The sequence below is a fragment of the Notolepis coatsorum genome (assembly GCF_963971535.1).
Source record: "Notolepis coatsorum genome assembly, chromosome: 5".
Taxonomy (NCBI): Eukaryota; Metazoa; Chordata; class Actinopteri; order Aulopiformes; family Paralepididae; genus Notolepis; species Notolepis coatsorum.
The window spans coordinates 14,486,105-14,630,283 of NC_140169.1; the positions used below are offsets into that span (position 1 = coordinate 14,486,105).

Sequence of the window (144,179 nt, forward strand, 5' to 3'; positions counted from 1 at the left end):
AAGACTCTGGCAGGAGCACTCATTCAGGGGTACTACGACTATGCTTGCACCTCATGGTACCAAAGCACCTCAAAGGCGCTAAAAACAAAATTACAAACATCTCAAAACAAACTGGTCAGACTACACTACTGCTTGACCTTACTCCTAGAACCCACCTCACCCCTGCCCACTTTGACAACCTAGGATGGCTTAGAGTAGATGACAGAGTACAGCAACTTGCAATGGGCCTGGTCTACAAGATACACTACACGACCAAGGTACCCATGTACATGTCAAAATACTTCCCAAAGGTCAGTGAATACCACGATCACAACACCAGAGGGAGCTCCACAAATCATGTTAAACCCAGATTCGGCTCAAATAAGGGACTAAACACGTTTCGCAATTATGCCACATCAATGTGGAACGCCCTACCCAAAGCTGTAAAGGAATGTGGATCACTACCCACTTTCAAAACCTCTCTCAAGGGACACCTACGGGAGACTGCAATTCAACACTGGCCCCTGTAAATATCCTAACCCAACCCCCTCCAATGTACAGTCATTTACCTAGTATGGTTTTGTCAATAGTCCAATGTACAATTTTGTTTGTTTGTACAGTGTCTCCCCCCCCCCTCAATGTACAGTTTTGCCAATGTACAGTAATTTACCTAGTATGGTTTTGTCAATAGTCCAATGTACAATTTTGTTTGTTTGTACAGTGTCTCCCCCCCCCCCCCTCAATGTACAGTTTTGCTTGTTTATACAGTGTGCCCCCCCCCCCCCCAACCACCTCCAATGTAGATTACCCAGTATGGTTGTCAATATCCCAGTGTACCCAACCCCCCCCACCCAACCTCCTCCAATGTACAGTTTCTACGTCAAATGTATATACTCCCTTTTCCTGACTCCTTCTGTATCACAAACAGTACTGTATTTGCAAATCTGGTATGTCATAAATGTATAGATGTAGCAGTACTGACTATCTGTATGTCATGTATGTCATATATGTCCTGATGAATTGAAAATGGGGGACCCTGATGTAAACAAGACGAAAGTCTTTCTCTGGTCTGCATCCCCTTAACAATTGTGTGTATTGAGCTGTACTGTATTGTACCCATTCTGCAATCTGTTAATAAAGTTTTCAATCAATCAATCAAAAGCCATACATGCCCACACCATAACACTACCACCACCATGCTTCACTGATGAGGTGGTATGCTTTGGATAATGAGCAGTTCCTTTCCTTCTCCATACTCTTCTCTTCCCATCATTCTGGTACAGGTTGATCTTTGTCTCATCTGTCCATAGGTTCCAGAACTGTACAGGCTTTTTTAGATGTTTTTTTGGCAAACTCTAAATTGGTCTTCCTGTTTTTGAGGCTCATCGATGGTTTACATTTTGTGGCGAACCCTCTGTAATTCACTCTGGTGAAGTCTTCTCTTGATTGTTGACTTTGACACATATACGCCTACCTCCTGGAGAGTGTTCTTTGTCTGGCCATTAACTGTTTTTTGGTGTTCACCAGTGTGTTCTTTCTTTTTAAGAATGTACAAACAGTTTGGCCAAGCCGTGGCCAACGTTTCTGCTATGATGTTTCTTTTCCCGATTTCTCAGCCTAATGATTGCTTGCTTCACTGATAGTGACCTCATATTGAGAGTTGACAGAAACAGATTCCAAACGCATATACCACACTTGAAATTAACTCTAGATCTTTTATCTGCTCCTTGTAAATTAAATAATAACACACACCTCGCTATGGAACAGCTGAGCAGTCAATTGGCCAATTACTTACTCCCTTAAAAAGTGGGAAGCACATATTCCTACACCATTCACCTGATTTTGATGTAAATACCCTCCAACTAAATCTGTAAGCCTGCACTTAAAGCACATCTTGATTGTTTAATTTCCATTGTGGTAGTGTACAGAGCCAAAATGATGGAAATTGTGTTGATGTCCAAATATTTATGGACCGACTGTAGTAGGCTACACGGATGGAATTTTCAATAGCTACTAGGGCTGTACCGAATGTAATTTTTTACATCTATTTGATTTTTTTGCTCAGAATATAGAATAGAATATCTTTATTGTCCAGTAAATTTTTACATGACATTTGTCTTCTGCATTGAATCCACACTAACTCTGTGGGAGCAGTGTGAGCCTCATGTTCTAGCCAAGCAAACGCAGGACTGATGTTCAGAATAGCCTGAAATTGCTAGTTGGGGCTGGGCAAAAGTTTTATTTTCAATTACGATTTTGGCTTCCAACGATTATGAAAACAAGATAAACGACTTTGAGCCAGGTCATGTTTTTGTTTTTCCAGTTGAATTATATTTAAAGTTCAAGGAAATCCACTGTTAAGAAAGACAAGTTGTTCAATGAATGCATGATGTTTCTAAAGTCGATGAGTAATCATATTAAAATAATCATGATCTAATTATTGACCAAAATAATCGTGATTATGATTTTTGCCATATTCGAGCAGCCCTACTACTATTCTCGTTTCTCGGTCCTTGCTCCACAATGGTGGAACCAACTTCCCACCACAGTTAAGACAGCCGAAACACAACCAATCTTTCGCCATCGACTAAAAACTCACTTCTTCAATCAATATCTGAAATGAAAGAAGAAGAAAAACTACTAACCTTCTTACTGTCTTCTACTATCATGCACTCTTCCACTAATTAATCTTCCTGGCCTATATTACTACCTACTATACTAATATGTCTCTACTACTATGCACTCAACACTGCAGCACTCAAGTTTCAACACTGTTTGATGACCATTGTTACTCAGCTGAAAGAGTTGTTCCCTTCCTGCTGACTTGTACATAACTTGTACGTCACTTTGGACAAAAGCGTTCAACTAAATGTAAATATATCTTTCAGCCAATTGATGTGCCTTTCTTGTTTCCTATGCAGAGGGGAAACCCCATTCTGAAGTTTGTGAGGGGTGTCCCATGGGAGTTTGGAGAGGTGGTACCTGACTATGTTCTGGGGCAGACGACATGTGCTCTCTTTCTAAGGTCTGTATTCTTTGGCCAAAAATCTAATTAATGTTAATGTGGCCATATGAACAAACAATGGACCTCATGATTGAAAGTGTATGTAACTATATTCGTAACTATCTTTTGTAAGTAGTTCGTAAGAACAAATTCCGCATTCGTAAATCCTGTCGTGGTTAGGGCTGGGTATCGAAATGTAAGCAGTTCGATCGATTTAATTTAATTGCTTCAATACTATTGAGTATAAAAAATGTGGTAAATGATGGTTAAATGTAGTTTTACATATTTTCTTATTCGTTTTTTTTTTTTTTTTTTTTTGGTTTTTCTGATGTTGGTTTTTCTGATGTTGGTTTTGATCCTGGCATATTACAGTCTCAGGTACCACAACCTGAACCCCAACTACATCCATGACCGCCTCAAGCAGCTTGGAAACACATACACCCTCAGAGTGCTGCTGACACAAGTGGATGTGGTGAGGAAAATATTATTATTATTATTATTTATTATTATTATTATTATTATTATCATTTATTTATTGTCCTTCTGAGGTTTCTTCTTTTTTTAGTGGGATGATTTTCCTCATCTTCATGTATGGTTAAATCTGCAATAATTATTTTCCGACCACTAGAGGGCAGCAATGAGCCACTATAAACAAAGTCTTCTCCTAAAATGAGTCGTCTCGTCAAAGTGATAATTCTAAATACATCTATATGAACATGATACTGTCTTGCTGTCACAATTTTGTTGTAACTAAGAAATTTGCTGGATTACTAGATTTCAACTTTCTCTTGGGCATTTCCTGGTTGTTATATAAGATGGAAATGGCCAATTGAGAACATTAAATACTTCACCTACAAACATAATACTGTTCTGATGGCACAATATGGATGTAATAAAAAACGCTTTTTTAACTTGTTTATAAAACTGGTTAGAAAATAGGTGGCGCTAAAGCTCGGTCTGGGTTTTGTCAACAAAGAAAATGGTGGAATATAACTGACTGGCCGCTGGTAGCGCAGCGTTGTTTGGACACCATGACTCAGTGAGACCTTCTGATGGCAGGTGATCAGACGTTTTGAAAATGTGAACAATACTGTTAGAAAATGATTGCAGGCAGCTTTAAGGTCAGGGGGTGTTGTTCCATTGGCTCAATGGGCTTGTGAGACACGTGATCATGATATTGGGCTAAACAAATACATTTGACTTTGATTCATTCAAACCTTTATTTATCCTCAAAAAGACAATTGAGGTCACCCTCATTTTCAATGTCGTCGAGACTTTACAGACATTTAAATGCACACATTTCTACAATATAACAATAATAAATATTAATAACTATCTATATAGTACTTTTTTTTCACACATGGACCGCAGTCCAGAGTGCCCCATAGCAATTAGTATAAAATGAACATGGGCATAAAATCAGCACACAATTGACAGAATAAAAACAATGCATAAATTGCAGACATAAGAATAGGTATAAAAGTCAATAAAAGTAGTGCAATGTAAACGTGCAGACTTTAGAATAGGCATAAAATAAGTACAATGTCGCTGGAAGGCGTGTGAACCCCCCGGAACAGTCCCCAAACACCCCACACATCAATCCCTACCGATTTGACTTGATCCCTATTTAATCCGTAAAACACCTACACATATCTGATTAATAACACAGGACTTACCGACTACAGTAGGGACACTGCCCAATTCACAACAACTGAACTGAATTTTAGGTGACACTTGGAGGAGCAGTGCTACTGGTATGTTCAGCTATGGTATTTGGGATGCACCAAACACAATTGGTATCTATTGGTCCCAAATGTATTTCAACAGCCAATATTAGAATTAACATTTTCATGACATTTCATTTTACTGGGTGTGTGTGCCATGTCAACAACAGACTGTTTTAATTTGTCCTTTTAATTAAAACTGTTGTTTCCTCACCTTGTTTATGGGGAGTGTTGTTGTTACTCTCTCTACACTCATCATGACGAGAGCCTGTCTGTCTGAGAACATTAACGTGTTTTGTACCTGCATTTGGACTCCTAATCTTCCAACAATTGGTAACTGCATTGGTAATGGCCAAATTGGTGGTGTTGGGAAAAAAACGTATATCTGTATTGGCATCAAAAATGAATTATTCCACAAGTTCCATTTTTGTCTAATGTGCCAGGAATTGTTGTCATCTTTGTCTCAATCATTTATACAAACACTGAAATGTGTTTCAGAAAGACCCTCATCATTGCCTCAAGGAACTGGCCCGCATCTGCATCCTGGCCGACTGCACTCTCATCCTGGCCTGGAGGTTAGTCCTGTTAGTCCTGGCAGACTGTTTTTCTTATTGTAAAGTCCATGGGGGTAATTCCGTGTGATCTCGGGCTATACAAATACATTTGATTTGATTTGAGTGATCTGCAGACTGTATTCTCATCCTGGCCTGGAGGTTAGTCCTGTTAGTGACGCCTTCACTGAGGACTGATACATTTACTTACTACTATACTGTAATGTGTACTATATACTGTATATCACTTTATATACATGCCATATAACACTAATGTGTGAATCATATTTATCCCATAAATACTGTATCATATTATAAATAATAAGCTGTGTATACCAACTATTGGGTGCTCTTTGCCATGTATGTGTGTATGGATATGTATATATATATATATGTGTATATATGCAGAGCAATGCTATAGACATCATGTATGAATATGGGTAGGTGTGTAATGTGTATGTATGACAGTATATAGTAATGCATGTATGTAAATGTGAAAAAAGAAATAATAATAAACGTAAATCTTCAGGGGTAGGGCCCGACAAGCCTAGTGCTAGCCCTTTTTGGACAATACTGCAATAGCAGCTGGTAAAACCTTGACAATTTATGGAATGACCATTGTTATGTGTCCAATATCCAAATGAACTGAACTTATATGAGACAGAGCTGGGCGAGAATGTGTTTGAGTTGAAATAATTGTTTACAAGGTCATGTCAAGTGTCGCATAATAGCTAGTAGCTACTATTTTGCGCAGGTCAGGTCAAAGGCTGAATTGCACACCTGCAGCTGTTACTTTGAGACCATGCTAACTCCTGCCTCTCGTTGAATCAACAGTCCAGAGGAGGCGGGTCGCTACCTAGAGACGTACAAGTCGTACGAGAACAAGCCGGCTGACCTCCTGAAGGAGCAAGTTGAGAAGAACTACTTGTCCCAGGTGACCCGTGATTTGCCTTTTTTTTTTTTTAAATGTATACCATATATGGTGGGTCATCAAAGACTGTCTATTCTCAGTCCTTGCCCCACAATGGTGGAACAAACTTCCCACCACAGTTAGGAGGACAGCCGAAACACAAGCAATCTTTCGCCGTCGACTAAAGACACACTTCTTCAATCAATATCTTAAATGAATTTTTTTTTTATAAACACTGTAGCACTCAACACTTTGATGAACATTGTTAATCACCTGCTAGAGTTGTATCCTTCCTGATGACTTGTCGTACAGAACTTGTAAGTCGCTTTGGATAAAAGCATCAGCTAAATGTAAATGTATACCATATATTTTTAATAACACATTTACGTGAGTATGAGGACCCAAATAAGTATTATGTATTTGTTCTCCTAAGGTGACAGACTGTCTTACCACTGTGAAGTCTGTCAACAAGACGGATGCTATTACCCTGCTGTCAACATTCTCTGTGAGTGTTCTTGCACTTCACCACATCATCCCCAAATAATAATAAAAAAAAGTACTTAAATATACTTGAGTATATTTTCAGAAAGTATACTTTGTATATTTTCATATTCTTTTTATGTATTCAGATGTTGTGATACAACTGTGTTCGATTTAGAATTGTTTGTTACTTTTGCTTCCCAAAATAGTGCACTTTTAATAACTTTACTAAAGTAAAACTTAAGATTGGTAAACATCTGTTATCTTTTTATTTTATTTATTCAAAAAACAAAGTATATATATTTTATACTTATATTACACTTACAGCATATTAATCACTATTGTTACGAAGGGTCAGATTAAACCGAATATATATATTTATTACTTGAGATATATTGTATAGTATTTGTATATCGTCTGATATCCCTTGTATATTCTTTGTACATATACACGGAATATCCCTTTACCTAGTACAGGCCAGACCATAATATTCGTTCTCCTATTGGACAGCGATCCCCTAGGCGCCACGGCCATACCCCCAATGTCTAGTTCAAAGTCACCGCTGAGACATGCCTGGACATGCCCGGTTCTGCGCAAGAATACGAGACAGAAATAAGGCTGGTACTAGATTGTTCACCTTACGTATAAATACGTCGCAGGTGGATACAGCAGTATGTTACCCAATAAGTTGAAGCCTCACACCACGATACAACGTGCTGTGAAGTGGGCCCGTTTTGCCCCGAAATAGAGCCTTGAGACCGCGTGCGAATTGATAGCTGAAGTGTCAGAGTTTGACGCTGTATAGTCGAGTTCGACCTATTCTATTATTAAGTAATAGTCTATTATGTATAGTGTATCGTGCGGCTACCGTTCTACAGTGACCAGCATTACCAACGTTTCATCGTACCGAGCTAGTGTGCTTATCCAGGCTGGGCGGCTTAACCTGGTGCCGTCTTCCGAGGAGCCCTAGACGAGAACCGTGTGGATATGTACACTGGATAACCTACCCGACGACTACAGAGCCCTTTTCGGCTGGATTATATTTGCTTTGGTCCTGTAGCTGTTGGAGCGGAGAATCGTCTACACCCACTGTTGTGTGGGATTTACCCTGTGAGGAGCACCACGTCGAGCCCGCCTCTAGTACTCTGAGGCTGGCTAGCTTTCCTCCATGCGGCACTGCATACCGGAGAATAGCTGTTGTTCGTCTACGGATCAAGGGATTATTGCACTGTCTCCTGTACCTGGAGTCTCCTTATTCCTCGTTGACCCAGACTTTCTGCTACCGACAAATCCTCTCCCCTGCTGGCTTACAACCGGAGGGACCCCTTTAGTATCTCCAGCTGATCTACTAGTGTACCATATATAATTCTTATGATACAGGTGGTATTAATTATCTCCTGCGTAATATGCTCATGGACTTACGCTCTTGACCTATTCATGCACATTATTCGCCTTACAAGCGCAACTCTCAATCTTGATAAGTAATGTAAGATAATCTTCGTGCTGCTAATAAATATTCTTCTAAACAGTATTTCTTGTGAAGCCGTGTTATTGTGGGTGTGTTCATCTCATATACCTGTGTACTGTATGGCCAGTAGTAATGTACATAACGCAGTAGTGGTTTAATGATACCATACTTATTCAATACAGTCAGGGAATTGTACCCCTCAGTTACAATTGGTCCTTTGAGCCGGATGGTAATTAGCGTAATATTAATATAATATTAATATTAACATGGCCAATGATGAACACTCCACAAACGGTTCTCCTAAGCTAGATCGCCCGGAGTGCAGACGACAGCCACCTCGTTACCTAGAGGACTACGCTGCCAGTCTACTACCTAGCTTTATACAGACGTTAAACGCGGAAAAAGCGGATAGTAAAAGTGTCAAACCCTACCGAACAGGCGACCCTGCCAGTAGAGACCCTAGTGGGTTCTAACGTAACTGACCAAGCTCACGGGGGGGACCAGGAGGGACATGACATGACTTTACCCCCCGCCAACGTCAACGAGATAGTCCCCGGAGAGCTCCAGGATAAAGAAAGCCCTCCAGGGACGGAACCCGACCCACCAACAGAAGAGACGCACACCCAGGAGATGGACCTCCTCGGAGCGCGACAGGAGAACGGATCTCCAACGAGCACTGCCAGAAGCCGATCACCTCCGCCTGTGTCTTCCCCCAGCGAAGCGGACAAGATGCTGGCGCAGGCACTCATCGCCACCCTGGCAGCCTCCACCGAACGCGATCGACTTCAAGCGCAACAGACGAGCGAGCGCGAACAAGCTGCAGACCAACGAGAGCGCCTTCACGCGCAACTCCAAGCGCAAGCCCTCAGTGAACGCGAACATTCTGCAACCGAGTGAGAGCGCTTCCAGGCGCAACAAAGGAGTGAAGACGACCGCATAAGACTGGAGACCAGACGCCTTCAGACGGAAGAGAACATTGAAAGAAGCCGCGCCGATGCACAGCACGCCGCTGCCAATGCACAGCGCGACGCCGCAAATGCACAGCTCCACGCCGCCCATGCCAGCGCCAATGCACAGCGCGACGCCGCCAATGCACAGCGCGACGCCGCCCATGCCAGCGCCAATGCACAGCGCGATGCCGCCAATGCCCACCGCGAAGCAGAGCGCGACGCCGCCCATGCCCAGCGCGAAGCAGAGCGCGACCGGCAGCAGGCGAAGATGGTAGAACAATTGATCGCCATGGCGACACCCCCTCTCTCCGCACGGAGCTCCCGGAGATCATCACGACGAGGGTCTAGGGCACATTCCCCTACCCGACCAAGCGACCCGGGACCCCGCCAACAGGAGGATCCTGTCCACGTCTCCGAACCCCCTCCCCGGCCGGTCCATACGAGACCCAGCAACCGGGAAGAACCGGACCACGCCGAGAGACTGAACAGAAGACTCCAGGACCTAGCAGAGGAAGAGGAAGAGGAGGAATGTCAAGCCGACCAGCAGCAACGTACTCTGGACCAGGAGGCCCAGTACAGCCCCGACCAGCAGCAACGTACTCTGGACCAGGAGGCCCAGTACAGCCCAGACGTCAGCCCTGAGTCACTGCGCTACAAACCCCCGACTCAACTCACGGGTGAGTTTGACGCACCGCCAGCCCCGAGGAACAGCACCTGGGTACCCGGGCTTCGGTACCCACCAAGTACCAGCCCACCTCGACACGTAAGAGGAGACTCGCCTAGGAGGCCTCTCCCCCAACGCTCACCGATGTGCCAGCCATCCATGGCATCGTACCTTGGCACACCGACGTTCCCGGATTTTACACGCGAGGACAGAGCACAGTACACGGAGCTACGGATGTGCTTAGAGACTATGCTGTCCGACGTCCCAGACGAGACATACAAATATGCTATCCTCCTCAAGCACCTGAAGGTGCCCAGAGCGCATAATATAGCGCTGGCATATTCCAACTCAAGTACCCCATACACCGCGGCTCTAGTAGCCCTCGACCAACGTTATGGACGCATATGGGACTACGTGATACAAGAGATAAGAGACATCGACCGTCTCCCCCCAGCCCGAGACAACAGAGCATTGGATGACCTCTCTATCAAGGTACAGTCCTTGGTAGGGATGCTGGGGTCCCAAAAGGAAAAAGGGATATACGAACTGTACGCTAACTCTAATGTAGAAAGGATATTAGAGAAGCTCCCTCCCGCCCGACAAGAGCGCTTCAGGCGGCAAAGAGACCACCACGACCCCAACGGCCCAGAGGCCCTCCTAGACCTATCTGAGTTCCTCGCCAGGGAGGTCAGCAGCCTACGACTGGACACGTTCGTGTGGAGTGGACCAAGCCCAAGAGATGGACCTCGGGGATCAAATGATAACCGCCGGTCGGTGACTGTTATGCACCAAGCCGAATCAGTACCGCAGCACAAGAACCACAACACCCCCTCGACGAAAGAGGAGTGGAAGATTGAATGCCAGTACTGTGAAGGGGAACATCGGCTGTATCAATGCGACCCTTTCAAGAAGCTGACCACGGACGAGGTGAGTCAGTGGATCAAAGACCACCGCCGCTGCTTCCGCTGCGCGCGCAGCCATATGGCAGCTGAGTGCCGTTTGAAGAAGAAGTGCGGCAGGTGCGGCGGCGCCCACTTAGAGGTCCTGCATGACATCAACAGGCGTCCGCCAGGACAACAAAGTGGGCCCGTCGCGGTAATGTACCAGGCCGAGGCGGTGGCACCAGTACCGAAGACCCACCAGACCGCCCCCTGGTGTCCCGACTGCTACAGCAGACACTGGGAGTCACGGTGCTACTCGGACGACCGCGAGTCGGCACCACTCCAGAAGATCCAAGGCAACCGACAGGAGTGCTCCACATTGACCAGCATAGCGGGACCCCCCGAGTGCTCATCAAAGTGGTCAGAGTGCTCCTGAGCTACGAGGACAAGGTCCTGGACACTTACGCCGTCCTGGACGATGGGTCTGAAAAGTCTCTCCTCCTCGCTTCCGCCGCAGCCCAGTTGGGCCTGCGGGGTGCCAAAGGTACCATGACAATACGCACCATCAGAAGAGACCAGAAGACCATAAAGGGTGAAAAGGTCTCCTTCAAGATAGCAGCGGTGGACCAGCCCGAGAAGCAGTATAGTATTACCAACGTCTTCACCAGCCACGACATAGGCCTGTCCCAGTACACCTACCCCATCCCACAGCTGATGGCGAAGTATGTGCACCTACGTCAACTACCTATACCGCTTATCGACGGCGCCACACCGACCCTGCTCATCGGCTCCGACCACGCGGACCTCATTCTCCCAATTGAGGCGGCCCACATCGGACCCAAAGGATGCCCAGTCGCGGTTCAGACCCGACTGGGGTGGACGCTCCAGGGCCCCCTCTACGGACTTGACAGTCAACCCACGTCTACACGCTGCCTACACACAAAGGCGAGCGACACCGGCCACTCCCTCGTACAGCCCGTTGAGAGGCTATTGACATTAAGCGAGAGGCCTGTGAGAGAACCGTGGGCACAAGAGGGAGTTCGGAACTCCACCCCCCTCAGCTGCGCTCCAGACGTAGCTGACCTCGAACCCAGCACCCCAAGCGACTCCTTGATGGCGCGGCCGGAACCGGCCCCTCCTCAGACGGGGTACAGAGCAAACAAGAGAAACAGACGGAGGAGGTGGAGGCGCAGCCAAGCACAGATCAAAGCAGTCTCAGGCCCGCTTCCTCCTAACCCCCCTACCATCCCTTCCAGCCTGTCAGAAGCGGGTCAAGGACGGGGACAACTTAAAAGTGGACACAGTCGTCGTGATCATAGACCAGTCACTACCCCGAGCTGCGTGGCCGGCCAGCCGCGTAAGCAAAGTGATCACTGGTGCCGACGGAAAGGTCAGAGCGGCAGAAGTGCTCGTCCAGGGGCGGACATACACCCGACCCTTGGCGAGGCTGATAGAGTTGCCAAGGCTCCCCGACTCTCCTAATGACGACCATGACCCACTGACTTTGTGAACTGCCCTACCCTCACAACGGACATTGAGTAGTGGACAGTGCGATTAATCTGTCTCTGCTTATCTAATTAGGTGCGGACTAATTAGGAGGCGGCTGTTACGAAGGGTCAGATTAAACCGAATATATATATTTATTACTTGAGATATATTGTATAGTATTTGTATATCGTCTGATATCCCTTGTATATTCTTTGTACATATACACGGAATATCCCTTTACCTAGTACAGGCCAGACCATAATATTTGTTCTCATATTGGACAGCGATCCCCTAGGCGCCACGGCCATACCCCCAATGTCTAGTTCAAAGTCACCGCTGAGACATGCCTGGACATGCCCGGTTCTGCGCAAGAATACGAGACAGAAATAAGGCTGGTACTAGATTGTTCACCTTACGTATAAATACGTCGCAGGTGGATACAGCAGTATGTTACCCAATAAGTTGAAGCCTCACACCACGATACAACGTGCTGTGAAGTGGGCCCGTTTTGCCCCGAAATAGAGCCTTGAGACCGCGTGCGAATTGATAGCTGAAGTGTCAGAGTTTGACGCTGTATAGTCGAGTTCGACCTATTCTATTATTAAGTAATAGTCTATTATGTATAGTGTATCGTGCGGCTACCGTTCTACAGTGACCAGCATTACCAACGTTTCATCGTACCGAGCTAGTGTGCTTATCCAGGCTGGGCGGCTTAACCTGGTGCCGTCTTCCGAGGAGCCCTAGACGAGAACCGTGTGGATATGTACACTGGATAACCTACCCGACGACTACAGAGCCCTTTTCGGCTGGATTATATTTGCTTTGGTCCTGTAGCTGTTGGAGCGGAGAATCGTCTACACCCACTGTTGTGTGGGATTTACCCTGTGAGGAGCACCACGTCGAGCCTGCCTCTAGTACTCTGAGGCTGGCTAGCTTTCCTCCATGCGGCACTGCATACCGGAGAATAGCTGTTGTTCGTCTACGGATCAAGGGATTATTGCACTGTCTCCTGTACCTGGAGTCTCCTTATTCCTCGTTGACCCAGACTTTCTGCTACCGACAAATCCTCTCCCCTGCTGGCTTACAACCGGAGGGACCCCTTTAGTATCTCCAGCTGATCTACTAGTGTACCATATATAATTCTTATGATACAGGTGGTATTAATTATCTCCTGCGTAATATGCTCATGGACTTACGCTCTTGACCTATTCATGCACATTATTCGCCTTACAAGCGCAACTCTCAATCTTGATAAGTAATGTAAGATAATCTTCGTGCTGCTAATAAATATTCTTCTAAACAGTATTTCTTGTGAAGCCGTGTTATTGTGGGTGTGTTCATCTCATATACCTGTGTACTGTATGGCCAGTAGTAATGTACATAACGCAGTAGTGGTTTAATGATACCATACTTATTCAATACAGTCAGGGAATTGTACCCCTCAGTTACAACTATCATATTAAACATGTGCTTTGAATTAGACATGAAAGCACATAAGAAGTACCAAGAATACATAGCAAGTATACTCTCAGAAAAGTACATATGGGTAGAAATATACTATACCTAATACCTATAACAGACCTAATATACCGGTATAACAATATACTTTCAGTATGGGAAGAATAGTCTTTTTAAAAAAAAGGCTTTGCTCTCACAGCAGACATTGATTCATCCTCACTTTGTTATAAAATATAATAACAGTTTGTATCTACTATTATCAACTTAGATTTTACGTGATTCATTAGACGTGTGTAACAATACACGTCAAGGATAAAACACAATAAAGTCAGACTTGTTTCCATTGTGGTCCTTGGTCTGTGGCACAAACATGTCGTACAGTATCACAAAGAACAGACATGGGTACAACGTGGAAATCATCTCAAGAACTACACAATTTGCAAAGACCCTTCGGCCATGATTACAACAGGCACAATCATCTCCAAAATCTTTCCGGTATCACGCTCTGCCAGACAGGGTTGCCCTCTTAGTCCCGGTCTATTCAATTTATCATTAGAGCCTTTAGCACAATATATAAGACAATCCCAATCCATAGAACCAATCGTAATCAAGGGCACACAACAAAAAATGTGTTTATATGCGGACGACGTAATATTGTTCATGCAAAACCCCAACACCACATTGCCTCATCTGCTCAAGTTGATTGAGAACTTTGGTGATTTATCGGGATTTAAGATAAATTGGCCGAAGTCGGCTTTCCTTCCACTTAACACCCCTGCAAAAAAAGATATAACCCTCCCAGGAGAGATACCGATGGTAAAACATTTTAGATGCTTGGGAGTGGAAATATTCCCCACCATAAGACAAACGGTGAAGCACAATTACACAAAAATCCAAAACAAAACAAAGACGACCTTGATAGATGGGCAAAACTTAAAAACACAGTACAAGCACGGATATCAATAGTTAAGATGGATGTACTACCTAGAATCAACTTCTTCAGTTCAATGCTACCGTTACCCCCTCCAGAGGGTTACTGGAAAAGATTACACTCCTCCACATACACATTTATTTGGAATAACAAACCACCACGTATAAAAAGATCCACCGCACAGAGAAATAAAGCAGATGGTGGCATGGCATTTCCAGATTTTTTCCAATATTTTAAGGCGTACACATTAAGACCATTGACAACATGGTTTGACCCCCAAGCATTAGTATCCTGGAGAAAATTAGAAGAAAACATAGTAGCCCCACATAGACTGAAGGACATAGCACACACTAAACTACCAATCAAGCACTGTGAACGGAAATTTGGCCCCACAATTACTCATGCGATCCGGATATGGCGTGAATCACAAAAAAAAAATCCTAACCCACACAAATGGCACAATCATACTCCCTTATTCAATAACAATGCACTCTTAATTAAAAAACGACCTATAAGATTCCCTATATGGGAAGAGCAAGGCATACACTCATTAGGGGATGTTTTTAACAAACAGGGTTTTTGTAGTGATAAAGAAATACGCAAAAAATGTAATCTCACCAAGTCCACATGGCTTTTTTACATACAGTTACAGCTATGTTTGAAGTCTCACGGTGTTCCATTAGACATACCAATTGAACACCACAGATACCACAAATTCTTCTACGAAAGAGAGACATCGAGAGGTTTTGTTTCAGATTTTTATCATCAATTACTAACGTCCTCGTATGAAACCCTCCAACTAGACTCTGTCTGGAGGAGGGATATACCAGACCTGGAAAATGACTTTGATTGGCAAGGAGCCTGGGCAAATGTCCGACTTACATCAAGGAACCCGGATCATCAACAAATCAATCTTAACTATATTCACAGGACATATTTGACTCCTATAAGACTGTGCAGAATGGGGCTTAAACAAGACTCCAAATGCTCCCAATGTACAAATGGGGACGAAGGGACATTTATGCACATGTATTGGGACTGCCCACCAGTTAAGGCATTCTGGAAAGATGTGACCCAACAATTATCAAAACTCGTATCTTGGAATATACCTGTACACCCCTCGGTATTACTATTGAATGATGTTTTTGAGTTTGCAGTGAATCCACAGCTAAAGAGATTGGTTTTATCGGGTATCACAGTAGCTAAAAAGCTGATCGCATCACGCTGGTTTCAACCGGAAAAAATGTGCCGGAAAGTTTGGTTTCTTACATATCTCGATGTGATTTATCAAGAAATATCTACAGCAAGAATTCTGGGTCTCAATGAATCCAAAATGTCAATGTGGTTAGAAGTGGTGGAGAGAATAAAAGCTAGCTTATAATGGTAGTGTCTGGTTAGGTGCGAGGGATAGTGGAGGTACTTCCCAAGGTGGGGTCCGGGAGGGGGGGGTTCGAGCTGGAGCATATGTGTGTAGGTTTTTAGATAACAGGTATTAGGGGTATATCTTATATAAGACAATTAACTAAAATGTGATCTCATTGGATGTGCTCTGACAATTAATGCTTGTATATCTTATTGTGTGTTGTCATGTTTGTTTATGTGTTTGTTTAAAAAATAATAAAAAAATAAAATACAAAAAAAAAGTTGTATTAAGAACTACACAATTTGCATTGCATGAATAAAATAAATATAGCTACCCGAGATAAAATACAACATGCTACACTGCAACATTTTCTAAAAGCCAGATTTGTACCTTTTTCTTAAAAGGATTGTGACTGCTGATGCTCTAGAGACAACTATTATAAGTATGGTAATTTGGTTTGTGTTTTTTTTTTTTTTTTTTTTTTTTTCCCTCCTTTTTCCCGATTTTTCTCCCATCCCACCCTTCCTGGTTGTTGCGTACTTTCCCCTACTGTTGGTCCGGGAGACCGGAGACTGTCGCATGCTTTCCTCCGACGCATGTGCAGCCTGGGGCAGGCCAACCTGGCCGCGCAGGTTCTCACCGGGGAGAGTGTAGCGTGTGGGAGGCCACACTATCTCTCCGCAGGTTCTCACCGGGGAGAGTGTAGCGTGTGAGAGGCCACACTATCTCTCCTCAGTTACAACCCTCGCTGAGCAGGCGCCCCGACCGAACTGTAGGGGTCGCTGTCCACAACGCCCAGGACCCACCCTTCAGCTTTCCCACCCCCTGATACAGCCAATTGTATCAGTGTGAGAGGCCAGCCAAGCTGATAGCAACGCCGGGAGCTGGATTCGAACAGGCGAATCCTAGTGTCTCCCGGTGTTGGTGACAAACGTAATCTCTGTGCGCCACCTGCCCCCCCTGGTTTGTGTATTTTGTGTGATCTGCCTCTTTGATGGACGGATCGTGGTGATCAGAGTGAACGGTCTGGGCTGATGAAACATTCTGGGTGAATGGATGAACTTTGTACTGTTTCCTTATTTTGCAGTCTGTTGAAGGGATCATCAACGCTTCCAAAGAAGAGCTGGTCCTCTGCCCAGGCCTGGGACCACAGAAGGTAAGAGGAAACGAAGGTGCATGTTCCATCAGTTGCAGAGAAAAGTATTAACGGCTGATTCTTTCAAGCTAATTTGACGCCATTTTGTGTCTGCAGGCGAGACGCCTCCATGATGTGCTTCACCAGCCTTTCCTCAAGTCCAAGAAGAAAGACGGCTGATACTGTTCACCCAGAACCTGGGCATCACTTAACCCTTTCACTACCACACTACAGAAGGTTAACCCTTTCACTACCACACTACAGAAGGTTAACCCTTTCACTACCACACTACAGACGGTTAACCGTCTGTAGTGAAAGGGTTAACATTATGTAGTGTGGCAGTGAAAGGGTTATCCTTCTGTATTGTCGCAGTGAAAGGGTTAACCCGTTGGTAGTGTGGCAGTGAAAGGGTTAACCCTTTGTCGTGTGGCAGTGAAAGGGTTATCCTTCTGTAGTGTCGCAGTGAAAGGGTTAACCCGTTGGTAGTGTGGCAGTGAAAGGGTTAAAGCTGCACTATGCAGTTTCGAAGGAGGGGATTTGTTTACAGAGGCTGCAAAGGACATTTACTGTAATTCAACTGTAATTCACTGTAACATAATTCCAGGGCCCCTGCCTTTGTGAACAAAACGATATAGTAAATTTTATGGTAGCTTTCTAGCTTCAGTGTTCTCAGTTTCCTCTGAGGACAGTTTGTTTATTCAGTTGTGAAAATATACCTTAGAAATTATTCACTTCTCTGAAAACTCACAAAACTACATAGTGCACCTTTAAAGGACTACACTAGTCTTTTTGACCTGTGCGTTCCACATTATTCTTGCCTTGATACAAAAATCAAGGTGCCCTTCTTTTTTCATAATCTTTACTGTTACTGAAAAATTTGGTCATTTTCTAGCGATTCACCTATTCTAGTCATTGGCGTCCAGTGTATCTGAAAATTTATCTTAAATCAAATTAAATGTATTTGTAAGGCCCGACAACACACATTAATGTCCCCATGGGCCAGACATGTTTTCAGGGGGGAAAACTAAAATGTTTCAGGATAATAAATCCACCTCAGATGTTAGCACTGCACTTTAGTATGGTTACTTTCATGGGTTTATGTGGTGGAAAATAACTTCTGATAACTAACGGATTATGGAAATAGAAGGGATTGATTTTTGTATCAAGGCAAGAATGACTTGGAACCCACATGTCAAAAAGACTGGTATGGTCCTTTAATATGTACAGTAGCATAAAGGCCTAAATGTTCTGAGAATTGAACTCTTGCACTCCACTGCTTGAAACAGATGCCATGCTACAGTATATGCATAGGCGGCGCGTGAACCGGACATTAGGGCAGTGGCGTCGCGTGGGTAAAATAACGGGAAGCCAAAAAAAAATTATTAAAAAATGTTTTATTAACTATTTTTATTAATATTTTTTTTATTTTTTTTTTTAAGTCAAGCAGTCACCATGTACACTACAGTATGGCTCTGCGGCCAGTCAAACTTTCTTTTTATTTATTTAACAGATTGCAGAATGGGTACAATACAGTACGGCTCAATACACAATTGTATAAGGGGATGCAGACCAGAGAAAGACGTTTGTCTCGTTTACATCAGGGTCATTAATACTGCTGGAGCATTGGTTAATTTTTGGTCCGATTTTTCCTTGCACGATTTTGCGCGCCGCGTGGGAGCAAATTCGAGACACATAATCGGTTGCAAAAAGGTGTCCCACGATCTCCTCTATGGCCGTGAATATTTTCACGCGGATCGGAATCACGGCGCGCCCGTGGGACACTTTTCCGTTTCGGCGAGTTTATTCCACGCTTTCTGTTTTCCTTTTCTAAGCATTTTAGGGGCTATATGTGAATGAGTAAAAGTTGCGGGACGCCCAGATGTTTCCACGATAGAAAGCTCGCGTGGATCCCATAATAGGCTCACTTAATACAGCGTTTTTAAAATCACGCAACATTTTCAGGGTCGCGAGCCGACCTTTTCCCCTCGTTTTCGATGATGGAAGTGATTTAGGAAAAGCTTCGGCACGCCGAGAGGTCCCTGTGGATTTAATCTCGCGAGGATCGGGGCAATATTCGGCCCGTGGGAACAGTTACGGGTTAATACAATGTTCAGAGTGCAGAGGGGAAAATATGCTGAGTGTTTTCCTCTCAGCCCCGTTTTAAACTTTTAGGGTGTGGCAGTCAGCTCGAATCTGATTGGCTAGGATCGGATTTGGACTCTATAATGTTGGAAGCCTGGAGAAAGAGACCTACCATCTGCCTCCTCTCCTGCTGCAGTGAGCATAGTGAGGCTGACAGTGTGTTAGAGGGAGTGAGAAGGAGAAGAGGGAGACATTAAAAAAAAAAAATAAAAAAAATTATAACAGATGAAAAAGAATGTAAACTATATTAATTTTTTTTTTTTTTTTTTTTTCATATTTCATATTTGATATTAATTCATATTTTAATATTAGGGAGGTGTAACAATAGGATTGTTCTATTTAAGTGCTGTTGCACGTAGGACGCTTTTAGAGGTGACACCGAGGGTTCGCTTAGGGTGGAACCAAGCTTATGTTGTAACCATAACAACTGTGAATAAAGTACAAGTAAGCAAGTCTGCTTTAACCCTTCATTGTGTACAGTCGGGACACGGACAGAACACATTGAAACATGGTGACAGCTGGGTACAGATCGGGAAAGTAATTCGCGCGGTAGCGGGAGAAGTAAAGAGTTGAGCTAGCGAGCTGTCAGTGGCGAGCTGTCAGTGGCTAACACGGACTTCGGGGAGAAAACTCTTACTAGCTATCGGCGATGGAAGGGCTAAATGCGCTGAGACCTCCTGGTCTACTACTTTTGGACTCCAGCAACTTGGCGAAGGCATGGAAAAGTTGGAAGGAGGAGTTCACATTGTATACAGACCTTACCATGCCCGACGCCGAAGAGACCACAAAAGTCAAGCTATTTAAATATCTCGTCGGAGAAAAGGGCAGAGAACTATGGACAACTCTGCCGAGTCCGTCGGCGAAGACAACAGTGACGACTATTATCAAGCAATTTGACGAGTACTGCAATCCAAAGGTAAATGAAACAGTGGAAAGATACAGATTCTTTATCAGGAACCAAGGATTGGATGAAAACGTGGACAGCTATGTAACAGACTTAAGAATGCTTGCTAGTAGTTGCAACTTTGAGGACATTAGAGATTCCCTGATCAGAGATCGAATTGTATGTGGTACAAATAGCTCAGAACTGAGAGAGAGACTGCTCAGGGAGGATAGGCTGACTCTGGAAACATGCCTAAAAATATGTAGAGCGTATGAGCTGTCAAGGTCTAATAGCAGGACACTGCAACAAGGGCAGGCAGTGGAAGAGGTACATGCGCTAAAACAGTCAGAAGAGTGGAAAAAAGACAGCGAGGTTGACTGCATGTTTTGTGGGAAAACACATGAGAGGAACAAGAAGAAATGCCCAGCTTTTGGAAAAAAGTGTAAAAAGTGTGGGAGAGAAAATCACTTTGCGGCTAAATGCAAGTCAAAACAGGAGAGCAGCAAGAAAACTAGGAAAGTGCATGCAGTAGCAGAACAGCACAGTGATAGTGATTCTTATGAGGAAGACCTCTGCTGCATAACAGAAGTAAATAGAGAGGATGAAAATGTTAATCAGGTAAAAGACGGCCACAGGCAGGGCCAACAGCTTTTTGCAGGGATGATGTTGGGGGAAACGCTAGTTAACTTCCAAATAGACTGTGGGGCCACCTGTAATGTCATCCCTATACATTTGTTAAACCCTGACACACAGCTAGAACACACTGAGAAAGTGCTGGTGATGTACAATAAGACTAGGGTGATTCCTCTGGGTACATGTAAGGTTAGGATCAGAAACCCCAGAAACAACAAGCGTTACAGGCTAGAGTTTCAGGTGGTAGACCAGAGTAGCAGAATCCCTTTACTGGGCAGGAAAGACAGTGAGGCTATGAAGTTGATAAAGGTACAGTACGAAAATATCCTAGCTATAGACAGCATAGTGAGGAAAGAGCAGAGTCCAGTGACAGGGGGAGAAAGTGACAGTCACATGACAAGGGACAGAATAAATGCTGAGTTTGGGGATGTGTTCACCGGAGATGGATGCATGGAGGGGGAGTATAAAATAGAGATAGATGACAGAGTGCCGCCAGTGAAACTGCCAAAGCGCAGAGTGCCTGTAGCGATGATCATACCGATACAGGAGGAACTCAAGGATCTGGAGAGAAGAGGGATTATCACACCAGTGGAACGCAGCACTGACTGGATCAGCAGCATGATCTCATTAAGGAAGCCGAATGGGAAACTAAGGCTGTGCATAGACCCAAAACCTCTGAATCGGGCACTAAAGAGAAGTCACTATCCACTCCCGACTGTAGATGACATCCTGCCGGAGATGTCAAAGGCAAAAGTATTCACAGTCTGCGACGTGAAGCACGGTTTCTGGCACGTCAAGCTAGAAGAGGAGTCAAGCTACCTGACCACATTCGCCACTCCATTTGGTCGCTACCGTTGGCTCCGGATGCCGATGGGAATAAGCCCAGCACCGGAGGTGTTCCAAAGAAAGCTCATGCAGGCCCTAGAGGGCCTACCAGGAGTCTACGTCATAGCAGATGATATGTTAATCACAGGGGAAGGAGCAACGCAGGAGGAGGCAGAAAAGGACCACGACAAGAAACTCCGAGGCTTTCTAACCAGATGCAGGGAGTGCAACATCAAGCTGAACGCGGATAAGTTCAAGCTTCGACAAAAAGAGGTGCCCTACATAGGTCATCTGCTCACGGCTAAGGGGCTGAGAATTGACCCGGAGAAAGTACGGGCGGTCAGAGAGATGCCGAAGCCAACAGATGTAAAAGGAGTACAAAGACTGGTTGGGATGGTCAACTACCTGGCGAAGTTCTTTGACCACCTGTCAGATGACTGCGAGATTCTTAGACAACTCACACGGAAGGAAAACATGTGGGAATGGGCAGATGTCCAAGAGGAAGCGTTTCAAAGGCTGAAAGACAAGATAGCCAAAGCACCAGTCCTACAGTATTACAACAGAGAAGAGGAGTTGACGCTACAATGTGATGCGTCCGACACAGGACTGGGGGCCGCCCTGACACAGAAAGGTAAGCCTGTAGCATTTAGTAGTAGGGCGCTCACGCCAACTGAAAAGGGCTATGCCCAAATAGAGAAGGAGTGTTTAGCCATAGTGTTTGGTATGGAAAAGTTCCATCAATATACATATGGTAGACCGGTGACCGTGCAAAGCGACCACAAGCCTCTAGAAAATATCCACTGCAAGCCACTGCTTAGTGCACCGAAGAGATTACAAAGGATGCTACTCAGACTGCAGCACTATGATATTAGTGTGACATATGTGCCAGGAAGGGATATGTTGCTTGCAGACACGTTGAGTAGAGCATACTTACCAGAGAGCACTAAGGGAGACAGTGAGACAGAGGTAGAGACGGTAAACATGGTTAGCTATTTACCCATCTCAGCAGAGAGGCTGAGCGCTATCAGAGCTGCAACAAAGGATGACCTAAAGTTACAGAGTGTGGCAAATAGAATACTGTCAGGGTGGCCCAAGAGGAAAAGAGACTTGCCAAGTGACATCAGGCACTACTATTCGTTCCAGGAGGAAATGAGTTTCCAGGACGGCATCGTTTTCCGAGGAGAAAGAGCCGTGATACCAGATGCACTCAGGGGTGACATCACATACAGGATCCACTCCTCGCATCTGGGAGTAGAAGGATGTCTGAGGCGAGCGAGGGAGTGTGTATACTGGCAGGGGATGAACGAGGAGCTAAAGACCTTCATCGCTAAATGTGGTATATGCAGGTCAGTGGACCCAAGGCAACAGAGGGAGACACTACACCCACATGACATGGCCAGCAGACCCTGGGCCAAGGTAGGGACAGACCTTTTCTCGTTCCACAACAAAGACTACCTGATCACTGTAGACTACTTCTCTAACTTTTGGGAGGTTGACTATCTGTCTGACACTAAGAGCAACACAGTAATCAGAAAACTCAAGGCCCACTTTGCCAGGCAAGGGATACCTGATGTCGTTATGTCTGATAACGGGCCACAGTATGCATCACAAGAGTTTCAACACTTCAGTCAGAAGTGGGGGTTTGAACACAGGACATCTTCGCCGGGATACCCACAGAGTAACGGGAAGGCGGAGTCGGCGGTAAAGACAGCCAAGGGCCTGATGCTGAAGGCTGCAGCGGCGAGAGAGGATCCGTACCTGGCTATGTTGGACCATCGAAATACCCCGAGCCAGGGCCTCAACACAAGTCCAGCACAGAGACTCCTAAGCAGGAGGACCAGAACCCTGCTTCCTACAAAAGACACTCTGCTGGAGCCAGAGGTAACGGACAATGACCAGGGACTGAAACGCAACAGACAGAGACAGGAAAAATACTACAATCGCACAGCAAAGGACATGAACACTCTGAAAAGAGGAGACAGTGTGAGAGTACAGCCTGGTGACACACACAGGACTTGGAGAGTGGCAAAGGTGATCCAACCAGTGAGCCACAGATCATATGAGGTGGAGTTAGAGTCGGGAGGTGTTCTGAGAAGAAATCGTCGCCACCTCAGACACGATCACACCACTATAGACACACCAGGTACAATCACACCTGCGTCACCAGTGACTGAGAAGGCCGGCCCACCAGTCAACCCGGTAGGGAGCCAAGGTACGGTCACTACCAGGTCTGGTCGACAGGTTGTCAGGCCTCAATACCTGAAGGACTATACTTCGTGATTAGGGAATGGACTGGAGAGAGAGAAAAAAAAAAGAAAAAAAAATAGTGAAATGGGTTATGTGTGCACAGTCATGTTTTGAGCGGTTGAGTGGGGAGGGGTACTAATGAGCCATTTACACAGTGTTGTTGTTTGAATCTGGTGTAAGTAAGTAAGTAGAACACAGGTTAAGTAGCTGTAAGTTAAATATCGAGATTGTGTATATATCTGTACTTGGAAAAAGAAAAAGAAAGATGTAACAATAGGATTGTTCTATTTAAGTGCTGTTGCACGTAGGACGCTTTTAGAGGTGACACCGAGGGTTCGCTTAGGGTGGAACCAAGCTTATGTTGTAACCATAACAACTGTGAATAAAGTACAAGTAAGCAAGTCTGCTTTAACCCTTCATTGTGTACAGTCGGGACACGGACAGAACACATTGAAACAGGAGGCATGGCTTCCGTTGGCTTCCATAAGGATTCGCCACTGCATTAGGGTAGGCTATATCGCGTGGAGCGTGCACAATTTTTCCTTTTTTGTCAATACACAGTGCAAATTAAGTGTTCAAATGAAGGCATCCAATAATAGATTAACCTTTGTCTTACCTTAATGCAGCAAAATACGATGTTTCGTCTTTCTTGGCATCAATGATCTTTTCTGCTTTAACTTTGTCTGTGAGATCACTTTCAATGTGAAGCAGACTGGCGCATTGTTGTTCTTTTGGATGTGATGTGCCTCATTGCTGAGAAAGACCGTTCACAACTTGAATCACAAGTTGCAGTGCTGACAGCAATGAAGGGAACGTCTTTCGTAATTTAGATCTCATCATGCTTTGAAAACAATGTACATACAGTAGCTCTAAAAAGTGTCCACGATTTGATGAACTCTGACTCTCATCATGTCCTCTTACTAGAGCAAGCCCTTGTTTGCCAAGATAAAGCAACATACAGCCTCCGGTGATCCGTAGTTATGCCCAGGGCCAACCCGGTGCAGCTTCTAAATTACTTTGTTTATATGCCTTGGGGAAAATACCGTATATCCATTTTGCTTTTTGAAATTTTACTCAAAATAGTGCGCTGGTGTTCGCTACAAAGCGATTGGCAGGCGGAGATTCGGAACGCAGATGTTTGCTTTACTGCGGGATCAGGATGATCATATGCATGATGTGATTGGCTACATTATTTAACCTGAGCCTATGCGTAATTGGTTACTGCCTGTACCTGGAGTAACACAACAGTTGCAATGTTGTGTTACTGCTGTTCTCGGCATAAGCCCCAATAAGACTGTCACCAGAGCTCAGCGATGCCGCTCGCGTGAGCATATTCTCCCCGCTGGTGATCGCAGCACGGAGGGTCGCGGACCAGCCTGGCAGCATTCATTTGTAGCTATAAAGACATATTCATAATCCAACATATGTGTAAAGAAACAACATATTCCGATTGGAAGGACTCCCAGCTCCTTCCTGCTCGCGTCTCACAGGGCTGAGCTGTGCACGGCTTTAGTCTCACTCGAGTGAGGAGGAGCGGAACTTCGGAAGACCGCTGGTTCTCCAACATACAGCGGTGTGCTCTTCAGAATGTACCGGGAGAAACGTTTACTGTACCCCGCAGACATAATAAGCATATAAGCAGTGCTTACTAACGTTATTAGTTACGTTATTTCTGACCGAATTAGTCATTAATTTGTCTAGCACAGTCTCTAACAGTGTAACAGTAAGAAGCATTTTGGATAAAAGTATTCTGTACTTCTGTATGACAACAATGTATGCCTTTCAAATGTTAAATGATTAAATGATACACAGCGAGTCACGTGCCTGTCGGGGCCAATCAGGCCTACCCCGGAAATAGGAACGGTTGCGGAACTGATACAGGCCGCCGGGCTGCAGCACAAGACACACAATAGCCAGCAGCCTGCGCATATTATATATACATTTCAAAATTCCCAGCATAATATTCTGGGTAGGCATAGCCCCCCCTGGCCTTATAGACCCGCCGCCTATGAGTATGAGTCCACTGCCATTGAACATTTTCATCTTTATTTCACATAATGACAGCTGTGATTTGTTTAATGGTTCACATTAATAATTGTTATTCATTGAAATACATATTTAATTGTTTTATTTTCAATTGGTTTTATTTAGTTTCCAATGTGTGGGATCTGAACATCCCCAGCAAAAACTAATTTAGGAACAATTTAGTTCACCATCAATAATCATCTGAGGATTTTATTCATCAAGAGAGAGAGAGAAGCCTGCTGGCGGAAACATCATTATATATGTTTTATATATTTGATATCTACTTGGATTTAGACAAATTGTATTATTTTGCTTATTTTTCCTTTTCATCACATACATTTATCTCTTGCCCACTTAATCTACTTTATTTCCATTTTATTATTTGACACTTAAAAGTATTTTAGCAATATGTTAATGAGGTCTGTATCATGGGATGGTCGACGGTTGACATTATTTTTTAAATGTGTGATTCCTTCCTTTGTAATTACATCTGAAGTGTAAATATATATTTTTTGCTCAGTCTATTTTTGATGGATTTTTAATTGTCACTTTGCCCGGGGGGGCGGAGCGGTACGTCACATGACCGCGACGGAAGAAAACTTCGTTGGCTCGTTCTGATGACGCCATTCACAGCCCACAAGTTGACAGCTCAACAACAACAAACGTTTCTAAAATGAAATCGACAACAAAATAACAATAGTTTTTTTAGTTAATGCTGATTTGTAATTTCAGCATGAACTGAAATTAGCGCAGTCAAGCAGAGAGCTTTCGATAGATTACTGGTCGCGGTTTAACGTTATAAACAGCACAATAATGTCGTTTCTTGTGGACTCTGTGATCATGTTCACCTCACAGGTAACGTTGACGTGACTTTTAGTTAATATCTTAACTTGTAAATAATGATTAGCGTTACGTTTAGCTTCCCCCGAACCAATATAATCTGCAAGCAGCAGTTTCTCTTGTGCTCTTCCTAGTTAGCAGTTAACGTTAATTTAGTTGGTTGCTCATTTTGTTATCTTGAAAAATATTCACTTGTAAAAATGTCTTCATCATTCTACTCTCCACTTCCATTCGGACATCTCTTGTCAACCCAACGTAGGTGCTGTTTTTTGGATTTGGCTGGTTGTTCTTCATGCGCCAGCTTTTCAAAGACTACGAGGTAAAATCGACATTATGACATTTTACCTGAAAGCACAATTAGTCCATGGTCTCTGGGCAATACGCCCTGTCAGAATAATGTCTACGATACATACTGTAGCAGCATACATAACCTGATCCCACAATGTGCTTGTTGTGACCCATCGGCTGTAGACAGACAGTCCTAGACTGACCATTAATATGAATGCTAACCAAGTGGTTGAGTGACATGACAACAAGCCATGGTGATGTTTGTTGACAGGTGCGCCAGTATGTTGTCCAGGTAGTGTTCTCCATCACCTTCGCCTTCTCTTGCACCATGTTTGAGCTGATCATCTTTGAGATTCTGGGTGCCTTAAGCAGTAGGTAAGTGTTGTGCATTAAAGTGTGTGACAGAAATGCTATTTTCTTTTATGGCTACTAGGTAGGGCTGAACAATTTTGGTAACATTTCTAATTGTGATTATTTTGGATTGATATTGCAATTGCGATATCATATCATTCATGATATTAGAGGGAATAATCATGTTTGCGTTATTATCATTTTCATTGAAAAATATTTCAATTATATCGTATAATTTTCGCTGTGATCTGGATCAAACAAAGATGTTTTCTTAAGTCTGTAGAATTACATTTGTAGGCAGGGTCATCTCTGCAGCGTCACATACAGGGGCGTAACTGACGCCGGGGACATCGGAAAGTGTCCCCCCCACGTTTTACCGTCCAAAGAGCTGAGTCTGACTACCTGTTCTATTATTATGCAAAGAGCAGTAGATGGGGGTCGCATTCTTGCCCTGCACGGGCCAAGTACCCACTCGCTAAAGTACTTGTCTTTGCATAATAATAGCTCGGGTCGTCAGCCTAGGTGTGTGTTAAAATACGTCAAACATATTGTTTACACTGTCTTTCTTCTATTATAACCCTCCCAAATCATATTCAGAAAGTATCACAGAGACTTCTATTGACCAAGGAATTAGTTATTATTTCGCGGTTTATTCACATAACGTTATATTGTTTACACTGTCTTTCTTCTATTATAACCCTCCCAAATCATATTCAGAAAGTATCACAGAGACTTCTATTGACCAAGGAATTCGTTATTATTTCGCGGTTTATTCACATAACGTTATATTGTTTACACTGTCTTTCTTCTATTATAACCCTCCCAAATCATATTCAGAAAGGCACACACAACATATTCCAGTTAACGGTATAATTTTTTTAATGATTCGTTATGGCGTAATCTACTTCCATGCGTATAAATTGCGTTCGCGACCTCCGTGTTTTGGGGGTAGTCATCAGAAAACTCGGATCCGGGATTCGCTCCCATCCGTCGGGCAAGAACTGTGGGTTTTCAGCCTCTCTCTCTGGAGCTTAACGGAGTTTCTGGAGGAGCTTGTTGCGGCTCATGCGCATGCGCACGCTCAACCAATCAGAGAGGGGCTTCGCTCAACCAATCAGAGAGGGGTCTGCAGAAATAGAGTTCAACCAATCAGAGAGGGGTCTGCAGAAATGCGGCTACGAAATGTAGAGACGCATGTAGAGACCCATCGACGTCACTCGCCACGCCCCCAAATCTGTCCCTGGCACACATTGAGAGAGAGTTACGCCACTGGTCACATACGTACCTTAGAATGGTATTATGACACACCTTTTGCCTTTTAACAAATACTTGCACCTCCTGCCATTTGGATATTGCACCAGACCATGTTGCGATCTCAATAGAACTTTGATGAATGGTTCAGCCCTGCAACAAGGATATTTGGCTGTAGTCCTCACTTCTCTATCACACTTCAGTTCCAGGTATTTCCATTGGAAGCTGAACCTCTACGTGATTCTCCTGGTTCTTATCTTTGTGGTGCCTTTCTACATCGGTTACTTTGTCGTCAGCAACATACGCCTGTGTGAGTATAGCATGAGGACAGTTCCATATGGCCGCTCTGCAACTGGTGATAAACTGTTACAACCTACACACCTCGTCACACATGGGGGACTGTTTTCTTTTTCTTTTTTCTTCATACAGTGCAGAGACAGAAGCTGCTTTTTGCATGTGTGGTCTGGTTCACCTTCATGTATTTCTTCTGGAAGCTGGGGGACCCTTTCCCCATCCTCAGTCCTAAACATGGTGAGTCACTGTGCATCTATCGCACCCCACGTCCATCACACCCCACACCAATCACACCCCATGTCCATCGCACCCCACGTCCATCACACCCCACGTCCATCACACCCCACGTCCATCACACCCCTCACCAATCACACCCCACGTCCATCACACCCCACACCAATCTCACCCCACGTCCATCACACCCCACGTCCATCACACCCCACACCAATTGTGCTGAAGGGTCTGCAATTAGGTAAAATTAGACTTAAAATAATCCCCCTTTAAGTTCACCAACCTGTTTAATATGTGGGCGTTAAGTTATTATTTACCACATAATGTTACACTGTCTGCCTATTGATGGCATCTCAGGTTATATGACGGTGCTGCCATCTAGTGGGCCAGAGGTGGTAGTGTTCCCTCGTAAGTGCGTCACTTCCTCTAGGATACGTGTTGTTGACGTAGAACTTGACCGGACATGTTAGAGAACAGACGTGCCTCCAGCGTTGCTCTCGTTAACGTTATAGTTTGACGGTGACCAATGCAAGGATGTAAAGTTGCTTACCAAGCGGACATTATACCACCAAGAGAGAGTGAGTTTTAGTACCCAGCTAATTCGATGTTTAGTAAACGTCTGGGATTAGCACATTACAGCGGACTATAGTATTCCCCATTTATCGTGAACAGTTAGCCGAAGCTAGCTAGCTCGGTGCTAATACCTAAAGTAGCTCCAGCCCATGCGTTGATAGCTGCACTATACTGGGACATATCAGACGATAATAACACAGACCAGAGAACATTTAGATAGGGTCTGTGTCGAAGGGACGCTGTAAGAGGACACAACTAGTCCTATGTCGTAGCCACTAGCAGTAGCCTGTGGTACAGAGGGACCAGCGTGTCTTCAGTAGCTGTCGGCGTGCGCCGTGCAGCACCACGGAGCGGAGCGAGACACTCGGATCCACCACAGCGGAGCATCTGGTCTGCAGGAGCAGACTGGTGGCGCCAATCGGACCGGGCAGCGTCTTCCCGCCCTCATCACCACACAGCGGTCTACTACTCCTCGTTACAGAACCCATCCGGGTTCTTCCTCCCCACCAGGATTACTGATTCTCTCCATCTCTCTCATACTGCAGAGGGAATTGTTCCTCTGACACAGTGGTAACCGCGGCAACGTTTGGCCAGAAGACTTTAATAGAACTATTTGGGCGCCCATCTAAATTTAGTGATAGTATTTAATTAGACATTGTGTAACGTGATAACAATATTTGTATGTATCTTTTTTCCCCTTTTTTGCTTATATAATGGCATTATGATTCAAACAGTTTCCTCGCTCTTTCTAGTTTAGGTGACTCCATTTTAAGTTATTCACTCAGTTGTGTATTTGGTACAATTAGTTTAAGGCCATGGTTAGACTAGTGTATTTGTGGCGTTTTTTTATACGTTTTTGAATACGTTTCATGTCCCTATTACACAGAAATGCGTTTTTTGGCGTTTTTTTGTGGATACGGCTGAAACGCAAAATTGTGTTTGCGTTTTGGAGAAACGCTAAAAAACACGCCGACAACAGCGTGTAGTCTGCATGAGCCGTTGTTGCGAAAACGCCCATGCGCAGTAGATACCATCTGCGTGCCCTTCCGGTGACAGAGAGCTGTCCCAAACCAAATAGCTGCAGCTACTATGTGTTGTCAAGTTATTGTTATAAGGACCCCAGTCCAAGCTACAACAGTCTGCATTCCCTTAACAATTGTTTGTATTGAGCCGTATTGTATTGTACCCATATGCAATATGTTAAAGAAAGTTTACATCCATTCATTCTGCTAGCATTACCAATTGGCACTGCCACTGGATAACATGAGCTAGTGTTAGCTATCAACCCTGTTAGCTCAAAGCTCCTCTTTCAACTTAACAAGCATTAAACAAAATGGCCCAGTCATCTATTCACCTTTGTTTAATACACACAGCGTTGTCTCTAATGTTATCTAACCACTGATAGCTCCCGATATCATCAGTTTGGTGCTGGTTAAGTAGCGTGAGCTAACGTTAGCTTCTAGCCACAATGCTATACTGTTATAATGGCAAATTCCATTGACGTTAGCATGCAGCTAACAATGCTACCGATCGTTTTTTAGACTAAACTATCCGCTCTTGGTGGTCACTTGTGTTGATGTTAGTTTTGTTTCATCAACAAATGACAGGCAGAACACACAGTGAATGTATCCGTTTTGTTTATTGCACTTTTATTAGGCTTTGCTGAAAAAGAATAGCTGCATTGAGTAAATAGGCAAGATGGTGGCACGGCATAGGCGCCTGCCTTATTGACATTTTCTTTGCTGGAGCTTCCAGGAAGTGTATTGGCACATTCAAGTTCTGATTGGTTGAAATTGCCTTCATGTTTGCCACCTACTGCTTTGGCAGTGTACTACATCAGTGTGCTCGGGTGACAAAAACAAAAAAAAAACGAAAGTGTGACTCGAGGCGCACGACGTCGCGGCGAAACGCATATGACAATGATACGAAAATGAAACGAAAGGTGTAACCGCACCCTAAGAGTTAAGGCATCCTACCACACCCCCTAAGGTGACAATTATATACAGTCCTCTAAGCTCCCGCACAATTTGGTCACTTCGAGCCGGAGTTAAACCAGATAGGATGTCACGAAAGAGCGAGGTAGGTTCAAAGGGTTCCTTCCCCCCCCCCCCCTTCCCTGAAGGGAAGACACGTGCTCCTAGGGAGCGTAGATTACCCTCCCGACTAGATGACTGTGTCCTGGGTACACCCAGTAGCCCTAGTTCGGAGAGCAATCAGCATGTGCTAAACACATCAGCTGACCGGACAGTAGGGGACTTTACAACCCAGACGGCAGGCACACCCCAGCTAGTAGAGGGTGCTGCTGCCACACCACAGTTAGATCAGACGGCAGGCACACCCCAGCTAGTAGAGGGTGCTGCTGCCACACCGCAGTTAGATCAGACTCTGAGAACAGAGTCAGACCCGACTGACACCCCCCAGCGGCCTGAAGAGAGGAAGAGACACCAGGTGGCAGTCCCGTGTAGTAAAGACATAACTACCTTCTCGCCACTGAATACCGCCAACCAAGATGAGTATGAGCAAGATGAGCCTGAAGAAGAAGAGGAGTGTGACTCCGCTGAAAACGACTCGCAACCTGGAGAGGATATCAATCCCCCAGACAGAGTGGAGCCACGCAGCAGGCAGGACTTCAATCACTTCCAACCGGGAGAGTTCTTCCTAGACACTCGCAGAACTGGTAGGCCCCCCAGCAGAGCACAAAGCAGAGGGAGCGTTACAAGCCAAACAGAACTCATATTCCAATGCATGCAACAACAACGCGAAGATGCGCTCGCAAGAGAGGCTCAACGACGCCAAGATGCGCTCGACAGAGAGAGAAGAGCCACGGAAGCACTGGAGCGGGAGCGCGATAGAGCGGCAGCCCAGGCCTTGGAGTACGCCCGGCTCGCTACCGCCCAACTGCAATCGGCCTCTGCCTCCAGGCAATCATCAAGAGTCTCCACTAGGAATAACTCACCCCAGCGCCGCCAGCCTGAAAGGGAGGAGCACCCGGCTACGTATCCCCGACCCCGAAGAGGGGACAAGGCCGACTCCGAAGACCTGGAAAGGCGACTGGCTCGTCTGCAGGAGGAATATACGGCACCAGGAGAGGTGCCACCCCCCTCTCAATGTGAGCGGCTACCCGCCACACACAGAGCAACCTCCAGATCCCATCAACATTGGCCCGCAACTACACCGGCCCCTAGGTACGACCCGCTCCCACAGCGCCCACCAGGGAGCGCCATCCCATTCTTCAAAGACAATTCTAGAAGCCAGTACCATGACATGAGGATGTGTCTGGAGTTCCTCCTGGGCGCCGCCAACCACAGCGAGCAACAGAAGTTCCTCGAGCTGTCTATGCACTGTAGGCTGCCTGCGGCCAAGCTCATATGCACTGCCAACGCATACTCCCCCACCCCCTATACTTCTTCTATCCAGGCCCTGGACGAGCGCTGGGGACGCCCGTGGGACCACATATTGGATGAGATCCACGAGCTGGGAGAAATGGCAGACATAAAGGACGACCATGCCCTGGACGCATACTCCTTGAAGGTACAGGCTCTGGTGAGCCTCCTGACGTTTCAAGGAGCCGCCGGCCGCACTGAGCTCTATGCAGGCTCCAACGTAGAACGCTTCGTCAGGAAGCTTCCAAAGGAAAGGGAAGAGAGGTTCTGACGGGAACACGAGCGTCTCCACCCTCAACAGCCACTGTCTACCCTGATGGAGCTCTCAGAGTTCCTGAAGTTGGAGATGAGGCACATCCGCCTCCCCAAGCGGGAAGAGCCGAGAGGCAATGGACGCAGTGGACGAGACAAGTCCGACCGAACGGGGCGGCCCGTTAGGGTGCTGACCACCGTACATGAAACCACATCAAAGGAGCACCAAGGGCCCCCGAAAGGCCAATGAGGCTTCTCCTCCCAGAAGAAAGGAGAGAAGAAGACTCCGCCGCCATGCCAGTGCTGCACAGAGGTCCACTGGCTAGACAACTGTACCGTGTTCAAGGAGAAGACTACAGAGGAAAAGAAACAGTGGATAATAGAGAATAAGCGGTGCTGGAAGTGCGCCCGTGAGCACAGAGCAAAGGACTGCACCCTCAAGGGACCCTGCAGACAGAGCGGGTGCGGGAAGATCCACCTCACGGCCCTCCACGACCTCAACAATAGAGACGACAAGGCTAAGCCTTACGGGGCGGAAGTCCGTGATGAGCCCTCTAGAGAGCTATGCAACTACTACGTGGGCCCCGTGAGGGGCAGCACTCCCCGCGTGCTGTTGAAGATTGTGCCGGTGGTCCTGCGGAACCGCGACAAGACTCTGGAGACCTACGCGGTTAATGACGATGGCTCGGAGCGCACGCTGCTGATGCGTGAGGCTGCCATCGCCCTTGGACTCGTGGGCGACGCAGAGGAGCTGGATCTCCTCACTATCCAACCAGGGCGCACCACTATTCAAGGAGAAAGTGTGGCCCTCACCCTCACACCGGCCGGACGGCCGAAGGAAGTCTTCAAGGTGAGCCGCGTATTCACAGCTGCCGGGTTGTGTCTCTCCAGTTACGGCTACCCGATGGAGTCCCTCATGAAGAGGTACCCACATCTCCGTAATCTGGGGATCAACGCTGCAATGGAGGTGAAGCCCACCCTCCTGCTCGGCTCCGATAATGTGAACCTCACTTTACCCAAGCACATCATCCCGGGTCCACCCGGATGTCCCGTCGCCCTGGAGACTCCGCTAGGCTGGACCCTGCAGGGCCCCATCAGTCTAAGAAATCTGAACGCTTCATTGGAGCGGGGCACGAAGACGAGGCACTGCTGGAGAATGTTCAGAGGTTATGGCAGCTGGACATTGCTCCATACAAAAACGAGAAGATACACACTCGCTCCAAAGAAGATAAGGCGATGGATCTTCTCCAAGCCAAGACCAAGCGTGTCTGCGTGCACGGTGTCCTCAGATATGCCACACCGCTCTTGAGAAGAGAGCCCATGCCGACCTTCAAGGTTCCCCCAGGAGTAGCGAAGCCGTGTCTGCTTAGCACTGAAAGAAGACTCAGCAGAGACCCCGAGACGGCTGCCGCCTACGCCACAGAAATGAGCAAGCTCATAGAGTCTGGACTCATCAGGAGGCTGAAGCCTGAGGAGGCGGAAAGGAGTACCGAGTCATGGTACCTTCCACACCATAACGTTAAGCACAACGGAAAGAACAGAGTGGTCTTTAATTGCAGCTTTCAAGTGCGCCAGCAGAACCTCAACCGCTATCTCCTGCCCGGTCCGACTCTGACCCCTCCTCTCCTCGGAGTCATGGTGCGCTTCCGACGACAGAAGACCGCCATCAGTGGCGACATCAAACGCATGTTCCATCAGGTGTGTTTGCTCGACGAAGATAAGCCACTCATGAGGTTCTTGTGGAGAGAAAACCCAGACGACCCGGAACCGTCCATCTATCAGTGGGAGGTGCTGCCCTTCGGGACGACCTGCAGCCCGTGTTGCGCCACCTACGCCCTGCAGCTTCATGTCGACGACGGCGCCGCACCCCCCGGAGTCTCCGATGCTGTCCACCACAGTTTCTATGTGGACAACTGCCTCCACAGCGTGGAGACCGCGGAAGAGGCCTACAAGCTGACATACGCACCTTCCTGGCCACCGCTGGCTTTGAGGTCCGCCAGTGGGCCACCAACGACCCTGAGGTCGTCCGAGACCTCCCAGACGAAGCGAAGGCTGACAGCAGCGAGACCTGGCTCTCCCAGTCAAGTGAGGACGCCCAGGAAATGACTCTGAGTCTCCTCTGGCATTTCAAGTCTGACACCCTGTGTTACCGGCAAAAGAAAATCGAAACTCGCCATTACGTAACAAGGAGGTCGATCTACAGTACTCTGGCGAGTCAATATGACCCGTTGGGTTACATCAACCCCTACACGACTCGTGCCAAGGCTCTGGTCAGCGAGCTGTGGACTGAGGCGAAGGGATGGGATGACCCCCTACCAGAGACACTCGGGCGAAGTGGAAGAAGTGGGAAGAAGAGCTCCCCACCCTCCAACAGATCGAGTTTCCCAGGAGCTACTTTCCCTCGAGCGTCAGTCTGACCGGCAGCCAGCTCTCCCTTCATGTATTCTGTGACGCGTCTGAGAAGGCATATGGTGCAGTAGCGTACCTGCGCGCGGTGGAGCCCGACGACACAGTCCACGTCTCCTTCATTCTTGCACGCTCAAGAGTTGCACCCAAGAAGCAGCAATCCATTCCCCGGCTGGAGCTCTGCGCATCTCTAAGTGGAGCCCAGTTGGGAAAGATGCTGAAGGAAGAGCTGCACCTCCCCCTTCACGCGGTGTCGATGTGGTCTGACTCCACAACAGTCATCCAGTGGATCCAGTCGACTTCGTGCAGATATAAAGTATTCGTGGGAACAAGGGTGACAGAGATCCAAGAGCTTGTGGGGATCAGCTGCTGGCGATACGTTTCGACAGAGGTCAACCCGGCGGACGTGATCACCAGAGGTGCGACCCTCGAGGAATTGGCACGTCCCAACCTCTACCACCGTGGACCCGACTACCTACGCAAGCCAGAAGAAGACTGGCCTTCTCCTCCGAACTTGGAGAACGCAGAGGTGGAGGTGGAACTTAAGAAGTCCATCTTCTGCGGCCTCACCGGACTCCTAGACCCATCAAACACCGGCGGTCCCAAGGTTGAGGATTGCCAGACCCTAGAAGAGCTCCAAGTACGTACCTTCCACCACCGGAACCCCGGTCCCGGAGACCCGACCCCCCTCAGCGCCGACGACTACGCCGCAGCTGAGATCATGTTGCTGCAGAGGGTGCAGCGGGAGGTCTTCCAGATCGAGATGGCGTGTTTGGGACGGGAGATGGAGCTACCAAAAGACAGCAAGCTGAGGCTACTGGCCCCCGAACTGGACGAGAAATACCTCATACGTGTCGGAGGCCGCCTACGACGGGCTCAGGGCCTCACCGAGGACAGCAAACACCCCATCCTACTCCCCTCGAAGCATCCGGTGACTAACTTGGTGATTCGTCACTATGACACCAAATTGTATCACCCTGGAGCGGAGCGGCTCTTCGCGGAGCTCAGGAGAAGGTTCTGGATACTTCGCGGCCGGGAGGCTGTGCGGCGTTACCAACGGTCATGCACAGACTGCCAGAAGCTCAGAGCCCAACCCATCATGCCACGAATGGCTGACCTCCCGTCCTGCCGCCTCCGTCTCCAAGAAGCGCCCTTCCACAACACGGGCATGGACTGCTTCGGGCCCTTCACCATCAAGGCGGAGATCGGGAGAGCAACTGCTAAGAGATGGGGAATCATCTTCAAGTGCCTCACCATGAGAGCCGTCCATCTCGAGGTGCTGGCTGAAATGACAACAGACAGCTTCCTCCAGTCATTCCATCGATTTACTGGAAGGAGAGGGCGACCCCATACCTTATGGTCTGATCACGGGATGAACTTCAAGGGAGGAGAAGCTGAACTCATCAAGAGTTACCACCAGATGAGTGAGGAGTTGAGGGACGAGCTGGCCTCCTAACAGGTCACCTTCTCCTACAACCCTCCAAATGCACCCCACTTCGGTGGAACGTGGGAGAGAGAGGTCAAGTCAGTAAAGGCTGCTCTAGCAATTTAAGCTTCATTCAGTGAAGCTTAAATAGCTTGTTGTGATCTCAGCAAGACCGACGGCTTCTCAGTTACAGTGGGTGACAATATTGTCACAAGGAAAGACGAAATTACCTACCTGGGTTCCATCCTAGAGGCAAATCTTTCCTGTGACAAAATGGCATCCAATGTAATAAAAAAAGTCAACCAATGAACTAGATTCTTGTACCGAATCTCCTCTCTGGTAAACAAGAATACCCTGAAGACTCTGGCAGGAGCACTCATTCAAGGGTACTACGACTATGCGTGCACCTCATGGTACCAAAGCACCTCAAAGGCGCTTAAAACAAGATTACAAACATCACAAAACAAACTGGTCAGACTACTACTTGACCTTACCCCCAGAACCCACCTCACCCCTGCCCACTTTGACAACCTAGGATGGCTTAGAGTAGACGACAGAGTACAGCAACTTGCAATGGGCCTGGTCTACAAGATACACTATACGACTAAGGTACCCATGTACATGTCAAAATACTTCCCAAAGGTCAGTGAATACCACAACCACTACACCAGAGGAAGCTCAACAAATCATGTTAAACCCAGATTCGGCTCAAACAAGGGACTAAACACGTTTCACAATTATGCCACATCAATGTGGAACGCCCTACCCAAAGCTGTAAAGGAATGTGAATCCCTACCCACATTCAAAACCGCTCTTAAAGAGCACCTACGGGAGGCTGCAATTCGAAACTGGCCACCGTAAATGCCCAAAACCCCCACCACCTCCTAATAGACAGTGTCCTCCCCACCGCATGTATATATTCCCTCCCCGCCGTATGTATATTTCTCTCCCACCCACCCACCCCCTCCTAATGTACAGTCCCCTCCCCATCATATGTATATACTCTTGTCAGGATCTAGGGGAAACAGTACTGTATATTTGAATACCGTTTATGTCACAAATGTATCAGTACTAAATACCTATATGTCCCTATGCCATAAATGTCATGTATGTTGTGTATGTCATAAATGTCTATATGAATTGAAAATGGGGGACCCTGATGTAAACAAGACAAACGTCTTTCTCAGGTCTGCATCCCCTTAACAATTGTGTGTATTGAGCCGTACTGTATTGTACCCATTCTGCAATCTGTTAAATAAAGTTTTCATTCATTCATTCATTCATTAACAAATTTAAAGGGGCACTTCACCAAAAAAACAATGCTGATTTATTTTGCACATAATTTCACACACATCCAAGAACTCTAAAACAGTTTTGTACACGTTAATTTTGTTTTTTTGACAGTTATTGAGAGTAATTGAGTTTCAATTATGGCCACCAGTGATGTCATCAGGGACATTGAATCCTTGTGTGGTGTTAATTACAACTCTGTGAAATTATAAGGTAGCAGTCCCTATAAGACAAGGTATTGATGTTTTTTTTTTATATATACAACCTGCGCTGATATTCACGAAAATAGGGTTCTATGTATGTCATGCACTCCAACCCTTTGGGTGTCCACTAGGGTTGGGTACCGTTCACATTTGAACCGATACCGGTACCTGTGAATCGATACCGGTACCCAACGGTACCTTTTTTAGTTTTTTTGGTACTTTAGTCTCAACATTCTTTATCTACCTATCTCAGTTATAAAAAATTAGTCCAAACTTCAAATGATTTATTATCATTATAATTTATTTAGAACAATTTGTTCATTTAAATATAATATATAATATTGCAACGAGCGTTGTCTGCATCTAGCTTTGTAAAGTGTAACCACACTTGCGACCGTTTTCGGCTTGCCATTGCCCCGACTGCTTTGTTGTTGAATCAAATCAATAAAATCCTAGGTCAGCGTGTATTGTACGCGTGAACGTTGACGTGAACATGCGGCACACTTCATAGGTTTTGTTTTGCGGTAAACTAAACGCTGACGTCATCGGTAACGAAATTGTGGCACCGGTGGATCTCACGTGAATCGGTACTCCGTAGTACCGACGTGATTCAGTCGATACCCTTAAAAGTACCGGATTCGGTCCCCATCCCTAGTGTCCACATGAAGTAGAATCTGAAATGGGTTTGATGGGGAAACAATGTAGGAAACATCTTGGGGATAGTCCATGGTTCTTATTAGTATTCCACATAAACCCCTTGAAGTATCAGCATGGAGTGCCTCGAGGTGAGTGGTGTTCTCAGTCTGTCGCCGTCTGTTCCCCAGGCATCCTGTCCATCGAGCAGCTGATCAGTCGCGTCGGGGTCATCGGGGTCACGCTCATGGCTCTGCTGTCGGGCTTTGGTGCCGTCAACTGTCCCTACACGTACATGTCCTACTTCCTCAGGTGAGCTCGGTCAACTGTTACACGTACATGGCCTACTTCCTCAGGTGAGCTCGGTCAACTGTTACACGTACATGTCCTACTTCCTCAGGTGAGCTCGGTCAACTGTCCCTACACGTACATGTCCTACTTCCTCAGGTGAGCTCGGTCAACTGTTACACGTACATGGCCTACTTCCTCAGGTGAGCTCGGTCAACTGTCCCTACACGTACATGTCCTACTTCCTCAGGTGAGCTCGGTCAACTGTTACACGTACATGGCCTACTTCCTCAGGTGAGCTCGGTCAACTGTCCCTACACGTACATGGCCTACTTCCTCAGGTGAGCTCGGTCAACTGTCCCTACACGTACATGGCCTACTTCCTCAGGTGAGCTCGGTCAACTGTCCCTACACGTACATGGCCTACTTCCTCAGGTGAGCTCGGTCAACTGTCCCTACACGTACATGGCCTACTTCCTCAGGTGAGCTCGGTCAACTGTCCCTACACGTACATGGCCTACTTCCTCAGGTGAGCTCGGTCAACTGTCCCTACACGTACATGGCCTACTTCCTCAGGTGAGCTCGGTCAACTGCCCCTACACGTACATGGCCTACTTCCTCAGGTGAGCTCGGTCAACTGTCCCTACACGTACATGGCCTACTTCCTCAGGTGAGCTCGGTCAACTGTTACACGTACATGGCCTACTTCCTCAGGTGAGCTCGGTCAACTGTTACACGTACATGTCCTACTTCCTCAGGTGAGCTCGGTCAACTGTTACACGTACATGTCCTACTTCCTCAGGTGAGCTCGGTCAACTGTTACACGTACATGGCCTACTTCCTCAGGTGAGCTCGGTCAACTGTTACACGTACATGGCCTACTTCCTCAGGTGAGCTCGGTCAACTGTTACACGTACATGTCCTACTTCCTCAGGTGAGCTCGGTCACGGAGCGACCAGTGCATCCTCCACTAAAGACATTCATAGTCTACTAATGTACTCGACCATGGTACTGTTCAAGTTCTTTTATTTGTCAAATACACAACAATACATGGGCATTGCAGGTAATAAAATATTTTTGTTTCGACTTTTGTGTTTCAGACTCAACAGTGCACAATTAAGAAACAACAATGAATGGTAACAAGTAGTAGTAGTAAGATCAAATCAAATATAAAATGAGGTAAAATAAAACTGTCAATTATTTACAGAAAGTGTCTTGCCTAAAAGTATATGTGCATATTAAGGTGGAGTGCAAGGCGGTCGGGTGGCGTAGCGGAGATTGCGCTCGTCACCAATGCAAGAGGCTGCGGTCTCGACTCCCGGAGTCAGCATTGCCCTGCGGCTTGGGCCGGTCGTCATACTAACTCGTTTGGCTGAGTTAGGGGGAGGGAAGTCGTTGGTGGTAATCTGGCGTTGTGGACAGCGACGCCTACAGGTCAGGTCTGGGTGCCTGCTCAGCGAAAGGCAGGAAATGGTGAAGGCAGCGTGACCTCCCACACGTTACGCTTCACCAATGAGAGTCCTTGCTGCCAGGTGAGAAGAGAGCCACTGGCTGTCGCCACATGTGTCGGAGGAAGCATGTGGTGGACTTCAGGGTTCCCTTGTACCGACCAGTAGGAGGAACATGCGCACAACAACCAGGTAGGGGAGGGGGGGAAATTGACATGACGACTAAAATTGGGATGGGGAGAAAAAATTGAAAATCAGGCGGAGAAAAAGAGGATAAAAAAAAAAAAGGTGGAGTGCAGAGTGCGTGTGTGTTCAAGAGTCTTTTAACACTTTGCCCGCCGGGCAGTTTGCCCATCTCATGCCCCTCTCTGCCAGCACTATAACCCTATGGAGTGGCTCACCTTCTTTGCAGGGCTATACCTTTTTAAATTGTATTGCTATATTGACATTACTATGGCCCATTCAACATCGATTATCTATCGTTCAGGATGTGGGAACGTTATAGTTTTTCATTCATACAAAAATACCTTCTAGAATATAAGTATGTTTTTAACGTTTTCTGCAGTAATTCTTAGAGTGTGATTTATAGGCCTAAACGCATATATAGATTATCGATTGGCGTGTCTTCCCTAGACACGCTATATTAAAAAATTCAAATGTATATGATCGGTACAGTTATGCTTCATCATGCGTGAAGGAAAGGGGGAGGGGGGGGGTCATTTATAACTCCTTGATTGTCACCAACTGCTTTATGTAGTATGGGTTGATTTATTGATCTGATGGTTTGTAAATAAAGAAATGTACAATCGGGCTAAAAATAACGTTAGTTGCCTCTTACCGTTCGCCGACGAGACTGGAGGGAAAAGATCCCACTTATTTGACGTAGAACTCCTAGATCCATTTCCGGTTTGTATGTCGCAATAAACGCCCAAATCATATTGAGTATTGAGTTATGTCAGCCATCCATATGCACGCCAGTGTTTGTCTGGAGTACCGTAACGAGATGTGACTGCCGGACGGATTTCCCAGATGCACCGATTGCCACTTCCGGTTTGACTTGAATGTAACTCGCCCGATCATCCACCAGGCGGCGGTATTGAGGCGTTGCAATATTGTGCAGGGTCCCACTGGATCACCAGAGGCTGGGTGGCTGAATTATGAATGCCATGGCGAAAAAATTAAATATGATCTCAATAACGCTGTACAGCGAGGTCTGGCGGTCAACGCATGGCGGGCAATATCGCTGTACAGCGTTTTTGGCAAGGGAAGTGTTAAGAGGTGTGTGTGTGCATTACAACTGGAGTTGGTCCCCGGACCCTGGGAGCCACACTGTAGCTGACCCACTGCTCCTGAATAGTTAGGATGGGTTAAATGTAGGGATGCTCGATATTGGCTTTTTTACCGATATACCGATATTGTCCAACTCTTAATTTCCGATACCGATATCAACCGATACCGATATATGCAGGGTTTCCCCCCCCCAAAAAACGGAATAATTTCAGGTAATTAACATTACATATGTCTTGTTGTGGAATTAACATAACATTATGCATACTTTTGACAATAAATAAAATCAGAATTTGTTCTTACTTGCTTGCCTGGGTAAATAAAGGTTATAGAAATGTAAAATAAAAATAAATAAGTTTTTTTGAAAACCGATACCGATATCACATTGTAATGCCAATATCGGTAGGCCGATAATATCGGACATCCCTAGTTAAATGTAAAGGACAAAGTTGATTTAATCGACAAATCTTAAAAAATGTGTTTCCCACTATATGCAACCATTCAGAAGGACCTCTCTTAAAACCTATTGCTTACCAGAGATGTGATGTAACTGTGAGGTTCTGCAGAAACATGACAGCATGTGATGTGATTATGTGATCTTCTACAGAAACGTGACAGACAGTGACATCCTGGCGCTGGAAAGGCGGCTGCTCCAAACTATGGACATGATCGTCAGCAAGAAGAAACGGTAAGAGAGAAATAATATACATGTGTATATTATTTATATAATAATACTACTAATATATCCCTCTAGATTCAGCCTCTTTCCTGCCTGAAGAAAATGTAAAAATATATATTTTGGGCTGTATCTGACTCAGAATCCTCTCAGTCAAATCCGATTTGGCTGTTCAATACGCCGATTGTGTTTATGTTGTCAATTTGAAACATTCTCAATGGACCCACGTTTATTTGCTAATTACAATATCTGACAGGAAATACACTTGAGTCCAAACTGTTCCCTAGCAACAGAATTTCAGTGAAACTGTCTATTGCGATCAGAAACTATGTTCAGGAAAACTTGTATGTCGGCCCTGTTGCGTCTCCTCTTCTCTTCTTTATGTGTGTATCTGGCCACCGGCCCTGTTCAACTCAAACTCTAGAGCTGTGAGTCTTCACTGGCCTCACGATTCGATTCGATTATGATTCAGCTGTCCACGATTCAATTCGATTCTACTATGCATCTCGATGCAGCTCAATAATATATTACACCCTCAATTTTATAATTAAGCATTACATCACGCGCAGGAGTGGTTTGTGAACAATAAACCATGCCTAGGGGTGGTCGTTAGACCCCCCTAGGCATGGTTTATTGTTCACAAATCACGACTGCAAGTGGTGTAAAGCTTTTATACAACTGCCAGATTCATCCAACCTTATTTCTATACAATAAACACACATTAATCGAAGATTTATTGAAAAAACCATCCGCCAGAAAAAGTAGTTCCCACAACTACAAAAAAGACAAGTTGCCTCCATGTGGAAGCAGCTTGAAGTGCATCCAACCAAACTAACACATCCAACTGTGTATTATTGGAATGATTGAGAGAAGTTGCCTCATGTGGAAGCAGCTTGAAGTGCATCCAACCAACTAACACATCCAACTGTGTATTATTGGAATGATTGATTGAAAATTGTATTACCAGATGCAGAATGGGTACAATACAGTACGGCTCAATACACACAATTGTTAAGGGAATGCAGACCTACTTTCCATAGAACTTCATTCTTAGATGCTTCTATATAAAGTAGGTAAAACAAATTAAAAGGTTTTCTTTGCCCTATAGGAAAAAAACGTTTTCTTCGCCCTATTCTTTTTTTTTTTTTTTTAAATACTTTATTTCTCAGTTTACTAGACAAGAACAGACAAACAAAAAGGAGGAGACAGAACAAAAATAAACAGACATAACAAAACTAAAAAAAAACTAAAAGGACTGCCAGACAGGAAAATAAAATAACAGTGTGACTTAACTCAAAGCATTAAAGTGTGTTGTATAGCCAGGTGTTACAAGGTGCAGGTCAAACATGATATACAGGGGTGAATCTCTGCAGAGTGCAGTTATTTGTCCTTCAGATAGTCAATGAATGGGCTCCATATGTCCGAAAACCTGTTGTGCTCTTTGGATCTGTGATAGCGGATCCTCTCCATCTGTATGATTGTGATCATTTCATTGAGCCATTTCTGGAAACACGGGGGTGTAGGTGATTTCCAATCGGTTAGAATAATTTTTTTTGCAGCTACCATGCCGAGCATTAGTGTCTGTTGTTCCTCCCTCGTGTACCTTAAGGCAGTCTCTGAACACCCAAAGAGTGCCAACTCTGGATCAGGGGGAATGTCCTTTCCATAGACCCTGGAAAACCACTGGAATATTTCACCCCAGAATTTTTGTAAATGAGGACAGAGCCAAAAGAGATGTGTTAAAGAGCCCTCTGCAACTTTACACCTGTCACATAATGGAGAAAGAGATAAATTCTGTGTAGTTTGGTCTTTGAATAGTGGAGTCTATGGATGACTTTAAATTGAATCAATTTGTACCTAGCATTGATCGAGCAAGTTTGGATTCTAGTCAAACCTTCATTCCATATGTTCTCAGACACCTCGAGCCTTTTACTGCTGTGGCTTCAATGTTTAGCCACAGGGGGGAATTATTAGATGGTGTCTCACCCGAGAGTCCCCTCTGCCCTATTCTTTTATTTATTTTTTTAAACCTACTGTAGAGGGCCTAAACTTAACCAGTTGGAAACCAAGCGTACAGTAATAAAATTAGCAATCAATCAATCAATCAATCAATCAACTCAATAGGCCATGCTCACTTAGAACAGCGCAGCACCCAGCTCTCTTAGTCTGACTATCCCCCGCGTTGCAGGCAGAGTGTGTGTCAGTGCGTGCGTGCGTGTGTGTGTGTGTGTGTGGGGGGGGGGGGGGGGGGGGGGGGGGTGTGGCGGTGGGTGGAGACTAGAGCGAGCGCTGACAGTCGAACGGAAAAAGAAATTGAAAAAAAATTGTAAATTAATCAATCAATCAATCCGCCATTTTTCTTTTGTTACAGAATGATTCAAGACCCATCAATTACATCATCCAACATTGTTTAAACGACTAAGACATTCGCTGTGACAGAATCGCTTGATATTTAGTAGTTTAGTCGCTATCAACATATCCATTTGTAAAGATTATTGTCCACCTTCTTGTGATCCGGCTGAGTGATGTGATGTGGGTCGGTTGTGGGCGGGTCCTGGGCCAGCAGCGTGGAATTGTTGCCAATAAAGACGTGTAAAATGACTGTTTCAGCCAATCAGAATCGAGAAATTTGCATGCCGTTGTATAATCTATATTATTGCACATGGCTTCTTTTTCATCAATGAATTAATACAAGCAGTATTACTTTTATTTAGAAAGTTCTTAAATCAGAATGTCAAAATAAATGTCTTTACTAGTGTTGCATGATACAGATACTAGAAAGGTATCTCGATACCCAGCTGTTAAAAACGGTTCAATACTATTTTTATTAGTATCAGTATTAGTATCAATACTCTTAGAATAGACTGATGTTGTATTTTCTATGAGTTGAGTGGATGCATGACCAGAGCACTAGCTTTAACCCTTTGATCGCCGGGGTTAAATTCATAATTTACCATCCCTCGCCAGCCCTATTTAACATGGAGAAGTTCCCCTTCTTTGCAGGGCTATAACTTTTAAAAATGTATTGCTAAATTGACATTACCATGGCCCATTCAAAGTCCTATATCTATTGTTCAGGGTGTAGCAACGTTATACTTTTTCATTCACATATTCATACTAAAATACGGTCTAAAGTATAAGTACGGTATGTTTTTATCGTTTTCTGTACCAGGCTTGTAGCGGGTACCAGGCTTGTATTAGGAGGAGGCATGTATAAGAGAGAGGCCTATATTTCAAATTTTCAAACGGATCATAATGAATAAATCAACATTTTGTGTCAGTTTGAACCCAGTAAAATGTACTGGGTTCATTTATTGAAACCAAGTACTGTATGAAATAGTAAACAGTGCAATTACAGGTGGTCACCAGGGGCGGAGCTAGGGGGTGGCTACCTGGGCTCAAGCCCCGGATGTATTCTGAAAAGCCCTGAATCTATTTAAAAATTTTTTTTTTTTTTTTTTTTTTTTTTTTTTTTTACAATTCATCATTGTTACATGAAAATATGTTTGCACCAGATTTAGCAGAAGCTAATTTCCATCTGTGGTCTATCCAGCTGCTAACTGTATTTGAGTGAGTTAAGTCTTGGTGTTATGGTAGACTCAGACCTAAGCTTTAAATCACAATCAACAAGTTGACAAAAACTTAATTCTTCCACCTTAGAAACATAGCTAAAGTACGGCCATTTATAAATCAAAAGGACGCTGAAAACCAGATCCATGCCTTTATCTCAAGCCAACTCGACTACTGTAATGCACTCCTTACCGGCCTCCCGAAAAAATACGATAACTATTTTATTGCAATGCACTATTGCATTATTTTATTCTATTTTACTAACTATTTTATTGCACTGCACTATTTTACTTTGTATCAGTGAATCATAGACGCCTGGCCATAAGAGCATTCGGAGCATCTCTGCTCTCCCACTATTGAACTTGGGGGAGCAAAGGTATGATCTTGCTCCACCACTTTTTGATTATATGAAAAATATGATATATCTCCCCCCAATATATAAATCTAACCATAACTACGTTATGGTTAACTGAGTTTTATAGTAAAAAGAGCAGCTTTATTGGTCAAGATTGAAGGCTCTATATTGCAGGAAATTGCACGTACAGGTTCATTAAATTCAAAAAAAATCTGTCGTGGAGGGGGTCGTGCCGGACCCCCTCCAAACCCCCCCCCCCCCCCCTTGCCTGCCCAAAAAAAAATAAAAATTATAAAAAATAAAAATATAAAAAAAAGGGGGGGGGGCCCATCTGGGCTAAGCCCCGGATCTCCTACAATCCTAAATCCGCCCCTGGTGGTCACTGGTCATTTCAACGTTTTCAAAGTGAAATCAAGTAACTTTACCTTAGCAGCTCAGTATGCAGCTCAGTATATTAGTAACCCGGCTTGTATTAGGAGGTTGGCTTATAATTGCTTAGCTCAAGAGCGCACCCGGCCATTAATAGAGACCCGGCTTGTATTTGAGACCCGGTTACTATTAGAGGAATTACGGTATATTGATGATGAAATACAGTTTGATAGCAATCGGCGCGAGATAAAACATTTCAACTAGACGTGGTTCTAGAAGTTACTACGTATCATCTGATGTTGACCGGATGGGCGGGGGGTCGTTTATAATTCCGTGGGCAACGTTATATCATTCATCTAGTGTGGGTGATATGATCATTGGAGCAGTTAGTATAGAAGACATTACAAAATAACGCTGAAACTCACCGTAGCTTCCTCGCGCCGTTGGGAGATGAGCGTGGAACAGAATTTTTTCTATTATGGGATATAGAAATACCCGATCCATTTCCAGGTTGTATAATAGTATATACGTCCAAATCATGTTGTTTATCGAGTTATTGGCAACGGATCGATATCCATTGTGTCGAGCTTGAGTCCCGGGACCTATAGCGAGTGATCGGACCAAAGTGAAATGAGCACCAGCGTCACTTCCCTGTTTATGCCCTGGGCGATCTGCCGATCGGCCACCAGATGGCGCTCTTGAACCGTTAGAGAGTTTTGATTGATTGATTGATTGAAAAGTTTATTAACAGATTGCAGAATGGGTACAGTACAGTACAGCTCAATACATACAATTGTTAAGGGGATGCAGACCAGAGAAAGACTTTCGACTTGTTTACATCAGGGTCCCCCATTTTCAATTCATCATAACATATATGACATACATGACATACAGATAGACAGTACTGCTACATCTATACATTTATGACATATCAGATTTGCAAATACAGTACTGTTTGTGATACAAAAGTGTCCAGAAAAGGAGTGTATATACATTTGGCATAGAAACTGTACATTGGAGGAGGTTGGTTGGGTGGGGTGGGGTTGGGTGGGTTGGGTGAGGGCTGTACATTGGAGGTGGGGGGGGGGGGGGGGGGGGGGGGTTGGGAAGGGGACACACACACATTTTACACTGTACATTGGAATATTGACAAAGCCTTACTTGGTCATTTACTGTACAACTAGGTTAGGACATTTGTAGGGGCCAGTTTCGAATTGCAGTCTCACGTAGGTGTTTTTTGAGAGTGTTTTTGAAGGTGGGTAGTGATTCACATTCCTTTACAGCTTTAGGCAGGGCGTTCCACATTGATGTGGCATAATTGCGAAACGTGTTTAGTCCCTTGTTTGATCCGAATCTGGGTTTTACATGATTTGTGGAGCTCCCTCTGGTGTTGTGATCGTGGTATTCACTGACCTTTGGGAAGTATTTTGACATGTACATGGGTACCTTGGTCGCGTAGTGTATCTTGTAGACCAGGCCCATTGCAAGTTGCTGTACTCTGTCGTCTACTCTAAGCCATCCTAGGTTGTCAAAGTGGGCAGGGGTGAGGTGGGTTCTAGGAGTCAGGTCAAGTAGTAGTCTGACTAGCTTGTTTTGAGATGTTTGTAATTTGTTTTTTAGTGCCTTTGAGGTGCTTTGGTACCATGAGGTGCAAGCATAGTCGTAGTACCCTTGAATGAGTGCTCCTGCTAGAGTCTTCAGGGTATTCTTGTTTACCAGAGCGGAGATCCGGTACAAGAATCGCGTTCGTTGGTTGACTTTTTTTATTACATTGGATGCCATTTTGTCACAGGAAAGATTAGCCTCTAGGATGGAACCCAGGTAGGTAATTTCATCTTTCCTTGTGATAATATTGTCACCCACTGTAACCGAGAAGCCGTCGGTCTTGCTGAGTTTGTTATTTGAACCGAAGAGAATGGACTCTGTTTTGCCCATGTGTAATGATAGTTTGTTGTCGGCGAGCCATATGCAGATTTTTCCTAGTTCCGAGCTGAGGGCTTTTTCAACCTGTAACTTGTTCTTGTCAGAGACCAGCAGGGCTGAGTCGTCCGCAAACAGGAACAAGTTGCAGTCACAAGCTGACGACATGTCATTTGCATAAATTAGGAATAGTAGCGGTCCTAGTATGCTTCCTTGTGGAACACCACAGCTCACTGTGAGGGGGGGGGATAGTGTACCGTTTACTTCCACCATCTGTTCCCTCCCCTCCAGGTAGGATTGTATCCAGCTCACTGATAAACTATCAAAACCAATTGCTTTTAGCTTGTCAATCAGAATGGTGTGATTGACAGTGTCGAAGGCCTTTTGTAGGTCCAGCATGACCATGCCGCAGTATTTGCCCGCGTCCACCTCTTGTTTGATGTGGTCGTTCAAGTAGAGAAGGCATGTGTCAGTGGAGTGGGATGTTCTGAAGCCAGATTGGAATTCGTAGATTAGATTTTTTTCCGCAAGGTACTTTTCGATCTGTTCGTATACTATTTTTTCCATGACTTTCGAGATGGATGTAAGGATAGAAACAGGGCGGTAGTTACCCGGGTCTAATTTGCTGCCCTTTTTGTGCAGGGGTGTTACTCTCGCAATTTTGAAGTCCTTGGGGACGTGTCCCTGTTTTATGGAGAGGTTTATTATGTGTGTGATGACTGGGGTGATGGCTGCTGCTGAGTCTCTGAGGAATTTGGAGGGGATGTTGTCATGGCCAGTGGCCTTGTTTGGTTGGAGGGCGCTCAGTTTTTTGAGTACCTCATCTGTAGTTACTATTTCCAGTTTGAAGTCGTCTTTGTGGACGCCTAGGTTCTTGTAGTATGCTACTATGTGTTCTACCCCATACTGCCCTGAGTGGGAGGGTAGTTTGTTTACCAGTGTTGTGGCTATGTTTGTGAAGAAAGTGTTTAAGTAATTGGCTACATCCAGCTTGTCTGTGATGAGCGTGTTGTCCGTCTTTATGTTTATGTTTGAGAACCTGGTTTTGAGTTTTTTACTGCAGCCTAGTTGATTGTTGAGTAATTTCCAAAGTTCACGTGGTTTATTTTTGTTTTCCTCGGTTTTGTCATTGATGAAATTTTTTTTAGCAGTTTTGATCATGGAGTTTACGTCATTTCTTAGTCTGTTTCTTTCTAGTTTGAGTTCAGTCACGTGGTCTTGGAGTTCACTGCTCGTGCTTTTGGTAAGCTTTGACTGACTTTTACGAAACTCAGAGCATTTTTTGTCTCTGGCTTTCATAGCGGTCAGTATTTCAGTGTGCATCCATGGCTCAGCGCGATTTTTTACCCTGGTGGTTCTTAGGGGGGCCATGTTGTTTAGTATTGATGAAAATTTGGTTTTGAAGCCAAGCCAAGTTTCTTCAACCAGTGTACCATTGAGTTCATCTGACCAGTCCAGACTCTCCAGTTCAAGGTTAAAGGCCTCGCTAGAGTAGGTTTTGAGGTCTCTAGATGTGACTGTTTTGTGACAGCCAGCCTTTAGTTTTAGCTTTTTGCGGGTACAGAATATTGACAGGGGTTCACCAGTCCAGTACATATAATGTCTCTGGGGGAGAAATATGATTTCGATCACAGATTTTTGAAATATTGATATCAATGACGCTGTACAGCGTCATCGGCAGAATAAGCATGGCGGGGAATGACGCTGAAAAGCGTCAACGGCGATTAAAGGGTTAATAATACAATAATAATAATAATATATTTGATTTGTAGGGCGCTTTATAGTTGTGGAGCAAATCCCAAAGCGCTACATTGTAAAAGAACATAAAAGCGAGCACATAAAAGCTTAAAAAAAAGTATTTTAATAATCGATTATGTTCTGTCACTGCATCGATGCTGAATTGTCCACGTCCGCATCACGATGCATCTTAGAATCGAGAAACTTCCACACCCCTATCAGACTCCAGCATATCCACTGGCTTCCTCTGCCTTCGAGAGCATGCATCGCTCGTCACTGTTTTCTGCACTTATTTTCCCTACTAAGCTGCTCACCAAGTGTCTACTCACTGAGAAAAACACCTGCAGCTTATAACAGAGTAGAGGATGGAGATTTTGAGTTATTTTTCACTCTCTGACACCCTGTATAATGAAGGAGATGGGACGCCATGGAGTTGAGTTACCCGGAAGTCACCTACATTGCATTATGGGTACTGTAGTCTCTACCGCTACATGTCTATCCTGTTTTTATTTTGTTATTGTAATAAATACACAATAAACGACTGCTCAGTTTGAAGAATCTCAGTCCACTCAGCGGTTTCTAATGGATGATTCGACTCGATCGACTTTCAGGGGGCAGCCTTATAATATTATGAAGCGTGTGATGTCATGCGATTCTGTGTCAAGTTCAAGTTTGTTTTTATTTGTCACATATAACGTGCATGTACTCTACAGTGAAATGCTTGGTTCTGTATGAGCCCCTGAGAATGTGCTTCATACAGTAAAAAAGTAGTAAAAGAGGAATAACACTATACAAACTAAAGTACAATCTAAGTACAGTGAGTAAACATGCAGACAATGAGGTACAAATGCAGACAATGATGTACAAAAGTTTAAGGCAAGGTGCAAATGAGGTATGAATGTAGTGCAAATCTCTTTAATAAATAGATAAATATAATGTAGTGTCTAAAGTGAGTGTTAAGGTGAGTGTTTGTTTAAAGTGAGTGTGTGCATGTGGATGTGTGTGCAATGAGTGTAGATGGATGGGTTGATGGTGTTACATAGAGTAATTGTAATGACTCTAGTCATAGTGTGGTAAGGTTATCATGTGTTATATGTGTCTCTCCTGTTTGTTTGTTTGTTTGTTTGAGGTAGGATTGCGATGACGCGGAGGCAGATGTACCAGCGAGGCGAGGACCAGAACAAGCAGACAGGATTCTGGGGGATGATCAAGAGTGTTACCTCCTCTCCGCCAGGCAGCGAGAGTATCCTTCAACCACGAAGTACCAAGTTTCAAGTTCAAGTTTTGTTTTATTTGTCACATAATTAGGTACATGCACATTACAGTGAAATGCTTGGTTCTGTATTAGCCTCCTGAGATTGTGCTTCATACAGTAAAAAAAAACGTGTCTAAAGTGAATGTTAAAGGTTAAAGAGTGTTTGTTTAAAGTGAGTGTGTGCATGTGGATGTGTTATTGTGTGTGCAATGAGTATAGAATGGATGAGTTAGTGTTGCATAGAGTCCACATTGAGCATCCTGATGGCCTGGGGATAGAAGCTCCTTTTTGAGTCTCTCTGCACTGGCCATAACACTCCGGTAGCGCTTGCCTGACCGCAGCAGTGCAAAGAGGCAGTTGTTTTACCAGAGACCTCACCATAACAATACCATACCATACTAGCTGGTGTGGTAGATGAGATATATGCAGTCAGACAGGTTTCCTGACTATAATATTCGTATGAGCTATTCTATGCTGATATAGGCAAATGTTTGGAGTGTTAAAAAAAACGATATTTAAGTCAAATTTGTTGCAATTAAAAACATGCCCCTACTAATGGCAAAATAACACCCCATGAGGTAGAAATCAATACATTTTTACGATGACAAATAGTCAATCAATAATGGAATCACACGCAGGTGGCCTGTGTTTCCTAACCCTTGGAGCAGCGTTTCTCTCAGCTGGTTTGCCAAGGCCCCTTGAAGTCAGTTCAGACAATGTCAAGCAAAAATACAAGGTCTTCTTCATTAGATGAAATCGGTCTATATCACTTTTAACAATCAAAGTCAAATGGATTTGGGCTCCCTGTGCAGCAGCAGTTCCTCTCGTATGGTCAGCATCACATTTCCCCCCCGATTGACCTGTCTCAAAACCCTGCCCCTTTTCTTGATCCTCCAATCACAACTGTCGCTTACCTCGGACAAACTTGGTTTGTCCGAGGTAAGCGACAGTTGTGATTGGAGGATCAAGAAAAGGGGCAGGGTTTTGAGACAGGTCCATTGACCTCCGTTACATGCTTCCATCTCTGGATCTCACTCAAAATGTTGGTTTGGCTACAGTCCTGTGTGCCTCCCATTACTCCATTACTCTGTCTTCCCACCACTCCTCCTCTCCTCCCTCCTCCTCCTCCTCTCCTCTCCCCTCCTCATCCCATTTCCTCTCTCATCCCCTCCTCCCTCCTACCCTCCTCTCTCCTCTCCTCCTTGACCTGATTTTCAGGACACCGTGACGACCGTGTTGTCCCAATTGTAGAGGAGACCGAGAGAAGACGTAATAATAATAATAATAATAATAATAATAATAATAATAATAATAATAATAATAATAATAATAATAATAATAATAATAATAATTATTATTATTATTATTATTTGCATTTGCATTTGTGGCGCTTTTCTACACACTCAAAGCGCTCCCCACAATGTAGGGTGGAAATAGCCTCCTTCACCACCACTGGGCTACGCAGGCTCAATGGCTTGCTGCTCAGCTGAGAGATGACTCTTAGAAACACAGATCAGGAGAAATAAACCGCCCTTTTTAGATGGACGTGACGTCAAGAAAACATGCCTGGTATCGCAAAGGCGGACGACGTCGACTCGTGTCACCGTAGTAACGTGCGGACGAAAGTATGATTTAATGGTATGAGGTTGTCATCCATCGACGTCTCATCTACTCCTCCTTCTCTTTTCTCTTCCTTCCCCCCCTTCATCTTACTCCCCGCTAGGGAACAAGGGTGTAGTGAGGCAGGGGAGGAAAGGAAGCAGCAGCTAGGTTTTGGAACACAGCCGAGGGTTGTGCTGTTTGTACTGTGTGTCTCCTTGACTCCTTCCCTCCAGACCTCGGGCTGATCCAACAGGAAGTCGACGCGTTGGAGGAGTTGAGCCGACAACTCTTCTTGGAGACCGTGGACCTGCAGGCGACCAAGGCAACACACACACACACACATGCACACATACACACATACATACACACACACACACACACACACACACACACATACATACATACATACATACATACATACATACATACATACACACACATAGAGAGCTCCATGTCAAAACGTTACCCTGCGTACCAGGGTAGAACCAGAACACACACACACACACACACACACACACACACACACACACACACACACACACACACATACATACATACATACATACATACATACATACATACATACATACATACATACATACATACATACACACACATAGAGAGCTCCATGTCAAAACGTTACCCTGCGTACCAGGGTAGAACCAGAACACACACACACACACACACACACACACACACACACACACACACACACACACACACGTACACACACACACTTTCCATAGTTGTCATACGTTGACTGTTGGACAGCGCTGGACCGGTGGTCTCTCGGTCATTAATTTGCTTTGTTTCCTGTCCTCTCCCTCTTTCATGTTTAGGAGCGTATCGAGTACTCTAAGACATTCCAGGGGAAATACTTTAACTTCCTGGGATATTTCTTTTCCATCTACTGCGTGTGGAAAATCTTCATGGTGAGCGTTTCATTTCCCATGGCGTGTAGGAGTGCTGCTATACCACTCACTCACTCACTCACTCACTCACTCACTCATGGTTGTTCTGTGACGGACATTAATTTGAACGCATGTGCAGATCATGTAGACACTTCTAGCGACGCGAGATGTTAACAACACAACAGCTGCCGAACAGCTCTCTGGTGCGAACGTCGGGATGTACATGGATCCACGCGTCGCCACAGGCAGCTTCAGTTCAGCTCAGCAGGCACAATAGGGAGGTGTAGTGGTTATGTCATTGCTGTTTCCTGCGCGGTCCACCCCTCTTGAAAATGTATTTCCAATGGACACATTTCTAAATCGTCTCGTTTAAAACAAATAAAGCATGAACATTGGCATGGTGTACCTTTCTGTGTGTATTCATCCACAATCTAGCTCAACGTGAACAAATGTGCAATTAATCGTAAAGGTAGCAAAAATAACAACGTTTATGTTTTCGTTCACTGAGGAACTACACCGTGACGTGTATTAGGCGACAGCACTGAACGACAGGCATTCTACTGGTAAGTGTAGTTATTTTTTTACGACAAATTAAACAACCTTATAACTAACTTTATTTCAACCAAAAATGCTTAAACAATAATGTTAGTGATAGAAGGGAACTCATTTTGTGCAAAAATGGAAAGCTTGCCAATGTTCATGAGGCAGAATTATTACAATAGCCGATAATACATTTTCCCAATGATAAGTCCCTATACGGGTGGACTGTGCGGGAAACTAAAGTGACGTCAGACTACACCTCCCTATTAACACTTTGAGTGCCACGGGTCCGGTGCCCCGGAACCCTGTTGCGTGCCACCACCCACTTCAATGATAGAGCTCTCATATTTGCGAACGCATAAACTATATCTTAAATTATGGCTATGTGTCTAATATGGCCGTCTCTTATCAATGACTTGTTTGCAGTCAACATTGCCGAAACGAATTGTTTTTTAATCGGTTCATTTCCGTTTTATACCATTTTGAAAAACGCTAATTTCTTGAAAGTTTCAGAAAATTTCAGAAGATTCTGTGATAATCGCCCTTTACTGGAATACACTGGAATACACAAAACACGTTGTCATTTTTCTGCCTATTTATGAATCGTTTTAAAATAAACGCTAGATTATCGATAGTATATGTGTACTTATGCACGCTATAGAAGCGGGCTGAAAAATCTATTATCTTATTTCCTGATCGCACACACACACAGACACACACATACACACATATGGCACACGCTGATATATAGGTGAAAATAGCTCTGATTATCCCAATACTGGTAAAATAGATTCCTTACCTCAGATCAGATGTTCTCCAAAAAGATTATTCCAATTCCTGATCGCCATTCCAAATATCGATCGTGTTTATTGATCCAACGCTGGGTACTGGAAACACACCTTTTCCGCTGTAGTGGTGGTGGGCGATTACTTTCTCCATGCGTTTCATTCAATCCAATCCAAAGGGGTGCAGTACCATCCAGAGAGACGATAGTGGGCGGTATTTTCCCTGTTCGAGTTCAGACAGATCCCCACTGGTAACGTGAGGCTAGATTGATGAAAAATGAATGGAAATCGATAATGAAAAAAATAACGATCAAAAACGATCTCTGGCACTCAACGGTTGGCATGAACTAATGAGAAATCTCGTCGTTGGCACTCAAAGTGTTAACATCCTGCAACCTTTCCTTTTGTTGTCGGTGTGCGTCAGTGATTCTACTCACATTTCTTCATCTGTATAGCAAGTAAATTTCCTCAAGCACGCATACATTTATCTGTTTCCCCTGTTTGTGTTTGTAAAACACATTGATGAGTCACGACGTGCCTCCCTGTAATTAAGCCGCTATACTTTGGACCGATATTTTGATATTTTGTCCCTTTTCCCGGAAAGCTAGTGTGTCTATGTTTGGTGTCAATGGATTCCTTGCAATCTGAAGATTCATATGATATCAATGACTTTTTAAAGCGCCGGCTTAAAGACTGAGCCTGGCGCTGCGTTCATAACACAGTTAGTAAGTTAGGGATGATATATGGGCTGCTAGCATTAGCTAGTAAGTGTAACCAAACAACATTCCCATTCCTCAACTGGCTGCATCTACCTGGCACCTACGCTATGCTAGTCACGCCGTGGGTCTGGACTGTTTCATGTTTGTTATCTTTTTTGTTGTTTAGTCTGTACAGTAGCTGCACGTCTTGTCTCTTGCTTTATCAAGTACAGTTGCTGTTAAAGGGAAAGTCCACCCTAAAAGAAAAATATTTTACATTGTGCAGCTTGCAACTTGGACAGTTCATCTATAAACACAAGACAACAGTTTCCCCTGAGCTGTAAACCACAGCATCAAGACTTGGGAATTGTGATGTCATCATGGAGTAGGTCCACTGACAATTAATTAATGCAGGGTTCGCACAAGGTCCTTGAAGTGCTTAAAAAAAAGTCAAAAGAATTCCTTAAGCAGCACATTTTTTATATGGTGCTTAAAAAGTCCTTGAAATTCAACCATTCGCGTTGAAAGTTTTGTTCAATGATCAAATAGTTCTGAATCAAGAAATATAAATTTTTTTATTTAAAATGTAACTAATTGTCGGAAATTGGTTTTAACCTGCCTGCACCCCTGGGACAAAAAATTTCCCAACTGTAGATAATGTACATACTGTACTTTACCTTGTCTTGATTTATTGCATATCCCCTGAAATTAAGTCGGGCAGTTTTTCTGGGGCAAAAGATGAAGTCTGCATTTATTTAATTTTTTTTTTAACCCTATAGTTTGCCCTGCAAAAAAAACACTGCACACATTGTACCCCTGGGACAAAAACCGTCCCAATTGACTCCCATGTTAAACAGGTTAAAACAAATTTTTTTGAAAACGACGCCATTGCAGATTCAATAAAAAAAAAAAAATTCATCTAGGCCCCTTTAACACTTCCACACACGATATCTCTGGTTTATTTGTATGTGGTTGAAAGCCACTCACGAGATTTCTCGGATTTTTTATTTTTTTTTAAGCGATCTGAAATCATATTGCATCACGCGAGCCTACCCGAGTATACACGAGCACCGCCGGAGATCATATGTGGAAAAAAGCGCCCCCTATCGTCTCCCAGATGACATAAGGGATTTTGGAATGGACTCAATGAAAATGGATGGGGAAAAAAATCCGGTACTCCACATTTTCCAGTCCACTGATCCAGCCGGGGTTACCACAGTTCATTCTGGAGCCTCTGAGCCCCGCTGATCATGGAGTTCTACTGTATCGCGTTGGATCTATACACTTATCGATTTTTTCGAATGGTGATCAGGAATTGGAATATACCAGTTGGATACCATCTGATGTCAGGTAAGGACTCTATGTTATCAGTGTTAGGATAATCAGACAAATTTTGATGAAGTTATAAGCTGTTTTGTGAAATGGGCTCTTTCGGTTTCACTGTAAAAGTCCAAGAGGAAATCAACGCGGCGATTATCCGTGCACGGCCCGAATGTGCTTGCGTGCACGTATAATATTGATCATCTAGCGTTTATTTGAAAACGATTCATAAAAAGGCAGACGAATATCAACGTTGTGGAATATTCCAGTAAAAGACGATTTTCATAGAATGGTCCAGAATGGGCTGTTTTTTATCTCAAAACGGGTGCTTTTCTAAATGCTCTGAAACGGAAATTACGCGATAAAAAACCAATCTGCCTTGACAGCACTGACTGGAAAATAGTCTTTGATAATGCGATGGGCAGATTAGACACATAGCCATAATTTAAAACATAGATTAGGCGATATTAACGTTAACATTGAAGTGCATGGTGGCATCAAGGGGGTAAAAAGGAAAACCCGGCGTGGCACTCAAAGTGTTAAGGGAATTTACATATGCATGATTACAAATTTTTTTTCAAGATGGCCACATTGCGTCATCTATTTCCGGTGGCCACAGCTTGTGTGTTTACTACTTGTATCCTACAATGCAGTTAAAAAAATATTTTTATCTAAAATGATTTGAGAATGTTTTATGAAGGTCTTAGTGTGGTGTGCATGCGTGTTGAGAAATTAATGTGCATGCATGTGGTCATTTGCAGCCATAATGTGGCTCCGGTCCGTACACACATGCACGCACGCACACACACACACAGAGAGATCGCTAAGAAGTGCACCTGTGTAAACAAAGCAGGTCTGACTCCTTCCCCCTCTAGACTACGGTATCAGCATTCACTAAGCATGCAGAAGCACATGTGCTCACAGATAGGAAGTGCTTTCAGGTAAACAAGAGGCGTGGCATACCAAATGAGCTCTGGTCAGGAACCAATCCAAATGCTCCTGTTGTTTTCATCATGGATCCGTGTGTGTGTGTGTCAGGGTTTCCGTTAGAAAAAATTGTTGCCGGTCTCCGTGTCCTGCAAGATTTCAATCTACCGGACAAATGGGATCAATTCCGGTCAGAGTTTATTGAGCTTAAAAACAATTGATTGAAGGCATGTAGATTTATAATATTTTAACTTAAAACTAGGCTACTTTTGCGTATAGTCATTATATTCCATATCAAATAAGACACGAGACTCCGTGCTGCTGCTGACTTTAAATCAAATAGGTGTCTCTGGGCAGTCGGCCCGACATTAAATACAGCAGTGTGTTATAATCACATTTTTATGAGCTAACGAATTCCGTTATATTGGACATTTGTATTAATTATATCAAGGGAATAACTGAGAAATTTGGCAGAGAGAGACGGCAACATTATCGTGAAATATAAACGTTGCGTGATGACTATTATATCTCCGCCTCCCAGTCCCAACGAAGAACATACCAATGGCAATAGTATGCAACTGCAGAGCCGCAGAGCCAGCGGCGCTCTCAGGTCCGGTCGCCTATTCTTTAATCCCAGCCCAAGAGTGCTGCCGAGTGCTTCCGCGTTTTCCCTGATTGGCCGCGACAACGCCTAGCACGCCCCGCGGCAGTTTTAACATCGACGGTTAGCTCAACTCGTTCGCCACCTTGCTGTGGAGCCTGCGGTGCGTTGGTGACAAGTTCGAATCACTTCAATTTTTATTATTATAATTTTTTTACGTTTAATTAATTTATCATCTCTCTATATAAACATGCATTCTTTCGCCGGTTAAGTTTAGGCATTCTTTCGGAGTTGGTTAAGGTTAGGGTTAAGTTTAGGCATTCTTTCGGAGTTGGTTAAGCCAAGGTTAGGGTTAAGTTTAGGCATTCTTTCAGAGTTGGTTAAGTTTAGGCATTCTTTCGTAGTTGGTTAAGTTTAGGCATTCTTTCGGAGTTGGTTAAGGTTAGGGTTACGTTTAGGCATTCTTTCGGAGTTGGTTAAGGTTAGAGTTTGTCGCAGAGCATGGCAATAGAATGCCTGTCTGTCTTTCTTGACGCGGATGCAGCAGCCTATTTCCGCTCTGCCGCGCGCCGCGGTCACATGGGCGTCGTGGCCAATCAGAGAAACGCGAAGCACTCTTGGGCTGGGATTAATATAGACGCGGTCCGGTCTGGGGACCGCTCAGCAGCACCACCCACCCAACAGCTGAATTGCCAATGGCTGAATTGGAGTATTGCACTGTGCGCACACAACTGTCAGCTCTGCGGCTCTGCAGTTGCATGCTTCTCGCAAATCTAGCTCCCGCTGCCAAACCAAATTAATCTCGACATCGCTTCACCAATAGTCGTTATCAGAACACTACACACATATCATAATAGAACACACATTGTTGTCATTATTAGACCTGCTTGGTGAAGCAACAATAGTGATGCACGATATATCGGCCGCCGATATAATATCGGCCGATATGGCAGTTTTTTTACACATCGGTATCGGTCCGATATCAAGATAGGGCCGATATTAATTTTAAAAAAAAAATATATTTTTTTGCATGTTTTGTAGTTTCAAAATATCAGTAATTTCTGAAAATAAGTTACAAAAGTTAAAAAAAAGTATGCGTTTTGGAAAATAGCTCTTTATTTGATTATCATAAAAAAGTGTTTTCTATACAGAGATATCGACATCAGTAAATATCGGTATCGGCCAGAACAGCAATATTAATATCGGTTATCGGTATCGGCCACAATTTTCACACCGGTGCATCACTAAGCAACAATGAAACAAATGTAACTATTTTAATACAATTCAAATTGTGCTTAGGGGGAATTATTTTCACCGGACATTATGACCGGAGAGATTTAAATATGTCGGACTTCAACAGATTTTGCCGGTCAAAAACCGGTAATTACCGGACAACGGAAACCCTGGTGTGTGTGTGTATACAATCTGTGTGTCTACAGTATTGTGTGTGTGTGTGTCATTTTGCAGCCATACAATGCAGTCCTTTTGTGAAATCCGATAGTGCTAAATTGTCTCGTATGTGTGTGTGTGTGTGTGTGTGTGTGTGTGTGTGTGTGTGTGTGTGTGTGAGTGAAAACTAGCCATTACTAGTACAGTGTACTAGCCATTTTCACATAATGGCTGCAAATGACCACATGCATGCACATTAATTTCTCAACACACACATGCACACCACACTAAGGCCTCCATAAAACATTCTCAAATCATTTTAGATACAAATATTTTTTGAACGGTATGCAGGATATAAGCAGCAGGACACAAGCTGTGGCCGCCGGAAATAGATGACGCAACGCGGGCATCTTGAAAAAAATTATTTGTAATCATGCATATGTGAATGCCCATAAAAGGGCCTAGATGAAAAACATTATAAAAATCTAAATTCAATCTGCAATGGCGTCGTTTTCAAAAAAGCGTGTTTAACATGAGAGTCAATAGGGAAGTTTTTTACACTGTCACTGCACAAAACATTTGTATGTATCAAACTTATTTTTTTTGCCACACTCCAGGCTCTCATAATCCCACCCCAAAAAAAATGACATTAGCATTTATGGGATGGAAAATAATTAACCCTTAGTGTTTTTTGTCTTGAAAATAAGCCACGCTTCAATCACACAAACTGGTATTTAAGGGGTTAATATCCTGAAAATGAATGAATATTTTATATGTATGTTGAGGACTGAAGTTAATAATGGTATTCATAAAAAAAAGTTAAATAAATTCATAAGTAAATATATATATATTACATGTAAAGTACATGGGACAGAAAACGTCCCAAAGGGTACACCGTGTGCAGTGTTTTATAGACTGTGTCACTGCACAAAAAAAATGTATGTATCAAACTTGTTTTTTTTGCCAATCTTCGACACTCCAGGCTCTCATAATCCCACCCCAAAAAAAATGTCATTAGCATTTATGGAATGGAAAATAATTAACCCTTAGTGTTTTTTGTCTTGAAAATAAGCCACGCTTCAATCACACAAACTGGTATTTAAGGGGTTAAAATCCTGAAAATGAATGAATATTTTATATGTATGTTGAGGACTGAAGTTAATAATGGTATTCATAATTTTTTTTTTAATAAATTCATAAGTAAATGTATATATATATTACATGTAAAGTACATGGGACAGAAAACGTCCCAAAGGGTACACCGTGTGCAGTGTTTTAGTGGGGTGCACGAAGGTTTTAAGCCATAAATATTGGATCCGATCTTTTTTTCTTCTATAAAAAACAGCATTTAAAAGTGAATTGGATCCTTTTAAATGCCCTTTTGAAATGAAAAATAGTGCTTAGAAAAGTACTTGAAAGTCCAATGTCTGTGGGGAACCCTGTTAATGACTTTGTGGGCTTGTAAAATGTTTTGTTTGAGATTTTCCAGAGTTTTATTTAAATGTACACTGTAGGGCTTTTCAGGTCTGAATCACAAACTGTAAAATCCCCATGGGTTCCTATTCCATTATACACGGTCTATGGATACAGCTTTAGGATCTCTTGATCACATCACCACTAGAGATCTGTAAAAAAAAGAGTACAACATCGGCGGCTTGGTAGCGTAGAGGTCTAAGCACTCGCCTACCACCACAGAGACTCCGGGTTCGAATCCAGCTGTCAGCGGTACCTCCGGCTTGGTCAGTCGTCCCTACGAACACATTATTGTCAGTGTTCACGGGTGGGAAGCCATGGAGTATGAGTCCTGGTCATTGCAAACAGCGACTCCTACTGGTCAGTCGGGGCACCTGTTCAGCAGGGAGGGGATCTGGGGGAGATGGTGTGAACCTCTGTACGTGTTACGTTCTCCCAGTGAAACTACTCGTTGTCAGGTGAAAAGAAGCGGCGATAGTCTACGACCTCCCCAGACCGACAGTAGGGCAGCATGTGATAGTCTACACACCCTCCCCAGACAGACAGTAGGGCAGTATGTGATAGTCTACACCAGGGGTGTCAAACTCATTTTCACAGAGGGCCACATCAGCATTATGGTTTCCCTCAAAGGGCCAAAGACCGTATAAATGTTAATGTAATGTAAAATAAATGTAGCTACTCATTTACATATTGTTAAACATGTTGTTTCTGTATTTATTACTTATTCAAGTTATACATATTGCATATGTATTTGCATAGATGTAAAAATATATGTTAGCTTATGTTATTTTAACAAATAATTTTAGTTTATCAGAACCCCATATTACTTCATTAATCAATGATCAAACCATTCAAGTAAATAACAAAGAAGAAGATCATCAAATACAAGCTATGACATTAAGTTTGTTCAAAACCGGGGCGGCTACGTGGCGTAGTGGGCAAGGCGCTCGCCACGAATGCGGAGACGCTGGGCTCGACTGTTCGATCCCAGCGTTCCACATTGCTTTCAGTTTAGCTGGTCGTCCGTACTAATACACATTGGCCGTATTAGGGGGTGGGAAACTGAAGGGTGGGGATCGGGCGTTGTGGACAGCGACTCCTACAGGTCGGTTGGTGCGCCTGCGCAGTAGAATCAGGAAGTGTCGGGGGCAGCGTGAGCCTCCCACGCGTTACTCCTCGCCACTGAGAGATCGAGCTGCGCAGGTGAAAAGATGCGACTGCTGTTACCTCAAGTACCGGAGGGGACTTGTGCTATGTATGACTTAGTCCACATTGCAGCCGGCTTGTGGGAGGCAAGAAACAACGTTTGTGACAGGGGAGGGTTGAATTGGATGATACGAAATTGGGATGGGAGAAAATATAGAAAATGGGAGAAAAAGTGGATAAAAAAAAAAGTTTGTTCAAAACCGTCACAGTCAAGAGGGGCAGAACTAACAACTGAGCTGCAAAGAACACGTGGGACAGATGTAGCAGATGTTACAAAAACAAATGGCTGCACACAACCTTGCAGAGACCATACATCCAACTAATGGAAAATAGTTTAATTAACTTTAATTAACAGATTGCAGAATGGGTACAGTACAGCTCAATACACACAATTGTTAAGGGGATGCAGACCAGAGAAAGACTTTCGACTTGTTTACATCAGGGTCCACCATTTTCAATTCGTAATGAAATTGCTATTATGTGTCTGCATGAACACACAACTGTAACTGTACTCAAAAATAACAAAATAAGGGTTGTCTCAGTTCACAACTATATTGGTCAAGTTTTGGGTGGGACTTGTTTGCGTCCCTACAGCTTCTTATTCAATTGAGCGAGATGCTCGGTTATGTCACACAGCCAGTTTGCATCTGACAGTTCAGACAATATTTCTTCAACCCTTTGTTACCTATTCCGCCTGGATCTTTTTTGTATTTTGGGCTGTAAAATTGTCAAAGAATGTCTGAGGAGTAAGTGCTTTTGGCTTTTTTCCTTTGTTACTTCATCAATACCTCAGATGTTCAACATACATGTATGTGTAAGAATGTGTAATAACTAAGGCTGTCAAAGTTAAAGCTTTATTAACGCATTAACCCACAATTATTTTAACGCCGCTATTTTTTAACCCAAGATTAATGTTTATAAAAAATGTTATTTATTTTTTATTTTTTCCAGAGCTCTTGGGGGGCCACATCAAATGATGTGGCGGGCCACATTTGGCCCGCGGGCCATGAGTTTGACACCTATGGTCTACACCCTCCCCTGACCGACAGTAGGGCAGCATGTGGTAGTCTACACCCTCCCCAGACCGACAGTAGGGCAGCATGTGGTAGTCTACACCCTCCCCAGACAGACAGTAGGGTAGCATGTGGTAGTCTACACCCTCCCCAGACCGACAGTAGGGCAGCATGTGGTAGTCTACACCCTCCCCAGACCGACAGTAGGGCAGCATGTGGTAGTCTACACCCTCCCCAGACTGACAGTAGGGTAGCATGTGATAGTCTACACCCTCCCCAGACTGACAGTAGGGCAGCATGTGATAGTCTACACCCTCCCCAGACCGACAGTAGGGCAGCATGTGATAGTCTACACCCTCCCCAGACCGACAGTAGGGCAGCATGTGGTAGTCTACACCCTCCCCAGACCGACAGTAGGGCAGCATGTGGTAGTCTACACCCTCCCCAGACTGACAGTAGGGCAGCATGTGGTAGTCTACAACCTCCCCAGGCCGACAGTAGGGCAGCATGTGGTAGTCTACACCCTCCCTAGACCGACAGTAGAGCAGCATGTGGTAGTCTACACCCTCCCCAGACTGACAGTAGAGCAGCATGTGGTAGTCTACACCCTCCCCAGACCGACAGTAGGGCAGCATGTGGTAGTCTACACCCTCCCCAGACTGACAGTAGAGCAGCATGTGGTAGTCTACACCCTCCCCAGACCGACAGTAGGGCAGCATGTGATAGTCTACACCCTCCCCAGACCGACAGTAGGGCAGCATGTGATAGTCTACACCCTCCCCAGACTGACAGTAGGGCAGCATGTGGTAGTCTACAACCTCCCCAGGCCGACAGTAGGGCAGCATGTGGTAGTCTACACCCTCCCTAGACCGACAGTAGAGCAGCATGTGGTAGTCTACACCCTCCCCAGACTGACAGTAGAGCAGCATGTGGTAGTCTACACCCTCCCCAGACCGACAGTAGGGCAGCATGTGGTAGTCTACACCCTCCCCAGACTGACAGTAGAGCAGCATGTGGTAGTCTACACCCTCCCCAGACCGACAGTAGGGCAGCATGTGATAGTCTACACCCTCCCCAGACCGACAGTAGGGCAGCATGTGATAGTCTACACCCTCCCCAGACTGACAGTAGGACAGCATGTGATAGTCTACACCTCCCCAGACCGACAGTAGGGCAGCATGTGATAGTCTACACCCTCCCCAGACCGACAGTAGGGTAATGCGTGCAACAACCAGTAAGGGAATTGGCATAACGACTAAATTGGGGGATGGGAGGAAAGAGAGAAAAAGTACAACATCATAAAAATAACACGTGAATTCTATTTTATCTCTTTCACTGCCGCACTACCAAACGGTTAACCCTTTCACTGCCACACGACAGCATGTTAACCCTTTCCCTGCCACACTACCGACGGTAACTGTCGGTAGCGTGATAGTAAAGGGTTAACCTTCTGTAGTGTGGCAGTGAAAGGGTTAAAAAGGTTTGAGGCCTTTAGATTTCTTAGATAAAGAAAAATGAATATCCTATTGTGTTTCCTGGTCCTCCTAGGCCACCATAAACATAGTGTTTGACAGAGTGGGGAAGACGGATCCAGTGACGAGGGGCATCGAGATCACAGTCAACTATCTGGGTATCCAGTTTGATGTAAGACACCCCCCCCCCCACACTCACACACACACACATACACACATACATGCACACAGACACACAAACACTCACAAACATATACATACATACACTCACATACACACACACACATACATGCACACAGACACAAACACTCACAAACATATACATACACACACACACATACATACATGCACACAGACACACAAACATACACACACATATACATACACACACACACATACACACATACATGCACACAGACACACATACACATACATACACTCACATTCACATACATGCACACAGACACACAAACACTCACAAACATATACATACACACACACACATACATACATGCACACAGACACATATACATACACACACACATACACACATACATGCACACAGACACACAAACACTCACAAACATACATACACACACATACATACACACACACACACATATACAGTACATACACTCACACACACATATACAGTACATACACTCACACACATACATACTCACACACATACACATACAAAGCTACATGTACAAACCGCATCACGTGTTGGACACAACATCTGCTAGCTGTGAGGTTAATCATTTCCAGCCCATTAAAGTGTCTTTTCTGCGGCAAAGCTGCTTCTGATCATCACAGTTTAATCTCCACCAAGTCAGTGAGGCGATAAAGTCCTTATGACTCACACACTCAGAAGAACACGGCGTGATGTTTACGCGCGCGCGTGTGTGTGTGTGTACAGTGGGAACAGCTGGAGGAATCGCTGGTTCAATGGAGTCTATTTACTGTGGGGTTGACGTTTTTATTTGAACATAAAATCTTGTTATTTTCCCTCTCGAGTTGCATTCGATTCATCGTGACAGACAGACTCTCCGTTGACGTTTTTGAGAAGTGAATGAAATTATTACTTTTACATTTAGTCATTTAGCTGACTCTTTTATCCAAAGCGACTTACAAGTTCTGTACGACAAGTCATCAGGAAGGGCACAACTCTATCAGCTGAGTAACAATGTTCATCAAAGTGTTGAGTGCTACAGTGTAGGTTAGTTTATTAGGACCAGTACCAATGTAGCCTAGTTCCGAACAGTCACGAAATACACTCCAAATACAACTCCAAAACGTTCCTGTAAACATGTTGTGACCTGTGTATTTACCACATGGAGAAATATATGTAATTTTTCGGTCATTGTCGCAAAATAATTGACCTTCACTACGTTTAAAACACCTCGGCGCGGCGCCTCGGTATTTTAAACTCCGTGTCGGTCAATTATTTTGCGACAATGACCTCGTAGCCATACATTATCCCGCTTATTACATGGCTAACTTACTAACAATATACCTAATTCATTTGACAAATCGCAGTTGTTCTGTGGCTCTGTCAGCCCAAATAAAGTGATTATTATTATCGCGGGCAGCAGCCTCTGTGTTCTGGCTCCGCTGTGTTCTGCATGGCTCCGCTCGTCGCTCCGCCCCCTGTCATCGCCGGCACGGCAGTGTCTAATTGCACTGAAACAGTGTGTCAGTGGGCTTGATTGCGAACAGCTGCGTTCTGCGGTCATTATTGAAAAATCTGCTGTCATTATTGAAAAATAATGACCGCAGTCGGGGGGCTGTTGACCAATCACAAGCAAGCATTTCGGCGAATGTGAAAACGCCATGTAATAAATATTTTTAAACATGGCTTTTGAGGTGATGAAATCACTGCACCCAGGGTATATATCTGCTTAGAAAACGAAAATGTAAATTATTATATATTTTTTCTCCACGTGGTAAATACACAGGTCACAACATGTTTACAGGAAAGTTTTGGAGTTGTATTTGGAGTGTATTTCGTGACTGTTGGGAACTAGGCTACACTGGCACACCTACTTCCAGTGAATGATAATGGCGGGGCTAGTGGTAGTGAAATGGTTAACCTTCTGTAGTGTGGTAGTGAAAGGATTAACCTTCTGTAGTGTGGTAGTAAAAGGGTTAACCGGCTGTAGTGTGGTAGTGAAAGGGTTGACCTTCTGTATTGTGGTAGTGAAAGGGTTTACCGACTGTAGTGTGGTAGTGAAAGGGTTGACCTTCTGTAGTGTGGTGGTAGTGAAAGGGTTAACCGTCTGTAGTGTGGTAGTGAAAGGGTTAACCGTATGTAGTGTGGTAGTGAAAGGGTTCACCTTATGTAGTGTGGTAGTGAAAGGGTTAACCATCTGTAGTGTGGTAGTGAAAGGGTTAACCTTCTGTATTGACTCAGTGAAAGGGTTAACCCTTTGGTAGTGTGGTAGTGAAAGGGTTAACCTTCTGTAGTGTGGTAGTGAAAGCGTTAACCTGTAGTGTGGTAGTGAAAGGGTTAACCGGCTGTAGTGTGGTAGTGAAAGGGTTAACCGTCTGTAGTGTGGTAGTGAAAAGGTTAACCCTTTGGTAGTGTGGTAGTGAAAGGGTTCAATTACATTTCCCCTTTTGACTACAACCCCCCCTCCCTCTCTCTCTTTTCCTTTTTTCCTTCCATCTCTTAGGTGAAGTTCTTTTCTCAACACATCGCCTTCATCCTGGTGGGCATCATCATCGTCACCTCCATACGAGGCCTGCTCATCACCCTCACTAAGGTGAGACACACCGTACACACAGCATCATCATCACACCTCCATACGAGGCCTGCTCATCACCCTCACTAAGGTGAGACATACCGTACACACAGCATCATCATCACACCTCCATACGAGGTCTGCTCATCACCCTCACTAAGGTGAGACACACCGTACACACAGCATCATCATCACACCTCCATACGAGGTCTGCTCATCACCCTCACTAAGGTGAGACACACCGTACACACAGCATCATCATCACACCTCCATACGAGGCCTGCTCATCACCCTCACTAAGGTGAGACACACCGTGCACACAGCATCATCATCACACCTCCATACGAGGCCTGCTCATCACCCTCACTAAGGTGAGACACACCGTGCACACAGCATCATCATCACACCTCCATACAAGGCCTGCTCATCACCCTCACTAAGGTGAGACACACCGTGCACACAGCATCATCATCACACCTCCATACGAGGCCTGCTCATCACCCTCACTAAGGTGAGACACAGCATCATCATCACACCTCCATACGAGGCCTGCTCATCACCCTCACTAAGGTGAGACACACCGTGCACACAGCATCATCATCACACCTCCATACGAGGCCTGCTCATCACCCTCACTAAGGTGAGACACACCGTGCACACAGCATCATCATCACACCTCCATACGAGGCCTGCTCATCACCCTCACTAAGGTGAGACACTGTACACACAGCATCATCATCACACCTCCATACGAGGGCTGCTCATCACCCTCACTAAGGTGAGACACACCGTGCACACAGCATCATCATCACACCTCCATACGAGGGTTGCTCATCACCCTCACTAAGGTGAGACACACTGTACACACAGCCGACCACTCTGCTGGTAGCTTTACGCTCACCAAATGTAGCTTAGCTTAGCAGCTGTTCATTCAGCTGGCTAACTGGCTAGCTTGCAAGGTGAACTAGTCAGGGTTCGCACAAGGTCCTTGAAGTGCTCAAAGCACTTGATAAATTTTTTTTTAAAGTCAAGGCCTGGAATTCCTTGAAAACAGCAAAAAAATTTAACAAGGTGCTTAAAAAGTCCTTGAAGTTCAAATCAACCATTCACATTGAATGTTTTGTTCATCCGTGATCAAATTGTTCTGAATCAAGAAATATTGTGCTCCAATTGCTTTTCTTCATTTCTTTGCGTGTGATGCTCTTGCTTGCTCTAGCTGGCAAGCAGGCCAAGAAGATGCTTAAAAAAACTGCATTTAAAAGTTAATTGTATCCTTCGAGTGACATCCTTGAAAATGAAAAATAGTGCTTGGAAAAGTACTTAAAAGTCCTTGAATTTCATTTTGCAATGTCTGTGGGAACCCTGACTAGTAAGCTTACTAATCATCTTTCAGAATTCACAAAGAGTGCCATAGATGTTTAGCAAGAAGACACTTTCATTCTATTTAAGAGCTGTGTAACTTTAGCCAGTAGCAGGCAATATACATCTTAGCTAAAGGACTTTGAGTTCTAGAAAAGCACTATATAAATCGAATGTATTATTTGCATGATAGTACTAATGTTCCTGACTATAATCTCAGCATTTCGATGGTGCAAACCTCTGCATTTCACACATAAAAGTTGTCTTTATGCTTAACCTTTTAAGGGCCGAGATTTATTTCATGTCACAAATAGATCAATACAGTCCGTATTAAGTGATGTTGTGTTTCTTTTTCAAATGTAGCCAAGAGTAAACCCTATCAAAACAGCAGTCAACATGTATATTTTCAGCACTACGTTTGTTTAGCAATGATCTTAAGTGTTATTAGCAAATTATGAGCTTGTAAAAATCTTTACGCATTGCATCATAAACCGGATGATTTAGACACAAGGACAGGAAGCCATCATGAAATCATTTTAGTCCTAAGAAAGAGGAGACCCATGGCTTTCGATGGACGAAATTTCATAAACCTACACTACCCAGCTCACACCAGCCGCAGACAAAGCCGCAGCCGATTGACGTGAAAAAATAAATATTGACGCGGAAATCGTATTTATTTCTCACGGGTCGAACAAACCTCAACGTTATTGCCATAAACGTATATAGTTTCTTTACCTTTCTGTGAACGTCTAGGAAAAAAACGCGTCGCAATCCGGTGAAAATGGCGGCGCTATGGACATTATACAAAAGTAACTGTACTTACAATAGATTTCATTCATAGTCTTTGCTGCCATGTAACGGGTGCCTGGTGGTACTAAATCCAGATTTAACTCTGCCATCTAAAATAGGAGATTTGGGCTGATTCATAGATGTATGACTTGGCCATAATAAGGTAATTTATAGACCTGATATTCTATATTCATATTTAAAATTGCATGTGTCCAGATGGCAAAATTCAGTACTGTATCTACAAAAAAACCTGTGAATCATCTGCCCTTTTTTTTATTTGCTTAGATTCTTAGTACACTTGATCTCAAGAAGGTGCTGAATGAGCTCAGTGGCAATCTTTCACTTTTGTTCAATGTTAGCATGGTGTTATTCACCGTCAAAGATGGGGGGAAAACGAATAATAATAATAATAATAATTTATATTCTCCTTTGGTTCATTACAATTTACTCAACCATAGTAACAGACACAATATATTCTGACACTGGGAATACATTCCCTGAGGTCCATAGATGTCCCTAGATACCAAGAACATGCAAATGGACCTTATGGAAGTGGAGCAATCTTCCATTTATTTGGGTATGTACTTTTAGGCAAATTCTCTGAAAATATTAAGAGGTTTTCAATATTTTCTTTCCACATCAGCTGGCTGCAGCTTTGACAGCGGCTGGTGTGAGCTGGGTAGTGTAGTTTTATGATATTTCAACATCCATCGAAAGCCCTGGTTCTCCTCTTTCTTAAGACTACAATGATGTCATGACGGCATCATTTCCTTGCATCTAAATCATCCGGTTCCCGATGCAATGCGCAGAGATTTTTACAAGATCATATTTCGATCATATTTCGTAAACATTAATACAGACTGTATTGATCTATTTATAATGTGAAATAAATCTCAACCTGTTACCGGGCCGATCGGGTAAATGTATCCACTTTGGGTTTTCAAATTGCCATCAAGCGCAGAGGCAGGCTACTGTCTACTGCTTATATCGCCATCCTGTGGCATTCCGAGGACGAGCAGGCAAATTCACAGACCCACATAATGCAGTAAACACGCCTACTAAACCCAATAAGGCTAATTATGTGGGCAAGCAATCTCAAAGATTAAAACTAGAACCTACTTGTGGAGCTCATAATGACATGGGAGGTTGGGGGGTTTTAGTAGGACAGCCTTACATATTCTAGTTTTAATCTTTGAGATTGCTTGCTGTATTTTATGGATGTCTTTTACAGTAATGCATGTATGGATCGCTTCACTCCTCCTCATCTCTCTGTCCATCTTCATTATGTCTTAGTTCTTCTATGCTATATCCAGCAGCAAGTCGTCCAACGTCATAGTGCTGGTCCTGGCTCAGATCATGGTGAGTGTGTGTGTCAAGTCAAGTCAAGAGTTTTATTTGTCACGGCATACGGATATACAATGAGATGCGGGTGGTCTTGCCCGCAACGATGTGCAATTGGTACAACATATAATAGAATCCAATACAAAAATGTGTGCAATAAAATTGTGCAATAACAGGTAGCAGGTAACAATAAATGTGTGCAATAACGGGTAACAGTTAACAGTTAACAGTAGTAGTAATAGTAGTGCAATACACTGTTACTGTTGCTAATACTAATTTAAAGTGGCCTTTCCTTTTGGCAATAAGTGGGGTGCGTGCGGCCTGAGTGTGTGCCCGCTCATGCTAAAGTGTTACAGTGGTACTCAGTGTTCATTGTTCAGGACTCTGATGGCCTGGGGGAAGAAGCTGAGCCTAAGCCTCTCTGTCCTAGTAGCTGGGGTTCGCAGGCGTCTGCCTGACCTCAGCAGCTGGAACAGGCTGTTATTGGGGTGGTGAGGGTCTTTCATTAAATCAAATCAAATCAAATTTATTTATAGGGCCCGACAACACACGTTAATGTCCCCATGGGCCGTACAGGTCTTCTTTAAACAAGTCAAGAAGAAAACATAACAATAAGTCAAGAACAGAACAAGAACACCATAAGGTCCAAACATTTTTAGATGAATGCAAATAAATGAAAGAATGCAAGCACTCCCAGACATACCCCACGCGAAGGTAAGGAAAAACTCACTAAAACCTAACAATAGGGAAAAAAGCTCCACAGGCAGTGTGGAGGAGAGAAACCTTAGAAGGGCCATTCAAGGGGGGATCTCCCTAGATGTTGGTGATAGTAGTGTTGCAGACGGACATTATCCTGCAGGCTCTGGATTTGCACCTCTTGTTGTATAGAACCTGCAGGGGAGGTAGTGCAATACCCGTGGTACGCTCGGCTGAGCGCACCACTCTCTGTAGGGCCTTCTTGTCCTGCATCATGTATGTGTTTAGCTCAGATCATGGCGAGTGTGTTATGTCCTGCATCATGTATGTGTTTAGCTCAGATCATGGTGAGTGTGTGTGTCCTGCATGTATGTTTTTAGCTGCAACCAAGCAGCTAATATACGTTGGTCTGTCTGTTCCCAAAAATGTGAAAACATTTTGTCATGACAGAGTACTTGATGGAGTCATGCAATTTGCCACAATGATAAATACTGATGTGTGTAGGGTTGGGTACCGTTCACATTTGAACCGATACCGGTACCCAACAGTTTTTACAATTTAGAGATACCATAACTGTTAGCTGTTACAGTAAATGTGTTCTTCAACATTCAAACTGTAATAATGTGGAAAGAAAACAAAACCTTTCATTAATTTTCTCGTGATCTGACTTCCAGACATGAGTCTCTTACCGCTGGGCCCGGTCACAAACGACACGCTTGCTCTTATACGGAGCACAAGGCCGGTCCCAGGAAAGAGAGGTTCTAAGTAGGGCTGGACCGAATAGTTCGAAGCTTCATTCATAACGTTGACATAGGGCTGGGCGATTAATCTATTTTTCGATTAATTCGAATTAATGATCTAGGACGATTAAAAAAAATAATTAATCGATTAAAAAAAAGAAAAAAAATAGATTCACCTTTTATTTGACAAAAAGTGATGTTTGGTGAAAGTTTGATTTGCACTTTATTAATCCCAATAGGGCAATTCATTCTTGTTTGATGATCAAGAGGCACGTTTTGTTTGTTTTAAGTGAAGTTTGGTGAAAAAGCAATTATTGCACTATTAATCCCAATAGGGACTATTCATCTTTGTTTGATCAAGAGTAACCTTTTATATATATATACCGGTATATATATATATTATATATATATCTTTTTTTTAAGTGAAGATTTGTGAAAGTTAGGTTTGCACTTCAACCCCAATAGGGAAATTCATCTTGGTTTGATAATTTTTTTTGTCAAATAAAAACAAAGGTTATTTGAATGATTTCCTAGGCGGTTATAGTTTTCAAGAGAGAAAAAATCGATTAAAATCGGAAATCGGATAAAAAATTTTTTATCTGAGATTAAATTTTTAGGCCATATCGCCCAGCCCTACGTTGACATTCAAATTCTAAATCAACATTATTTTATTTATTTGTGTCTATTCATTCTGTTTAAACCAATGGGGTTTTTCTTCACAGTTGCAGATACAGATTAGGCTACACTAATATTATAGTATTATACTATTATAGTATATGACTCGTCATAAAAATGTAAATAAAACATTTATCATAAATTATGTAGCCTATCTGCATCCGCTTGGCACTCCATCTAATCAAGACGTCACCATCACTTTTGTACCAACCGTGCCCTTATTGGATTAATTATGTTGACGAGTTATATTCATTCGAGAAAGTTGATTTAATAAAAAAAAGAAAATACTAATTTAATCAGATTAATCACTTTATTCAAATTGAAGATTTAGTTTGAGGATTTTATTTACATTTTTATTTTTTTATGATTCAAATATAAAATATGATGACAGACATTCAAAGCTTCATTCGAAAACTTCAATAGAAGCTTTGAATGTAAAAAAAAAAATGACATTCGGTCCAGCCCTAGTTCTAAGTCTCTCTCCTCTCTCTCCTCCAGGGGATGTACTTTGTGTCCTCGGTGCTGCTGATGCGTATGAGCATGCCCCTGGAGTACCGCTCCATCGTGACCGAGGTGCTCGGGGAACTGCAGTTCAACTTCTACCACCGCTGGTTCGACGTCATCTTCCTTGTCAGCGCCCTGTCCAGCATCCTCTTCCTCTACCTTGCTCACAAGCAGGCGCCAGAGAAGCACATGACACTCTGATCGAGCCCCTCCCGCTCCGAGCCCCTCCCACTCCCGTGACCGAGCCCCTCCCACTCCCTCTCCATCCCAGACTCCTGTGGGGACTTTTAACCCGGAAGTCACCAGATTGTGCAGAACTTGCTTTTTCTTTTTCTTTTATACAGAAACAATCACGTTGTCCGTCTGCGCGTGGCCCGTACTTCCTGAATCAGGAATGGCTGACCGTTTGGGACGAGAGAATCACTGATTGGGGTGGTGGGGGGGGGGGGGGGGGGGGGGGGCGGGATAGTGTATGATGTCCGGGTGAGGGAATTGACCGAACAAATCGTACTATTTTTGTGTTGGAATGTAATCTGGCTTTACAAAATGCAAAACACTTGAAATCTCTTGTCGCGATTGTCGCTCTGCTCTCTGGAGTCTGAAAAGGTGGCCGGACCGTGTTCAGTGAGGGCCGCGTGTGAGGGTTAGGTGTGGCTGTAACACCGTAGTGTCTGAACCATCTTAAGTTTGTTCACCTTTAACATTTCTGTATGCTGTATGCTTTTCTAAATTGAAACAAACCTTGTTCTGTTGATTTTCAAAGTAGAAATAACCTACAAACTTAGCTGAAACCATCCCATTGTAAAAGTTGTTTCAATACCTTAAAGTTGATTGACTGAACAAATTGATATGGTACCGATGGTTCACTTCACTCCAACGACAGACATAGTCAGGAATGTATGATAATCGGACATTGAATATCCTCTACAAATAGGGTCAGTTGTCGGTTATATCCCACCAATATACAGTGAATTACAATGTGGCGATAGTAAGGTTTTGTCTGCTATGGTGTGGTCAGTGGTGGATGGTGAATGTTTGTGCATATCTACTGGTCTGAGGCAGAGAGAAGGCTTTGAAATAAATTAACCATGGCCATCGATGTTATTCTTCTTTTTCTGCTGTTTGTGCTGACCCCAGGAGGGTCATCAAAGAGAAGCTGGCTATTCTCAGTCCTTGCTCCACAATGGTGGAACGAATTTCCGACCACAGGACAGCCGAAACATGAACAATCTTTCGCCGTCGACTGAAATACACTTCAATCAATATCTGAAATGAAAGAAGAAAAGAAAACGACTAACCTTCTTACTGTCTTCTACTATCATGCACTCTTCCACTAATTAATCTTCCTTGCCTATATTACTACCTACTATACTAATATGTCTCTACTACTATCAGAATCTGAATCAGAAAGGTCTTTATTGTTTATTTATTTATTAAGTTGTTTTCACATACAAGGAATTTGCTTTGGACGTTATCGGTGCGACATTAGCGGACAGACATTAACAGACAGATAATACAATACAGTGGTGGAGTAAAATGAAATATGAGCTAAGTTAAGCACAATAGAATAATATAATTATGAAATAAAATATAGGCCAGGGCCTATCCACTCAACACTGCAGCACCCAAGTTACAAGACTGTTTGATGAACATTGTTACTCAGCTGAAAGAGTTGTACCCTTCCTGATGACTTGTCGTACATAACTTGTAAATCGCTTTGGATAAAAGCGTTCGGCTAAAATTACTAAATGTAAAATGTGCTGTATTTGAATCTCATCAGAGGAAACACTGACTCCACTACAGTAACCATCGTCTTTTAGACAGTAGTAGTTTTATAAATTTTCATAGAATAATTTTACAAATGCAAGTAACAAAGTGGACATTTTGATCAAGTATTACACAATGGCAGGTAGAGGCAGAAGGCAGAACTTCATGCTCACACCGACTACTACATGTTATCGATGGCAGATCTTAGTGTGTAGCCCAATCTTGGGAACTTGCAGTGTAAGAAGGCAATAATATCCAGAAGTGTTGCAGGTACACAGGCACTTCAATATATACATTCATCATTTGCAGTAAAGAGCGATATGATAACGGTACATATTAGAGGGACATGTGCAGTAGTCTCCAGGTCCAAACAGCATATTTTAGTGTAGAAAGTAGAAACATCAAATGGTGCCACTGGGTGATTTTATTACTGGGTGTTGTTTGTTCCAACGCCCACCAGCATATTGCAATCGAAGCGGCTGTCCTGTCGTAATTGGCATACGTAAAGGCCGGGGTGAGTTCTGTCCTGGAAGCATTTGCAATTGAAAAGTCACTCACTCATTAGGTGTGAGGCAGTGTAATCAGGGTGTGCAGAGAGAGACTGCTGTACAGGCCATTGGAGTGTGTTTTGTGCTTAGCTCTTTTCTACAGTTTAAAACAGCCATGTTAGCATGAGTGAAAGGCAAAGGGCTGATACTGGAGCGAAGTTACGGAAGCATATTGCTGCCACACCGTGAAACGTTTATTGTTATAACAAGATGTGTTTCACGTTATAACAATATATTTTCACGTTATTACGACATACAAACTTATATCACATTATAACAAGAAACGTTTCTTGTTATAACAATATACTATGTATCACCATATAACGTGAAACGTTTTATGTTTTAACGTGATAACTTATTTTTTTTATTATTTTTTTTATCCTCTTTTTCTCCGCCTGATTTTCTATTTTTCTCCCCATCCCAATTTAGTCGCTATGCCAATTCCCCCCCTCCCCTACCTGGTTGTTGTGCGCATGTTCCTCCTACTGGTCGGTACAAGGGAACCCTGAAGTCCACCACATGCTTCCTCCGACACATGTGGATACAGCCAGTGACTCTCTTTTCACCTGGCAGCGAGGACTCTCATTGGTGAAGCGTAACGTGTGGGAGGTCATGCTGCCTTCACCATTTCCTGCCTTTCGCTGACCAGGCGCCCAGACCTGACCGTGGCGTCGCTGTCCACAACGCCAGATTACCACCCACGACTTCCCTCCCCCTAACTCCTAGCCAAACGAGTTAGTATGATGACCGGCCCAAGCCGCAGGGCAATGCTGACTCCGGGAGTCGAGACCGCAGCCTCTTGCATTGGTGATGAGCGCAATCTCCGCTACGCCACCCGACCGCCTATAACTTATTGTTTTAACATAAAACGTTTCACGTTATAACGTGATACTGATACATTTTTTTCTTGTTTCTGGTGTGGCAGCAATACACTTCAGTAGTAGATCACAGGTCTCAAATCTTCTCCTGCTGGCTCGTACGACTGGCTCCGTGAGAGGAACTGGAGATGAAATGCAGAGACTTGAGGCTGAGTGGACAGATGGGAGTGTGCCGGCCCTTCAGAATCTCTCATCAACACTTCCTTCGGATGAGGCCGACGACGCCGAGGGGCTCTGTTGCGGAGAGAGTGAAATCACAACACACAAATAATAAATAATAATAATAATACATTTAATTTATAAAGCGCTTTTCAGGAACCCAAAGACGCTGACAATGAGCAAAACAAATGAACAAAGAAACAAAGAACCACAGGGAATAAGCAACAGTATGAAAATGCAGGACATACAACCACGGGTAACAAGTAACAGATACAGAGTCCAGTAGGGGAACAGTCAGGGAAGTAAAGAAACCGAGGGGAGGGGTAGGCAGGAGAGGGAGAGAAAGAAGGGGAGGGGAGGTGGTAGGTTGGAGGAGGGTGGTTATGGGTAGGGAAGGTTGTATGCTTGGGAGAACAGGTAGGTTTTGAGTCGGGATTTAAAGACAGAGTGAGGGAGAGTCTCGGACAGTGAGGGAGGGTGTTCCAGAGTCGGGGTGCAGCTCGTGAAAAAGCCCGGTCACCAAAACGTTTAAGTTTGGATGACGGGACAGTGAGGGAAACAGTGGAAGAGGACCGGAGGGAACGGGTGGGGCGGTAGGGGAGAAGGAGGTCAGGCTGCGTGAATATTTTAGGCAACCAACTTGTGTTTAGCGTTTCTCTGATTGGCCACTACGCCCATGTGACCGCGGCAGCGCGAGAGAGCTGCAGCGCGGAAATAGGCTGTCTATTGCCATTCTCTAAGACAAACTCTAACCTTAACCAGCTCCGAAACAGCGCCTAACCTTAACCCTTCTAACCTTAACCAACTCCGAAACAATGCCTAACCTTAACCTTAACCTTAACCAACTCCGAAAGAATATTGCCATTCTCTAAGACAAACTCTAAAACCTTAACCAGCTCCGAAACAGCGCCTAACCTTAACCCTTCTAACCTTAACCAACTCCGAAACAATGCCTAACCTTAACCTTAACCAACTCCGAAAGAATATTGCCATTCTCTAAGACAAACTCTAACCTTAACCAGCTCCGAAACAGCGCCTAAACTTAACATGCCTAAACTTAACCGGCGAAAGAATGCACGTAAAAAAAAAAAAAAAAAATTGAAGGGAATCAAACTTGTCACCAACAGACCACAGGATCCACAGCAAGGTGGCACTACCAGTTGAGCTAGTGGTCGATGTTAAAAGAGGGGGGATTACTGCTGCATAATGCTGCCGCGGCAGAGCTCTGCTGCTGCCGCGTCGCCATGGCTAGACGCAAGTTGGGCGTGGCTAGACACAAGTTTGTTGCCTTTAATATTTAAGTAAGCAGTAGGCTACAGTAATCAGTCGAGTGGTACTCACAGAGCGAGCCGTGTATTTCCGCCGTTGGTGTCACAGCGCATGCGCACCAGGCTATTTGGCTGCCTGGTGCGCATGCGCTGTGACACCAATGGCGGAAATACACGGCTTGCTCTGTAAGTACCACTCGTTTTGTAACAATGATTTAAAATGTTTATTAGCAACTCCGATCTTTCAGACCCCAGCGCCTCGCTGTGTGAAACCCTAATTGTACGATTCATATCTGATATATTTTTGACCCACCCCCAGCTCAGAAGCAGCGCTTGGTGGTCCAAACTAGCCTGGTAGCTACATAGCTGAGAGTGACTGCGGATACCAAAAGCCCCTGGCTTGCAGATCGCAGTCACGTAAGGGGCTATTACTATCTATATCTGTACATATCCTACTCGTACTAGTTATGCAGCTGGCCAGTAGTAGTCATACATACATCTGGTTAGCAGCACTACACTTGAGGGCGGGATCCACAAAGAATGGATTGTACGGTGCTAATTGCACCCTTACTTACAATTCATTATGAATTGAAAATGGGGGACCCTGATGTAAACAAGACGAAAGTCTTTCTCTGGTCTGCATCCCCTTAACTATTGTGTGTATTGAGCCGTACTGTATTGTACCCATTCTGCAATTTGTTAATACAATTTTCAATCAATCAATCACCGCGCAGGTGATCATAATGAATGGTAAGTAAGGGTGCAATTAGCACCGTGCAATCCACTCTTTGTGGATCCCGCCCTCATCAGTAGTACTAATTTGTATACTTTGTACCCAGTTTAACCACCTGTACATTGTATATTGCTGTTGCACTTTACTGCTACATTTGCACTCTGGTTGGATGCTCTTCGTTGTACTGTACTTGTGCTGTATAATGACAATAAATTTGAATCTAATGTAATCTAAAAGAAAAAGTCTTAAATGTAACTTGTTGATACTCGTTCTCTACAAAGAAGCATTCACCCTCTCTCTCGGTGGCGCCGGAGGGGTTTTTGGCCTTGCTTCTTCTTTCTCTTCTTCTTCCTCCTCTCTCCTCTCGTGCTCCCGGACCTCTTCATGGGCGGCTGCGCAAGCGGGTGCGTGGACCTCCTCTGGGCCGGCTGCGCCTGCGGGTGCGTGGTGGACCTCTGCGGAGGAGGTGGAGGTGAGGGGGAGCCGGGGAGGAGCCATGGCTCTGATCTGGTCGTAGACGCTCTTCGTGGCCACCAGGAGCCCCAGAGCGCTGCCGCCGCTGCGGATCAGCCCCACCACCTCCTCGTGGCTGCTGTTCTCCACGTTCATGCCGTTCACCTCCAGCACGATGTCGTCCTCCTCCAGACCGGCCTCGTCCGCCGCCCCGCCGGCCACCACCTGAGGAATGCAGTAGCGGTACTTTCAGCATGTGTCATATTATTTTTTTTTGGAACTGTACAGATGCAGCACTGAAAATTCAAACCACTTCTGCTGCTGGTCTGCTGCTCCTCTGCCACTATATAACTAGCACTCAGGTGTTATATTTCGGGGGATGGTGGCTAGCTCCCAAAATGAACAAAGGGAGGGTACTTAACTTAAGTGCCCCCCCAGGGAGGGCGTTGGGGGCTACTGCCCTCAGACTAGAGCCATATGAAATCCGCGTTCACGGAATCGCGGAATTGAGCAATAAAAATGGAATCAACTGTAAAAAAAATAAAAATTATATATATATATATATCTTTTTTTTTTATATGTTGTGGGACTTGTACAGCACTTTGTTCAACTTTGTCAGTGCTGTAAAGTTTAAACCTTTTTAAATCGTAGACAAACCAAACACTTTGCTTTCATGAAATATTGTAAGCCGTCACTTGAGGCTTTATAAAAGCAGCACAATGAACACAAATCTGTCGGTGCCGAGTCCGACCTCATCTTAAATAACAAACAGCATTGCTTGTTGTAATTAACAAAGAGAGGCAGAGTTGATTTAGCAAAATAATTTTTTTTTAAAAAAATATATCATTTATCCCAGAGTCCATTTCCAAACCCGTCAATAATTATTTCCAGATAAAGTCACAGGTTCACAGGCCGAACACTTTACTGCACTTCCCGGGCAAATTCTCTTTCAAATACAAGGGTGTAAATAATTGGAATGACTATCAAAATAATGAAATAACATTTTCTTATTTGAATGTTTACAATGCAGTCTCTGTAAGTTAAACATATTTTTGTCCCCTCCCTCTGTGATGTTTACAGGTTATTTCATTGTCTTCAATATGAGCTCATAGAACGTAATGTATTTTCTGAATCAAGTGGAGGTCTCGCATAGGCCCATTTGGGCATATAAAGATATATATAGTATATACAGGTATGTAAACAGGAATATGTGCATATATATTCAAACGGATGTATATATATAGTATACGGTATATGTTACAAAGGGTCAGATTAAACCGAATATATATATTTATTGCCTGAGATCCCATGTATAATATTGTATATCGTTTGATATCCCCTGTATATTCCTTGTACAATATATACGGAATATCCCTTTACCTGGTAGCAGGACAGACCATAATATTCGTTCTCCTATTGGAAGCGATCCCCCGGCGCCACTGCCTTACCCCCTCGAGCTGACTTCAAAGGTACCGACGAGATATGTCTGTACATGCCCAGCTTCTGCCCATGAATACGGCTACTGAAATACGAATGGTACTATTTGTTCACAGCGCATATATATATGGCGCAAGTAAAGTAGAACTTTCTCTTAGTCTCTTAGTCCATTGTCCCGTTCAGTCTCGTTCGGTTCCAGTTATCCAAGCAACGTCTCACCCACTACGCAACGTGGGCAGAGCAGGGCTCGCATTGCCCCAAGATAGTCTCGTGTTATCCTAATACATTTGTTCAATGTATCGTTCGCTATTTATTAGTAAACCTTCATTACGAGTCAAAGACCACGTGGAGTGAGTAATTGTGCGTCTACATAGAGCACTTATTGCCCGTGCTAATAGTATAGTAACGTCAAGTTCAACCGTGCACTACCGCACCGGAGGATATCTACACCGGACCAGCAGCACCACGGAGGATTTACACCCCGCCAGCAGTGCCACTTTCCCGGCAAGGATTATTATTCTTCATTCTTCACCAAGCTGCTGGAAGCAGAGAACCGTCTACACCCACTGCTGTGGGATCCACGTGCCCGTGGGGACATCACTCAAGCCCGTCTTTGTCGTACCAGAGGCACCACACCCTCACCTGCCCGGCACGCACCCTGGGACCAGGCTGCCTATCCCCGCTGACCCAGGGGTGACATCGCCTCCGTGAACCCTGGACTTGCATAGAGCTTTGCCTCCCTCTGCTGGCTTACAACCGGTAGTACGCCCCACGTTGGGCTCCATACCATAGAGATAATCCTTAATATTCACTATTGATTTGCCTGCACATTCTATTTGCCTTATAAGCGCATCCAAAGTGACCAAAGTACTGTAATCTAATACCCCCTTTGATGTAATAAATATTGTAAACAAGTATTTTGTGTGGAAAACCGTGTTATTGTGGAAGTATTCTAATCTAATATACTTGTGTACAGTATTGGCCAGTAGTACATAGACGGTAATAGTTTAATGATACTAGTACTTGATTAATACAGTCAGGGAATTGTACCCCTCAGTTACAATTGGTCCTTCGAGCCGGAGAATAATTAGCGTAATATTAATATAATATTAATATTGACATGGCCGATGACGAACACTCCACAAACGGTTCTCCTAAGCTAGATCGCCCGCAGCGCAGACGACAGCCACCCCCCTATCTAGAGGCATACTCTGTCAGTCCAATACCTAGCTTTAAAGGGAAGTTAAACGCGGAAAAAGTAGAAAGTAAAATTATGTCTGACCTTAACAACCAGGTTACCCCGACCACAGAGGCCCTAGTGGGTGCTAATGTAACTGACCAAGCTCACGGTGGGGACCAGGAGGGAACTGACACGACTTTACCCCCAGACAATACCGAAGAAATAGCCCCCGATCAGCTCCGGGAGGAAGACAACCCTAAAGAGACGCGCACCCAGGAGACGGATCTCCTCGGTACGCAACAGGAGAACGGATCTCCAACAAGTACTGCCGGGAGCCGATCGCCCCGAACAGCGTCTTCCCCCAGCGAGGCGGACAAGATGCTGGCGCAGGCACTCATCGCCACCCTGGCAGCCTCCACCGAACGCGATCGACTTCAAGCGCAACAGACGTGCGAGCGCGAACATTTTGCAGGCGAGCGAGAGCGCTTCCAGGCGCAACAAAGGAGTGAAGACGACCGCATAAGGCTGGAGACCAGACGCCTCCAGACAGAAGAGAACATCGAGAGAAGCCGCGCCGACGTCACAAATGCACAGCTCCACGCCGCCCATGCCAGCGCCAATGCCCAGCGCGACGTCGCCAACGCACAGCGCGACGCTGCCCAGGCCAGCGCCAATGCGCAGCGCGACATCGCCAATGCCCAGCGCGAAGCCGCGCGCGACGCAGCCCATGCCCGGCGCGAGGCAGAGCGTGACCGGCTGCAGGCGAAGCTGATGGACAAACTGGTTGCCATGGCGACACCCCCTCACTCCGCACGGAGCTCTCAGAGGTCGTCAAGACATGGGTCTAGGACACATTCCCCTACCCGACGAAGCGACCCGGGACCCCGCCTACAGGAGGATCCTGTCCACGTCTCCGAACCCCCTCCCCAGCCGGTCCATACGAGACCTAGCAACCGGGGTACAGAACCGAACCACGCCGAGAGACTGAACAGAAGACTCCAGGTCCTAGCAGAGGAGGAGGAAGAGGAGGAGTGTCAAGCCGACCAGCAGCAACGTGCTCTGGCCCAGGAGGCCCAGTACAGCCCCGACCAGCAGCAACGTACTCAGGACCAGGAGGTCCAGTACAGCCCAGAAGTCAGCCCCGAGGCCCTGCGCTACAAACCCCCGACTCAACTCACGGGTGAGTTTGACGCACCGTCAGCCCCGAGGAACAGCACCTGGGTACCCGACCTTCGGTACCCACCAAGTACCAGCCCAAGACGACACGCAAGAGGAGACTCGCCTAGGAGGCCTCTCCCCCAACGCTCACCGATGTGCCAGTCATCCATGACATCATACATTGCCACGCCGTCATTTCCCGACTTCGCCTATGAGAGTCGAGCACAGTACACGGAGCTCCGGATGTGCCTAGAGACAATGGTGGTGGATGTCGCTGATGAACGCCACAAGTATGCAATATTACTGAAGCACCTGAAAGTACCGCGAGCGCACAATATAGCGCTGGCCTATGCCACCTCTTCGACACCATACACAGCGGCCCTTGCAGCGCTGGACCAGAGATATGGACGTATATGGGATTACGTAATAGAAGAGATAAGGCATATTGACAGCTTACCCCCAGCAACAGACAATCGCTCACTAGACGACCTGTCAATCAAAGTGCAGTCCCTGGTAGGGATGCTGGGAGCGCAACGAAACAAGGGCATGCATGAGCTATACGCCAACTCTAACGTCGAGAGGATTTTGGAGAAGCTGCCGCCCGCCAGACAGGAGCGCTTCAGGCGGCAAAGAGACCACCGGGATCCCAACGGCCCCGAACCATCCCTCCTTGATCTAGCCGACTTCCTGGCGAGAGAAGTCAGCAGCTTACGACTGGATACGTTCGGGCGGAGCACCACAAGCTCCAGAGAGGGACCCAGGAGAATAAATGATGGAAGAAGATCGGTGACTGTTATGCACCAAGCCGAATCAGTACCGCAGCACCAGAACCACAACACCCCCTCGACGAAAGAGGACCAGTGGAAGATTGAGTGCCAGTACTGTGAGGGAGAACATCGGCTCCATCAGTGCGAAGATTTCAAGAAGCTGACCACGGATGATGTGAGCCAGTGGGTCAAGGACCACCGCCGCTGCTTCCGCTGCGCGCGCAGCCACCTAGCAGCTGAGTGCCACTTGAAGAGGAAGTGCAGCAGGTGCGGTGGCACCCACCTGGAGGTCCTGCATGACCTCAACAAGCGTCAGCCAGGACAACCGAGTGGGCCCGCCGCGGTACTGTACCATGCCGAGGCGGTGGCACCAGCACCGAAGAGCCCCCAGACCGCTCCCTACTGTACCTACTGCGACGGCGGACACTGGCTGGCACAGTGCGCCGAATATAAGACACTGAACCCCGTCCAAGTTAACCAGTGGCGTGAGGCGGCCCAGGCGGGCGCCGCTTACCGCGCAGCACGGTGCGGAGCCCACCAGAAGGTCCAAGACAACCGACCAGCAGGAGTGCTCCACATTGACCAGCACAGCGAGACCCCCCGTGTGCTCCTCAAAGTGGTCAGAGTGCTCCTGAGCCACGGGGACAAAGTCATGGACACTTACGCCGTCCTTGATGACGGGTCAGAGAAGACCCTTCTGCTTGCGTCCGCTGCGGCCCAGCTGGGACTGCGGGGGAGCGAGAACCAAATGACGATTCAGACAATAAGAAGAGATTTAAAGACGATAAAGGGCGAGAATGTCTCCTTCACTATCGCAGCAAGCGGGCAGCCAGAGCGACGGTATAGGATTACAAATGCTTTCACCAGCCAAGAAATAGGACTATCACAGTGCACCTACCCCATCCCACAGCTGATGGATAAATACGTGCACCTGCGTCAACTACCTATCCCGCTCATAGACGGCGCCACCCCGACCCTGCTGATAGGCTCCGACCATGCAGACCTCATCGTTCCGATAGACCGGGTCCATACCGGAACCCGAGGCTGTCCTGCAGCAGTCGAGACCCGCCTAGGGTGGACACTACAAGGCCCCCTCGCTAAATCTCTCAACCGAACAGCAGCCACTAGCTGCCTACACACAGAGGCGAGCGACACCGGCCTCTCCCCCGTACAGCAGAGGCTATTGACATTAAGCGAGAGGCCCGTGAGAGAACCGTGGGTACCAGAGGGAGTTCGGAACTCCACCCCCCTCAGCTGCGCTCCAGACGTAGCTGACCTCGAACCCAGCACCCCAAGCGACTCCTTGACGGGGCGGCCGGGACCGGCCCCTCCTCACACGGGGTACAGAGCGAACAAGAGAAACAGACGGAGGAGGAGACAGCACAGCCAAGCACAGATCAAAGCGGTCTCAGGCCCGCTTCCTCCTAAGCCCCCCTTCATCCCGTCCAGTCGTCATGACCATAGACCAGTCACTACCCCGAGCTGCGTGGCCGGCCGGCCGCGTAAGCAAAGTGACCACTGGTGCCGACGGAAAGGTCAGAGTGGCAGAAGTGCTCGGCCAAGGGCGGATCTACAACCGACCCGTGGCGAGGCTGATAGAGTCGCCAAGGCTCCCCGACGCGCCTAATGACGACCATGACCCCTGACTTTGTGAACTGCCCGACCCCTCACAACGGACATTGAGTAGTGGACAGTGCGGTTAATCTGTCCCTGCTTAGCTAATTAGGTGGGACTAATTAGGGGGCGGCTGTTACAAAGGGTCAGATTAAACCGAATATATATATTTATTGCCTGAGATCCCATGTATAATATTGTATATCGTTTGATATCCCCTGTATATTCCTTGTACAATATATACGGAATATCCCTTTACCTGGTAGCAGGACAGACCATAATATTCGTTCTCCTATTGGAAGCGATCCCCCGGCGCCACTGCCTTACCCCCTCGAGCTGACTTCAAAGGTACCGACGAGATATGTCTGTACATGCCCAGCTTCTGCCCATGAATACGGCTACTGAAATACGAATGGTACTATTTGTTCACAGCGCATATATATATGGCGCAAGTAAAGTAGAACTTTCTCTTAGTCTCTTAGTCCATTGTCCCGTTCAGTCTCGTTCGGTTCCAGTTATCCAAGCAACGTCTCACCCACTACGCAACGTGGGCAGAGCAGGGCTCGCATTGCCCCAAGATAGTCTCGTGTTATCCTAATACATTTGTTCAATGTATCGTTCGCTATTTATTAGTAAACCTTCATTACGAGTCAAAGACCACGTGGAGTGAGTAATTGTGCGTCTACATAGAGCACTTATTGCCCGTGCTAATAGTATAGTAACGTCAAATTCAACCGTGCACTACCGCACCGGAGGATATCTACACCGGACCAGCAGCACCACGGAGGATTTACACCCCGCCAGCAGTGCCACTTTCCCGGCAAGGATTATTATTCTTCATTCTTCACCAAGCTGCTGGAAGCAGAGAACCGTCTACACCCACTGCTGTGGGATCCACGTGCCCGTGGGGACATCACTCAAGCCCGTCTTTGTCGTACCAGAGGCACCACACCCTCACCTGCCCGGCACGCACCCTGGGACCAGGCTGCCTATCCCCGCTGACCCAGGGGTGACATCGCCTCCGTGAACCCTGGACTTGCATAGAGCTTTGCCTCCCTCTGCTGGCTTACAACCGGTAGTACGCCCCACGTTGGGCTCCATACCATAGAGATAATCCTTAATATTCACTATTGATTTGCCTGCACATTCTATTTGCCTTATAAGCGCATCCAAAGTGACCAAAGTACTGTAATCTAATACCCCCTTTGATGTAATAAATATTGTAAACAAGTATTTTGTGTGGAAAACCGTGTTATTGTGGAAGTGTTCTAATCTAATATACTTGTGTACAGTATTGGCCAGTAGTACATAGACGGTAATAGTTTAATGATACTAGTACTTGATTAATAGTCAGGGAATTGTACCCCTCAGTTACAGTATATATAGTATTATTGTACATGGCTACCATACAGTGTATAAAGTAAGAGGGATGTGTACAATCATAGACATTATGACTCGTATAGTATGTCTTACCTCTTTGATGTACTGGCCACACACTCCTTGGATGCCGTTAAGGTGGAACCCGAAGCCCGTTGAGGTCTTCTCCATCTTACACAGCCTCGGTTTGACCTCCTCCTCTTCCTCCTCCTCCTCCTCTGCCTCCTTACCAGGGGTGGAGGGTCGGACCGCAGACATGTCGAGGGCTTCTGGGTAACTGGGCGGAGGAAGCGGGCCCCCCATCTCCTCCCAAAACAGCATAGGAGAGACCCCACCCTTTGGAAGAGAGGACATGTTAACCTGCAGCGTCTGCAGTCTCTGTTGAATCCACAGGTTGTACCCCGGTAGGGCTGGGAGGTGGTGGATCCATGCAACGGTATGGTATGGTATTTTTACTATACCGCCATCCAGGATATATTCATATCATAAAATATATAGGCAGACATACTGTATGTTTTTGTTTTAGTTCTGGACATCATATCGACATCATACTGACAACTGTATTACAACAAAAGAAGAATATTGTGATTTGATTATATTTATTCTGTATGTCCCTACAGCCCTACTCAACAGGACCGGTGTGGAGGCTGTGTGGCTCACCAGCTTGTACATCTGGTCCGTGTCTGCGTCCACCACTAGGAGGCAGCATCTTCTACCGCTCTGTCTGATCCTGTCCACCACCTGCTCATGGCTACAGCCCTCCACGGCCTGACCGTCCACGGCCACCAGCCTGTCCATGTCCTTTAGCCCCGCCTTCTCTGCTGGGCTGCCTCTGTCCATGTCCTTGATGAAGTGCCCTGCGTCGTTTCATTCAATACGGTAGAAGGTAAACGGATGTAAAGGTAGAAGGTAAACAGACTTAAAGCTAGAAGGTAAACAGAGTTAAAACTAGAAGGTAAACAGAGTTAAAGGTAGAAGACCCTCAAGACCCCTACGCTCTGCATCTTCTGGCCGCCTCAGACCTACTCCTATCCAAGCTCCGGGAGGGTCATCAAAGAGAAGTCGCCTATTCTCAGTCCTTGCCCCACAATGGTGGAATGAACTACCCACCCCAGTTAGGACAGCCGAAACACGTCCAATCTTTCGCCGTCGACTAAAGACGCACTTCTTCAACCATTATCTGAATTAAAAAAAAAAAAAAAAAAAAATCTAACCCTAACTAACCATACTGTCATGCACTTGTCCTAATAAACTAACCTACACTGTAGCACTCAACACTTTGATGAACATTGTTACTCAGCTGATAGAGTTGTGCTCTTCCTGATGGCTTGTCGTACAGAACTTGTAAGTCGCTTTGGATAAAAGCGTCAGCTAAATGACTAAATGTAAATGTAAATGTAAGGTAAACAGACTTAAAGCTAGAAGGTAAACAGAGTTAAAGGTAGAAGGTAAACAGATTAACACTATCAAATGAGCCATAGTATTGTCTCCATAGCTAGCTATAATATAGAATATAGATATAGCCCTGCAAACACTGCAACGCACAGTGAAAATCCCTATCCTTTACAGCGGTGGCACACTGAGTACAAAGATGGCTAGACCGGCTGGCGCCCAAAGTGTTAAAGGTAGAAGGTAAACAGACTTAAAGGTAGAAGGTAAACAGACTTAAAGGTAATAGAAGGTCATTAAAAACCTGACAGTCTTTCGTCCTGTTTGATACCCACACAGTTTCAAACCTGACAGTCTTTCTTCCTGTTTGATACCCACACAGTTTAAAACCTGACAGTCTTTCCTCCTGTTTGATACCCACACAGTTTAAAACCTGACAGTCTTTCCTCCTGTTTGATACCCACACAGTTTAAAACCTGACAGTCTTTCCTCCTGTTTGATACCCACACAGTTTAAAACCTGACAGTCTTTCCTCCTGTTTGATACCCACACACTGACAGTCTTTCCTCCTGTTTGATACCCACACAGTTTAAAACCTGACAGTCTTTCCTCCTGTTTGATACCCACACAGTTTAAAACCTGACAGTCTTTCCTCCTGTTTGATACGCACACAGTTTAAAACCTGACAGTCTTTCCTCCTGTTTGATACCCACACAGTTTAAAACCTGACAGTCTTTCCTCCTGTTTGATATCGAAATGCCCCTTTTATAAAAGAGATAATTTATTATTTATTACTGTATAATGTTGAAATATAGATCACAGCTCACCCGTCTTGTTGTGCTCCTCTCGGAGGAAGTAGCCGAACCCTCCGGGGCCCTTGGTGATGTCGGCGAGGCGGGGCTTGAGTGGCAGGTGCTTGACGGTGGCGAGCCCCGCCCCCATCTCGATGCCGGTGTTCCTGTAGTGCCGGTCCGTCTCGTTGTCCGCCAGCAGGAACACGACGTTGCCGCTTGCCACGTGCACCTTCTCCACAATCTGGTTGTGTGTGGCGCCCTCCACCCTCTCCCCGTTGACCTCCAGCAGGCGGTCGTTGACCCTGACCCCGGCCATCTCGGCCACGCCCCCCGAGGTCACCTCGGCCATGAACAAGCCCTCCTCGCCTGGTGCATAAAGAGGAAAGTGAACGTCGTACAGGCTTTTCATGCCACTGGAAACTTTATTGATTTTTTTGCCTTTATTAATTTAGTCGTTATGCCAATTCCCTTCCTTGTCGTTGCGCGCATTGATTGATTGATTGATTGATTGATTGATTGATTGATTGAAAACTTTATTAACAGATTGCAGAATGGGTACAATACAGTACAGCTCAATACACACAATTGTTAAGGGAATGCAGACCAGAGAAAGACTTTCGTCTTGTTTACATCAGGGTCCCCCATTTTCAATTCATCAGGACAAATATGACATACATGACATACAGATAGACAGTACTGCTACATCTATACATTTATGAAATACCAGATTTGCAAATACAGTACTGTTTGTGATACAAAAAGAGTCCAGAAAAGGGAGTATATACATTTGACGTAGAAACTGTACATTTGAGGAGGTTGGGTGGGGTTGTGTGGGGGGGGGGTTGGGTAGGGAGGGGTTGGGGGGGGGGGGAACACTGTACATTGGGATATTGACAACCATACTGGGTAATTTACATTGGAGGGGGTTGGGGGGGGGGGGGCACTGTACAAACAAGCAAAACTGTACATTGGAATATTGACAACACCATACTAGGTAAATTACTGTACATTGGAGGGGGTTGGGTTAGGACATTTACAGGGGCCAGTTTCGAATTGCAGTCTCCCGTAGGTGTTCCTTGAGAGTGGTTTTGAAAGTGGGTAGTGATTCACATTCCTTTACAGCTTTGGGTAGGGCGTTCCACATTGATGTGGCATAATTGCGGAACGTGTTTAGTCCCTTGTTTGAGCCGAATCTGGGTTTAACATGATTTGTGGAGCTCCCTCTGGTGTTGTGATCGTGGTATTCACTGACCTTTGGGAAGTATTTTGACATGTACATGGGTACCTTGGTCGTGTAGTGTATCTTGTAGACCAGGCCCATTGCAAGTTGCTGTACTCTGTCGTCTACTCTAAGCCATCCTAGGTTGTCAAAGTGGGCAGGGGTGAGGTGGGTTCTAGGAGTAAGGTCAAGCAGTAGTCTGACCAGTTTGTTTTGAGATGTTTGTAATTTTGTTTTTAGCGACTTTGAGGTGCTTTGGTACCATGAGAGGTGCAAGCATAGTCGTAGTACCCTTGAATGAGTGCTCCTGCCAGAGTCTTCAGGGTATTCCTGTTTACCAGAGAGGAGATCCGGTACAAGAATCGAGTTCGTTGATTGACTTTTTTTATTACATTGGATGCCATTTTGTCACAGGAAAGATTAGCCTCTAGGATGGAACCCAGGTAGGTAATTTCATCTTTCCTTGTGACAATATTGTCACCCACTGTAACTGAGAAGCCGTCGGTCTTGCTGAGTTTGTTATTTGAACCGAAGAGAATGGACTCTGTTTTGCCCATGTGTAATGATAGTTTGTTATCAGCGAGCCATATGCAGATTCTGCCTAGTTCCGAGCTGAGGGTTTTTTCAACCTGTAACTTGTTCTTGTCAGAGACCAGCAGGGCTGAGTCGTCCGCAAACAGGAACAAGTTGCAGTCACAAGATGACGACATGTCATTTGCATAAATTAGGAACAGTAGCGGTCCTAGTATGCTTCCTTGTGGAACACCACAGCTCACTGTGAGGGGGGGGGGGGATAGGGTACCGTTTACCTCCACCATCTGTTCCCTCCCCTCAAGGTAGGATTGCATCCAGCTCACTGATAGACTATCAAAACCAATTGCTTTTAGCTTGTCAATCAGAATGGAGTGATTGACAGTGTCGAAGGCCTTTTGTAGGTCCAGCATGACCAATGCCGCAGTATTTGCCCACGTCCACCTCTTGTTTGATGTGGTCGTTCAAATAGAGAAGGCATGTGTCGGTGGAGTGGGATGTTCTGAAGCCAGATTGGAATTCGTAAATTCGAGTTTTTTCTGCTAGGTACTTTTCGACCTGTTCGTAGACAATTTTTTCCATGACTTTCGAGATGGAGGTGAGAATAGAAACAGGGCGGTAGTTGCCTGGGTCTAATTTGCTGCCCTTTTTGTGCAGAGGGGTCACCCTCGCAATTTTGAAGTCCTTGGGGACGTGTCCCTGTTTTATGGAGAGGTTTATTATGTGTGTTATGACTGGGGTGATGGCGGCTGCTGAGTCTCTGAGGAATTTGGAGGGGATGTTGTCATGGCCAGTGGCCTTGTTAGGTTGGAGGGCGCTCAGTTTTTTGAGTACCTCATCTGTTGTTACCATTTTCAGCTTGAAGTCGTCCTTGCGGACCCCTAGGTTTTTGTAGTAAGCTACTATGTGTTCTACCCCATAAAGCCCTGAGTGGGAGGGTAGTTTGTTTACCAGTGTTGTGGCTATGTTTGTGAAGAAAATGTTTATTGCCCCACTGTCGGTCTGGGGAGGGTGTAGACCAGGGGTCACCAACCTTTCTGAAACTGAGAGCTACTTCATGGGTACTGAGTCATACGAAGGGCTACCAGTTTGATACACTCTTCTGAAATAACAAATTTGCTCAGTTTGACTTTAGTTATATATTATTATCAATGATAAATTATACTCATCTTTGTGAAGACACTGATCACGTTAATGATTTCTCACTATAATTAACAACAATGACTGAACAATGTGGGAAACAGATCATATCAATATTCAACACTTTATACACCCAGGCACCGTGTTAGTGATCCCTGGTGTAGAACTATCACATGCCTCCTCCGATACATGTGGAGTCACCAGCCGCTTCTTTTCACCTGACAGCGAGAAGTTTCACTGGGAGAACGTAACACGTGCAGAGGTTCACACTATTTCCCCCAGATCCCCTCGCTGCTGAACAGGCGCCTTGACCGACCAGTATGAGTCACTGTTTGCAACGACCAGGACACATAACCCCACCGGCTTCCCACCCACAAACACTGTTAGTTGGGACGACTGACCAAGCTGGAAGTACAGCTGACAGCTGCATTCAAACCCAGCCAGTCCTAGTGTTTAGACCTCTACACTACCCACATGCTCCTAGTGCTTAGAGCTCTAAACTATCCAGCCTCCCTAGTGCTTAGACCGCTACACTACCCAGCTGCTCCTAGTGCTTAGACCTCTACGCTACCCAGCCACTCCTAGTGCTTAGTCCTCTACACTACCCAGCCACTCCTAGTGCTTAGACCTCTACACTACCCAGCCGCTCCTAGTGCTTAAACCTCTAAGCTACCCAGCCGCACCCTATGCACTGGAACATTTTTCACATCTATACTACGTAGGGAGGTAGAGCAGTCGTCTGGTAATCCGAAGGTTCCCAGTTCTATTCCCACTCCTCCCAGGCAGCGTGTCGGAAGTGTCCTTGAGCAAGACACTTAACTCCTAACTGCTCCCGATGAGCAGGTTGGCACCTTGCATGGTTGCCTCTGCCGTCGGTGTGTGAGTGAATGGGTCAAATGTGAGGAACAAATTGTAAAGCGCTTGGGATTAAAGCTGCTATATAAATGCACCATTTACCATTTGATATGTTGGAGCCGGTAATGAGAGAGATGTAGTTACATTAGCTTGATGGAGTACCATCCCTTTATTCCAATACCACACATCTAATCGGATCAGTACAGTAACCGCAGTTGGTTTTAAAGGGGCACGTCACACAAAAAAAGCAATGATTATGTGCTTTATTTTGCACATAATGTCACACTCGCCCAAAAACTCTTTTTAAAAACAGTGTTGCACACATGAATTTAGTTTGACAGTTAGTGGGAGTAAATTAGTTTGAATATGGCCACCAGTGATGTCATCGGGGGACATTGAATCCTTGTGTTGTGTTAATTACAGCTCAATGTGCCCCTTTAAGTTTATCTATTATATTTAAGCGCCTTGGTAAATGGTAAATGGCTGGATTTATATAGCGCTTTACAATTTGTTCCTCACATTTTAAAGTCAAGTTAGACCGCGCTCTCAGTATCTGACACTGGGTGCTGAAATCCCAAACATTATGAAGAAAAAAGCCGAAGGCCGGACCAGCACTCTCAGATTAATTTTTTTTTTAATGGCAGCCTATAGTACAGACATGTTTCGGAACAGGTGTTCCATCTTTAGTGTAAAAATGGGAGCTATATACCATGAGGGCAGGAAGTGACATCATAGAGGTGAGCTGGGGAATGCAAGTCAACTTTGACCTCCAGAGTAAGGACTTGATAATGTAGCATGTTGAAAACAAATATATACCAGAAACTTAAATAAGCCAATAGCAAACACAACATTATATAAGCAAAGAAAAACAACAACAGAAAGAAAACTTTACCATTTGTAAAATAATAGTAATGATAATATACTCATGATAAAAGTAATAAAAGTCACTTGTAGGAAACAGGATAACAAAATTTTTCATTCATTCCCTTTGGTACAATGCCATTAATCAAATTAATATAGTAACCTGTCTCCCCCTCTAGAGGGCATTGTAGACTAACGAGTCCCTTAAACAATAAGATTGCATTAGGAGAAATAGAGACATACGGTACACCCTTAAGAAAGGACATAGTGGTGCTAATCACTCAAATATACACTTGCAATGTCAGTAATGGTGTAAATCTCCGGGACCGATGAACTTTTCTTGCTTACTCCTCCGTGGTGGAAGGGGGCCGTCTGGAAACATTGTCTACGGAGGGAGCACAGCGGAGACATCTCCTTCTTAGGTCGATCTCTGGGCTGCCAAATAGGCCTGCGGGAGTGCAGGGGGCACCAAGTGTGTAGACAGTCCCGTTCGTCTCCTCGTCTCCAGCATCTCTTATGCCGCTCGATGTCTTGCCTTGGCGATAAGCAGGCCCCTCTGGATGATGGCGTCCTGCCAATAGTTAGTAAGGGTCACACCATGGAGTAGGATACGAGTCTCTCTCTGCTTCAGGCGAGAATGAGACTCGTGACTCCATCGTTGTAGCTACGAAAGCTGATGTATATCCACTAGGGACAGGGTGAACTGTAAACTCTGGAGCTGCAGGTCTCTAAGCTACCAAAGTAGCTATGTATCAAAGTCAAGTTAGACCGCGCTCTCAGTATCTGACACTGGGTGCTGAAATCCCAAACATTATGAAGAAAAAAGCCGAAGGCCGGACCAGCACTCTCAGATTTAAAAAAAATTGTTTTTAATGGCAGCCTATAGTACAGACATGTTTCGGAACAGGTGTTCCATCTTCAGTGTAATAGGCTAGCAGTGATAGCTTGTAAAAATGGGAGCTATTATACCATGAGGGCAGGAAGTGACATCATAGAGGTGAGTTTGGGAATGCAAGTCAACTTTGACCTCCAGAGTAAGGACTTGATAATGTAGCATGTTGAAAACAAATATATACCAGAAACTTAAATAAGCCAATAGCAAACACAAAATTCTATAAGCAAACAACAACAGAAAGAAAACTTTTCACCATAAGTTTCTGGTATATATTTGTTTTCAACATGCTACATTATCAAGTCCTTACTCTGGAGGTCAAAGTTGACGAGCATTCCCAAGCTCACCTCTATGATGTCACTTCCTGCCCTCATGGTATATAGCTCCCATTTTTACAAGCTATCACTGCTAGCCTATTACACTGAAGATGGAACACCTGTTCCGAAACATGTCTGTAATATAGGCTGCCTTCGCCTTTTTTCTACCTCACATTTTACCCATTCACTATTCACACACTGACGGCAGAGGCAACCATGCAAGGTGTCAACCTGCTCATCGGGAGCAATTAGGGGTTAAGTATCTTGCTCAAGGACACTTCAACACGCTGTCCGGAAGGAGCGGGAATTGAACCGGGAACCTCTGGATTACCAGACGACTGCTCTACCTCCCAAGCCACTGTCGCTCCATTGGGCCTTGGATTTCCTGAAAGGCACTATATAAATCTAAGAAATTATTATTATTATTATTATTATTATTATTATTATTATTATTATTATTATTATTATTATTATTATTATTATTATTATTATTATTATTATTATTATTATTATTATTATTATTATTATTATTATTATTATTATTATTATTATTATTATTATTATCTCTCTTATCAGTCATATCCCTCTCAAAGAGATATCATGATAGCTCTTTAAAAAAGTTGTAATAATAAATAACAAATATATTTTTTTTATATATATTTCTATATATTTTTTATATTTTATTAGTATTTTTATATATATGTTTTTTTTATATATATATTTTTTTTTATATATAAACTAGGGTTTTCCTGTTTGTTAAATCGTCTCAAATTGTGATTCCCCAACTCTGCCTTTTTTCTTTACTGACCTCTCATTGAGCGCAGAGAGAACCCATATGATGAGCTGGTCTTGACCAGGTAGCAGAGTTTGGGTTTCGGGGCGGCGTGTCCGGGCCCTCCGTTCAGCACGGGCCTGGGGTGAGGATCGGACAGATCCAGGCTGTCTGTCTTGGCCTGCTTGTAGGAGGCTGCGTCCAGGACATGGAAGGCCACCGATGGTCCGCTGTCTTTAACCAGATCCACCACCTGACACGGAAACACACACACATACACACACACACGCACGCACGCACGCACACACACACACACACACACACACACACACACACACACACACACACACAGACACACACAGACACATACACACACAGACACACACACATACCAAACAGAGTCAGAGACACCCACGCATACCAAACTAGGCGCAGCTCAACTGACTTTGTGCCAGTCAGATTCAGGAGCTGTATGGGGAAGGAGTCTTTTCTGTATTCAGCAGCTGTCTATTGGAATAGTCTGCCCAGTGAACTGAAAATCATAGACAATGCCGTTAGATTCAAGTCCAGCCTGAAGACATGGCTCAAAAGGGACTACAGTGTTCATCCTTGGCAGTATCTCCTGACTGTGCTCTTCTGTCACATGTTTATTTTTATATTGTCAAATAAAGTCATTCATTCATTCATACACACAGACACATACATACACACACAGACACACACAGACACACACAGACACAGACACACACACACACACACACGCACACACACACACACACGCACACACACACACACACACACAGACACACACAGACACACACAGACACACACACATACACACAGACACATACAGACACACACAGACACACACAGACACACACAGACACACACAGACGCACACACAGACATAGACGCACACACAGACACACATACACACACACAGACATACACACAAATACAGAAGGAGGGGCTGGTGAAAACAGGATAAGTAACTAAACAATAACTGCAATCCAGTGGGTTATCATGTGGCTGATATGGCATGGTGTACTACTGAACCGTTGCCCCACCCCTGCTTATTTTCAGCTCAGTCACTATTGGTTAACTAACTAAGGTATATATATATACTTTTAAATGTTTTTATTCTTTTCTTTTAATATTATATAAAAAAAATTATAAAGGGCAATGCCCATGGTCCTCATCAAGAATAATTTGAACAAAGCGGCTGGGTGGCGCAGCGGACATTGCTCGTCACCAACGCAAGAGACACCAGTATCGAATCTGGCTATCGGCGTTGCCTCAGGCTTGGGCCGGCCGTCATACTAACTTAATTGGCAGAGTTAGCAGGTGGGAAGTCGATGGGTGGTAATCTGCAGCGACTCCTACAGGTCGGTTGGGGCGCCTGCACAGCAGAGACAGGAAAATGGCAGGGGCAGTGTGAGCCTCCTACACGTTACTCCTCGCCAAATGAGAGTCCGCGCTGGCAGGTGAAAAGAGGCGACTGGCTGCCTGCACATGTATCGGAGGGGACATGTGACGGGCTTCTATCTTCCCTACAACCAGTGGGGGGCACATGCAAGCAACGTTCAAGACAGGGGAGGGGAGAATTGGCACGGCTAAATTGGGATCGGAGAAAAATAGAAAAAAGGAGAAAAAAGTGGATAAAAAAAAAAGAATAATTTGAACAATTCATAATATTATAAATAAAAATAAATATTTTAATGCCTGTCTGTGAGGTGCATGGTTTTCTGTTATGTTGTGCGACGCGTTGCCCTCCCTCTTTGAATGACGGGCCCATTAGCCAATAGACATCTAGTGCAAACCGAGCATCTCGCCTCACGTTTTCCCATCTGTCAGCTGATTTTAAGCATGCAGTCAGCATCAGCAGCTAACGTTACTAAGAAAGTTATTGTTTTCCATAACTAATATTTTAGCAACCAAGATTAAGAAGGTTAACTATGGGGGGGGCAGGTGGCGCACGGAGACTACGTTCGTCACCAACACCGGGAGACACTAGGATTCGCCTGTTCGAATCCAGCTCCCGGCGTTGCTATCAGCTTGGCTGGCCTCTCACACTGATACAATTGGCTGTATCAGGGGGTGGGAAAGCTGAAGGGTGGGTCCTGGGCGTTGTGGACAGCGACCCCTACAGTTCGGTCGGGGCGCCTGCTCAGCGAGGGTTGGAACTGAGGAGAGATAGTGTGGCCTCCCACACGCTACACTCTCCCCGGTGAGAACCTGCGCGGCCAGGTTGGCCTGCCCCAGGCTGCACATGCGTCGGAGGAAAGCATGTGACAGTCTCCGGTCTCCCGGACCAACAGTAGGGGAAAGTACGCAACAACCCGGAAGGGTGGGATGGGAGAAAAATCGGGAAAAAGGAGGGGAAGAAAGATAAAAAAAAAAAAAAAAAAAAAGGGAAGGTTAACTATCATATTTTGCAACAAAGAAAGACTTTGTTCGCTAGATGTCCACAACTACATGAAAATAGGACTATGCTTGTATTCTTCTTGCTAACGTTAATCTCGACAATGCGACGTGCTTAGCATCCATCCAAACGTTACTTAACGTTAGCCCACATGTTAGCTATCACCCTTTGTAGCAAGTCGTATCATATCAGCTATAACGTTATATACCTCTGTTAGTTAGACATGCCATAAGCAATTATTGTTAATTATCCATGCATGCAAGTCGCTTTTAGAGTGAAATGTAATGTGTGAAAGCGACTTGCATGCATGGATAATTAACAATAATGAGAGTGAAATGTAATGTGTGTGGGGCGGCTAAGTGGCGCAGTGGGCAAGGCGCTCGCCACTAATGCAGGAGATGCTGGGTTCGAGCCCAGCTCTCTGCGTTGCTACCAGCTTGGCTGGTTGTTCATACTAACACAATTGGCAGTGTTAGGGGTGGGAAAGCTAGTGGGTGGGGATCGGACATTGTGGACAGCGACTCCTACAGGTCGGTTGGTGCGCCTGTACAGCAGAATCAGGAAGTAGCGGGGGCAGCGTGAGCCTCCCACACGTTACTCCTCGCCACTGAGAGATCGCGCTGTACAGGTGAAAAGATGCGACGGCTGCCTCCTCGTGTACCGTAGGGGACACGTGATGCAAGGCTTCGTCCTCACTGCAGCCGACCAGTGGGAGGCATAGTCTAGCAACGTTCGAGACAGGGGAGGGGAAAATTTAAGGGAGAATTGGCGAGGCAAAATTGGGATGGGAGAGAAAACTAGAAAAATTAGGAGAAAAAGTGGATAAAAAAAAAGAAATGTAATGTGTGGTGGTGATGAGTTTAATTTGTTTCAAAGCATTCGGATCATCATCTGTTTGCTTGTTGCCACATGCAGCCAGCTAGTATAGTGGGTCTGATTGTGAAGATTAAAGCAATACTTACTGTAGTTTTCACCATATGGGCGAATATTACCCCCATGTAACCCACTTGAGAAGTCACTCACCAAGTTTCTGTGTCCCTGTGAAAACTTTGAAATGGTCGCATTTTGCTCACCATTGATGAGTTCGCAAAAATAAAAAAAAACGTCCTAATAACATGTTTGCGAACACATTTCCAGGCTGGTGTGTTTTGTGTGTAGGAATGCAGACATGGGGACAGGACTGACTGCAGGGGACTGTGCACCCAGAGCTGGCCCACAACAGAGGTCTGGTAGGACAGCTGATACACCAGCAAGCGCCAAACAAGAAATAAGAGAGCTTGTATAAATGAACCCTTGCAATGAATAACCATTTAAGTGACCAAAGAAATGACTGTTTACTGTTAATAATAAACGTCAGCTAAAATATATGATTGTGTTGTATTTGCCTAATACAGTACAGTATATTACATTACAGCAGATACATACAGTGCAGCCATAGATATTCATAACTGTACAGCCTGGGACTGCTCTGTGCACAGCAGCAGTGCTTTCTTGTATGCATTCTTGTCAGGTTCTGCTAGGACTGTAAGCAATCTCCAGGTGCACCAACCACGCATGTCCTCTAGCAGCCTGAGAGTAGTCTGCAATTGAGGAATCTTCAAATAATAATTATTATAATAATATATTTTGATAAATCCCAAACTATTCTAAGGCGTAATCATATACAGTAGTTTATACAATGGCATGCACATTTCTTGATTCTGATTGGCTGAAACAGTGAAGTTGCCGGTTGTTATTTAGTATAACACACTCCATGTGACCCCAGATTACAACCGAATTACTTAATTTTTTCTGCCTGAATCAATCCTCCATAGATAGAAAAATGGAAATATGAATAGCTTTTGAACGAATCCTCCAAAAAAGATACACTCAACTGGAATATGTTAGTTCGTATTGTGGCCGACGTTTTTTTAAATGATTTTTTCTTTTTAGATTTGATTGATTGATTGATTGAAAATGTTATTACCAGATTGCACAAATGGTACAATACAGTACAGCTCAATACACACAATTGTTAAGGGGATGCAGACCAGAGAAAGACTTTCGTCTTGTTTACATCAGGGTCCTCCATTTTCAATGCATCATAACATATATGACATACATGACATACAGATAGACAGTACTGCTACATCTTGTTTAAGAAGCACAGTGAAGTTACCGGTTGTTATTTGATTGATTGATTGATTGATTGATTGAAAATTGTATTACCAGATTGCAGAATGGGTACTGTAACTGAGGGGTACAATTCCCTGACTGTATTGATAAGTATGGTATCATTAAACCACTACCGTCTTATGTACTTTAATTACTGGCCATACAGTACATGATATATATAATGATGAACACTTCCCCACAATGAATCGGTTCTACACAAAGTTGTAATTAAGTATTTATTGCAGCAAAAGGTACATAATATACTTCTCTATTTTACTTTGAATGCGCTTATAAGGCAAAGGAATGTGCGTAGGCAAATCAATAATGAATGTCCATTCTCTGGTCACGCAGGAGGTAATCATACAACATGAATATTAAGAATTATATCTATGGTACTCTGGGGAGGCAGCGGGAGATTCTGGTAGGGGGGTTCCCACCGGTTGTAAGCCAGCAGGGGGAAGAAATGTTCGAATGCAAAGTCTGGATCAGCGGGGACTCAATAAGCTCCTGCTATGGGAGGCGGTATATTACTCCCTGATCGGCCGACGAAAAGCAGCAGCTGTAATCCCAGTATGCGTGCAGCACAGGTGAAAGCCGGCCAGCCTCTCCAATAGAGACGGGCTCGAGTGATGTTCCTCACGGGCAGATCCCACAGTAGTGGGTGTAGACGATTCTTATCTGCTCCAACAGCCTGGTCCAAAGCAATAATAATAATAATCCAGCCGGAAAGGGGCTCTGCATTCACCGTTGTAGATACTCCGGTGCGCGGTACTTCACATTAACTAGGTTGAACTTGACGTTATTCAACCAAGCTCTGACACTTTACTATCCTATTCGCACGCGGCTATAAGTGCTCTATTTAGACGCACGGCTGCTCACTTCACTTGGTCGTTGACTCGTGATGAAGGCTTTACTAGTAAGGAGCGAACGATACGTTGAACAAACGTATTAGGATAAGACAAGACTCTATTTTGGGGCAAAACGGGCCCACTTCACCGCACGTCGTATCGTGGGTGAGGCTTCACTTGGGTAACTCGAACTCGAACTCGAACTACTTCTGTATTCACCTGCGCCATATTTATATGCTAGGTGAATAATCTAGTGCCAACCTTATTTCTGTCTCGTATTCCTGGGCAAAGCCGGGCATGTACAGACATGTCTTGACGGTGGCTTTGAACTCGATTCTGGGGGTATGGCACTGGCGCTGGTGGAACGCTATCCAATAAGAGAACGAAATATTATGGTCTGTACCAGGTTAAAGGGACATTCCGTGTATATGTACAAAGAATACACAAGGGATATCAGACGATATACAAATATTATGCAATATATATCAATCAATAAATATATATATTCGGTTTAATCTGACCCTTTGTAACAGCCGCCTCCTAATTAGTCCCACCTAATTAGATAAGCAGAGACAGATTAACCGCACTGTCCACTACTCAATGTCCGTTGTGAGGGTAGGCAGTTCACAAAGTCAGGGGTCATGGTCGTCATTAAGCGAGTCGGGGAGCCTTGGCGACTCTATCAGCCTCGCCACGGGTCGGTTGTAGGTCCGCCCTTGGACGAGCAATTCTGCCGCTCTGACCTTTCCGTCGGCACCAGTGGTCACTTTGCTTACGCGGCCGGCCGGCCACGCAGCTCGGGGTAGTGACTGGTCTATGGTCATGACGCCTGGACGGGATGAAGGGGGGCTTAGGAGGAAGCGGGCCTGAGACTGCTTTGATCTGTGCTTGGCTGTGCCTCCTCCTCCGTCTGTTTCTCTTGTTTGCTCTGTACCCCGTCTGAGGAGGGGCCGGTCCCGGCCGCCCCGTCAAGGAGTCGCTTGGGGTGCTGGGTTCGAGGTCAGCTACGTCTGAAGCGCAGCTGAGGGGGGTGGAGTTCCGAACTCCCTCTTGTGCCCACGGTTCTCTCACAGGCCTCTCGCTTAATGTCAATAGCCTCTGCTGTACGAGGGAGTGGCCGGTGTCGCTCGCCTTTGTGTGTAGGCAGCGTGTAGACGTGGGTTGACTGTCAAGTCCGTAGAGGGGGCCCTGGAGCGTCCATCCCAGTCGGGTCTGAACCGCGACTGGGCATCATTTGGGTCCGATGTGGGCCGCCTCAATTGGGAGAATGAGGTCCGCGTGGTCGGAGCCGATGAGCAGGGTCGGTGTGGCGCCGTCGATAAGCGGTATAGGTAGTTGACGTAGGTGCACATACTTAGCCATCAGCTGTGGGATGGGGTAGGTGTACTGAGACAAGCCTATGTCGTGGCTGGTGAAGACGTTGGTTATACTATACTGCTTCTCGGGCTGGTCCACCGCTGCCATCTTGAAGGAGACCTTTTCACCTTTTATGGTCTTCTGGTCCCTTCTGATGGTGCGTATGGTCATGGTATCTTTGACACCCCGCAGGCCCAACTGGGCTGCTGCGGAAGCGAGGAGGAGAGTCTTTTCAGACCCATCGTCCAGGACGGCGTAAGTGTCCAGGACCTTGTCCTCGTAGCTCAGGAGCACTCTGACCACTTTGATGAGCACTCGGGGGGTCCCGCTATGCTGGTCAATGTGGAGCACTCCTGTTGGTCGGTTGCCTTGGATCTTCTGGTGGGCTCCGCACAGTGCTGCGCGGTAAGCGGCGCCCGCCTGGGCCGCCTCACGCCACTGGTCAACTTGGACGGGGTTCAGTGTCTTATATTCGGCGCACTGTGCCAGCCAGTGTCCGCCGTCGCAGTAGGTACAGTAGGGAGCGGTCTGGTGGCTCTTCGGTACTGGTGCCACCGCCTCGGCATGGTACATTACCGCGACGGGCCCACTCTGTTGTCCTGGCTGACGCCTGTTGATGTCATGCAGGACCTCCAGGTGGGTGCCACCGCACCTGCTGCACTTCTTCTTCAAGCGGCACTCAGCTGCTAGGTGGCTGCGCGCGCAGCGGAAGCAGCGGCGGTGGTCCTTGATCCACTGACTCACCTCGTCCGTGGTCAGCTTCCCGAAAGTGTCGCATTGGTACAGCCGATGTTCTCCCTCACAGTACTGGCACTCAATCTTCCACTGGTCCTCTTTCGTCGAGGGGGTGTTGTGGTTCCTGTGCTGCGGTACTGATTCGGCTTGGTGCATAACGGTCACCAACCGACGGTTATCTGTTGATCCCCGAGGTCCGAGTCTTGGGCTTGGTCCACTCCATAAGAACGTGTCGAGTCGTAGGCTACTGACCTCCCTGGCGAGGAACTCAGATAGGTCTAGGAGGGATGCCTCTGGGCCGTTGGGGTCGCGGTGGTCTCTCTGCCGCCTGAAGCGCTCTTGTCGGGCGGGAGGGAGCTTCTCTAGTATCCTCTCTACATTAGAGTTAGCGTACAGTTCATAGATCCCTTTTTCCTTTTGGGACCCCAGCATCCCTACCAGGGACTGTACCTTGATAGAGAGGTCATCTAATGCTCTGTTGTCTCTGGCTGGGGGGAGACGGTCAATGTCTCTTATCTCCTGTATCACATAGTCCCATATGCGTCCATAACGTTGGTCGAGGGCTACTAGAGCCGCGGTGTATGGGGTAGTAGAGCTAGAATATGCCAGCGCTATATTGTGCGCTCTGGGCACCTTCAGGTGCTTGAGTAGGATAGCATACTTGTACGGTTCATCTGGTACGTCGGACAGCATAGTCTCTAAGCACATTCGTAGCTCTGTGTACTGTGCTCTGTTCTCGTGTGTGAAGTCCGGGAACGTCGGTGTGCCAAGGTACGATGCCATGGATGACTGGCACATCGGTGAGCGTTGGGGGAGAGGCCTCCTGGGCGAGTCTCCCCGTGCGTGTCGTCTTGGGCTGGTGCTTGGTGGGTACCGAAGGTCGGGTACCCAGGTGCTGTTCCTCGGGGCTGGCGGTGCGTCAAACTCACCCGTGAGTTGAGTCGGGGGTTTGTAGCGTAGTGCCTCGGGGCTTACTTCTGGGCTGTACTGGGCCTCCTGGGCCAGAGTACGTTGCTGCTGGTCGGCTTGACATTCCTCCTCTTCCTCTTCCTCTTCCTCTGCTAGGACCTGGATTCTTCTGTTCAGTCTCTCGGCGTGGTCCGGTTCTTCCCGGTTGCTGGGTCTCGTATGGACCAGCCGGGGCGGGGGTTCGGAGACGTGGACAGGATCCTCCTGTTGGCGGGGTCTCGGGTCGCTTGGTCGGGTAGGGGAATGTGTCCTAGACCCTTGTCGTGACGATCTCCGGGAGCTCCGTGCGGAGAGAGGGGGTGTCGCCATGGCAACCAATTTGTCCATCAGCTGCGCCTGCAGCCGGTCGCGCTCTGCTTCGCGCTGGGCATGGGCTGCGTCGCGCGCTGCTTCACGCTGGGCATTGGCGGCGTCGCGCTGCGCATTGGCGCTGGCCTGGGCGTCGTCGCGCTGTGCGTTGGCGGCGTCGCGCTGGGCATTGGCGCTGGCATGGGCGGCGTGGAGCTGTGCATTTGCGACGTTGCGCTGTGCATTGGCGGCGGCGTGCTGTGCATCGGCGCGGCTTCTTTCAATGTTCTCTTCCGTCTGAAGGCGTCTGGTCTCCAGTCTTATGCGGTCGTCTTCACTCCTTTGTTGCGCCTGGAAGCGCTCTCGCTCGGCTGCAGAATGTTCGCGCTCGCGCGTCTGTTGCGCTTGAAGTCGATCGCGTTCGGTGGAGGCTGCCAGGGTGGCGATGAGTGCCTGCGCCAGCATCTTGTCCGCTTCGCTGGGGGAAGACACCGGCGGAGGTGATCGGCTTCCGGCAGTGCTCGTTGGAGATCTGTTCTCTGGGCGCGCCTCGAGGTCCGTCTCCTGGGCGCGCTTCTCTTCTGGTAGTGGGTCGGGTTCCGTCCCTGGAGCGCTTTCTTTATCCTGGAGCTCTCCGGGGACTGTCCCGTTGGCGTTGTCTGGGGGTAAAGTCATGTCATGTCCCTCCTGGTCCCCCCCGTGAGCTTGGTCAGTTACGTTAGAACCCACTAGGGTCTCTACTGGCGGGGTAGCCTGGTCGGTAGGGTTGGACATAATTTTACTATCCGCTTTAGTTACTTTATCCGTATTTAACTTCCTTTTAAAGCTAGGTATTGGACTGACAACGTAGTCCTCTAGGTGAAGAGGTGGCTGCCGTCTGCGCTCCGGGCGATCTAGCTTAGGAGAACCGTTTGTGGAGTGTTCATCATCGGCCATGTTAATATTAATATTATATTAATATTACGCTAATTCTTATCTCCGGCTCGAAGGACCAATTGTAACTGAGGGGTACAATTCCCTGACTGTATTGATAAGTATGGTATCATTAAACCACTACCGTCTTATGTACTTTAATTACTGGCCATACAGTACATGATATATATAATAATGAACACTTCCCCACAATGAATCGGTTCTACACAAAGTTGTAATTAAGTATTTATTGCAGCAAAAGGTACATAATATACTTCTCTATTTTACTTTGAATGCGCTTATAAGGCAAAGGAATGTGCGTAGGCAAATCAATAATGAATGTCCATTCTCTGGTCACGCAGGAGGTAATCATACAACATGAATATTAAGAATTATATCTATGGTACTCTGGGGAGGCAGCGGGAGATTCTGGTAGGGGGGTTCCCACCGGTTGTAAGCCAGCAGGGGGAGGAAATGTTCGAATGCAAAGTCTGGATCAGCGGGGACTCAATAAGCTCCTGCTATGGGAGGCGGTATATTACTCCCTGATCGGCCGACGAAAAGCAGCAGCTGTAATCCCAGTATGCGTGCAGCACAGGTGAAAGCCGGCCAGCCTCTCCAATAGAGACGGGCTCGAGTGATGTTCCTCACGGGCAGATCCCACAGTAGTGGGTGTAGACGATTCTTATCCGCTCCAACAGCCTGGTCCAAAGCAATAATAATAATAATCCAGCCGGAAAGGGGCTCTGCATTCACCGTTGTAGATACTCCGGTGCGCGGTACTTCACATTAACTAGGTTGAACTTGACGTTATTCAACCAAGCTCTGACACTTTACTATCCTATTCGCACGCAGCTATAAGTGCTCTATTTAGACGCATGGCTGCTCACTTCACTTGGTCGTTGACTCGTGATGAAGGCTTTACTAGTAAGGAGCGAACGATACGTTGAACAAACATATTAGGATAAGACAAGACTCTATTTTGGGGCAAAACGGCCCACTTCACCGCACGTCGTATCGTGGGTGAGGCTTCACTTGGGTAACTCGAACTCGAACTCGAACTACTTCTGTATTCACCTGCGCCATATTTATATGCTAGGTGAATAATCTAGTGCCAACCTTATTTCTGTCTCGTATTCCTGGGCAAAGCCGGGCATGTACAGACATGTCTTGACGGTGGCTTTGAACTCGATTCTGGGGGTATGGCACTGGCGCTGGTGGAACGCTATCCAATAAGAGAACGAAATATTATGGTCTGTACCAGGTTAAAGGGACATTCCGTGTATATGTACAAAGAATACACAAGGGATATCAGACGATATACAAATATTATGCAATATATATCAATCAATAAATATATATATTCGGTTTAATCTGACCCTTTGTAACAGGTACAATACAGTACAGCTCAATACACACAATTGTTAAGGGGATGCAGACCAGAGAAAGACTTTCGTCTTGTTTACATCAGGGTCCCCCATTTTCAATGCATCATAACATATATGACATACATGACAGTGAAGTTACCGGTTGTTATTTGATTGATTGATTGATTGATTGATTGATTGATTGATTGATTGAAAATTGTATTAACAGATTGCAGAATGGGTACAATACAGTACAGCTCAATATACACACAATTGTTAACACTTCCACCGCCGTTCACATTGTACAGCATTATTGCCCGCCATGCGTTGTCTGCCAAACCACGCTGTACAGCGATATTGAGATCATATTTAATTTTTTCGCCATGGCATTCATAATTCAGCCACCCAGCCTCTGGTGATACAGTGGGACTCTGCACAATATTGCAACGCCTCAATACCGCCGCCTGGTGGATGATGGCGAGTTACAACCGGAAGTGGCAATCGGTGCATCTGGGAAATCCGTCCGGCAGTCACATATTGTTGCGGGACTCCAGACATACACTGGCGTGCATATGGATCGCTACCATAACTCAATAATCGATATGATTTGGGCGTTTATTGCGCCACCGGAAATGGATCTAGGAGATCGACATCAAATAAGTGGGATCTTTTTCCTCCAGTCTCGTCGGCGAACGGTAAGAGGACGCTAACGTCATTTTCAGCCCAATTGTCTATTCATTTCACCGCAAACCGATCTGATCAATATATCACCCATACTACATAAAGCATTTACTGACGATCACGGAATTATAAACGACTCCCCCCCCCCCCTTCCTCCGCGCATGATGATGCATAACGTATAGGATCATATACAGTAGAATTTTTTTATATAGCGTGTATCGGGAATAAACGGCAATCAATAATCTATATATGCGTTTAGGCCTATAACTCACGTCCTAGGAATTACTGCAGAAAACGATAAAAACATACTTATATTCTAGAAGGTATTTTTGTATGAATGTTTGAATGAAAAAGTATAACATATACATACATATACATATACATACATCCTGAATGATAGATAATCAATGTTGAATGGGCCATAGTAATGTCAATTTAGCAATACAATTAAAAAAGTTATAGCCCTGCAAAGAAGGTGAACATCTCCATAGGCTTAGAGTGGTGGCAGACTGGCTATATTTATGGGTATAAGTCATGGCAGGGAATGTGTTAAGGGGATGCAGACCAGAGAAAGACTTTCGTCTTGTTTACATCAGGGTCCCCCATTTTCAATGCATCATAACATATATGACATACATGACATACAGATAGACAGTACTGCTACATCTATACATTTATGACATACCAGATTTACAAATACAGTACTGTTTGTGATACAAGAAGAGTCTAAAAAAGAGAGTATATACATTTGACGAAGAAACTATACATTGGAGGAGGTTGGTAAGTAGGAGATTGGTAGGTGGGGTGAATTTTCTTTCGTATAACACACTCCACGTGACCCCAGAACCTCAATGTAAATATACCATAATCACCCTACAAAAACAGAAGTGTATTTGTAAATCTGGTATGTCATAAATGTATAGATGTAGCAGTACTGTCTATCTGGGTTTAACATGGTTTGTGGAGCTCCCTCTGGTGTCTACTAGTGGATCTACTATTGGATCTACTTTCTCTGTGGATGGTTTTGTGAATAAATCTCTATTATGCTTCAATTACTGTTTGTTTATTCTATAGCAATAATGTTACGAAGGATCAGATTAAACCGAATATATATATTTATTGATTGATATATATTGCATAATATTTGTATATCGTTTGATATCCCTTGTGTATTCCTTGTACATATACACAGAATATCCCTTTAGCCTAGTACAGACCATAATATTTCATTCTCCTATTGGACAGCGGTCCACCAGGCGCCATTGCCATACCTCCAAGGTCGGGTTCAAAGTCACCGCCGGGGACTTGCCTGGACATGAACGGTACTGCGCAAGGATATGAGACAGGAATAAAGCTGGTACTAGTTTGTTCACCTAACGTATAAATACGGCGCAGGTGAATACAGAAGTAGAGTTACCCAATAAGTTGAAGCCTCACCCACGATACAACGTGCGGTGAAGTATGGCCTGTTTGGCCCCAAATAGAGCATTGAGACCGCGTGCGAATTAATAACTGAAGTATCAGAGTTTAACGCTGTACCGTCGAGTTCGACCTATTCTATTAAGTCAGTAATAGTCTATTTGTGTATAGTGTATCGTGCGGCTAAAGTTCTACAGTGACCAGCATCACCAACGTTTCCTCGTACCAGCTAGAGTGCTTATCCAGGCTGGGCTGCTTACCATGGTGCTTTCACCCGAGGGGCCCTAGACGAGGACCGTGTGGATCATGTACACTGGATAACCTACCGACGACTGCATAGCCCTTTTCGGCTGGATTATATTTGCTTTTGGTCCTGTAATTGATGGAGCGGAGAATCGCCGACACCCACAATTGTGTGGGATTTACCCTGTGAGGAGCCACGTCGAGTCCGCCTCTCAGAAGCCTGAGGCCGGCTAGCTTTCTTCCATGCCGAGTTGCATGCTACGGAGAACAGCTGTATTCGTCTGCGGATCAAGAGATTATTGCACTGTCTCCTGTACTTGGAGTCTCTTTATCGTCGTTGACCCAGACTCTACTACCGACAAATCCTCTCCCCTTGCTGGCTTACGACCGGAGGGACCCTACCAGTATCTCCCGCTATATTACCAGAGTACCATAGATATAATTCCTAAGATTCAGGTTGTATTATTATCTCCTGTGTAATATGAGAATGGACATTCGTTATTGATTTGCCTACGCACATTCCTTTGCCTTATAAGCGCATCCAAAGTAAAGTAAAGTATATTATGTACTATTATTGCTGCTAATAAATACTTAAATCCAGTTTTGTGTGGAACCGAGTCATTGTGGGAAGTGTTCATCATTAGATATCTGTGTACTGTATGGCCAGTAGGAATGTACATAAGATGGTAGTGGTTTAATGATACCATACTTATCAATACAGTCAGGGAATTGTACCCCTCAGTTACAAATACGGTTGGGTGAATTCGGCCATTGTAGAAAAGACATTACACCACTTGTAGTCATGTGTTATAGGAATTAGATCATGCCTAGGGGGGTCTAACAACCCTCCGCTGCGTGTCGGGTCTAACAACCACCCCTAGGCATGATATAATTCCTATAACACACTCATGTGCGTGATGTAATGCTTAAATGATGCAGTTTGTTGTAAGATTCCGTGTTACATTCTTTGAATATTGGTTGGTAATAGTATAGTTTGGCTGGTTACGTTACACTGTAGTTGGTGTTCTAACATTTTGATACATGTGCCCTTTTAAAAATGTTAAGTACCTGCCCCTCTAAAGGTCTCTGCACGGCCCTGATACTGTCACATCTGGGAGCTGTCCGTCGCGACCAGTCCTCTACTTTAGGCCACTGGGCAGTTCCACGAGAGCAACTGAGGACCCAGTGCCTTGCTCAAGGGCACCTTCCCGGGAATCATGAGCGTTCAACTTCCTCCCCCCTTCACCCAGATCGTTCCCAGCTGGTGTGTGGGAATAGAAGTCCCGCTTCACTTATACCTGCGAATGAGGGAGTTCGTCTACGTAGGCGCCGTTGACCCGGAGGATGCGGTCCCCGTCCCGTAGGCCCGCCAGCTCGGCGGCACCGCCCATGTCCAGGCAGCGAATCAGGTGCCCCTCCTCCCCGTGCTCCACCCTCAGGAAGAAGCCAAACGTCTGGCCCTGCCTCTTGGTCAGGGAGATCACCTTCAGCTTGTACCCGGCCATGTCCTGTGGAGCCGGAGTGACACACTGTGGTTATATACTGATCACCTTCAGCTTGTACCCGGCCATGTCCTGTGGAGCCGGAGTGACACACTGTGGTTATATACTGATCACCTTCAGCTTGTACCCGGCCATGTCCTGTGGAGCCGGAGTGACACACTGTATGTCTGTGTGTTTTAACCCTTTCACTTCCACACGACAAAGGGTTAACCCTTTCACCGCGACAATACAGAAGGTTAACCCTTTCACTGCCACGCGACAAAAGTGTTAACCCTTTCACAACCACACTACAGAAGGTTAACCCTTTCACTACCACACTACAGAAGGTTAACCCTTTCACTACCACACTACAGAAGGTTAACCCTTTCACAACCACACTACAGAAGGTTAACCCTTTCACTACCACACTACAGAAGGTTAACCCTTTCACTACCACACTACAGACGGTTCTGTAGTGTGGTAGTGAAAGGGTTAACCTTCTGTGCTGTGGTAGTGAAAGGGTTAAGATGTTAAGATGTTTTTTCCAATACCTCTCAAAGGAGGTATTGGAAGGACAGTGGCTCGGGAGGTAGAGCCGTCGTCTGGTAATCCAGAGGTTCCCGGTTCGATTCCAGCTCCTCCCGGGCAGCGTGTCAATGTGTCCTTGAGCAAGACACTTAACCCCTAATTGCTCCCGATGAGCAGGTTGGCACCTTGCATGATTGCCTCCGCCGTCGGTGTGTGAATGTGTGAGTGAATGGGTAAAAAAAAATAAAAAATTTTGTAACAAATTGTAAAGCACTATATAAAAAAGCAGCCATTTACCATTCAAATTGGTATCATTATGAAGCCCAAGCCCCTCAAGTCGATTGAAGATAAATTATACATGTTTTGAACAGCTACTAGTAGTTTAGCAGGATACATTTTGTTCTATTCGCCTTCATTTAGAGTCTAATCGTTTTTTGGTCGTAAGAAGGTTTATACTGAAAATGTGGGTCCCCTGAAAAAAATAAGTTTGAAGACCACTGATTTAGAAAGTATAGAGCTTTTATTTTACCACTGATTTAGAGAGAATGGAGCTTTTATTTTACCACTGATTTAGAGAGTATAGATATGTTATTTTACCACTGATTTAGAGAGTATAGAGATGTTATTTTACCACTGATTTAGAGAGTATAGATATGTTATTTTACCACTGATTTAGAGAGTATACAGATGTTATTTTACCACTGATTTAGAGAGTATAGAGATGTTATTTTACCACTGATTTAGAGAGTATAGAGATGTTATTTTACCACTGATTTAGAGAGTATAGATATTTTACCACTGATTTAGAGAGTATAGTTATGTTATTTTACCACTGATTTAGGGAGTATAGATATGTTATTTCACCACTGATTTAGAGAGTATAGATATGTTATTTTACCACTGATTTAGGGAGTATAGATATGTTATTTTACCACTGATTTAGAGAGAATACAGATGTTATTTTACCGCTGATTTAGAGAGAATACAGAAGTTATTTGACCACTGATTTTTTTAAGTATAGAGAAGGTATTTCACCACAGATTTAGAGAGTATAGAACTTTTATTTTACCACTGATTTAGAGAGAATGGAGCTTTTATTTTACCACTGATTTAGGGAGAATGGAGCTTTTATTTTACCACTGATTTGGAAAGTATAGAGAAGTTATTTTTTGTGGCCTCTCCCTGACCTCACACTATCTAGAGAGCATGAATGACACTGCATACTGACGAATACTCGTCGAACTCATATTACTGTAACACTGTTGTCAACATACTGTCCCATACTGGAGATATGTGGGGGTGTGGTGTGAATAGCATACAGTTAATGCTATTATAGACCCATAAAACAAAGCTATAATATAGATAAACATGTTGTGATGGATATGTGTCTGTCTTTCCATTGGCTCATGTAATACTTAGTGAAGTAAAGGCTACAGGGATTGGATTTGGTAGATCATTATCTATAGGCTGCTAACTATTTAACTACTTTCTCACTAATCTCTCTTACCTTCCCCATATATTTTCACTATCCATTTCATTATCTTGGATGGGGATCTGGTAGGGATTGATGTGTGGGGTGTTTAGGGGACTGACTTTTCCGGGGGAGGGGGGGGGGGGGGGGGTTCACATGTCTTCGAGCGACATCGTACTTATTTTATGCCTATTCCTAAGTCTGCACGTTTACATTGCACTACTTTTATTGTCTTTTATACCTATTCTTATGTCTGCAATTTATGCATTGTTTTTTATTCTGTCAATTGTGTGCTGATTTTATGCATCTATGTTCAATTTAATTGCTGTGGGGCACTCTGGACTGCGGTCCATGTGTGAAAAAAGTACTATATAGATAGTTATTAATATGTATTATTGTTATATTGTACAAATGTGTGCATTGAAATGTCTGTAAAGTCTCGACGACATTGAAAATGAGGGTGACCTCAATTGTCTTTTCGAGAATAAATAAAGGTTTGAATGAATGAATGAATTTGTTTTATATGCAGATAACTCCCAAGGACCCCGCTGAAGGGCTGATAGCTCCGTGAGGTTAATCCTCCTTCCTCACAGTCCACACCGGCCCTCCAGTGACGGTTAATGGTTAACGGCAGACACGGCTGAAGGTACCAAGGACTCTTGTAACAAGAAACTTCTGACCTTTGTCTTCATATATATTCCTTTAGTAAAGAATGTCAAAATAATCCTCATGGTAGGCCGTATGTGTGTGTGAGAGAGAGAGAATAAGAGTGAGTGAAGGTGTGACTGCTGTATTCGAGTCCCAACATTATGTCAACATTTCCTGATTTAGAAGTCCTTATCCCCAGAAAATGTAATCACCAGGTAAAAAAGACCAAGGGTGGAAACTAGTGTCTTAAATAACGTGGCTTTCAATACCAAACTGTTCTTCAATGACATGCAGGTATAGTTGGATACTATTTACTAAATGTTAAATATTCTGCAAAGGATGTAATGTAATACACAGACATAATCATAATCACAATGTAATAGACGGGTACAGGTAATTTGTGAAGTAGATAGAACACACCCATTTTATCCTTCATTTGTGAATTATGTGGAGAAAAAAACACACATGCTCGAGTAAAATCCATAAATCCTCTCTGTGTTTTAATTGATCGGATTATGAAACATTTCTGATATGTACTCACCAGCTATACCTCTCTGCTCACAGTCCCGGTTCCAAAGGAGGAGCTCACCTGTCAAACACAGAGGCTGTCGTCTCTCTGCAGACCTGTCCTGCTCACAAGTCCCGTCCCCTCCCGTCGTCTACCCCTCCCTCCCTCCCTCCCTCCCTCCCTCCCTCCCTCCCTCCCTCCCTCCCTCCCTCCCTCCCTCCCTTCCTTCCTTTCTTGCTCTCTTTCTCTCTCTCTCTCGCTCTCTCTCTCTATCTCTCCCCCACTCCTTACCTCTCTCTCCCCCACTCATTACCTCTCTCTCTCTCTCTCTCTCTCTCTCTCTCTCTCTCTCTCTCTCTCTCTCTCTCTCTCTCTCTCTCTCTCTCTCTCTCTCTCCCCCACTCCTTACCTCTCTCTCTCCCCCACTCCTTACCTCTCTCTCTCTCTCCCCGCCACTCCTTACCTCTCTCCCCCCCTCTCTTTCTCTCTCTCTCTCCCCCACTCCTTACCTCTCTCCCCTCCCCTCTCTCTCTCTCTCTCTCTCTCTCTCTCTCTCTCTCTCTCTCTCTCTCTCTCTCTCTCTCTCTCTCTCTCTCTCTCTCTCTCTCTCTCTCTCTCTCTGCCTACCTCTCTCTCTCCCCCCCCACTCCTTACCTCTCTCTCTCTCCCTCTCTCCCCTCCACTCCTTACCTCTCTCTCTCTACTGGACGTGGGACTTTGACGGGCCAAAGGTGAGCCTAAAGGCTGAGTTATTTAACAGCGTCCCGTGGCACAAAAGCCTCGGCGTCCGTCCAATATGTAAAATTTTTTAAGGAAGACGGTGCGGCCGCGGCCAAAGGTCCACAGAAGAACCGGGATGTATGTTCACTACGCTGACGTCACTTACTTGAATGGGAAATCTACCCTAAAGACAGAATTCACGTGGTATTCTTGTGATCAGTCTTTATTTTGTGTCTATGTCTATACTACTATCTATCTACTATGCTAATATGTCTATACTATGCTACTATGTCTATACTTGTGAGGATAGGGGTTCTTGTGGAGCCCAATAGCGAACACAGGAGTAGAGAGAATGGAGCGGTTTAGGGTGTTTTAATTGTTTCCCCCAAGCAGACAAGAATCACATGCAGGAATGTACAACAGATGGGGATGAATGTTCTTGGAGGGGGTAGCACAGGGGTACTTCTTGTGCAGTACGAGAGAATGGTCCTTGAGCAGGTGCACTCCTCGTGCAGTATGAGAGAATGTTCCTTGGGCAGGTGCACTCCTAGTGCAGTGCGGGAGGAAGGTAGACACCGGCTGTGTCGGGGTTGAGAACAGGAACTCCGTAGTCCAGCACCAGGGGTCCAGATGGGCACGCTGGAACGGAGGTCCTTGGGCACAAGAGAGGGAGGTTAGAACAGGGAATAACAACAAGAGCGGGTAGCAGGGGTTCAGGTCGAGACGTCATACCTGGGAAGGCAGTTTAACACTGCGACACCGGATGACAGGATCTGCCAGTTGATATAGGAGCCTCTTGATTAGGTAATCCCTTGCAGCCGCGCTGATTGCTCCTCATCTGGCAGGCTCGAGCCCTGATCGTGATAATACTACTATCTACTATGCTGATACTACTATCGACTATGCTACTATGTCATACTACTACCTACTATGCTACTATGTCTATACTACTACCTACTATGCTACTATGTCTATACTACTATTTACTATGCTACTATGTCTATACTACTACCTACTATGCTACTATGTCTATACTAATATCTACTATGCTACTATGTGAATGACCACATCAAACAAGAGGTGGACGCAGGCAAATACTGCGGCATGGTCATGCTGGACCTACAAAAGGCCTTTGACACGGTCAATCACTCCATTCTGATTGACAAGCTAAAAGCAATTGGTTTTGATAGTCTATCAGTGAGCTGGATGCAATCCTACCTTGAGGGGAGGGAACAGATGGTGGAGGTAAACGGTACCTGTTACAAAGGGTCAGATTAAACCGAATATATATATTTGTCGTTTGATGTCCCTTGTATATTCTTTGTATATATACACGGAATATCCCTTTACCTAGGTACAAGCCAGACCATAATATTCGTTCTCCTATTGGACAGCGACCCCTAGGCGCCAGCGACCATACCCCCAATGGCGAGTTCAAAGCCACCGCCAAGGCATGTCTAAACATGTCCAGGTTTGCGCAGTAATACGAGACAGAACTGAGGTTGGCACTAGATAATTCACCTTACGTATAAATACGGCGCAGGTGGATACAGCAGCACTTAGTCCACAGTTCATTCAGTTCATCATTCGTTCAAAGTAACGTCTAGTTGAGTTCATTACGTTAAAGCCTTCACCACGAGTCAACGACCAAGTGAAGTGAGCAACCTTGCGTCTAAATAGAGCACTTAGAACCGCGTGCGAATAGGATAGTAAAAGTGTCAGAGCTTAGTGAAATAACGTCAAGTTCGACCTAGTTAATGTGAAGTACCGTGCACAGGAGAATCTACACCGGCGAATGCAGAGCCTTTTCCGGCTGGATTATATTGCTTTGGTACTGTGGCTGCTGGAGCAGAGAACCGTCTACCCCACTGCTGTGTGGGATCTATCCGTGAGGAGCATCACTCGAGCCCGTCTCTAGGAAGAGGCTGGCTGGCTTTCATCCATGCTGTCGCGCATACTGGATTATAGCTGCTGCCTTTGTCTGCCGATCGAGGGGAGTATATGTACCGCCTCCCGTAGCTGGAGCTTATTTATTCCTCGTTGACCCAGACTTTGCATTCGAACATTCCTCCCCCCTGCTGGCTTACAACCGGAGGGAACCCCTTAGTATCTCCAGCTTACTACGAGTGTGCCTTATGTAATTCTTATGCTACAGGTGGTGTCAGTTATACCCATCTTAATATGCTCATGGACTTACGCTCTTGACCTACTTAAGTGTTCTTCGCCATATAAGCGCAATTCATAATTCTCAATATTGTAACCTATTGTTGCTGCTCTGATAATAAATACTTCTAAATATAACTTTCTTTGTTAAGCCGTATTCTTGTGTGGGTGTTCACCAGATATACCGTGTACTGTACGGCCAGTAATTAAAGTACATAACTAAGTAGTGGTTTAATAATACCATACTCTCAATACAGTCAGGGAATTGTACCCCTCAGTTACAATTGGTCCTTCGAGCCGGAGGGTATCAGTGTAATATCTAATATAATATTGATCTTGCGCAGTGGTGAATCTCGCCTAGGGCGCCAAATGTGCTAGGTCCGCCCCTGCTCGCCGCCGCCAATGCACAGCGCGACGCCGCCCATGCCAGCGCCAATGCACAGCGCAACGCCGCCAACGCACAGCGCGCCGCCGCCAAAACCCAGCGCGAAGCGCAGCGCGACGCCACCGATGCACAGCGCGACGCCGCCCATACCCAGCGCTAAGCAGAGCGCGACCGGCTGCAGGCGCAGATGGTAGAACAATTGATTGCCATGGCGACACCCTCTCTCTCCGCACGGAGCTCCCGGAGATCCTCACGACAAGGGTCTAGGGCACATTCCCCTACCCGACCAAGCGACCCGGGACCCCGCCAACAGGAGGATCCTGTCGACGTCTCCGACCCCCCTCCCCGACCGGTCCACACGAGACCCAGCCACCGGGAAGAACCGGCCTACGTAGCCGAGAGACTGACTAGAAGACTCCAGGACCTAGCAGAGGAAGAGGAAGAGGAGGAATGTCCAGCCGACCAGCGGCAACGTGCTCTGGACCAGGAGGCCCAGTACAGCCCCGACCAGCAGCAACGTACTCTGGACCCGGAGGCCCAGTACAGCCCAGACGTCAGCCCCGAGTCACTGCGCTACAAACCCCCGACCCAACTCACGGGTGAGTTTGACGTACAGTCACCACCGAGGAACAGCACCTGGGTACCCGGCCCCTGGTACCCACCAAGTACCAACCCACGACAACACGTACGGGGAGACTCGCCCAGGAGGCCTCTTCCCCAACGCTCACCGATGTGCCAGCCATCCATGGCATCGTACCTTGGCACACCGACGTTCCCAGACTTTACGCGCGAGGACAGAGCACAGTACACGGAATTACGGATGTGCTTGGAGACTATGATGTCCGACGTCCCCGATGAGTCGTACAAATATGCCATCCTCCTCAAGCACCTCAAGGTGCCCAGAGCGCATAATATAGCGCTGGCATATTCCAACTCAAGCACCCCATACTCCGCGGCTCTAGTGGCCCTCGACCAGCGTTATGGACGCATATGGGACTACGTGATACAAGAAATAAGGAATATTGATCGTCTCCCCCCAGCCAAAGACAATAGAGCATTGGATGACCTCTCTATCAAGGTACAATCCCTGGTAGGGATGCTGGGGTCCCAAAGGGAAAAGGGGATACATGAACTGTATGCTAACTCTAATGTAGAACGGATATTAGAGAAGCTTCCTCCAGCCCGACAAGAGCGCTTCAGGCGGCAAAGAGACCACCGTGATCCCGACGGTCCCGAGCCATCCCTCCTGGACCTGGCCGACTTCCTCGCGAGAGAAGTCAGCAGCCTACGACTGGACACGTTCGTGTGGAGTGGACCAAGCCCAAGAGATGGACCTCGGGGATCAAATGATAACCGCCGGTCGGTGACCGTTATGCACCAAGCCGAATCAGTACCGCAGCACAAGAACCACAACACCCCCTCGACAAAAGAGGAGTGGAAGATTGAATGCCAGTACTGTGAAGGGGAACATCGGCTGTATCAATGTGACAATTTCAAGAAGCTGACCACGGACGAGGTGAGTCAGTGGATCAAAGACCACCGCCGCTGCTTCCGCTGCGCGCGCAGCCATATGGCAGCTGAGTGCCGTTTGAAGAAGAAGTGCAGCAGGTGCGGCGGCGCCCACTTGGAGGTCCTGCATGACATCAACAGGCCAGGACAACAAAGTGGGCCCGTCACGGTAATGTACCAGGCCGAGGCGGTGGCACCAGTACCGAAGATCCACCAGACCGCCCCCTGGTGTACCGACTGCTACAGCAGACACTGGGAGTCACGGTGCTACTCGGACGACCACGAGTCGGCACCACTCCAGAAGATCCAAGGCAACCGACCAACAGGAGTGCTCCATATAGACCAGCATAGCGGGAACCCCCGAGTGCTCATCAAAGTGGTCAGAGTGCTCCTGAGCTACGAGGACAAGGTCCTGGACACTTACGCCGTCCTAGACGATGGGTCTGAAAAGACTCTCCTCCTCGCTTCCGCCGCAGCCCAGCTGGGTCTGCGGGGTGCCAAAGGAACAATGACAATACGTACCATCAGAAGAGACCAGAAGACCATAAAGGGTGAAAATGTCTCCTTTAAGATACCAGCGGTGGACCAGCCCGAGAAGCAGTATAGCATAACCAACGTCTTCACCAGCCACGACATAGGCCTGTCACAGTACACCTACCCCATCCCACAGCTGATGGCGAAGTACATGCACCTACGCAGACTACCTATACCGCTTATCGACGGCGCCACACCGACCCTGCTCATAGGCTCCGACCATGCGGACCTCATTCTCCCAATTGAGGCGGCCTACATCGGACCCAAAGGATGCCCAGTCGCGGTTCAGACCCGACTGGGGTGGACGCTCCAGGGCCCCCTCTACGGACTTGACAGTAAACCCACGTCTACACGCTGCCTGGACACAAAGGTGAGCGACACCGGCCACTCTCTCGTACAGCCCGTTGAGAGGCTATTGACATTAGGCGAGAGGCCTGTGAGAGAACCGTGGGCACAAGAGGGAGTTCCGAACTCCACCCCCCTCAGCTGCGCTCCAGACGTAGCTGACCTCGAACCCAGCACCCCAAGCGACTCCTTGATGGGGCGGCCGGAACCGGCCCCTCCTAAGACGGGGTACAGACCAAACAAGAGGAACAGACAGAGGATGTGGAGGCACAGCCAAGCACAGATCAACCAGTCTCAGGCCCGCTTCCTCCTAAGCCCCCCTCCATCCCGTCCAGCCCGTCAGAAGCGGGTCAAGGACAGGGACAACTTAAAAGTGGACACAATCGTCATGATCATAGACCAGTCACTACCCCGAGCTATGTGGCCGGCCGGCCGCGTAAGCAAAGTGATCATTGGTGCCGACGGAAAGGTCAGAGCGGCAGAAGTTCTTATCCAGGGACGGACATACACCCGACCCGTGGCGAGGCTGATAGAGTTGCCAAGGCTACCTGACTCCCTTGCTGACGACCATGACCCACTGACTTTGTGAATTGCCCTACTCCCCACAACGGACATTGAGTAGTTGACAAGACGGTTAATCTGTCTCTGCTTATCTAATTAGGTGCGGACTAATTAGGAGGCGGCTGTTACAAAGGGTCAGATTAAACCGAATATATATATTTGTCGTTTGATGTCCCTTGTATATTCTTTGTATATATACACGGAATATCCCTTTACCTAGGTACAAGCCAGACCATAATATTCGTTCTCCTATTGGACAGCGACCCCTAGGCGCCAGCGACCATACCCCCAATGGCGAGTTCAAAGCCACCGCCAAGGCATGTCTAAACATGTCCAGGTTTGCGCAGTAATACGAGACAGAACTGAGGTTGGCACTAGATAATTCACCTTACGTATAAATACGGCGCAGGTGGATACAGCAGCACTTAGTCCACAGTTCATTCAGTTCATCATTCGTTCAAAGTAACGTCTAGTTGAGTTCATTACGTTAAAGCCTTCACCACGAGTCAACGACCAAGTGAAGTGAGCAACCTTGCGTCTAAATAGAGCACTTAGAACCGCGTGCGAATAGGATAGTAAAAGTGTCAGAGCTTAGTGAAATAACGTCAAGTTCGACCTAGTTAATGTGAAGTACCGTGCACAGGAGAATCTACACCGGCGAATGCAGAGCCTTTTCCGGCTGGATTATATTGCTTTGGTACTGTGGCTGCTCGAGCCCCAGTCTCTAGGAAGAGGCTGGCTGGCTTTCATCCATGCTGTCGCGCATACTGGATTATAGCTGCTGCCTTTGTCTGCCGATCGAGGGGAGTATATGTACCGCCTCCCGTAGCTGGAGCTTATTTATTCCTCGTTGACCCAGACTTTGCATTCGAACATTCCTCGACCGGAGGGAACCCCTTAGTATCTCCAGCTTACTACGAGTGTGCCTTATGTAATTCTTATGCTACAGGTGGTGTCAGTTATACCCATCTTAATATGCTCATGGACTTACGCTCTTGACCTACTTAAGTGTTCTTCGCCATATAAGCGCAATTCATAATTCTCAATATTGTAACCTATTGTTGCTGCTCTGATAATAAATACTTCTAAATATAACTTTCTTTGTTAAGCCGTATTCTTGTGTGGGTGTTCACCAGATATACCGTGTACTGTATGGCCAGTAAATAAAGTACATAACTAAGTAGTGGTTTAATAATACCATACTCTCAATACAGTCAGGGAATTGTACCCCTCAGTTACAGTACCCTATCCCCCCCCCCTCACAGTGAGCTGTGGTGTTCCACAAGGAAGCATACTAGGACCGCTACTGTTCCTAATTTATGCAAATGACATGTCGTCAGCTTGTGACTGCAACTTGTTCCTGTTTGCGGACGACTCAGCCCTGCTGGTCTCTGACAAGAACAAGTTACAGGTTGAAAAAACCCTCAGCTCGGAGCTAGGCAGAATCAGCATATGGCTCGCTGATAACAAACTATCATTACACATGGGCAAAACAGAGTCCATTCTCTTCGGTTCAAATAACAAACTCAGCAAGACCGACGGCTTCTCAGTTACAGTGGGTGACAATATTGTCACAAGGAAAGATGAAATTACCTACCTGGGTTCCATCCTAGAGGCTAATCTCTCCTGTGACAAAATGGCATCCAATGTAATAAAAAAAGTCAACCAACGAACTCGATTCTTGTACCGGATCTCCTCTCTGGTAAACAAGAATACCCTGAAGACTCTGGCAGGAGCACTCATTCAGGGGTACTACGACTATGCTTGCACCTCATGGTACCAAAGCACCTCAAAGGCGCTAAAAACAAAATTACAAACATCTCAAAACAAACTGGTCAGACTACTGCTTGACCTTACTCCTAGAACCCACCTCACCCCTGCCCACTTTGACAACCTAGGATGGCTTAGAGTAGACGACAGAGTACAGCAACTTGCAATGGGCCTGGTCTACAAGATACACTACACGACCAAGGTACCCATGTACATGTCAAAATACTTCCCAAAGGTCAGTGAATACCACGATCACAACACCAGAGGGAGCTCCACAAATCATGTTAAACCCAGATTCGGCTCAAATAAGGGACTAAACACGTTTCGCAATTATGCCACATCAATGTGGAACGCCCTACCCAAAGCTGTAAAGGAATGTGGATCACTACCCACTTTCAAAACCTCTCTCAAGGGACACCTACGGGAGACTGCAATTCAACACTGGCCCCTGTAAATATCCTAACCCAACCCCCTCCAATGTACAGTCATTTACCTAGTATGGTTTTGTCAATAGTCCAATGTACAATTTTGTTTGTTTGTACAGTGTCTCCTCCCCCCCCCCCCCCTCAATGTACAGTTTTGCTTGTTTATACAGTGTGCCCCCCCCCCCCCAACCACCTCCAATGTAAATTACCCAGTATGGTTGTCAATATCCCAATGTACCCAACCCCCCCCACCCAACCCCCCCCACCCAACCTCCTCCAATGTACAGTTTCTACGTCAAATGTATATACTCCCTTTTCTTGACTCCTTCTGTATCACAAATGCAAATCTGGTATGTCATAAATGTATAGATGTAGCAGTACTGACTATCTGTATGTCATGTATGTCATATATGTCCTGATGAATTGAAAATGGGGGACCCTGATGTAAACAAGACGAAAGTCTTTCTCTGGTCTGCATCCCCTTAACAATTGTGTGTATTGAGCTGTACTGTATTGTACCCATTCTGCAATCTGTTAATAAAGTTTTCAATCAATCAATTCAATCAATCAATCAATGTGTAGCAGTCTGGAAAATATGGTATATTATTCAGAACTGCTGACTGTGTCTTATGTCCCTTTTGTACACAAAGACATTCTAACTAGTGTCATTGATATTCACACGAACAATGACACAAGCGTCCCCTTCTGAAGAGCATTGGAATATGGATTATAAATGACAGTACTGAATCATAATCTACAAATGCGTCTTCCCTTGTGACTGGCAGGCGGGACCAGCAGGGGGCGGTAGCAGGCAGAGAGTGGCGGAGAGAGCTGGGAGATGATAAAGGGCGGAGACCAGCGGAAGTCGTTCTCTTCGGCAGTGAACTTGACAACAAGTAGTCGCAGCTAACAGGGCTCTGGATAGCCCTGTTGCTGACGTTATGCCAGGGGGCCCCGTAAGAGGATAACGGGTGATAATGAGTACTGGCTAGTGGACACGATATCCTAGCAGTACCAGCGGTATTATATGAACAATGAGTGCAGAGCCATGCACTAGCAATTGAGTTACAGTAGTTACAGTGTGCGGTATAGATAGCGTGCGGCTAATGATAAATCTGAGTTCACAGTAGTCGGGTTATAGCAGTTACTGTGACGGTATAGTCTGCGTGCCAGAGACGTGCGGGACCTACAAGCAGTCTGCCCCGGGCGTCAACAGTTGTCCGCACCGGAGTGCTACAGCAAACCTGCTCCTGGCTGCCTGCAGGACCCGGGAGTTCTTTCCCACCAGCAGAGGTCGTCATCGCCCAGCACCAGCTCAGCCAGCACTGCCCCTCTGCTACAGCTCCGCCTGCTTGTGTACGCGCCGAGAGCGTTCGACGCCATCTTGCCTCCCGGACAACAGTGGAGTGGCGAGGCGGCCATTTCGGATGAGTACAAATGAGCATTGATGCTCCCGATTCCATATACAGTACACAGTGTGGTGCAGCCCGCGGGCGAAAGTAACGTTGCTACTACCAGTTCATAGGGGTACCCCGAACAATATATGCCGGCATTAGAATAGGACTTTTGCAGGGTATTTTGTGGGCTCACTCTTTTATTTCATTCCTTTTCTTTGAGCGTGATAAGGCGTGTATTTCATAAATAATTCCCGTTCAGTGAATCCCTTTATTATCTTCCCTATGCTCCCCCTTCCTTCCCCATATTATCAACCGGGAACAGTATGAGTGTAATTCCTTAGAGAAGGTAAATACTGTGTTCCGCCCAGACGTGGGCAGCACTTAGTCTGGGTACCTGAGAGCACTTGTTGCCTGGTTGTAATACGATAATTGATTCATGCCATTGATTCATGCCAGTGTAATTATTGTATGGATACCCATGGTGCAGTAATCACCAGACGTAGCATTGTTGTAACTAGGCTGAGTTACATTACATTCATCCAGAACGGGAGTTATTCCTAACCCTAACCTTAACCCTTTAATGCGGGTAATATATTTAACCTTAACCCCTTCCTATTCTACCTTCCATTTCTATTGTAAGGTTTCTGGTGTCACTAAGGGAGGGTACTGCTTGCGGGGGGAACCAAGTTATTTCTCTACCATCCGGTCATTAGGTGTGGGAGGGCAAAAGAGACAATCTTGGAGGGTGAGGGTGTGTTGGGGAGTACTGCTGACTGCTCCAGAGAGAGGGAGGAAGACCAGAGTACCGGACCAGGTTTGTAAATCCTGGGCCTCATACATCCCCACTGCCAGCCTCCAGTTGACGCTCCGGACCCCAAAGACGGAGGTGCAGCTGGCCAGAGTGCTACTGTGTCTCGCTACCTATTGACCGCACACCACAGTTCCCACGAAGCAGGGATAATCCACCCTGCTACATTTGCCGTCACGACACAGGATCAACATCCTACTCCACTCCCTTGTAAGTGACGACCCAGAGACCTGAGATGTCGGACGACGACACCCCGAAGCCGGAGGATCCAGGCCATGAGGACCCATCTCCGTGCCAGTCGAGTGCCCGCGGAGGAACAAGCGGAGGTCGTACAGCTTCACCTCAAAGGCGAAGCGAAGCAGATGGTACGCTTCCGGACGGAGGGAACTATCCCAGACACGGAAGGCTTGTTCTCGCTCCTCGAGGAAACCTATGGGGACAAGGTCCCGGTCAGCGTTCGACTGGGGGAGTTCTTTGACCGAAGACAGGCCGCCGGCGAGACCGTACGCCAGTTCGCCTACGACTTGCAGGAGAGGATCCGTCCCCTACGACGTCGGGCGCCTGCGCTGGTGGCCGACGCCACCGCCCTGCTACAAGAGCGGTTTGTGGTGGGGCTCCGAGACGAGGCCCTGAGGAGAGAAATGCGGAAGTACATGAGGGAGGACGGGACGCGGCCGTTTCCCCAGGTACTGCAGGCGGCGATCGATTGGACGGAAGACGAGCTGGTCCTCCCCGCCGACAAGGGTCCCCCCCGGGGCTTGGTCCATGCCGCGACCGGGGAGGGACGAGAGACCCTGACAAGCATGGACACGCTGCGGGACACTATTAAACAGATCCAGGCGGGAATGGAGCGGCTAGGTGCGCGCCAGGAGCAACTAGCTCAGACCTTCTCACAGGAACGTGATGCGCCCCGGAGAGGCGCCACCGGACGGCGACGCCGAGACGACGCGACCGCCGCCACACGAGAGCCCCGCCGAGACGAAGACGGCCGGCTGATCTGCTATGCCTGCAATCAGCCGGGCCACATCAGCAGAGACTGCCCCCGCTCGGCCGGCGAGCCACGCCCCGCCTCTACTCCCAACCCCGAAGCTCCGGGCTCGTCAGGGTACCGACCCGGAGCACGAAGGACAGTCGACGCCGTCGTAACCGGAGTCACCGGCTCGGCCGCGGAGGGCACCGAGACGCAAGACGCGCAAGGGGAATGCCTCACACTAGACGTCCAGATCGACGGGGTCGAGACCCGCTGCCTCTTCGACACCGGCGCCGAAGTCACCACCATGTACGAGAGCCACTTTCGAAGACACTTCCCGAAGTCGAAGTTGACCCCCGCCAACTGGATCACTCTCATCGCCGCCAACGGGTTGGAGATCCTAGTGGTGGGGTGTCTCTACGCCGAAGTGAAGTGCCTAGATATGACATTCACGGGGAAATGCATATTCATACTAAAAGACGACCCAGGCCGAGGGGACCTAGGAGACGCCGTCCAGGGACTGCTGGGCATGAACGTGCTCGGCGGGGTAGACGGCCTGTTCGCAGGGATCAAGGGGATGCGGCCGGTGAACCGAAGACGTGTCAACGCTAGAAGCATCGCCATCCGCCGTGTGGTCGCCGTCCTGGCCCAAGAAGGCCGAGAGTGTACCGCCCCGGGAAAGATGGGGTACGTCAAGGTGGCCGGCAGAGAGTCTGTGGTCATTCCCCCGCACAGCGAAATGGTCGTCTCGGAACACAGTATTTACCTTCTCTAAGGAATTACACTCATACTGTTCCCGGTTGATAATATGGGGAAGGAAGGGGGAGCATAGGGAAGATAATAAAGGGATTCACTGAACGGGAATTATTTATGAAATACACGCCTTATCACGCTCAAAGAAAAGGAATGAAATAAAAGAGTGAGCCCACAAAATACCCTGCAAAAGTCCTATTCTAATGCCGGCATATATTGTTCGGGGTACCCCTATGAACTGGTAGTAGCAACGTTACTTTCGCCCGCGGGCTGCACCACACTGTGTACTGTATATGGAATCGGGAGCATCAATACCATCCGGTCATTAGGTGTGGGAGGGCAAAAGAGACAATCTTGGAGGGTGAGGGTGTGTTGGGGAGTACTGCTGACTGCTCCAGAGAGAGGGAGGAAGACCAGAGTACCGGACCAGGTTTGTAAATCCTGGGCCTCATACATCCCCACTGCCAGCCTCCAGTTGACGCTCCGGACCCCAAAGACGGAGGTGCAGCTGGCCAGAGTGCTACTGTGTCTCGCTACCTATTGACCGCACACCACAGTTCCCACGAAGCAGGGATAATCCACCCTGCTACATTTGGCGTCACGACACAGGATCAACATCCTACTCCACTCCCTTGTAAGTGACGACCCAGAGACCTGAGATGTCGGACGACGACACCCCGAAGCCGGAGGATCCAGGCCATGAGGACCCATCTCCGTGCCAGTCGAGTGCCCGCGGAGGAACAAGCGGAGGTCGTACAGCTTCACCTCAAAGGCGAAGCGAAGCAGATGGTACGCTTCCGGACGGAGGGAACTATCCCAGACACGGAAGGCTTGTTCTCGCTCCTCGAGGAAACCTATTGGGACAAGGTCCCGGTCAGCGTTCGACTGGGGGAGTTCTTCGACCGAAGACAGGCCGCCGGCGAGACCGTACGCCAGTTCGCCTACGACTTGCAGGAGAGGATCCGTCCCCTACGACGCCGGGCGCCTGCGCTGGTGGCCGACGCCACCGCCCTGCTACAAGAGCGGTTTGTGGTGGGGCTCCGAGACGAGGCCCTGAGGAGAGAAATGCGGAAGTACATGAGGGAGGACGGGACGCGGCCGTTTCCCCAGGTACTGCAGGCGGCGATCGATTGGACGGAAGACGAGCTGGTCCTCCCCGCCGACAAGGGTCCCCCCCGGGGCTTGGTCCACGCCGCGACCGGGGAGGGACGAGAGACCCTGACAAGCATGGACACGCTGCGGGACACTATTAAACAGATCCAGGCGGGAATGGAGCGGCTAGGTGCGCGCCAGGAGCAACTAGCTCAGACCTTCTCACAGGAACGTGACGCGCCCCGGAGAGGCGCCACCGGACGGCGACGCCGAGACGACGCGACCGCCGCCACACGAGAGCCCCGCCGAGACGAAGACGGCCGGCTGATCTGCTATGCCTGCAATCAGCCGGGCCACATCAGCAGAGACTGCCCCCGCTCGGCCGGCGAGCCACGCCCCGCCTCTACTCCCAACCCCGAAGCTCCGGGCTCGTCAGGGTACCGACCCGGAGCACGAAGGACAGTCGACGCCGTCGTAACCGGAGTCACCGGCTCGGCCGCGGAGGGCACCGAGACGCAAGACGCGCAAGGGGAATGCCTCACACTAGACGTCCAGATCGACGGGGTCGAGACAGTGAACTTGACAACAAGTAGTCGCAGCTAACGGGGCTCTGGATAGCCCTGTTGCTGACGTTATGCCAGGGGGCCCCGTAAGAGGATAACGGGTGATAATGAGTACTGGCTAGTGGACACGATATCCTAGCAGTACCAGCGGTATTATATGAACAATGAGTGCAGAGCCAGGCACTAGCAATCGAGTTACAGTAGTTACAGTGTGCGGTATAGATAGCGTGCGGCTAATGATAAATCTGAGTTCACAGTAGTCGGGTTATAGCAGTTACTGTGACGGTATAGTCTGCGTGCCAGAGACGTGCGGGACCTACAAGCAGTCTGCCCCGGGCGTCAACAGTTGTCCGCACCGGAGTGCTACAGCAAACCTGCTCCTGGCTGCCTGCAGGACCCGGGAGTTCTTTCCCACCAGCAGAGGTCATCATCGCCCAGCACCAGCTCAGCCAGCACTGCCCCTCTGCTACAGCTCCGCCTGCTGGTGTACGCGCCGAAAGCGTTCGACGCCATCTTGCCTCCCGGACAACAGTGGAGTGGCGAGGCGGCCATTTCGGATGAGTACAAATGAGCATTGATGCTCCCGATTCCATATACAGTACACAGTGTGGTGCAGCCCGCGGGCGAAAGTAACGTTGCTACTACCAGTTCATAGGGGTACCCCGGACAATATATGCCGGCATTAGAATAGGACTTTTGCAGGGTATTTTGTGGGCTCACTCTTTTATTTCATTCCTTTTCTTTGAGCGTGATAAGGCGTGTATTTCATAAATAATTCCCGTTCAGTGAATCCCTTTATTATCTTCCCTATGCTCCCCCTTCCTTCCCCATATTATCAACCGGGAACAGTATGAGTGTAATTCCTTAGAGAAGGTAAATACTGTGTTCCGCCCAGACGTGGGCAGCACTTAGTCTGGGTACCTGAGAGCACTTGGTGCCTGGGTGTAATACGATAATTGATTCATGCCATTGATTCATGCCAGTGTAATTATTGTATGGATACCCATGGTGCAGTAATCACCAGACGTAGCATTGTTGTAACTAGGCTGAGTTACATTACATTAATCCAGAACGGGAGCACTGTGTGCGTGTCTTTTATTATTCCTAACCCTAACCTTAACCCTTTGATGCGGGTAATATATTTAACCTTAACCCCTTCCTATTCTACCTTCCATTTCTATTGTAAGGTTTCTGGTGTCACTAAGGGAGGGTACTGCTTGCGGGGGGAACCAAGTTATTTCTCTACCATCCGGTCATTAGGTGTGGGAGGGCAAAAGAGACAATCTTGGAGGGTGAGGGTGTGTTGGGGAGTACTGCTGACTGCTCCAGAGAGAGGGAGGAAGACCAGAGTACCGGACCAGGTTTGTAAATCCTGGGCCTCATACATCCCCACTGCCAGCCTCCAGTTGACGCTCCGGACCCCAAAGACGGAGGTGCAGCTGGCCAGAGTGCTACTGTGTCTCGCTACCTATTGACCGCACACCACAGTTCCCACGAAGCAGGGATAATCCACCCTGCTACATATGTCTATACTACTACCTACTATGCTAATATGTCTATACTACTACCTATATGCTACTATATCTATACTAATATCTACTATGCTAATATGTCTATACTACTAGTCTACTACCTACTATGCTAATATGTCTATACTACTATCTGCTATGCTAATATGTCTATACTACTATCTACTATGCTACTATGTCTATTGTTAGGGTTTGAAACCGACCTCAACAGCACGGCACAGACAGGTAGTTCAGAGTTAGCCAAACACTAGGGCGTATTTTTTACAGAATCAAAAAGAGCCAAATAACAATTCTGAATCAACAAAAAAGGAGAATGCCTTCGGCAGAGTTGTCTGCGGCTCTGCAGATCCTCCCGGTGTTAGAGGTGGGGAATCGGCGTAGGCGCCGCTGCGGCTCTGCAGATACTCCCAGATCCAACTCGGAGTGGAAACGGAGAGAGAGAGATCAACAACAGTCCAACAGTACACAGAGGCAGTGCAGTTCAGTCCTCCCTTAGCTGAGTCCAGTATGAAATACAAGTGACTTGATCTTCGGTGTAAACTACACACAAGTTAGCTGAGTCCAGTGCAAAACAAAACGGTACTTCTTCAGTGTTATCCAAACACACAATTTAGCTGAGTCCAGTACAAAACAAAAACGGTACTTCTTCAGTGTTATCCAAACACACAAAAACAGATCATCCAAAAAGGTTTGTTTCCAAAACTCACCAAAGCGCAGACGCGTAAAGCGGGCAACGAGGCGCAGCTCCAAACGGATGATCAAGATATTCACCAGCGGCGATCCAAAGATGTCCTGGAGGGAAAGTAGACGAGGCACAACAACGGGGGGAAGGCAGGCAGTAGCAGTAATAATCAAAACGACCCGACCACGATTGAAAGAAGGTCAGAGTATATGAAGCCTCTGGAGCGCTAATTACAAAATACGACAGGTGCGTGATGGAATTGGTAATCGCTCCTGAAGCGTGTGGCGGGGAATGCACCAATCAACACAGTACCTTGAAGAAGCGTGTGGCGGGGAATGAACCAATCCTCACAGAATCCTCACAGTATACTACTATCTGCTATGCTAATATGTCCATACTACTATCTACTATGCTACTATGCCTATACTACTACCTACTATGCTATTATGCCTATACTACTACCTACTATGCTACTATGCCTATACTACTACCTACTATACTACTCTGTCTATACTACTATCTACTATGCTACTATGCCTATACTACTACCTACTATGCTACTCTGTCTATACTACTACCTACTATGCTACTATGTCTATACTACTATGCCAGACCACTGAGGCGTTCTTGAGCCATGGTTGACCTCAGGTATGTTTTCAAGAGTTTTAATTTGGAAAAACTCCTCTCGGCTGAAGCTACTGTTACTGGTAGCGTTGCACTTATCCGCAGAGCAATACACAAGTTGGGATATATTTCTGTGAGCTGCTTTGTCTATATGAATTTCAACAACTCAAGAGTTGTCATGCTCTTTGATGGCAAGTCAGGTTTATGACATACACAACATACATGACATCATGACATTTATGGCATAGGGACATACAGGTATATAGTACTGTTACATTTGTGACATACGATATGCAAATATACAGTACTGTTACCCATAGATCCTAACAGTGAATATATACATATATACATATGATGGGGTATTGGCACGTTTCTCTTCTTCTTTTCTTCTCTTTTTATACTGCGACCCGGATGGCTTTTGTCTCTTCATAGTTCTCTAACGTTAGTCTTTCTTTCCTCGACGCTCAATACACCTTTCCGCGCTGACGGCAAGTCCCGCCCCCCCGTGTTACTGTTGCTATGGTCTCCCACGCTCTCCCAAATGTTCTCACACGCACACTGAAACAACCACATGTCAATCGAACAACATGGATTCTCTCTTAAGGATTCCTGAAACTATTGCTATCAGTTATTTGCCCAATGCCGCTACTCTATCGAAGAGAGTTCTCCAGAAAGGCCTGAATTATTTTACTCAAGGATATATCCATGAAATTAGGATTTCGGACGGAGAAGGAGATGACAACGTCAAAGTTGATGCCAAGTGTTGGCGGTATATGCGGAAAACACAAACGCCTCACAAACTCCACATTGTAATTCGTCAGGATACAATTGTGGAGTCCTACTACACATGTAAAGCAGGGTGAGTATGTTAGTGGTCCCTTATTATAAAATTGTTAGAGTGAATGAAGATTTAAGCCTAGTATCTGCTAACTGCTAGCTACAATGGGCTAATCATCTAACGTTATTCTAATCACACAAATGTCGCAGTATGTAGGTGACAAATAAACCTTTGAATTTGAACTACTGTAATTAGCTAGCTTACCTTTTAGTGTTGGCGCAGCTGTACATTGATGTGTGGAGTAGCTATCAACCATTTGATTGTTGCATGTGTATTTTCAGGATGAATGGACACTGTTCCCATATCGTTGGCATTGTCAAGTCTCTTCAAGGATTCAAATGGCACAACTTTACCCACATACCAGAACAACAAAGTTGCACCAGCATACCACAGCAATGGCATGTCCCCAGAGGTGATAAAATACAGCCAGTACCTATTAACCATGTCGTGGTTGCAAAACCCTGTGAGAAGAGAAAGAGACGGCCAGTGGTGTGCCATGTTGACACTTCTTACAGGTAAAGTGAACAAAGTCAATGAGTTACAATATCAAAAATGAATTTTATTGGTAATACACTCTTTATAAGTTGATGTACATATAAAATTAGCTCATGAGACATCAATGTCAATGAAGAGAACACAATCTTAGAAGAATTCAGGATTCAGAAAATAGCATAGCACTGAAACTGCCCTCACCAAAATAATCAGTGACCTCAGACTAAACTCTGATGAGAATAAGGTATCCATCCTTATAGTGGTATTCATAAAAAAAATTATTGGAACGAAATATTACAAATTAAGTTTTTTATGACCTTGAACGTGATGCAATCTTTTCATGCACTGATGTGCCAACTCTGTCAGTTACCTAATAAGGCAGAAGGGTTAAAACATACATCAGAGGGAGGAAATTCTATGTTAAACTAGAAGGAAATTATTTTCTAAAGTTTTCAGGCATGTATTCAATAATAATGTCTCTATGGGGCCATATGCTAATTTGTCCAAATTTAAAATACATAAGTTCTATGCATGTATTAAAAACAAGTCCTGCAGACTGCATGGATACTCCAAATCTCTGAGACAAATCTTGAAGTCCAAAGTTGTGTCTTAACCTGCACAGTGTCAAAAATAGGCCATTTTCTTTTCCTAGTGACTTCATGTCTTTACGGTCCTTTGCATAAGGTGCATCGAGCCAGCAGGCACAAGAAAATCTAACAATAACATGAATCTAACATATGTGATCCCAGTGTAGTACTTAAAAAGCCCTTTGATCTTTGTTTCTTTTTGGACAACACTTTGTACAGTACAGAATGTCTTTTTCTGAGCATGTTCGAGAGACTGTATTATCTGTTCCTCTTCAAGAAGCTGCCCTCTCAACCAGGTTATCGTCCTCTCCTTCTTCTCCAGCTCTGACTTCAATCTTGCACCTTCCACAGCAGTGCCCAATACTTCTAAAGGGCAAACCCCTGGAAACAGAAATATTAAAATTATTTCCACATATACATGACATCACAATAATAACATTTTGCTTTTATTCTACAGACAAGAAATCTCAAGAAAGAAAACAGACCCGATTCCACACCAGAGGTGTGGAAATGTATCTGTGCACCAGCCACAGATCTGAATACTGCACTGGAAGAACGCACTTGGGCCCAGGCTCTGTCAAATTACTGGTTTGAAGAGCGGAGGTCACGACTGACTGCTTCAAACTTTGCGAGAAACTTTTGACAGAAAATCTGCCCCAACAACAACATTTCTGGAGAGTGTTTTCCGGTTAACATCCATTTGTGCCCCGGCTTTGGAGTATGGGAAAAGGAATGAGGCAAAGGCCAAGGCCAAATATCTGGAGGTTTATCCCGCCAGACATTTTCACGAGTGTGGTCTTGTTGTCAATTCAGAGTTTGATTTTTTAGGAGCCACACCTGACGGGAAGTTGTGTGACAATGGCGAGAGTGGGATAGTCGAAGTGAAATGTCCTTATAAGGCAAGAAACTGTTTGATATTGGAGGCTTGCGACAAATTCCCAGATTTCTGTTTACACGAAGATGAGGGGGGCAGTATTTCATTGAAGAAGACGCACAACTATTATGTGCAAATACAAGGACAACTTATGGTGACAGGCTGCCAATTCTGTGAATTCATAGTTTTTACGCAGAAAGATATCTTTGTGGAAAGAATATTCCCAGACATACAATTTATGGAAAGATTACTGCACAGACTTGCTGCATTTTTTAAAGATCATGCTTCTCAGTTCCTAAAAGAAAGGTAGACCCTTACATTCTCCTTCAGTCTGAGTAGCTGTATAACTTCCCCTCAGCGGCTCGCCTGGTTAACGAGTCAGGTGTCCCCCTGCTCCACCCCCCCTCTATGGCGAGCTGCTAGGGCTGGACTTCTGGACTTGAACTATGCTGCACTGTATCCATGTCCCCTACCACTACCACTACCACTGCACTTTACTGTCTTATTGTTGTCTCACTGTTCTGTCCTGTTTTGCACTTATTTATTTATCATTATTATTATTTTGTTGTTCCTATTTGTGAATAATCATGCACTGAAATGTCAAATCACGTTCCATTTGTACCTGTACAATATGGTGAATAAAGTAATCTGAATCTGAATCTGAATCTGAATAACTGAGCTCTGATTGGTGGTTGATGACATCCAGAGAGGGATTGATGTTCCTGTGAAGTATCAAAATCATAATCAAATAAATGCACTTTAATGAATAAATCCATGTTGTTCATTAATCATAACTGTAGCTGAGGGGCTACACAACCCGGACTGTATTAAAGATTGTTTAGATTAAACCACTACTAAAGAATATTAATAGCCAGACAGTACAGTTAGACAAAATGGTGGACACTCAATTGACTGCGTGGGGACAGAGATACCAAGTTTACAGTATTTTAATAGTCATAGCAACATACATATTAGTCATCACGGTTCTCCTTTAATAATAGAATGTCAGGGTATCAAAGTCAGCGGTAATGAATAGTTCCTAGGTTACGAATACTCGACCGGAGCTCTGCAGGGAGTGAGAGGAAACGAGGCGATACTGGGAAAAGCAAATGGTAGCTGGAGACGATGGTTTCCCTCTGGAGCTCCAAGCTCCGGAGGAACTGTAGACCGGGTCGGATAATCCTGTCGCCGCTGGAATAAAGGGGTCTCGTACGGAACCGGTCCTTGTAATCCTAGCACCCGATGGCAGGGTTAATAGCTATTAATCCAAAAGCCCGTTGGCATAGATGGTAGCTAGCTAGCTTCGTTTGTACTGGAAGCTAACCCGCAGACGGTCTCCAATGAGTAGTTATATCCAAACGGCGCTGGGTTTAACTATAAGTCTCTTCACTTTACTTCGCTTACACGAGTCACTATACTGTGCCAATAATGGCTCTACAATATTATAGTCGTATCTAAGTAGCCATTAGCTATCTGTAGCGATACACTGCTCGTAGGTTTGTGTACAACTGTACCAGCGTATCACACTCTCGCTCTGCTACTTCTCCTGTTCTGTTACTGCAGACGCGGCTGATCCCTATGGGGCTCAGCCGATTCACCTGTCCAGAATCAATGCGCCTGCTCTGGGCTTGTCTGAACGTGTCCGAACATGTCTAGAAACCATGTCTAGGGGGCTCGTCTCTGGCGCCTACAACGTCAAGGGTGGGACCCAATGAGGCGAGCGAAGAATACTATTATGCAAACAGATGGCGTAAAGATATATATCTTATATATATAAACAATATACAAGTTATACAAAATAATAAACGCAGACTTTCAGTGTTAATCTGGACCTTCAGAACAGCCGCCCCCTAATTAGTCCGCACCTAATTAGTAAATAAAATGTGGGGCACAGATTAATATTAAGGGTCAAGTCAACTTCTCCATAATGTGCTATGGGGAGTTAGAAATAATCTATAAGGTCAGTGGGTTATCGTCGTCGTCAGGGGGGTCAGGGAACGCAGGCAGCTCAATCAACTTGGCTACTGGTCTGTTATAAGTCCGCCCTTGGACGATGACTTCTGCCGCTCTGACCTTCCCATCTGAACCAGTAATCACTCTGCTCACCCGGCCGGCTGGCCACGTAGCTCGGGGTAGTGACTGGTCTATTATCATCACGACGGTTGCCACGGTCGGGTTGTCCCTGTCTTTCACCCATTTCTGACGGGCTGGAAGGGAGGGTAGGTAGCGTAGGAGGAAGCGGGCCCAAGACTGGTCGGTCAGTACTTGGCTGTGTCTCCACATCCTCCGTCCGTTCATCCCGTCCTGTCCGCACACCGTCTGAGAAAGGGCAGGGTCCGGCCGCCCCATCAAGAGGTAGCTTGGGGTGATGGGTTCTATGTCAGCTACGTCGCTTGGAACGTAGCCGATGGGCTTGGAGTTCAGAACTCCCTCTTCTTGAGCCCTCAGGTAGGCCACTGATCCGTACGCCACTTCTGAGGCGTCGCTGAAGACGTGCAGGTCTGTCTGACACTTCTCCAGTCGCACGGTAGGGGGGAAGTAACTCCGCGGGATGGCCACCTTGCATAGTAAGACAAGTTCATCCTCCCACTCTCTCCATGTGGTAGCTAGGTGCTCGGGTATGGGGTCTTCCCAGCCCTGCTCCTTGGCCCACAGTTCTCTCACCGGCATCTTCGCCCGGGTGGTGTAGGGGAGGATACAGCCCATTGGGTCGTACTGGCTGGCGAGTGTTCGGTACACACGCCGCAGAGTGGTCAGTCTAGTCGTGGACGTCTCTTGATCCGTCCTCAGAGGTGTGTGTCGGTAGTGAAGCGAGTCTGTCTTGAAGCGCCAGACGAGGCCCAGGGTCATCTCTTGCGCTTCGCCTGGGGTGTGCGCCATCCAGGTCTCGCTGCTCGCGGCCTTGGTCTCTGGAGGGAGGTGCCGGAGAACTTGAGGGTCGCTACTGGCCCACTGTCGGAGGTCGAATCCACCGTTGGCTAATGAAGTCCGTAGCTTCAGTAGGATGCTCTCTGCTTCTTCTGGCGTGGATACGCTCTGTAGGCAGTGGTGCGTCGCTCCCTTAGGCACATGCCGAGTGGGCATCCCGTCCCGCCTCAAGAGTGGGGTTGCGTATCTGAACACTCCGTCGACCTCGACTCTCGTAGTCTTCTGATCTAGTAGAGCGATGGCATACTTGTCCTCTTTGGACCGAACCATCTTGCGTTCGGTCTTGAATGGCAGCGTGTCTAGTGTCCATAGCCTCTCAACGTGCTGTAGGAGAGTGTTGTCTGTGTCGCTCACCTTGGTGTAAAGGCAGCTTGTGGACGTTGGTCGGCTGGAAAGCCCGAAGAGGGGGCCCTGGAGCGTCCACCCCAGTCGGGTCTTAACTGCGGCTGGGCATCCTCTGGGTCCGATGTGGGCCTCCTCGGTTGGGACAATGAGGTCCGCGTGGTCGGAGCCAATGAGTAGGGTCGGTGTAGCTCCGCTGATGAGCGGTATGGGCAGTTGGCGTAGGTGGTCGTACTTTTCCCTCAGCTGTGGGATGGGGTAATCGTAGCGTGACAAACCTATGTCGTAGCTTGTGAACACCTTACTGATAGCGTACCGCTTCTCAGGCTGGTCGATCGCTGCAATGGTGAACCAGACGTTTTCACCTTTGAGTGTCTTTAAGTCTTGACGAATGGTACGGAGGGTCATGGTCTCCTCTGGTCCCCGCAGGTCCAACTGGGTCGCGGCGTAGGCGAGGAGGAGTGTCTTCTCCGACCCGTCGTCGAGGACGGCGTAGGTGTCGAGTACCTTGTCCCCGTGGCTGAGGAGTACTCGTACTACCTTGAGGAGCACTCTGGGGCTTCCACGATTTGCGGGGTCGATGTGGAGCACTTCTGTTCCCGAGTTGCTTTGTAGAGCTAATCTTCGCTTGTGGGCCTCGCGCAGTGATTCGCAGTAAGCGGCGTCCTGCTTGTTAGCCTTACCCCACTGATCCATTTCGGCGGGGGTCATTTGGTCGTATACGTCGCACTGTGACAGCCAGTGTCCGCCGTGGCAGTAATTACATGTGATCTTGAATTCTGGAACCTCCATTTTCCATTCCTCTTTGGCGGGGGGGTTGTGACTCTTCTGTTGTGACACCGACTCGGCCTGGTACATCACTGTGATGAGCCTACTTTGGTCTTCTGGTGGGCGCTTGTTGCTCTCGTGCAGTGCTTCGAGGTGAGCGCCGTCACACTTGCCACACTTCTTCTTAAGGCGGCATTCTGCTGCCATGTGGCCGCACGCGCAGCGGAAGCAGCGGCGGTTATCTTTAATCCACTGACTTACTTCGGCGGTGGTCAGTTTCTTGAATGCTTCGCACTGTGACAGCCAGTGTTCACTGTCGCAGTATTGACAGGCAATTTTCCATTTTTCCTTGGCGGGGGGGTTGTGACTTGTCTGCCGTGACACCGACTCGGCCTGGTGCATCACGGTGATGGGCCTGCTTTGGTCTTTAAACCTTCTCGGCCCCTCTTTAATGTTCAAGCCACCCCATGCGAAGGTGTCAATTCTTATGCTGCTAACCTCCCTGGCTAGGAAGTCAGCGAGATCCAGCAGTGACTGTTCTGGGCCATTCGGGTCACGGTAGCTTCGTTGCCGCCGAAAGCGTTCTTGGCGGAATGGGGGGAGCTTCTCCAATATGCGCTCCACGTTGGAGTTGGCATACAACTCGTACCTCCCCTGGTTTCGTTGGGTCCCGAGCATCCCTACTAGGGACTGTACCTTGACGGATAGGTCGTCCAGGGCTCGGTTGTCTCTAGCCGGGGGGAGACGTTCAATCTCACGTATCTCCTGAATGACATAGTCCCATGTACGTCCGTAACGTGCGTCGAGGGCAACCAGGGCGTCAGAATAGGGAGTTTGTGAATTGGAGTATGCCAGCGCTATGTTGTGCGCTCTAGTTACCTTGAGGTGCTTAAGGAGAATAGCATACTTGTATGACCGCCTAGTTATAGTTGAAAGTGGGGGTGCAATTTTATTTTATATAATATATATATATATATATATATTTATTTTTTTTTTTTTTATATTTTTTTTTGACAGGCAAGGGGTGGTTTGGAGGGTGTCCGGCACGACCCCCTCCATGGCAGATTTATTTTTTTATTTAATGAACCTGTACGTGCAATTTCCTGCAATATAGAGCCTTCAATCTTGACCAATAAAGCTGCTCTTTTCACTATAAAACTCAGTCTATATTGCAGTATGATAGCCAATTACTATAATAATAATATATTAATATATATATATACTGTATATACACTGTATATTGATTTTTCGCTCATTCATTTTTATTAAATCAATCTCCTTTCAAATAGGCCAAGTTTTTAATAAGAAAGAGAAAAAAGATATATTTCCATTACCTGTAAATCTTGTGTCTCTTTCTCTCCTTCTCTGCCTCCTCCCTGAGTCTGCAGTGCACAATCATGACATCGATATAAATAAAAAAAAAAGGTAAAAAAAAAAAAGAAAAAGTAAAAAAAAAAAAATTGAGGCCCCTCGTCACTATAGGCCCACGGGCCGCGGCCGTCGTTAATACGGCCCTGCTCGTCTGCCATATAGATAGCGTTAACGTTTGCAAATGAAGTCAACGTCATCCAGCTCACACCACATATCTAGATAACGTTAGCTAGCGGCTAGCACTAAAGCTAACGCCAACCAGAGAGGGAAACGTTATTATTATTTATTCGAGGAAACCGTATGACCAGATCGCAATTCGGGACCGTGAAACACTTTTATTGTATTGCGTGGTAGAACCGTAGAAGTTCTACTACCACTCAATAGTAACTTATGTCTAACATAATCCTTTTATTTGAACAACTTACTGGAAAAGCCTGCCTGCCTGCCACCAATATTATGACACACTCTGTGGGCTTTGATGTTACACTCAGCCTACCTGCAGCCAGACTGCAGCGCTGTGCGCCAAGGTCTACGCGCTGGAGATGGGAGGCACTGGATCAAACCATAATGGGGCAGGGGGGGGGGGTTCGCAATCTTTGGAAACTTAAAAACTTGTTATTAAGTGTCATTGCGTATTATTAATTTGATTGAAATTACGTAGTTATGGTTAGATTTATATATTGGGGGGGGTATATCATATTTTTCATATGATCAAAAAGTGGTGGAGCAAGATCATACCCTTGCTCCCCCAAGTTCAATAGTGGGAGAGCAGCTGCTCCCAGTGCTCTTATGGCCAGGCGCTTATGTGACTCGTCCTGTACTCCGGACATAATTGTCTCTAGACACATACGCAGCTCGGTATACTGCGCTCTGTCTTCTCTTGTGAAGTCTGGGAATGTGGGTGTCCCAATGTAGTGTGCCATGGATGGCTGCGACACTGATGCACGTGGGGGGAGAGGCATCCGTGGCGAGTCTCCCTGTACGTTGGTTCGTGCTGGGCGGGAACCAGGGGCTGGGTTCCCAGGCACTATTCCTTGGTGCCGTCTGGTGCTCGAACTCCCCACTGGGGCGTGTTGGGGGTTCATAACGCAGCGTGTCGGGACTGAGACCGGGGCTGCGCTGAGCCTCCTGGTCTGAGATGGGGTAGTGCGGGTGGGCTTTCTGTCCTCCCTCGTCCTCTGTCAGGCTTTGTAGTCGCTCGGCTAGTTGCTCTGCAACGTAAGCAGGTTCTTCCCGTAGGCGGGGTCCCATGTAGCTTTGTCGGGGAGGGGAGGGTGCCCTCGACACTTGTCGTGATGATCTCCGGGAGCTCCGGGTGGAAGAGTGGTGCTTCAAAACCAAATTTTCAACGATACTAAACAACATGGCCCCCCTAAGAACCACCAGGGTAAAAGATCGCGCGGAGCCGTGGATGCACGCTGAAATACTGACCGCTATGAAAACCAGAGACAAAAAATGCTCTGAGTTTCGTAAAAGTCAGTCAAAGCTTACCATAAGCACGAGCAGTGAACTCCAAGCCCACGTGACTGAACTCAAACTGGAAAGAAACAGACTAAGAAATGATGTAAACTCCATGATCAAAACAGCAAAAAAGAATTTCATCAATGACAAAACCGAGGAAAACAAAAACAAACCACGTGAACTTTGGAAATTACTCAATAACCAACTAGGCTGCAGTAAAAAACTTAAAACCAGATTCTCAAACATAAACATAAAGACGGACAACACGCTCATCACAGAAAAGCTGGATGTAGCCAATTACTTAAATAGTTTCTTCACAAACATAGCCACAACACTGGTAAACAAACTACCCTCCCACTCAGGGCATTATGGGGTAGAACACATAGTAGCATACTACAAGAACCTAGGGGTCCACAAAGACGACTTCAAACTGGAAATGGTAACAACAGATGAGGTACTCAAAAAACTGAGCGCCCTCCAACCTAACAAGGCCACTGGCCATGACAACATCCCCTCCAAATTCCTCAGAGACTCAGCAGCCGCCATCACCCCAGTCATCACACACATAATAAACCTCTCCATAAAACAGGGACACTTCCCCAAGGACTTCAAAATTGCGAGAGTGACCCCTCTGCACAAAAAAGGCAGTAAATTAGACCCTGGCAACTACCGCCCTGTTTCTATCCTTACCTCCATCTCGAAAGTCATGGAAAAAATTGTATACGAACAGGTCAAAAAATACCTTGCGGAAAAAAATCTAATCTACGAATTCCAATCTGGCTTCAGAACATCCCACTCCACTGACACATGCCTTCTCTATTTAAACGACCACATCAAACAAGAGGTGGACGCGGGCAAATACTGCGGCATGGTCATGCTGGACCTACAAAAGGCCTTCGACACTGTCAATCACACCATTCTGATTGACAAGCTAAAAGCAATTGGTTTTGATAGTTTATCAGTGAGCTGGATGCAATCCTACCTGGAGGGGAGAGAGCAGATGGTGGAGGTAAACGGTACCCTATCCCCCCCCCTCACAGTAAGCTGTGGTGTTCCACAAGGAAGCATACTAGGTCCGCTACTGTTCCTAATTTATGCAAATGACATGTCGTCAGCTTGTGACTGCAACTTGTTCCTGTTTGCGGACGACTCAGCCCTGCTGGTCTCTGACAAGAACAAGTTACAGGTTGAAAAAACCCTCAGCTCAGAACTAGGCAAAATCTGCATATGGCTCGCTGATAACAAACTATCATTACACATGGGCAAAACAGAGTCCATTCTCTTCGGTTCAAATAACAAACTCAGCAAGACCGACGGCTTCTCAGTTACAGTGGGTGACAATATTGTCACAAGGAAAGAAGATATTACCTACCTGGGTTCCATCCTAGAGGCAAATCTTTCCTGTGACAAAATGGCATCCAATGTAATAAAAAAAGTCAACCAACGAACTCGATTCTTGTACCGGATCTCCTCACTGGTAAACAAGAATACCCTGAAGACTCTAGCAGGAGCACTCATTCAAGGGTACTACGACTATGCTTGCACCTCATGGTACCAAAGCACCTCAAAGGCGCTAAAAACAAAATTACAAACATCTCAAAACAAACTGGTCAGACTACTGCTTGATCTTACTCCTAGAACCCACCTCACCCCTGCCCACTTTGACAACCTAGGATGGCTTAGAGTAGACGACAGAGTACAGCAACTTGCAATGGGCCTGGTCTACAAGATACACTACACGATCAAGGTACCCATGTACATGTCAAAATACATCCCAAAGGTCAGTGAATACCACGATCACAACACCAGAGGGAGCTCCACAAATCATGTTAAACCCAGATTCGGCTCAAACAAGGGACTAAACAGGTTTCGCAATTATGCCACATCAATGTGGAACGCCCTACCCAAAGCTGTAAAGGAATGTGAATCACTACCCACTTTCAAAAACACTCTCAAAAAACACCTAAGGGAGACTGCAACTCGAAACTGGCCCCTGTAAATGTCCGAACACAACCCCCTCCAATGTACAGTAAATTACCAAGTATGGTCTTGTCAATAATCCAATGTACAGTTTTGTTTGTACAGTTGTACAGTGTCGCCCACCCACCCCTCCTACCCAACCCCCCCCCCCCCCACTCCTACCCAACCCCCCCCCCCCCCCCACCTACCCAACCACCTCCAATGTACAGTCCCCCCCCACCCCCACCTACCCAATCCAATGTACAGTTTCTACGTCAAATGTATATACTTTTTTTTTCTGGACTCTTTTTGTATCACAAACAGTACTGTAATTGCAAATCTGATATGTCATAAATGTATAGATGTAGCAGTTCTGTCTATCTGTATGTCATGTATGTCATATATGTTACGATGAATTGAAAATGGGGGACCCTGATGTAAACAAGACGAAAGTCTTTCTCTGGTCTGCATCCCCTTAACAATTGTATGTATTGAGCTGTACTGTACTGTACCCATTCTGCAATCTGTTAATAAAGTTTTCATTCATTCATTCATTCAATCGGATGGTTGCTAAATGCTCAAAATAGGGGAGACAAACTAACTGCACTCCAATATATGGCAATAAGGTTCAGTTTTGTGGTATATAATCCAGAGTAATAAGTAAAATAAAAAATATTAATCAGGAAGTCATTTGCTTGCCGAAAGCTAGAGGCCTTTGGGAAGTGTAGTTTTTAAAAA

General features: G+C 45.9%; 3 protein-coding genes across 3 annotated transcripts in view; 2 read left to right on the forward strand and 1 right to left on the reverse strand.

Annotated features, from left to right (window-relative positions):
- Nucleotides 1–19,255, forward strand: part of ercc1 (excision repair cross-complementation group 1) — a 21,931-nt gene extending 2,676 nt beyond the window's left edge. The window contains exons 3-10 of the mRNA XM_084314572.1: nucleotides 2,901–3,004; nucleotides 3,356–3,455; nucleotides 5,206–5,282; nucleotides 6,093–6,192; nucleotides 6,602–6,673; nucleotides 16,939–17,007; nucleotides 17,104–17,223; nucleotides 17,254–19,255. Coding sequence (XP_084170698.1) covers nucleotides 2,901–3,004; nucleotides 3,356–3,455; nucleotides 5,206–5,282; nucleotides 6,093–6,192; nucleotides 6,602–6,673; nucleotides 16,939–17,007; nucleotides 17,104–17,166 — 585 coding nt within the window. The 3' untranslated portion in view covers nucleotides 17,167–17,223; nucleotides 17,254–19,255. The remainder of the gene's footprint in view (nucleotides 1–2,900; nucleotides 3,005–3,355; nucleotides 3,456–5,205; nucleotides 5,283–6,092; nucleotides 6,193–6,601; nucleotides 6,674–16,938; nucleotides 17,008–17,103; nucleotides 17,224–17,253) is intronic.
- Nucleotides 19,256–26,377: 7,122 nt separating this feature from the next.
- On the forward strand, nucleotides 26,378–75,270 carry LOC311227909 (Golgi pH regulator). Its single transcript, XM_084313769.1, has 14 exons — nucleotides 26,378–26,596; nucleotides 26,841–26,900; nucleotides 27,141–27,244; nucleotides 28,675–28,781; nucleotides 28,901–29,002; nucleotides 39,354–39,474; nucleotides 42,793–42,873; nucleotides 51,946–52,055; nucleotides 53,903–53,991; nucleotides 54,509–54,601; nucleotides 66,081–66,176; nucleotides 68,680–68,769; nucleotides 72,190–72,255; nucleotides 74,847–75,270. The coding sequence occupies exons 1-14, from the start codon at nucleotides 26,555–26,557 to the stop codon at nucleotides 75,051–75,053; spliced, it is 1,368 nt and encodes a 455-aa protein (XP_084169895.1). The 5' UTR covers nucleotides 26,378–26,554; the 3' UTR covers nucleotides 75,054–75,270.
- A 5,208-nt stretch (nucleotides 75,271–80,478) lies between these two features.
- On the reverse strand, nucleotides 80,479–111,860 carry pdzk1 (PDZ domain containing 1; the record flags this gene model as incomplete). The annotated part of the gene is made up of 6 exons (XM_084314018.1): nucleotides 80,479–80,883; nucleotides 88,288–88,527; nucleotides 88,852–89,048; nucleotides 90,408–90,740; nucleotides 96,998–97,214; nucleotides 111,654–111,860. 6 exons carry the CDS (start codon nucleotides 111,858–111,860, stop codon nucleotides 80,479–80,481), a joined length of 1,599 nt encoding a protein of 532 aa, XP_084170144.1.
- Between the last annotated feature and the right edge of the window lie 32,319 nt (nucleotides 111,861–144,179).

What these genes read in the sequence shown, in the direction of transcription:
- LOC311227909 (XM_084313769.1), top strand. Translation starts at nt 26,555, where the DNA reads ATGTCGTTTCTTGTGGACTCTGTGATCATGTTCACCTCACAG. An exon ending in ATCTGGGTATCCAGTTTGAT is followed by an intron (nt 66,177 to 68,679) that starts GTAAGACACCCC and finishes TCCATCTCTTAG; the next exon opens with GTGAAGTTCTTTTCTCAACA. An exon ending in TGCTCATCACCCTCACTAAG is followed by an intron (nt 68,770 to 72,189) that starts GTGAGACACACC and finishes ATTATGTCTTAG; the next exon opens with TTCTTCTATGCTATATCCAG.